The sequence below is a fragment of the Abramis brama genome, assembly GCF_963993115.1.
Source record: "Abramis brama genome assembly, chromosome: 20".
NCBI classification, from domain to species: domain Eukaryota; kingdom Metazoa; phylum Chordata; class Actinopteri; order Cypriniformes; family Leuciscidae; genus Abramis; species Abramis brama.
The window spans coordinates 9493356-9637534 of NC_139982.1; the positions used below are offsets into that span (position 1 = coordinate 9493356).

At 41.0% G+C, this 144179-nt stretch overlaps 4 protein-coding genes across 7 annotated transcripts in view; 3 read left to right on the forward strand and 1 right to left on the reverse strand.

Annotated features, from left to right (window-relative positions):
* Positions 1-17244: 17244 nt before the first annotated feature.
* On the forward strand, positions 17245-85677 carry tdrd12 (tudor domain containing 12; the record flags this gene model as incomplete). Its single annotated transcript, XM_084095203.1, has 34 exons — positions 17245-17268; positions 17987-18151; positions 19526-19662; positions 20045-20164; positions 20244-20299; positions 21130-21215; positions 21295-21538; positions 24247-24347; positions 24486-24571; positions 26045-26084; positions 26183-26250; positions 26426-26506; positions 26633-26693; positions 26777-26884; positions 31503-31688; positions 34326-34479; positions 34570-34697; positions 39822-40031; positions 48559-48678; positions 50871-50988; positions 52294-52433; positions 62132-62349; positions 62468-62549; positions 65561-65742; positions 66648-66855; positions 67476-67568; positions 70110-70285; positions 75551-75682; positions 76855-76904; positions 76983-77076; positions 77203-77316; positions 77454-77607; positions 77697-77757; positions 85243-85677. 34 exons carry the CDS (start codon positions 17245-17247, stop codon positions 85314-85316), a joined length of 4071 nt encoding a protein of 1356 aa, XP_083951329.1. The 3' UTR covers positions 85317-85677.
* A 4637-nt stretch (positions 85678-90314) lies between these two features.
* Positions 90315-110879, forward strand: afg3l1 (AFG3-like AAA ATPase 1). The gene is made up of 16 exons (XM_084094647.1): positions 90315-90632; positions 91332-91422; positions 91496-91575; positions 94932-95081; positions 95725-95799; positions 95889-96013; positions 99157-99427; positions 100718-100855; positions 101663-101816; positions 101946-102053; positions 105100-105225; positions 106961-107071; positions 107887-108002; positions 108084-108284; positions 109694-109888; positions 110192-110879. Exons 1-16 carry the CDS (start codon positions 90519-90521, stop codon positions 110414-110416), a joined length of 2280 nt encoding a protein of 759 aa, XP_083950773.1. The 5' UTR covers positions 90315-90518; the 3' UTR covers positions 110417-110879.
* Positions 110880-111581: 702 nt separating this feature from the next.
* dbndd1 (dysbindin domain containing 1) lies at positions 111582-122801 on the reverse strand. 2 transcript variants are annotated; one of them, XM_084094666.1, is made up of 4 exons: positions 122548-122801; positions 119437-119583; positions 118288-118425; positions 111582-113948 (listed from the first exon to the last, which is right to left on the reverse strand). In XM_084094666.1, exons 1-4 carry the CDS (start codon positions 122576-122578, stop codon positions 113776-113778), a joined length of 489 nt encoding a protein of 162 aa, XP_083950792.1. In that variant the 5' UTR covers positions 122579-122801; the 3' UTR covers positions 111582-113775. The 2 variants fall into 2 exon arrangements, with proteins under 2 accessions (XP_083950792.1, XP_083950791.1); XM_084094665.1 differs by having other exon boundaries at positions 111582-113960.
* An 8196-nt stretch (positions 122802-130997) lies between these two features.
* The window catches only part of nfat5a (nuclear factor of activated T cells 5a), a 21759-nt gene continuing 8577 nt past the window's right edge, over positions 130998-144179 (forward strand). Inside the window, exons 1-10 of one of the 3 annotated variants that reach the window (XM_084094639.1) lie at positions 130998-131019; positions 137510-137638; positions 140476-141013; positions 141818-142001; positions 142103-142293; positions 142377-142549; positions 142647-142781; positions 143025-143077; positions 143179-143311; positions 144093-144167. In XM_084094639.1, coding sequence (XP_083950765.1) covers positions 137581-137638; positions 140476-141013; positions 141818-142001; positions 142103-142293; positions 142377-142549; positions 142647-142781; positions 143025-143077; positions 143179-143311; positions 144093-144167 — 1540 coding nt within the window. In that variant the 5' untranslated portion in view covers positions 130998-131019; positions 137510-137580. Of the gene's footprint in view, positions 131304-131795; positions 131888-137509; positions 137639-140475; positions 141014-141817; positions 142002-142102; positions 142294-142376; positions 142550-142646; positions 142782-143024; positions 143078-143178; positions 143312-144092; positions 144168-144179 lie in introns of those variants that run through there. The other 2 variants (XM_084094638.1, XM_084094640.1) reach the window with 2 other exon arrangements.

A 144179-nucleotide genomic window follows, 5' to 3' on the forward strand; every position in this document is an offset into this window, starting at 1 on the left:
TTCACAAGTGCACATCCCCCCTTAGATGAATACGACATTCAGACAATTTCTAAGTAAAACTATAAATGTATATTTTTAATTATTCGTAAATTAATATATAGGCGTATATTATAACTATTATTAAAATATATTTTTAAAATAAAAAATCTATCATACTAATATAATAAATATAATATTTATCATAAAACCAATTTCCAAGTAAAACCGTATTTTTTTTTATTATTATTAAGTTATTATATTTATTAAATATAATAATATAAATATAATCTATCATAAAACTAATTTCTATAAAATTATTCTTAAAAATAATTTCTAAATTAAGTAAAACTATATACATATATTAATTATTAGATTATTATATGAATTATAATTAAAATATTTTAAAATAAAAAATACATTGGATATTTAAAAATACAATACAAAAAAAATATACAATCATTAAATTATTAAATACATTTTATTTGGATGTAGTAACATGTACAGTATACACTCACAAAATTAGTTACAATCAACTGATTTCACCAGTCCGTATTTTAATGCTGTGAAAATCCGACTCCCCCTGGAAAACCCATCTTAATGCAGTTACAATCATGCTTTTGTCACCAAACAATCTCCAAACCATGATGTGACAGGGGCAGTAGTGTGCTATAGTGTGCTACTCCAGCTATTTTAATTGTAGGCTATATCCATAAGCTATGTAAGATGTAAAAGTGAAAGAATAAATGAAATAAATAATGCTTTTTGGGGCCCTAATGTGCTGGAAAATATCTATTAATTAAAAAAAATGTCTAAGGTTTCTTTACATTTTTAGCTTTGTCAATTATCACTAATAATTTGTTTTATTTCTATTTTTAAGACGCAATTAAGCAAAAAAGAAACACAAAAAGACAGGTATTTGCCTCATATATATATACACATATATACATATATATACACATATATATATATACACACATATATATACACACATATATATATATACATACAGTATATACACATATATATATACACACATATATATATATATATATATATATACACACACACACACACACACATATATATATATATATATATATATATATATATATATATATATATATATATATATATATAAAGCCTATCTTCGTGAAAAAAGGTTAAATATAGCTTATTTTTAACATGAGGGAAGAGATAGGCTAGGCATAATACAATATTTTCCTATGAACCATCGCGTGTTTAACACAAACGATAAGTTCGGTTAAATTAAGTGAAATTAGCAGTTTTGTTTTGGTAGGTGGTAGCTTTATTCCTTCGTCGAAGTTTATATAGTTTGAAATGATCTGCCATGTTTTTTGCTTGCTTGTTTGTTTTGTGTTTGTTTTTTGCATCTTTTATCCTCACTAGTTCACTTTCTGTTAATTTATTTAAAAGCTTCATGCAGGATCCGGGTGCTAGCAGTGAGAAAAATCGATCGATAAACGGATATCGTGGCAAAGGAAGTGCATTTAAACTCGCTTGCGCGTGCACGCGAAGGGGAGTGCGATTTGTCCGGGGAGTCGGATTTCGGTACAACACCTGTTACCACAACACAGCAAGCAGCAGCACACGGCACGCAAAATATATAGCCTATTTAGTTTTTCTTAGTTACAAACCCGAACCCGAGGCTGTTCAACAAAAATTAACCCGAACCCGACCCGAAACCCGCACATTTTTCGGGTCGGGTAGCAGACCTCTGCCACTGATTGCTGTATACATAATATTTTTCATTTGATTGGTTCAACCGCCCGCCACCCGCCGAATTGAATTAAAATATTATTTTTCGTCACGTCATCCGCCCGATCCGCGGTTTATCTGCGGCTGTAACCATAGATATCATATATAAACGCTAGATGTCTTATGGCGCAGTCACTTCCGGCATCACCGTTCGGCCATCTTGTGTCAGTGCTCTGTGCATTAAGGTGAGTGATCAGCATGCACACAAATCCTCATATCTCGCTGAAATATTGACGGATTTACAAACGGTTTGGTTTCTTACAAACGTTATTAACGTGGCTATAATTCCGAATGCTTGAACATGTATGTTATAATTTTTCATATGTATGCAGTGTATGTATGTAGTGTCATAACTACATTTCTGACGTTTATAACAAACCAAACCGTTTGAAAATCGGTAGAAAATTGGGCAAGTTATGGTTATTTAAAAGTATTTGCACCATTAAACGAGTGAGCGAGCGCACTGCCGCAAGATGGCCGCCACGTGCGGACGTCGACCTCCATTGGCCAGCAGCGCGCACGAGACATCTAGCCTTTATATATGATATCTATGGCTGTAACCGCCAACCGTGCATCTCTATAGCCTGGATATCTAATAAAATAATTTAATTACAATTTAATTAAAATATTTAAGTTTGATTGCATTACAAATAAAATATAAGTAGATTCTACTAATTTGTGGACATATTTTAATGTGTGTATAAATGTAAGTTAGATGAACTCAAATTATGAAGTTTTTCTCCTGACCACGCCTTCCACGCAGTGGTTTGATGATGCGAGTCAGGTCAGGGACTGACTATAACGCCATTTTGTCATGGTGTGTGTGTGAATTCAAGGAGCTGTTGATGAGAAGTTGGAACATTTTAGCAAGGTCTATATGGACATTTTTCCCAACATTTACCTTTTAATCGTTTCTTTGTTGTCCTCGGGAGTCCGTTTGTGAGCAGTGAAAATCAGAGTTTGTTTTTCAGCTAGCTAGATTTCTCACTCGCGTGCAGCGGACATCGCCGCGCTTGAACCCCTGACCGGTGAGTTCGACGTATGTTTTTTGTCTTCCTTCCTATTGTTTCTTTTTCATTCGAGGAGCTGTTGTTGAGACTGAGAGTGTAACGGTGCGCGTCCACAGGCACGGAGCGAGAGGAGCGGAGCGAGCGTTTTAAATCAATTCCTATGGAAGTAGAACTTCAGGCTCGCGCAGTGCATTGTGGGATTGACAGCTTGACCAGAGAAAAGCGTTGAGAGCGTCAAAAGGTTGGGCAGTTCTCGACTTTATGCAAACATCAAGCGAAAAACGCATAATTCCCAGTCAAAGAACGGCTCAGAGTACAACGTCACATTTTGTCATATCAGAATTACAGTAATATGACATGACTTTGAGTAATTGTATTTAACAACAGAATCATCTGATATAATGTATTTGTCTTATCTTTTTCTTCCTCTGTTAGGATGCAGCTGACAAGGACTCATACAGACAAACTCCAGTGAGAGTCCTCTGCATTGATCAAGAAAGTCCTCAGCTAAACCCAGCTAGAGCGAGGATTGATTTGGAAGGATGTTTGGTGATGAACTGACCAACCTCAGGCCTTTTGAGTCCTTTTTTCAGACTGATTTACGCCCTGCCCTGGAGTACCCGAACTTTATGAAAAACTATTTAAATTTTATTCAGCAGGTAATGTTCAGCCTGGGAAAAGGTGAGCTGGCACCTAAAATTATATACTGAGAATATTGTGAACTCATGAGTGTAAACAAACCATATAGTTTTGGTGTGATTCTGAGATAGACTGTTCATATGCTTTCCAATACACTAATTTGTTAAAACAAACTATAGTTTTTCTTTTCATGTTTTATGAGGAACATGTTTTTAGGGCATGGAAAATTCATGTTTTGTTGTATTTTGTGGCGATAAGGAAAAAACGTAAGGTGCGTGACTGGAAGGAGGAGGGAAATCAATTATCCGGAAGTGAGGAAATGAGTATATAAGGTGGAGTTAAAAAAAAAGAGAAGGAAGGAACGGGTTACCTGAGACGAATCCACAGTCAGTGAGACGCGAGACGCTGTGTTTGGGCTGTGCGTGGATCTAGAGTGAGCGGGAGTTGCCTAGCGATTGGCACTGAGAGTGCGCTGCACCTCTGTACACCGGCTGCACAGCGAAGCTTGTCTTTACGGCTGACGAGTGAGCAAGTTCTCCAGGTTATTCCCTGTTTTACCCTCACTTCGAAAACTTTCCTTCCTGCCATTATCGGCCAACGCACTTTCACACACACACATGCCTGCACGCACACGCATGCACCACCGGCTTCAAGCAAACCAAACATTCACGCAACCACTTTCGCCACGTATTTCGTATCTGTGTAATACAGTGAAGTGTTTCGTTATGTTTAAACGGTTGATTTCATTGTCAGTTTGATTTATTGTATTTTCTTTTTTATTTATTTTTTCTCCAATACAAAAACCAGTGGTGTAAATACTGTAGGATTTTGAACTTGAACCAAAGTTATTTGGTGTGTATTTAGTTTGTTTTGATTCTTTGCTTATGGTGAAACTGAGATTTTTGTCTGATTTCTTTGAAAATTATGAAAATATAACTGTGAAACTGAACTTTCTTTGTGTGATCTCTGATTCATGTTTATTCGTAACTGGTGGCTTAAAGAGCTATTCTGAGGAAAAACATTTGACAAGATTGAGCTTGTCTGGTGCCCGAACTAATTGTTTTTTTTTATACATATATCTTTCATTTGTTGATTTACATTTCGTTTGGGCCTGCCACCGTTACAATTTCAAATAAAAATTTGGAATTGAATTTAAATAAAACAGAAAAATGAATGTACATTTATTTACTTTTTTCTTAATTTTCTGGTTTAACAAATAAAAAATAAATCAATTGACAACTTTAACTTACTTAGTAGATTGAACTTATATACTATGAGTAATAATAATATAGTAATTGATATCACAAAACATTTTAAGTTAAATGAACTCAAATTTTTCAAGTTACCAATACTTTTACCATTACATTACCTTTTTTTTAGGGCAACCAGTTTGCTGAAATTTTTTAAGTAGATTCAGCTTGTCCAGGCTAACAACATCCATCCGTTTTGGTTGAGTGGTTGAAAATACAGCTTAATTTTCCTATAAAACATTAGAAAGGTCTACCCCTGGTTTAACAGAAAAGGCTTAAGCTAGTTCCAGACTAAAATGCATGTTTGAGCTTTTTAACTGAAAGCAACTAGTACTGATATATCTTAATATGTCAGTGCCATTGTTTTGTCTAATGATGCACAGAAGTATTGTTTTGGTTATATAAGATACTTCACCTGTTTAATCCCAATTTTTTTTCGAGCAATTTTTTATTCTCCGTCACAATAGTGGTGTCACAGAACACACACGGGAAACGGTAAGATCCATTAGCAGTATATTTATTGTTAGGGCAATCCAATTCATCCATCCATAATAGCAGTCCAATAACAAATAACAAATAAACAAGAAACAAAACAAGAACAGGCTAGGAAACACAGACCAGGGGCCTGTTTCAATAAGGAGGTTCAACCAACTCTGAGTTAAAACTTGAACTCTGAGTTGACTTACCCTGAGATGGGAAACTCTGAGTTTTTGGTTTCAGAACAGCTGAAATTAGTTAGTTCAATCAACTCTGAGCTGACTGACTCTGAGTTAAGCTTGTGCACCACAACTATGAAAAAGCCATTATCAATGGAGCGCAGATATTATGAGTCACAATGGCAACAGCGCCAGACAAAAAGAGGTCTTCATATTTCTTCACATTTTTATGTGGAGTAGCCTATAGAATATAAGTTTAAATCTAAGTATAAACAGGTATTCTTATCTCTCCCGCCCCCAGAGTGTGGAAGAACAGCAGGAGGACGGTCCAGCAACTTCTGTTGCACAGATGAACAGTTCAGTGATTTCCAGTAAATGCCACAGTTTAATTCTGTAGAATTTGTTTAGAACTACATTATGTAACTCTAATCTACTACTGTGTTTTCAGTTGCCAGTTAAGGAGTTATATAGACTTAAAAAAAAAATAGCAATATTTTATTTATTAATAAAAGATTAATTTTATTAATATAAATGTTCTGAAAAAATGAATGAGGTGTTTAAACACCACTTCCTCTTTATAAAAGGGGAGGAGACCGAAAGAAACTCTGGGTTTACTGAAGAAAACCTGCCTCCGACCAGGGGTGCGTTTCCCGAAAGCATCGTTAGCCAACTATGGTCGCAAGTTCCCTCGTTACCAATAGAGTTCAATGGACATTGCGATGAACTTGCGACCATAGTTGGCCAACGATGCTTTCGGGAAACGCACCCCAGGTTAGTTTCACAGAGTAAGTTACCATGGTTAGGGTTAGCGTTAGGGTTAGGGTTAGGCTTGACTTACTCTGCTTTCTCAGGTTTAACATACCTCCCATTCTGAAACAGAAAACTCAGAGCAGAGTCCTGCACGGGTCTGATTTTGTAAATCCGCACCCGCCCGTACCCGCAGTGTTTCAAACCGCATCTGACCCGTTATCCGTCAACAGCACTAATTAAAATCCGCACCCGACCCGACCCGCTTAAAATAGAACCGACATCCGACCCGAACCCGAAATAAAATCAGTTTAGCCAATCACATTATAGACACAATTACAAAAATGTTTATTGCCAGGTCATACAGAAGTTATAACGACAAGAATTAACACAAGGACAACTTCAGCCGTAGCTGTCAAAAGGCCGGTAACTTACATGAAGAAAACTCGTAGCCTAACAGACGCGGCTTCAACACTAGGCACGCAATATCGTCTAGCCTACATCTGACAATTTTGCGTTCAAACACGCCCTGCACACCACACATACTGAACAACAGTGTTAAAGTGGAAAAATACTGTTCGATAGAACTGCTTGATTTGTTACCAGTTATCTGCGTGCTTCCTCGGCGATGAGGTTCCACATTTGCGCGGATATCCAACACGAAACTGCATGCAGCAAAGCTGTTCACAATACTGTTTTCTTCAGATAACTCCAAATTTCTCTCACACACTGGACTTGACTTTTTATGATGTATTGTCGACAACTTTACAATCTCCACTAGCTATTCTTTTCTTCAACTCCTCCTCAGCATCCATCTCGACGACTGCAAGCAGATCGCGCGCGCGGTTATGAGGAATTTTTAAAGTATGTAACGTTATAGATCCTGGGAGGGCGTGGCGCGTGGGCACAAATAAACTGATGTGTATTTCAAATAACTTGAAATACAGAAATATCTTTGTAGATGTGTTCCTAAAAATATGCATATATTTTTACGTTTGCATGTGAGTGTTTTAAACCCGTGTTTAGACCCGTGTTTCCCCCGTGTCTGACCCGACCCGCACCCGACACCCGCGGGTACCCGAACCCGTGCAGGACTCTAACTCAGAGTTTCCCTCATTTCATGGTTAACATACTCAGAGTTTTCACCTCCTTTCTGAAACAGGCCCCAGAAGTGTAGTGACTAGTGACGGATAACAACGACTTGACATGGACTGAAACAGACAGGGTATTTATACACAGATACTAACAAGGTGACGGGAAACAGCTGTGTGCAATGATCAATGATTAGACAGAACAGGATGATGGGAAATGTAGTGCATGAGAGAATGACACCATGGGGGACAAGGACCTCTAGTGGACACCCGGGGAAACACAAACCAGACACTGTGACTCAAAGTGGGAGACACCATAGTCAGAATACATACAAATTCTTCAATTAGACCCATTTACACAACACATCCATAACCTTGTTTTGTCATTTCATAAAGGAGGCTTAGTGAGGTGAAAAGGTTGTCATGTACAAAGTTACACCCTGGAGGAACTTCCACTTATTCGGCTAGACCTCTGGGCTAGACCACACACTTGGCCCCTGTCCTAGGTCAGTTTCAGGGAGATGTGTTTGCACTCATTCAGTGCACTGAAGATGGGCCGTACTTTGTGGGGTCGTTTGTGGTCATGTGTGGGAAACTTTATCAGAAAATTCCTCATCAAATCTTCTAAACAAACTTAAGCAAATTAAATAGGTCTCGTGTTCCTTAAAAACAAATGTTCTAAATCTTCTGCTTCCCACAAAATCGACATTCCCCAGCTACTGACGGGTTCAGGTGTGCCATATGTCGGCCCGTAGCTATGGCCCTGTGAATAATACTGTAGTATTACACACTTTTTGTGTCTCTACAGCGAGATTACACAGGGTTCTCCACCTCAATCATTCGTTCCCTTTCGAGAACGGTCACTTCGTATTGCGTAGCAAATAAGAAACACCAGCGATTTAAAACCATGTTTTTGAAGCTTAAAAAAACAAGACTATTTTCCATTCTTTCTTCTTTTCTTTCTTTTTGCAGATCACTCATTCCTGTCAGATAATACATATGGCATTACAAATATTTTGGACCTGATCTTCAGATTAATTATATTTATTACATATTTCTTTCCCTTGGTTAAAGTTGAACATTATTAAATTTAGAGCTTATTTAGAGATATCAGCGGATGGGTTAGTGCAGGCGCTAATGGATCCAAGGCTGTATCTGGTAAATTACCGCACTAATAATGCCCAGAATGGCACCAAACTTCTACAGTAGTACAAATAGGTTCTGTACTCATAAAACGAGGCACTGGAAAGTTTGTAAGTACATCAGGAGTTTATTTAAATAACACTTGCCTGATGGCTAATGCTACCGCTAACCCAATCGTCTACGTCTAGCGTTGCCACCCGTCCCGGTTTTCCAGGGATTGTTCTCTTTTTTGAGCGACAGTCCCGTAAAATTTATATTCTTTCCCGGGACACGTTTTTTTGTGTAAATGTACTTCTAAAGTAGAATTTCCTGGTTTCAAATTAAACCGTTTCCTAATACTGTTACTGCAGAGCTGCCACACGCAATTGATACTTTTCACACGCTCTCACGCCACACATCCATTTTCTCACGCACAGAAAAATCGCGAAGCAAAGAGGACACTGACACCGACAGAGTACAGAGCAGGTTAATTTTGATATATAAAAAAATCTCAGCTCTCAGATTCTGTCAATTATATTATGAAATTCAAACAATAAATACCGTTTTGGCGTTTGTAAATGTGACGTGACAGATCCCTAGCGGCATGTGAACCGATCATCTCTACTAGCTAATAGTAAACACGAATGACCAATGTTAAAAGAAACAGTACAACTTACCGATCATCATACATAATATCGATCAATCAGTGTTTTTCAACCGCGGAAAGGGTCAATAAAACAGCTGGAGAACAATTGTCACATAACATTTACCTCAGGAAAGCCATTTGATGACCATAATATAGCACGTTAGTTGGCTAGAAAAAAAGAGCTATAGAGAGTATTTTGCTGAACATGGGTAGGCTACTATATTACATATTTATTATATTTTTACTTATTAAATAAAGTTGTTATTATAATAAAAAACACATTATATTTAATTTGAGTTATTTTTAACCTTAATTAATACTACCAGCTGATGCTCTCTGTATGTTTACAGCATTAGGTGAGATTTTTTTTCTTGAGAAAAATGAACGCCTATCTTGTGTATCTAATATTTATCCAAATTAGTCAATTAAATCAAATCACATGAATTTAACTGAATTGAAATCCTGAAATTTGTTTCAAGCAATAATAAAAAAACGTAGCTTCCCAGAAATTGTACCATATAAACATTGTAACATGTTGTCACTAAACCTAACACAATTCAGTTTGGTTACTAAAATGTTTTGACAATCACAGTACATACATGAGTACATACCCAGTTTGGTGCCATTCTGTGCATTATTAGTGCGGTAATTTACCAGATACAGAATTGGATCCATTGGCGCTGCACTAACCCATCCGCTGATCTCTCTAAATAAAGTCTAACTTTAATAATGTTCAACCAAGGGGAAAAAGGCTTCTGAGGGGGGGGGGGGGGGGGGGGGTGTTTGGCTTAAGGTCATGGTGCAAAGGACCCTAGGTTGAAATTACTCCGAACCATCCCTTTAAGCACCGGTAATGCGCTATATTTTATTCCATGGGTGCAGTTCAACATGTTTTTTGTATCAAAGATACAGTCATTATTATACTTGCATAAATGAGCATATAAAACATTAGGGCTGCGTCCAAAAGCAGACTGGTTTCCTCGCTTCCTTGTAAGCCAATGCTAGAATGCTAATTTCCTGCTAGAAGTAAGTCCCCATTCACTGTAATTGCATGGAAAAGATCAATAATGACACAATAATATCTGGGTGAACTGTTCCTTTAAATTAATGCTTTCATAGTGCTGTTGATCCGCTGTCGAAGATGTGATGTTCTGAGAGAGTGAAAGAGAAGGACGTTTCAACTTATAACTCGACTTATGTTTTCATGTTACATAATGTCAAACTGAAAACGCCACAATAATTTTTCCTGAAATGTATTCTGTAAAACTGCATGATGCACTGAATCTAGAATGCAGTTTTAGCCTCAATGCACCATTGTGTCTGTAGAGCATTTGATTCTTTGTTTGTTTTCCTATCATACTGTGGATGCAACTGTGGAGTTTCATACTGTAATTTACAGCAAGATATAGTCGCCTCTATAAGCAAATTCTGCATGATGCTTGCCAAATTACGTGTGATGATGATTTCATAAAACCTGCACAAAATATGCATAAGTACACTACATAATTAAAAAAGAAAGCCCAAAAGCATGTAAAACTCTGAGATAGCCTAACTGCTCCAGTATGAGCCCTATCAGAAAGTGTTTGATGACATTAAACACACACTGCCTTCGGCTAACAGTGGCTTTGCTGATTTCTCGGGCTGATCGTGCATGAAAGAGGATTTTGTCTTCTTTTTTTTTTGTATTAAGGCATTTGATTAATTAATGAAAATGGCACAAGAATTCTCAGGGGTACAATGAAATGTTTTGAAATTTTAATCATCATCATCTTGAAGATCAAGTGTATTGTTTGTTTATCACCTGAAATTTTGAGAGAATAGTTCACCCAGAAATCAAGACCTTTTTATATGGAGCACAAAAAAGCTGCTTACAATTTATTTTTTAATAAAAATGAAAGCATTTGACTAGAGAGCATTTGATATACACCAAAGAAGATGTCATCAATACTCAGGTCTGTTTTCCTGAGAGAAAGATTGTATTTTAAATCCATGTATCTGCTAAAAGTTTTTTTTCTTCAGGAGTAACTTACACTAGCATTAGATTAGCTTCACAGCTAGGACTAAAAGCCACAGTAAAAGCCACTGGATGTTTAATATATACAAACATCTATATTTTGTAAACTGGCCACGAACGTCAATCACAAGCACATACTCATTTTAATATATACTGGGCAAAGCACTTTTAAATATTTATTTTATTTAAACACAAATCTAGTAAAAGCTAAACTGCCAAATAAAGAAGATATATGATGTATATTCGCTGCACGTGATACTGTGCTCGGCTGATTGATGGCGTCACTGATTGCGCGTGACCGCGTCAACGGCGCGAACATTTCTCAACAGGCAGACGCGCACGCGAGGTAAGAGTCCCTCTCCTGACATTATGCATAAAAGGGCATTTGTTTTACACCACACCACAGTTATGAACACGATATTTCACGCATTTAACCTACTTTCAGCCATATAGACAACTCTGTATACGTGTCGTTATAAAGCCTGTCGCAATCTAACGAAGAGAGAACTGGCCTCGGCCGAAAGACTTTCAGAATAACGTTAAATCTGATGTCAGAGGCAATAACATGCGTGAACAGTTATTTTATGATTGTAGCTTTCAGACTTATTGCGCCCGTGCTGTTGTAATCAGTGTGGACCTTCTGCAGTTTTAGATTAAAAACTGTATTAATTATTATAACTGTTACAGCAGTTCTGCGATTGGCCGAACCACACTTTCACTGAGTTTTTCTGCGGCTAACATAAGTTAGTGAAGGTTACTTCGCCCAAAAATGAGATTTGTCATTAATTACTCACCATCATGTCGATCCAAACCTCAAATCTTCGGAAACACAAATTAAGATATTTTTCGATGAAATCCGAGAGCTTTCTGACCCTCCATAGACTGCAACGTCATTACCACTTTTGAGGGCCAGAAAGGCAAAACCATATTTAAAATAGGCCATGTGACTCCAGTCGTTCAACTTTAATGTTATGAAGCGACATGAATACTTAGTGCCCCCCAAAAAAACTCGACTTTATTCAACAATTTACATGTTAGTCTCTGGTCACGTGATCACACCAGTACGCATGTGTGATGCTGAGCAGGATCGGCCAATAATGAGTGTGTGCTGACTTAGGGCTTTCTCACATGTAAATTGTTTTTGTTTCGAAACAGGGACAATGTTGCATTTTCTTCTAGGTTATGTTCGCTTTCTCAACCTTTTAAAGCAAACCAAAATGCGTTCATGTGCGAGTACAACTGTCCCCTTATTGGTCAGCATTTTCTCTGCATCAAGATGATTGACAAGAAGAGGTGCTAAGCTGTGATGTCTAATGTACAGATTCAGACACTGCTGATGTTTATAGCCTATAGCACATTTCCCATTATGAATCAATATCATTTGGTTTGTTGGTCTGTTGGGTCGGATTGCTCTCACACCTTCAGCGAAACAGAGTTTGTTTGCAGTCGGGCCGAGACCATCTCGTTCAGGCGATCTCGGGTCGGTTGTTTTGGTGCGGATCCGAGATCGATTGCCATGTTCACATAAGCTTAAACGAACCGAACCAAGGGAAAAAACGCACGGAAACAAATGCTTCTTAACACTAAGAAACACTGGAGTCACATGGACTATTTTAGCACTGTCTTTACTACCTTTCTGGGCCTTGAAAGTGGTAATCCAGGGTTTGGTCTTCAGTGGGGCTGACAGACACTCATTTCTTGCCCTCCTTTAAAAAAAAATGAGGTACTGCTTTCGCTCTCTTCTCTCTCTGGTCTACGAGTGCGCGCGCGCCCGCGCCTTTCCGGGAGAAGTGCCCTTACGACCCATATAAGGAAATTCCGCCCCATCTGACGTCACCCAGACCTAGGGCTGGGCCGATATGGCTGAAAACTGTATCATGATAGAAGTGTTTCATATCGGTCGATATCGATAATTATTGATATTTTTTATGACATATTTAAAATAAGGACCAGTCCAGGAGACAAATATATTACATTTAAAGATTTTTTATTTTAAACTTAACCTACCTCTGATTATAATCCCATCAGTTATGAAGGCAGAAATGTCAACACGACCATGGAAAACACTCACTCAAATAATTAGTCTAAAATCACAATGAACTATATAAATTATACATTGATAATTATTAAAGCTACTATTAAAGTTATCAGTCAAGAGCAGTGAATGATTTTCTCTTTGCAATTTGTTGTTTTATTAACATTAAAGGGATAGCTCTGTTTACTGTTTGGATAGCCACATTCTTCAAAATATTAATATTAGAAAATATAAGAAGGAAATTAATGCAGGTTTGGAACAACATTAGAGTGCGTAAATAATTAACTATCCCTTTAAGGACAAGCGGCAGCGTGTTTACTATTACTGCTGTCTCTTTAAGAGCTGCGCCCGACGCGTCTAATATACACGCATTTGATAAGCAGATTTTCTCTCAATTTTCTCAAGTTTGCTTTCACTTTAGACATGATATCCGACTAGTTTATGTAAACCTTGTGTGTATATAACAGTATTAGCACAATAAGACTCGAAATATAACTTAGTCCAGTATCCAGGCGCTGGTAGACAGGCTTTTAGTGCATGTGAGCTTCACATGTACGCGCTGAGAAACGCACACGTTATCAGCGCGCGAATAACAGAGAAACTGACGATGGTCTTGCATAATTTGCAGACGACATTGGTCTGACTACGGTCAGACTTGAAGTCAGGCGAGCTGACTTTTCCTGTTTTATCAACAATCGCTGTATCACTCCACGCCGGTTCTGTTACTAAAGAATCCAACACGAGACAACAATATTGCGCAACCATGCTGACTGGCTGTTAGCGTGTCACCCCCTACGTTGCAAGGTTACCAGAGAGTTGAGTGCCTTTGTTCATGCAACCAAATTTGCTTCACAACCTCTGGTTTCTTCCGGCGAAGAAAAAAAAAAATTATCGAACGTTTTATCGAACGCATTTTTTATTGATATTGATTACGTGTCTATCGCGATACATATCGTTATCGTTTTATCGCCCAGCCCTACCCAGACCCATACTCGAAAAAAACTTTCCGAAACTTGTGACAAACCGGAAGGAGTATTTTTGGCACAGAAATACTCCTTCAAACGTACAAATTAATTTTTGAAACTTTGTCCATGTTTAGCATAGGAATCCAACTCTTTAACAGTGTAAAAAAACTCAGTATGCATGAAATAGCATTTCACCCCCCCTTTAATTTGTGTCCCGAAGATGAACGAAGGTCTTACGGGTTTGGAACGGCCTGAGTGTGCATGAGGCACTGTAGAGAGTCAACTCATAAACCTACTAAAGAGCGGTGAGTGTTTTTCTCTTTGTCTTCTGTTGTTTGAATGACATTAATGACAGCAGGAATATTAGGCTGCTGTCACTTTAAGACCGAATGCATAGATCCAACACAGCAGGCCTCCTCAAATCTAGCCCTGGAGGACCAATAGACCTTATTCACAGCAGCGCCATCTTTTATTTCTAACAGGAATGAAAGCGAGGGTGTGAGGGATAGACAATGCATCTCTTAAATAGCTTGTACTGTAAATGAATGTGTTTTTGGATTGCTCTGCTAACGAAACACTGCAAAAATATCTTATCAGAAATTCCAGTAGACAAAAAACTCCAGACAACGTGAGCTGTGGAAAATTATAAGTGATCTAGGAGCTTTTTATACAGCGTTTTACAGCAGATGCCATTAGAAACAGGGTAAGTCTATAATCCCTCACAGCCTCGCTTTCATCCCTGTCATGGCGCTGCTCTGAATAAGGGCTATGCTAGTAATAAGGTCTATGCTAGGGCTGCTCTCAACTAGAGATTTCACTAGTTGACTATTAGTCGTTCATTTAAGTGACACCATAATCTCCAACACCAGAGTCGCGGCCAAAGCCGATTCAAAAGACTCCCGTATTTTCCGCACTATAAGGCGCACTTAAAAGCCTTTAATTTTTAAAAAAAACGACAGTGCACACCGACTTTATACACGATTTGATTGGCCTAACTAGAGTTTGTTTTTTCCAGCTCGAAGTCAAAAAATAAATTTTGCTGCCGCTAGGGTGCGTCTAGATTTCTAGGCTAAGAACAAACGGCTGGTAGGGACTACACCACATTCCTGCTGTGTTAGTGACATCACTTGCTGTGAACGGATGACCATTTTCAGGGCTCCAGACTGCGACCAATTGGTCGCATTTTGCGACCATTTTTCCTGCCGGTGCGACCAAATATTTATTTAGGTCGCGCTGGCGCGACCACAACGTTGCCGAGCAGCGAATCCAAACAAAATGAAAGCGGAACGAAAATGCGCTACTCCTTTATGCTCCACGGACCGTTTATTAGTTCGGACCAATAATAGACAGCGCATAGGGCGCCTATGATAGGGCGCAGCGCTCCGAACTTGCCAGTCACGGGCCGATCTCGACCACGCGACACTGTTAGTGCAGAAATCCATTGAATTCGCCTCCGAATTAATAACATAATCGCTGCGAGATCCAGTGAGAAACATCCCGATTCGGCGCGGACTGCAGAGTTCTCTGTTATAAACTATAGATATCAGATCAAACAGCACTGACGTGGAAACCAGGAGAAACACTGGGCTTCCAGTCCACAAATCAGCGACATTCACCATGGATTCACTGTAGTAACTGTAACCATGTGACAGAAATAGTCAAACGCTTACAAGTACTAACTGTTGCTCATCTTTTTCCAGCACTTCAAAACTAAATGTTATTTTTAATGTGTTGACCAACACATTTTTTGTTCATCCTTCAAAAATTGTCTTATTTAAACTCTTATTTAAACACTTATTTAAAAATAATAAAATAAATAAATTACCATTGTAAACAGTAGGATGCTTATTGGCTATTTTCACTCCCTAATATAAATTTTTTTTCACTCGGTTTGCTTTTTAATTAATATTAAGACATTATGAATGATAATAATTAAAGTTAATTTCATCTACACCCTAAATTAAGCTTAGTGCTTTGTCAGCCCCAGTGCTACCAGATATTTTTTCTGTAGAACTCGGTGTCTGCGGTGCCGCTGCCCTCAGATGTTAGTCTGGTGCCTGTGAACTTAAAATAAAACTTCACATTGTAATATCTGTACGTTAAGTATATTTATTATTAAATAATTTGTTAGTATTACAGTTATTTTGGGGAAAATTTGAATAATTGCATTGCAAGCTGATTTACCCCTAAATTTTCTGCTTGCGCTCCTAAAAGTTTCAGTCGGGGGCTACAGCGCTCCTAGTAAAAAAAGTTAGTCTGGAGCCCTGATTTTTGTCAATTTCTCATTCGATCATTGACGGGTCTCAAAAAACGAGTACTCCGGGGCTGGGGCGTGTCCCTCATGAAAATGTTATGAAATATTACATGAATACACCTCTATGAAAACATGAACGTGTTACTAGAAAAAATAACACTGCTAGATTATGATGCATGAAATGTTATGGAAAAAGAAAAGGAATAGCTGAAGAGTAAATGACCTCCAGTAAACTGAAGCCCGTTCTATGAGATTAATAATCAGATGTCCTAGATGCATAGCATAAACGTAACATTAAGACTTGCATCTGCACAAAAGGACGTGAATGAATGCGCATGTGAATTAGTTTTCTACAGTCAATGGCCTGCATAGATGCGCTTTTCCCTTAACAGCGTTCTGATACGCTGGCAACTAAAGCACAGAGAGTTTATACACTGAATGCGCGTTATATTGGCGCTGCACATCTTGCACTACATCTTTAATTTTTTTATATTTCTGTTTTCGAAGCCATAACTAGAAACAACTTTTAAAAAACAGGTTTACTCTTAAAAAATAAAATAACACTGCTGCATTATGAATATCATCAATGATTTTGAAAAAAGAAATAGCCTATCTAAAAGGAAAATTATTATTATATTTATTTTTTTATATTTGTTTTTTCGAAGCCATAACTGGATAATTAGACTAATTAGGTTTAAAAAATGGCTTTATAAAGGTAAAAATGCCCATATTAGGTAAAAATCTATTGAAACATACACAGAGTATGAGGAACATCAACAGCTTTAGGAGTCGGCTGTCCTCGACAGTCCTGAACCTGCCACAGTACCAACACAATAACACACTCAGCAAAATATCATCTAATAATCATTATCGAGAAAATCCCAGAAAATATCCGGATATATAATGTTTTGTCAGTCTCGCACGGCCCTCGCTGTACCTGCTGTCTCACTGCACTGATCACCAGCTGTCCGTCACACTGATGTCCTGTGGAGGATTCACAATACACTTTTGTCTTATTCTTTTTCACTCTTTTGCAGATTTTGCAGTGGAAATTGGAGAAATGTTAGAAATACAGATAATCAAGGTAGAGCTCTACACGACAGCCGGTGTTTCTGTCACACATTTACCAGCATTGAGATGCTAGTGTAGTTTTGAATTTGTTTTGTATATTTCTATATATTTTTTATTCATTTTAATTTGAGAGAGATTTATTTTAGTGCATGGTTAAATTAAAGAAAATGAGTTGGACATGTAGCTGAAATAATATTTTATTTTATTTTTTGTAAAGTTTATTTTTTAATGGGTTTAGTTTTAGTTAATAATAACCCTGATAGTGACTCTCTTGATGGGGATGTGAAATATGTAACATTGTTTTTTTTTCTAAACAGGACTTGGTGACGCCTTCAAAAACAGTGTTGACAATAGCTTTATTTCTATTATGTATTTGCACTGTTTCCCCCCCCCAATTAGGTCAAGTTATGTTTTGCACAGTTTTTATAGGTAGAAAAAAATAATAAAAATAAACTGTCAATGATGAAGTATTATTGCTTTTTTTATATTGGCTTATTTATAATAATGTTTTTAGGCACCATGTTTTTTTATCACTCCTAATCGGTCTTTTTACATAGTCTTTATACATAGTCTTTATATTTTTGGAAGGATTGTCCCTTTGTATGACAAAACATGTGTTGACCTCGACCCTTTACTCATTAAAGTCATTGCAATAATCAAATGGATTATCTGTTATGGGAATTTTCATGTAATGGAGGGTTGTGTGTGTGTGTGTGTGTGTGTGTGGTCAGATTGAGGACCCAGGATGCCTGTGGGCTCGAGTCCTGAGAGGAGCGGGCGTTCCGCCGGACAGTCCTGAGGAGTACGAGCACCTGAGGGTGAAGATGAACCTCTTCTACCACGAGGTCAACATGGACCTCCAGAAACTGAAGCCTGATGAACTGAAGGAGGGGCTGGTATGTCGGATCAGGAATATGAATAATAATAACTTCCTATGAGTCATATTTGGGAGTTTGACTTGTCCTGCGGTGTAACATGTCTAAATACAGCACTTTCGACAGCACAGCACTTGATCCAGTAATACTAACACTTTCTCTACTACTCTATTCTATTCTGTTCTATAACCAAAAAAAAAAAAAAAACCTGCGTTAGATTAAACTGGGAAGGGTCATAGCACTTGCATATTGTTGTCCTACTGTTAGTTTAACTGCTTCTATTGTTCTCAGTTGTAAGTCGCTTTGGATAAAAGCGTCTGCTAAATGAATAAATGTAAATGTAAATACTCATTCTTTATTATGGTTTTAGAGTGCTAAATATCATTTAATCAGAACTATGGGATAACAGAAGAAAGTGTGAGAGTTGTAGTGAAAAAACATTAAACAAATCTTCTATTTGAGTTGCTGATTTTCCTCTTAAAAAACAAAAACTTATTACCTACATATGCAAATGTTTTATCATTGGTTTTTTCCTTATTTTCATCATTTAAGCATAAGATTTAAGTTCAGGAGAAACATACAGAAGTCAAGTATGTCTTTTGACTTGTAGTGTCAGTGTTGCTAATTCTTTTATAATTCCTAATGCAACTTTTACTTTATTTTAAGTGAGAGAATACATGAAATACCTGTATATTTTAATGTTTGTTCTTTTAAAATGAATTTGTCACAATATTTAAAATGTAGTAGTGAAGAAAAACATGTAAAACCTTTAAAGGGATACTCCACTTTAAAATGAAAATGCTGTCATCATATACTCACCCTCATGTTGTTTCAAACCTGTATGAATTTCTTTCTTCTGCTGAACAGAAAGGAAGATATTTAGAAGAATGTCAGTAACCAGACAGTTTCTGGTCTCATTGACTTCCATGGTAGGAAAAAATATACTATGGAAGTCAATGAGACCAGAAACTGTCTGGTTACTGATATTCTTCTAAATATCTTTTTTTTTTTAAAGAAAAGTTTGTTTGTTGCCAATTTTAACAGCACACATATTTTCTAAATACATAGATTTAACTAGATCATACATGTTGTCCCCTATACCACACTGTAGAAGTCTGTAAGAGACCTTCATGCCAAATAGAATCAAAAGCTTTTCTGAAATCAATGAAACGAGAATATTTTACCATTTTTAGTTTGGTACACATGTTTATTAATTAAGGTGTTAAGGGTGTATATATATATGATCAGTGGTGCAATGATCTCTCTCTCTTTCTCTCTCTCTCTCTCTCTCTCTCTCTCTCTCTCTCTCTCTCTCTCTCTCTCTCCCTCTCTCTCTCTCTCTCTCTCTCTGTCTCTCTCTCTCTGTCTCTCTCTCTCTCTCTCTCTCTCTCTCAGGTGTGTGTAGTGTTCAGTCTGGCTCTGAAGAGCTGGTGTCGTGCCGTGGTCGAGTCGATCATCGAGGGGACGCTGGACTCTCAGGCCTGGTGTTTGTTGGTAGACCACGGAGATCACATCATCGTCAGAGCGGATGAGTATGAAGCCTTTTAAAATGTCTTGAATTGGTTTTATCAAGTGTAAAGGGATAGATTCTCTCAGCATTTACTCGCCCTCATGCCATCAATGTCTTCTGGAGTGAAATGATCGGTGTTTGTCAGAAAAATACTAATATATTTTACTCTTTAAAGAGTAAATCATTGTTTTCGATCTACTGTCATACGAGCGCCACACAAACTTTGAAACGTCTTTATAATTAAATGTATTTGTAGTTACACTTTATTTGAACTGTCCTCTTTGCTTCCACTCAGTGTGAGGATGTGATGTGTCTCATAACTGTTGGTAAAACACTGTAGAGCTTCATCCAGGACTGGTTTATATCTGCACTGTTGATAATATCCCTGATGATCTTGCTCTCAGTGTAAGAACTCCTCTGGAGAAGTTCCTGCAGCTCCCCTTCAGGGTCCGCCGCTTCAGACTGGCTGGCATCCGCCCCATGACCCTTCAGGTGCCGATCTCTGGAGACCCGGCCGAGCTCGTGTAAGTCCCTCTCTTGAAGAAGTCTCCGCGCTGCTCTCGCATGTGTTCTGATGCTGTGTGTTCATCTGTCTGATCTCAGGCCCTCCTCAACGTGGGACAGCTCGGCCACCAAATACTTGCACAATCTGTTACAAGGTAAGAGTGTGTTGTGGTTACTCAGCGGTTCCTCTGCTTGCTGTGTGTTTAGAGGCTATGCGTGTGACGTCACCGTTGGCCGGAGTGACTGTGGTCACACACACACTGAGTGGCAGCATTGGTTTTCAGTGTGAATGCTGCGAAAAACACACAAAACACATCTATAACGGGAACGAGCTTTGAGATTGACTGTATAACTAGATTTGAAGGTATATTTTTACAGACTGCCGAAAGCCGCAGAACAGAGAAGCAAATGAATCGATGAGATTCACAGAAACAACTGGATCCAGGCAGAGAAAGCTGGATTTACAGTCATTTTGTGTCAATATGCTGAATTTAGGGGTAAAATCCTACCATATATATTGTATTGACAACTAAATTAAATATTTACCATCGTACATTCTGCATAATTGGATGTTTTTAAACAAATACTGACAAAAAAACTACACGAGTTTTAGGGCTGGACGATATGATGATATATATAACATTGATATGAGTGATCACATGGATTTATATAAAGTGTTCTCAGGCAAATTTGCGTGATGTATTTCCCCGGCGTGGAAATCAGGCTCATATAAATGTCAGAAACACGATTCCTGCTGCATGTCTATATCCACGATCACTGGATCTGTGGTGAGTTGTAAGGAACTCTATATCGAGTCCAACCTTTAGTTTAAACTGATAATGGTTTGTTTTACTGGTGTTTTCTCAGTTTCTCCTGTTAACTCCAGTCACACAGCAGCTCTTCTGCCACTCAGGGTTCCTGTGGGAAACTGACCTCAGTGCATTCCCTCTGTTGTGTGGTTTTTAGACGCTCTGTGTGTTTCTAGTGTCGACTCTGGTGGAAGCCGTTCTGTGTGAAACGCATGCCGGCTGGTCTGCCGTTGAACTCTACTTGACTATCAATGACACAAAGGTAAAGTATGTTTATTTATGAGACACACTGAGCAGGATTTCAGACAGCTGCTAAGTGCCAGTCCACTGTCATTGAATAGATCTGTGTGAACCATGAGCTCGTGGCCAAGAAGTTTGCCTGTTTCGTGAGTGAGAAGTCCAGCGTGCCGGACGGGAACCGGAACGGAGATCGAGTTCCTGTCAGCCTGGCGTGGGACATTTACTCCAGTCCTCAAACGCTCTTAGAGATGAAGGGCTGCTGTCCGGTCAAAGCTTCGCCCGTGCCCGATATTCCCCAGAATCCCCACAGAACTGAGCGGACAGTTGAGCCACAACCACAGACAGGTCAGGTTTCTGAAAGAGTCTCTTCTGCTCACCAAAGCTGCATTTATTTGATCAAAAATACAGTAAAAACAGTGAAATATTATCAGACGGTTGTCTATGTGAATATACAGTAAATTGTAATTTATTCCTGTGATCAAAACTGAATTACTCAGGTCTTCAGTGTCACATGATCCTTCAGAAATCACTCTAATATGATGATTTGATGGACAAGAAACATTTATGATTATTATCAGTGTTGAAAACAGTCATGCTGCTTCATATTTTCATATAATTTTTGTTCAGGATCCTTAAATAAAAGAACAGCATCGATTCGAAATATAAATCTTTTGTGACAAATGTTTTTTCTCGCTATTGATCAATTGAATGCATCCTTGCTGAATAAAAGTGTATAATATATATATATATATATATATATATATATATATATATATATATATATCAGAGTTTCCGCTAGAAAAAAATGGGTTTCGTTCAGAGGTTTCGTTTTCCGGACATTTCAATGATATGCCGGTCAAATATCGCCTCTTAATTAGTCAAGTTGAGGAAAACTGGAGGCAGGCTATGTAACTTAAAAAATGACATAATCAGGCCGAATGCAACATGTTTATTAGCCTAACTTTCAAATAAAAAAAACGAAAAAAAAAACAAAAAAACATGAACGTCCGTTTGGCGTCAATCAACGCCAATTGTTAGGGTTTCACATTCATAGTTTAACAAACCAATTCCCCTTCTCCACATAAAATATCTGAAGCCTATTGTTTTTACTCAAGCGAACTTCCCAGTGTCTCTCTACAACTTGCAGTGCGCATAAGCCGCGTAACCTTGTTCTCCGCAAGGCGACTTCGCTGCTTCGTCTTGATCCGATTCTGCAGCGAGAACCCCCTCTCTGCAAGAACACTCGAGACCCTTTTTCTACGTTTCTTCATTCGGATCTATTTGCGATCCATTCCATTCTAAACAAACAACGCAGTTTATATGCTTCGTCCTTGTTTCATTATTCATTAAGATAATAATTAGCCTAATAAATGCGCGCATAATTATCAGTGAACTTGATGAATGTTGCTGATATGTTTTGCTATGCATGCACAAACAAATGCCTTTCAACTTATGTGTGCAAAATTCAGAATAAAATGAATGTGCAGCAATTTGTACAAATAGAGAGTCTATGTCTACTATACGTGTTGTAGCCATTAAATAAGCTCATTTAGTTTAATATTGGTTAAAATATTATAATTTTATTTTTTAATTTATGTTGATTATGAAAAGTGAACAGCACGCAATATCGAGAGACATGGAGCGGGTCAGACATGATTTTGACCACTTAATTAAGTTTGGTTTTGTAGAAAGACTTTTTTGAAGTGAATTTCGTTTTGTATAAATTGTATCTTAATTTTAATATTTTTTTTATCAACCAATTGCCTGTATTTAATATATAGCTAAGCAGCAAATATAGCAGACGATAGGCCTAATCATGGAGGCGCCCGCGCGGTCACTGCATTGCTCGTGAACAGGAGCCCATCTCATCCTAATTTAACGAAACTCAGCGTAGGCCTCACAGACATGAAATATATCTTAAGAAAGCTTGAAACGTCTTTTTAACAATTTAAAACGAAAAGAAATAGGCTACTCTCTGATTATGTAATCCATGATGTGCATTTCTCTCTAGGCGCGCCGCGTTCACTATGGAGATGACGATCGTCAACTTCATCTTTACAGCTGTTGTTGCTGTTAATAAACTAAAAATAATAGGCCTATAATTTTATTAAAAAATATATTCAATGAAATTGTAATTGTATTAAAAAAAAAAATCCTGTTCAAGTTTTTTTTTTTTTTTTTTTTACGCATTAAATTTAGGTAGGCTACTGAGTCGCTGTCCTCAGTGCCCAGAAAAGCGCTGAAACGGAGATGAAGGGCAACCCGTTTTTATTTATTTTTTGGCTTATTTTAACTGGCCCATCCAGTTTTCTGGAGGCCCACCTACAATCAAAATCCTGGTGCCGCTAGTGCTTCGCAGCGGTCTGATATCAAGAAATAACAGACCGCATTCCACATTGGAATTCAACCAAGCCATGCAATAATGTTTAATAACTTACAAACGGTAGAGCCTGTTCCTTTATAACATAGCCAAATGTCGGTGTATTTTTGCTTTATACATTTTAGGCTTATTCTCAAATTCAGATTGTGTTAGGGGGGCGGGATTATTAGGCAATTTTAATCGGACAATTTGACCGGAGAGATTTATTTTTGTCGGACATTTCATTTTTTTTCCGGTCAATGTCCGGTAATTACCGGACAACGGAAACCCTGATATATATATATATATATATTTATCCTACGGGGCCGTTGAATGCTTGAATCTGATTGGTTTTTCAGTTATTTCAGAGGTCCTTGCAGACGACAACAGCAAAAGATCCGAAACCCACAATGACACTGACCAAGAAAATCAATCTAGTAAATATAGTTTTTTTTCTCTATAGTTTTTTTGGCCACAAATTTTCATTTTATTATGTATTTATTATGGACAAGCACCTACTCTCTTTCTGCCACTCAAACACACACTCGCACAGAAACGTGTTGTCACTGCTCTGACGATCTTATCAGTAAAACAGTTTAACAACTTAAAAGCTTCATGAATTCTTGAAGCAGATAAACATACGGTTTCAATAGATTATACATTTAATATTCATAAATTAATGTTTCTCCTTTAGAAAGCGAGCAGCAGAAGCCACAGGTGTCAGAGGAAGAACACACGCCTTCTCCGGTTAAACCTCGAGTCCATAAACTGAGCCGCAACGCCGGGACCAATACGGTAAGTGTCCCTTTATAACGCTGTGACTAACACACAAGAGCGATCGAGCTCGACAGGCGGGCACAGGGGTGGGCTTTATAGTGGCTCCAGTGAATGCCTGGATCCCAGTTTAACTATGACTTCTGTGGTTTGATGCAGATCGGCAGAGGATGGCGGATCAGAGTCGAGGCCACGGACATCATCACAGATGAAACCTGTGCGCAGACCAGCATGAACAAGGCCCAGTAAGACTGCCGTCGGAGTCTGGTTCCTCTTGAAGAGCTCATAACTCGTATAATTGAGTTCTGGATTGTATGTTTGAGTTTAGATTGACACCAGACTTGCCTCTAAATAGATCTGATTTTATAAAGGTGATAATACAAAGTTCTTTATAAGAAACAACATATAAAGATACATATAAAGATACATATAAACAACATATAAAGAACAAAGTTCTTTATATGTTGGCTTGTTTAGTTAACAAGCCAACATTATTACCCAACAACAATTAAGGGTGCTTTGATTGATCGCTATCAGTCAATAATGGCTTTAGGAAGATTGACCGGCGGTCTCTAAAGGCCGATCTCATGCTGACGACGCATAAATATGACTTAATAACGATAATGACTATAATAATGCTGAAGGTGAGGTTCTTTATTAAATAACTCACACCAAAGTCATTTGAAAACTTTCTGTTAGATGTAATTTCACAAACAATTATGTCACTTGCACAATCGAGGCAGTGTCGCATCATCACTAAAGTTTATAATTTGCGTTTCTTTTTAAGTCTTGCTAGTGTTTAAACCACTCAGCACTCGCGGTCACACACACATGGCCGCCTCACAAACAGCTCGCCAGAACACAATTGCGCTTCAATGGTTGAATACACACAAAGGTACAAAATAACCGTCTTGACTAGAATGCACGTGTAAACACAGTCGGTTTTGTCTTAAGTGAACGTAAACACCTGATAGAGTTGAGTAACAGCATATTGGATCTGTACAGCTCTTAAAGTGACAGCCTAATAATAATGATTTTTAAAAATATTTTGTTGTTTAATTAAAATTAATGACACTCGCTGCTCTTGAATGACTAACTTTTGTAACCTGAATTGTAAGGATTAATCTGTATTTAATTTATTCAGGGAAGACCATCCAGCATTATTTTACATTTGATTCCTTATTAAATTTCTTTAGTATTTCTTACAATACTCAATACTACTGTTAGGCCTAGCTGAACATTTTTTTATTTTATTTGTATCTTTATTTTATTTATGTGTGCAATTGCTTATAAATTGTTTATTTGTTCTTCTTTTATTACTGACTGTTTACTTGTCTTTTGTGAATTCAGCACATAGTTTGAAATCAGGTTTTTTTTCTGTGTGTACGCTATTGTGCAACAATTGCCCCATTGTAAAAAACAAAAATCCACTGCATGATCAAACATCTAGGTGAGATATTTATTTATTCATTCATTCATTTATTCATTTATCTATTTAATTTTACCTTTCCATTTTCAAAAATGACATTCAGGCCCTGAATAAATGTCTGATTGGAGAATTATCCCTATAAATAATTCTACATGATAAAAAGGCTTCAAATAGATTGGTATCGGTGATCGAATAGGCAGATACTGCTGCTTGCGGTCGGTGATCTGAATTAGTTTAGTAAATGATAATATGACGTTTAGAAATATAATAAATTGTTTTTCTTTCACAGATACATGAAGTTTAAAGTACATTCAAAGCAGATTCCTGAAGTAAGCACTCACAAACATAAGTTTTGTTGGATCTGCAGAAATAGTAAACGAGCGGATAAATGAGTGGCTGTAAAATTAAGCACTTTTAATGTTTTCAGTCTGTTGAAGAGAAGCGGGACAGTCCTGATCAGACTGAAGAGGACGGCATCATGGCTCCAGTATCATGGTGAGACCAAACACACTCTTCCCTTCAGGTCGTCACACTGTTTTCAACACGAGCTCGTCTGATTGCCCTCAAGTGAATCTGAAACCAGCTTGATGATGCAGCGCTTACTTGAGGCCAATCAGTCATTCAGTTAGTCAGTGTAGTTTTACACGTGTGTGTGTGTGTGTCTTCATAGTGCCAGTGGCTCCTCAGAGGAGCAGAAAGTGGCATCTCTCTCACAAGAGCCCAATCTTGATGATCAGCTGGCCTCGTCAAGGTAGGCTTTACATTACTGTCCTTACTAAACAAACAAACATGTCAGACATGTTCTCTTAATCTAGTTTATCTGACCTATTTCGTAAAGAAATGTTTCCCCTATTTGTGTGTGCCCTATGTTGGACAGACTCATGCAGTTTCTGAACCCTGATCCACTCAATCCCGACCAAGAGTCTCTTGATGCCAAAGTAAGAGCCTCATTGTTAGTTTTCTGTGTTTCCTCATGATGGTGTGTGTTGTGTTGTCTACCCTGGCCTGTGCTGTTTCGCAGGCTGCGCGCTGTGATCCGGGTCACCTGGGGGTTTTAGTGCATTCCGCCCTGCGTGTCGAACCCTGCAGAAACCTGGCACGCGCTCCCATCAGCGAGCAGTTCAGAAAGGTCAATCAGCAGCCCTAAATAATGTCATATTGGAATATCCATTGCATTATTTTGCGTTATTTGACACTTTTCTACTGTAAAGTGCTATGGCCATGTGCCCAACTTAATTACCTTTCTTCTGCTTGCTTCTGAGGTGATATTTGTGACTTTTAACATTTGTGTAAGAGGATTTGGGATTAGTGCTGGGCAACGATTAATCGCATCCAAAATTAAAGTTTGTTTACATTATATGTGTGTGTGCTGTGTGTATTTATTTTGTATATATAAATACACAAACATGCATCTATACATTTAAGAATTTTTTTTATGTAAAAATATTTAAACAATAAATTATATAAATGTATATAGCTGCAAATATTTCTTAAATATATGCATGCATTTGTGTGTATTTTTTATATATATATATATATATATATATATATATATATATGAAGAGTTTGGTTCCAAAACGCGATAAACGCCATTTTTAAAAAAATTGAGTTCCTGCAAAAATCAGTATTGTATAGGGTCAGTATTGAAAAGTCAATTTGAAATTTTATGTAAAATGCGATATCTGCCGTGTTATTCTGTCATGTTTTCTCCCTTTCTTTCCAAACCGCGACAAACGCCAGTCTCCTTTCTCTGCAGAATGAGATAAATCCGCTCTCAACCAATCACAGCGCACCATTCCACGCACTGTAAACAGTAACGGCAGCGCTTTGAATACACCCGGCATCCTAGTTTTTCCTATCTACTTTGTACTTTTTGATCAACAATCAAACAAAATCTTTTATAATTTTGACGGCATTGATGAACCTGTGGTGGTTTCTGCGGTAGGGAAGAAACGTAAGCCATCGAAATCTAATCATTTACGTGAGGAGATTAAGAAGACGAGGCGCGGGAGGAGGAAAAATGCCGGCTATTGCTTGTTCTCACATGACAGCATCAAACTTCTGTCACGCTGACACGTTGAACCCAGGGGATCTTTTGAAAAACTTTCAGTTGTTTTACTCAAAGTCAACGAAAACCGAGCAGGACTAAGCCGTTTTACAGATGATCGCCGTCAAAAAAGTTCAGGAGGTATTTCCTAGCGATAGCTGATTGAATGTATGTTTAGTCCAGTGCCTGTAACGTTAATAAGATATTGATCGAGTTCAGGCTGTCATATGTGGATGGATCAACTTATTTTGTTGTGTATTTTTAACAGTTTCAATATGAAAAATAACTTTTATATTGATTCAATGGATTAATTGCATTTGGGGAAAAAAAGTGTTATGAATTTATTGCATTTTGGGGAAAAAATGATCAGTTTTTATAATAAATCTTTGAAAATCAAAATCTGGATTTGAATTTGTTTTGTTATTATAACCTAAATATGCTATGTGAAAGTTTGAAACAGAAAATAGCGTTTTTCATCTTGCCAAATTCTTGGTAAAGAAAACACATTTTTACTCAAATTAATCAAAATGGATTTATCGCGTTTTGGAACCAAACTCTTCATATATATATATATATATATATATATATATATATATATATATATATATATATTCCATCCATCTTCTTCCGCTTATCCGGGGCTGGGTCGCGGGGGCAGCAGTCAAAGCAGGGATGCCCAGACTTCCCTCTCCCTAGACACTTCCTCCAGCTCTTCTGGGGGGACACCGAGGCGTTCCCAGGCCAGCCGGGAGACATAGTCCCTCCAGCGTGTCCTAGGTCTTCCCCGGGGTCTCCTCCCGGTGGGACATGCCCAGAACACCTTCCCGGGAAGGCGTCCAGGAGGCATCCAGAAAAGATGCCCGGCCCACCTCAGCTGACCCCTCTCGATGTGGAGGAGCAGCGGCTCTACTCTGAGCTCCTCCCGAGTGACCGAGCTTCTCACCCTATCTCTAAGGGATCGCCCAGCCACCCTGCGGAGAAAGCTCATTTCGGCCGCCTGTATCCGGGATCTTGTCCTTTCGGTCATGACCCAAAGCTCATGACCATAGGTGAGAGTAGGAACGTAGATTGACCGTTAAATCGAGAGCTTCGCCTTGCGGCTCAGCTCCTTCTTCACCACGACAGACCGGTACAGCGACCGCATTACAGCAGAAGCTGCACCGATCCGTCTGTCAATCTCCCGTTCCATCCTTCCCTCACTCGTGAACAAAACCCCAAGATACTTGAACTCCTCCACTTGAGGCAGGAGCTCTCCACCAACCTGAAGAGGGTAAACCCCCCTTTTCCGACTGAGAACCATGGTCTCAGATTTGGAGGGGCTGATTCTCATCCCAGCCGCTTCACACTCGGCTGCAAACCGTCCCAGTGCATGCTGAAGGTCCTGGTCTGATGGGGCCAGCACGACAACATCATCCGCAAAGAGCAGAGATGAAATCGTGTGGTGCCCAAACCTGACACCCTCCGGCCCCTGGCTGCGCCTAGAAATTCTGTCCATAAAAATTATGAACAGAACCGGCGACAAAGGGCAGCCCTGCCGGAGTCCAACATGCACCGGGAACAAGTCTGACTTACTGCCGGCAATGTGAACCAAGCTCCTGCTCCGGTCGTACAGGGATCGGATAGCCCTTAGCAAAGGGCCCTGGACCCCATACTCCCGGAGCACCCTTCACAGGATGCCGCGAGGGACACAGTCGAATGCCTTCTCCAAATCCACAAAGCACATGTGGACTGGTTGGGCAAACTCCCATGAACCCTCCAGCACCCTGTAGAGGGTATAGAGCTGGTCCAGTGTTCCACGACCGGGACGAAAACCGCACTGTTCCTCCTGAATTCGAGGTTCTACTATCGGTGGGATTCTCCTCTCCAGTACCCTGGAATAGACTTTCCCGGGGAGGCTGAGAAGTGTGATCCCCCTATAGTTGGAACACACCCTCCGGTCCCCCTTCTTAAAAAGAGGGACCACCACCCCGGTCTGCCATCCCAGAGGTACTGTCCCCGACCGCCACGCGATGCTGTAGAGGTGTGTCAGCCAAGACAGCCCCACAACATCCAGAGACTTGAGGTACTCAGGGCGGATCTCATCCACCCCCGGTGCCTTGCCACCGAGGAGCTTCTTAAAGGGTACATAACATACACAGTTTCACCTAATCTCATGTTAATCTTGAGTACCTATAGAGTAGTAGTGCATCCTTCATATCTCCAGAAAGTCTTTAGTTTTATCATATTTATAAAAGAAAAATACAGCTTTCCGATTCTCTCCGGGAAAAAGCAGAGCTCCTGGAGGTGTGCCGTGGGCGGAGCTATAGAGTCAACATATATTCACTTATGTGCTGATTTCCAGCAAAAGACAGAAATCTGATCCAGTTGTACTTGCATGAATGGGGTCTTTTATCACTGGGACCGCTCCACGTTTTAATAGCAAACGATTTGCAAATCCAGCGTCGACCTGGGCCTTGTTAATAAAACGTTCGTCACTGAAATGACCAGAACACACAACCGCACCTGCTACACTCCGTTGTGTAAAAACAAACTGCATCCACTGTTCCTGTAACGCTGGGTTCTTTGGGAAGCTGAACACGGTAAGCTTTCCCTCACATCCAAAAACACACTTTGGAGACATTGAACAAATCCTATGCAGTGCTGCCGATGATTTCCTGTTGAAGCGCGTTGATGTGCGCAGCCTCGCTCTCCTCTGGTCGACGTGTGCGCGGGCGCGCTTTTCCGAGAGAAATGCTCATATAAGGAGTTCCACTCTCGTCTACGTCATTAGATCCACGATCGAAAAAAATCAGCCGAAACTTGTACCAACCCGGAAGAAATTCTCCGTTTATTCGTCCAAAATATTTTTTTTAAACTTTGGCCATGTTTAGCATGAGAATCCATCTCTTTAACACTGTAAACAACTCTGAATACATGAAACAACATTGTACCCCCCCTTTAACTACCTCGGTGACTTCAGCTTGGGTGATGGACGAGTCCGCCTCCAAGCCCTCAGCCTCTGCTTCCTCAATGGAAGACGTGACGGTGGGATTGAGGAGATCCTCGAAGTATTCCTTCCATACTCCGGTGATATCCCCAGTCGAGGTCAACAGCTGCCCACCTCCACTGTAAACAGCGTTGGTAGGGCACTGCTTCCCCCTCCTGAGGCGCCGGACGGTTTGCCAGAATCTCTTCGAGGCCGACCGAAAGTCCTTCTCCATGGCCTCACCGAACTCCTCCCAGGCCAGAGTTTTTGCCTCCACAACCACCCGGGCTGCAGTCCGCTTGGCCCGTCGGTACCTGTCAGCTGCCTCAGGAGTCCCACAAGCCAGCCAGGCCCGATAGGACTCCTCCTTCAGCTTGACGGCATCCCTTACTTCCGGTGTCCACCACCGGGTTCGGGGATTGCCGCCTCGACAGGCACCGGAGACCTTACGACCACAGCTCCGAGTGGCTGCTTCGACAATGGAGGTGGAGAACATGGTCCACTCGGACTCAATATCTCCAGACTCCCTCGGGATCTGGTCGAAGCTCTGTCGGAGGTGGGAGTTGAAGATCTCTCTGATATATCACAGTTAAATAAAATAAAATAATTATACACAGTACACACAAACATATTATGTAAACAGAAACTTTTATTTTGGATGTGATTAATCGTTGCCCATCACTAATTTTAATGATGTTTTTACCTGTTATTTGTGCTCATGTTTTGATGTTTCAGTTCCTGCTGTGGAGGAAGTATAGTGGGCCGAGTGTAGCGGAGAGCTACTGTTGGCCCGCGGTGGCTCGGGGTTTCGACACGGTGCTGGTGTCGCATAACGGGGACAATCCTCTGTCCTACATTCCTCCTCTGCTGATGCTGTTACAGACGGTCTCTGTCGTCTCCAGTCTCGCTGCGCGCACTGGGGTGAGATTCCTAAAGATATCCTAAATGTTTCCAGCAAATGTACATAAAACTAATCAATGTTATACAGCTCAACATGATGAAATGTTAGCAGTGTTGTTTTCGTCAACGATGACGATAACGAAATGATTTCGTTGACGCACCTTTTTTTTATGACGATAACGCGACGATGACTAGCTAAAAATGGCTCTAAGGTGACTAAAACACGACGAGACGTTTTCGAGTTTTCGTTGACGAGACGGAACGAAAATGATTATAAGTCTGACGTTCAATTAGGGTTGCCAACCGTTCCGTATAATGCGGAATCGTCCCGTATTTGACACAATAAAGTCTTGTTCCATATTGAACTGATACGGAACGCACTTTGTTCCGTATTTTTGAGAATCAATTCAGTGCAAATCCATGACAGACACATAGCTTCTAATATGTCAGACTATGAACGAAGACATTTGTAGGCTATGAGAAAAAAAAACAGACGGTGCGGTAGATGCTAATTTCTCCCCCTGTTTGTCTATGATCAGCGTAGCGTTTTTAACATCTTGGAACATCATCAGAGAATGCCCTTTTAATTGGTCGTTTCGCATTGTGAGTCACGTATCGTAGCAACGATGACGACAAGTGACAACAGCGGGAAATGTAAAAATGACTACCTCCGAGCAGCCGGCGAAAAAGAAAAGAGCACAGAAATGTAAAATTGAATGGGAAAATGACTACCCGTGGCTGGAATGTGTGAGGGACAATGAATACAAGGCCAATTGTACCATATGCCGTCGCGTTTTTTCTGTTTGTCACGGCGGAGTGTGTGATATTAAGCAGCACGCATCAGGAGATAATCTAATAATTCTATTGAATAAGTTCGCACACAAGGCTACAGAAAACTTGTGTTTATTTTTCTTCAAATGCAGTCTAAGCCGGTGAGTTTTGAATGTTATATGTTGTTTTTGTTTAAGTTAAAAATAAAACGTATTATAAACTAAACAAATCCATGGTTCATTGTTGGCAAAATGATCATGATAGCCTTTATATTTCACATCTATGTGGCTCAGTCTTGTATATTGATTGGGCCTACTTTGCTGTTCTATAAATATATAGGCCTAATAAGTTGTATTATAATATGCTATAAGGTATGAAATATATTTATCTAAATGTATCATTTAGTTTCCACAATATTCACCAGAAGTCATCATTTCAGGGGTTATTTTTCAAAAAAAATGTTATGAATTGCAACACTTGCTACAACCTGTCAAACCTAAGCCCATTTCCAATACTTTTTAACCTAAATTAATTTGTTAAAGACTACTTTTTTTCTTTTTTTTTTACTAAAATTGACTAAAGCTTGACTTAAACCTTTTTGCGTTTTCGTTGACTAAAACTTGACTAAAACTGTCAAATTTAACTAAAACTAAAATGTGACTAAAACTAAAAAGCATTTTCGTCCAAAAGACTAAGACTAAAACTAAAAGGGCTGCCAAATACAACACTGAATGTTAGAATATGATCAGTATGTTATTCTAATGTTGATCTAGCTTACTGCTATTCTCATATAGCCAACGAACGAACTCACAGAATAACATAACTTTCAACGCACTCAAATGCTGTTTAGTGTGATAGTGTAGAGCAAGTGAAACAGCGCTGCGTTGCCTCACAAGTTTTATTCGTCTAGTAAACTGACCTGTGTGAGTATCATTCAGCACTAGCGGGTAAGTTTGTTCAGTAGAATAAAATGTCCTTATTCCTTTATATCCACAGGACTCGCGTGTGGCGCTGAGATCTGTCTCTCATTAGCACTCGCGCCCTGCTTCACACCACAGTCATGTTAAACACATCAATGTTTTCACTCATCCATAAACATTATTAGATCCATCAGCATGACGGCAAGTTCCATGATTTCACTTATCACTGCATCATTAAGCTACGCATTTGTTTTTGTAAGAGGTTAGCGACCCCTAGCGGCATAAAAAATTACATAATGTAGCTTTAAACCATCAACGTTAAATTATTGTTTATTGCTTATGAATTTCCAATGTTTTCTTTACAAACTGAAGCATTTAAATAGATCTATTTGCTAAATATTAAAAAAAAGAGAATATGTGAACTCTTTTGTAGTAAACATCCCTGAAACCCACACACACACACAGAAAATCTATTTAAACTAATGTCACCTATGTAATGATGTATTTTGAGGGTGTGTAATTGTTACCGTTCTATGCCCATCATCCGTTATCTCCACCACTTAATCAAACCACTCTTCTTTGAAACATGATGATGTGATTTTATTTCACGTCTTTGCGTTCCTCGTTGCCTCTCGTATTGAGCTATTTGGTCCGCAAACGTGACAGTATTCTTACCACGACTGATTTGGCTCACTGTGGTGCAGCTCCATCTCTGGGCTCAGTGATCGCCAGACATTTTTTAAAAACATATCCTAGCGGTGTTTATGTGATGTAGAAATCTCAATTTAAAAAAATTGACCCATGTGACTGTTTTTGTGGTCCAGGGTCACATATGTCCTAGCAGTGTGTTTACGGTATTATCTAAATCCAAAAACTAAATGGCCAAGAATAGAAATGTGATTTTCATCTCAGAACGCACAGTTCTAAACTCTCTTTTCCTCTAATCCTCTTGTCACAATCTAATCAGCCTGTGGCGGTGATTCTGTGTCCGGGCTGGGAGAAAGTTCAGACGGTGCTGGAGCTCCTGGAGGACAGCAGAGCCACTCAAAGTCTCCATCCCACCAGTGTTTTGCTGGGCCTGGACCAGGACGAGCCCAAGAAGTTCAAGATCCAGAGGAACTGTGAGTGTCCGTCCGTAGCACACGAGATGTTGAGTGTGGGGAGTCTGGATCAAAACCAAAAGCTGAGAGGTTGTTGCGTTGCCGTTACAGGTCAGCTGCTGGTGACGACCCCGTTCTCCATGATGAGACTGCTGGATGCTCAGTGCTTTCTGTTCCTGAGGCTGTGTCACCTGGTGCTGGACGAGGCTGATGTCCTTTATTCACAAGCTCCTGAGCAGGTGATGCCAAAGAGGAGGAGTGCACAGTTTGTGCCCTTTCAGACCAAATTTGTCCCACTTTAAATTAGAGATGAGTCACGATTTTCGAATATTCGATTAGTTGATTTTATTATAGAATATCGAATAGTTTGTGCAATTATTATCTTTAAAAGAAATCCCCATGTTTTTGGTTCTGATGCGGTGGTGACACGTTCATGTAACCAGGCAACTCTCAGACAACAGAAGAACACCACATCATCTCACACCAGAGCATGTGAGCGGAGTGGTGATATTTATATAATTATATATATTTCCTCCAGAGCGGAGGATTCATTTCTAAGGATTACGCTCCGCTTGCTCAGTCCCCTCATCGCCCTCATCGTACCCGATCCTGCACAGTGTTTAAAACAGACATCAAGCTCTAATACTTGAACCTCGTAATATTTCTTTGAGCCAGCGCTGCTGTCTGCCGTTTCGTCAGCTCCCAGTGCACACAAACAATAGCAACGGTGCGTAATGCCTTATCCGGCCACAACAATGAATGTTTTCATAATATATTGCCTGTTCCGCATCTCATGATTATGCATAAGACTAGTGTTGTCAAAAGACCCGGTACTTCGGTACCAAGTCGGTACTAAAAAAATGTAAACGTCACGGTACCAAGTTTTCTTAAGTACCGGTGGTACCGAGGACCCGTTCAAACCCGGTTCCTTGATGCGCATGCATGCACTGAGCGCGTGCAGTTGCGCGTCCTCTTTATTAAAGCGCTGAGACATGGCGACTGGTGGTGCTGCTGATGTGGTGGCTGTAAATCCACTTGTTGATAAGAAAGGAGGAAAGAGACACTTATGGAAATATTTTGGATTAGGCTAATGTCACGTTGCCATAAGTGGCCGTTCACATAGCGCGTTTTTTGCAGATTCGTTATTCCAAATCTCTCATATTAGGAGCGACGCGGCACGCTCGTTTTTCCCGTTTATATACTGTCTATGGTTTTTCCAGGAGCGCCTATGTTCATGTTTGCATAGCAACGACAGACGCCACGGGAGAGAAAGCACTTGTGGAAAGGAGAAACTTGTCGATCTCCGAATGCAACGTTACGTTACTGTACATGAGGAGAGTAAGATGGAAAGCTTGTAAAGATTAGTTCCATATAAATTCACGGATAATTTGTTGTTTTGTCGTTAGTGAAAATCAATATTGACCTTGTATTTGAAAAAGGATCCTCATATAAAAACAATAGGCCTACTAAAATTCAGAGTAAGTTCGTTCGCATTCGGAGATCGACTATTTTTGAAACGGTGCGAACTGTGCTCTCCATGATGACGAGGAAGTATCAGCAAAGAATTTATCGATTTCTAGCACTTTGGTACCGAAATTGGTACCGAGAACCGTGGATTTTCACTGGTATCGGTACCGAATACTGAAATTTTGGTACCGTGACAACACTACATTAGACATTTTGTTTATTAATAAACTAGTGTTTTCTGTGTCAGTGTCAGCTGCAAAGATAAAGTTGACGATAACAGTGAACGCGCCTATAGAGAGAAATGCACACTTCATACAAATTACCCTAACAAGCAGAGAGTAGCCAATTTCTATTTATTTTTTTAATTGTTTTGTTTAAAATTAGACATTTCAATAGCCTGACGTCGTCATACTCAGATTCTAGTCAGAATGTGAGTCTGATACTGCTCCATTGAGTTTTGATTATGGGGCGTGTTTCAACCGAACCAGGAAAGAAAATGCCTCTGCACTCAATTGGATAGACCTACAACCAATCAGAGCAACAGAGTAAGTGACGTATGTTTTTCATTCATGTTTCCGATCGACAAATGCCTTGATCGCGGTTCTCTGTTCCTCTTTTAAAAGGAATTCGCTGTCGATATCTTCTATAACAGACGCGATGGCGGTATCTACACATGATGTTTCATAAACAAAGTTCGGGAGGAGCACGTTCAAATAATCAATCCAATCAACTTGTCATCAAACGATTGCCATGCCTACCTTATCAGCATGAGAGGAAGCATATATTTATTCACTCTGTCAACTCACCTAACATTCCTTGACAGTTTTCAGCATCCCTCCACTCACTCTCGGCTTGTTCTTCCACAGCCTGGAATACGGGGGGAGTACCCTGGGTTCGGGCCGAATACCGAGCCCGCCCTCTCCTCGGACAGCACCCCAAATATGCATTTATTCTGTCTGACTTATTTATAAGTGTGAAATCTAAATTCTACAGAGGCAGTCATCTTTTCTTTGACTGTCTATGCATCTTTGTTGTAAACGAATTCAACCCAAGCGCTCTTTGATGACGTGGTTGATTACGTTACCGTTGCTCATCTGTCCATCATCGATTAAAGCCCGCCCTGCCGGCAATTTGATTGGCTCGGCCTTCTGGGAGCCGAGCATAATTACTCCTCAACGGATCGAGTCCAGACCGAACTTCCCAACCAAAAAATATTGTGGGCGGGGTTCGGGCTGGCACCCAGGCTAACATTTCAAGCTTTCTATAGATATATTTCTCAGGTCTGTGAGGCAAGTAGCTTATATTAATTTATGAGACGAGCTCTGGTTCACACGCCGGCGCCGTCGTGTCCTGATTATACTGTCTGCTATATTTATATTTATTAAATCCAGGCAATTGGTTGATGAAACATTGATTAAAATTAAGATACAATCACTTTGAAAAAAGACTTTCTACAAAATTAAGAAGTGGTCAAAATCATGTCTGACCCAGTCCATATGTCTCTGGATGTATTGGACATCTTATGATCCTATCTTACTCATCTCATGCGGTTCCCTTTTCATATAATCAACATAGATAAAAAAAACCCATTATATTATTTAAACATAAACTTAAATATACTATGTTTCATATTTAAGTTATATTTAAGCGTCACACCGCTCCGCTTCGCTCACATGCTCTGGTGTGTAGCCTATATATGCATGTCTGCATGCATGTGGGGGAGAAGTGTGATTTTCGAATAATCATCGAATAATACCCAGCGATCTTCGAATATTATTTTTGCTTGAAATGGCCATCCCTACTTTAAATTGGGCATCTTGAACAACTATGTATATGTAATTATGTATGCATGTTGAAACTGGCGGTTATGGTAAGGGGCGGGACATTTCCCAAACACACTCGAAGCGCTCTACTAATCACAACACACTGCTCCAGCCGACCAATCAGAGCACAGTGTGCTTTTCAGAAGGAGGGGCTTCATAGAGACAGGAACTAAAGAGCGTTACTGACAGACTGGGAAGAGAGGAGCTGCAACAATAGCCAATTTCCACTGATGGGCCAAAAGAGGGTGTGCTAGTGTATGCCAGGGCCAGTCACGTTTCCACAGTCACTTCAGGGGCTTGATTGGGCCCGCCGAATACCTTGGTCCAAAGCAGGCCAGCTTGTGCTTAAGGGGCAGAGGAGAAAACAGAGGAGGAGTTTACCTGAGTCAGGAGACGTCACTGAGCGGATGATCCCATATACCAGCTATCATTAGCATTAAAGACTTTGTTTGAATACCTTCTGTTTGTGATCCGATGTGGATTCTGATCACTGTATATTGAAAGATTATGTGTATTTTCAGTTAACTTAAGTCAGATGCATTTACATGGTTACTGTGCATTAGATTTAATCAACACTGTCTGTGTCTGCAAAGGGGTGTGTGCCAAATGGCCCATACAGATGAATGGCCCATTCAGATGTATGGCCCATAGAAACTGATTGGTGTGAATGAATAAAAAGAATCAGCATTGCTCAGAGTGGATTAGCAAGTTAGATCGATCTCCTGTGGGAGGTCCTAACAGTTTTCCTTTGTTTGTAGCCCTTTTGTCTTCATGTATAAAGTTCTGTCTTAGACACAGAACTTTGGGTTAAGATTGTTGAAGGGTGACATGCTAACATCGCTGCTGAAGGACTGCTACACTACAAACCTTCAATAAATTCTTCTCCCCACAAGAACTCTGGTCAAGCTTACTTATTTTATGTATTGGAGAAATCTAATACATTGGCGAGCCACCCAAACCACTGCTCGGCCAAATACACCAAAATCTAACAATTATGGTAGAAATATCTATACGCGATGCAAAAGGTGCGCTAACTATTACCATAGTAAACACTGTCACAATCATGTTTTTATTTTATCTGTCAGTACTTCTCGTCTCTTCATACTGGACTGTCTGATTTAAATCTTTAAGCAAACAAAAGCCCCTTTCACACAGAGATTCCGGAAAATACACGGATAAAGTGACCCGGGATTTGACCTGGGTTTGTTTGATTTTGGTTCATTCACACTGCCAGTGATTTTCCAGAATCAGAGAGTGCGTTCACACACAAGCCGTAAAAATTCCGTAAAGACACGTGACATCGACGTGGCATCTAATGTCTCAGAAGCGTCTTATGAGCTGCGGTTTCTCGCTTGAACCCTCGCTTGAAACAACGCTTGTGCATTTTTTTTCTCTGAAACGATAATAAACTTGCATATTACGTACTGTTTCACAGCTGGCAAACGATCCCGACTTCAGCGTCATTATTACGACTTGGCATTGATGACGGCTTTTGTTCACACAGCACACGTTCTGGGACTGAACACGGCAATGTTACTAGGTCCCCAACCCGGCATCGATGCCGGCATCAATCCCGGGTCGTGTTTGCGCTCACACAGGTGTTCTGGCAATTTCCCGGCAATTTGCCGGGATCATCGTGCTGTGTGAAAGGGGCTAAAAAGATTTGATCATTTTTGTTTAGTGATCTCGCTAGTTTCCATTGATTTCTTGGCGTTACACTACCAGTGATTTAATTTGTTGGTGAAATGATGTGACGTTGTTCCAGAGAGGTGTGTTATGGGTGTGTTTTAGTGAAGCGCTGTAGAGCTTCTGGCCTGACGGTGGAAACGCAGCAAGTTTTGGGCTCAGTGCTCCAGGTCCAAGGCTATTAGCCCCGCCCGCCCATTTAAAGCCCAGCTCACACTGGCCCGGCAGTGGAAACAAGGCTAATGGAGAATATGGGAAAAATAATCAACTTTCAAGCAGGAAAACCTCTTCTAGTAGAGCCCAAAAACAACATCAAGACTTTGTGAAAGGGTCATCTCTAATATAAAGAGGGACCCTCAGATTTGTTTTGAACATGTCTCTGTGTAGATGTCGGTGATCCTGAAGCACTTCCAGAAGGTGGTGTCCGGAGAGGAGCGGTCCTCGTGTCCCAGGCAGATCATCGCGGTGGGCGGCCGCTGGAGTGACGGGATCCAGGCTCTGGTGCGAGAACACATGATCTACCCCTCTGTCATCATCACAGTGATGGAGGAGGCCGCGCTGTACGGCAGGGTTCATCAGGTCAGTCCTCGAGCGCTGGTGTTTCTGTCCTGTCCTCTCGAGAGCTGGTGTTTCTGTCCTGTCCTCTCGAGAGCTGGTGTTTCTGTCCTGTCCTCTCAAGAGCTGGTGTTTCTGTCCTGTCCTCTCGAGAGCTGGTGTTTCTGTCCTGTCCTCTCGAGAGCTAGTTTTTGTGTCCTCTCGAGAGTTGGTGTTTCTGTCCTGTCCTCTCGAGAGCTGGTGTTTCTGTCCTGTCCTCTCGAGAGTTGGTGTTTCTGTCCTGTCCTCTTGAGAGCTGGTGTTTCTGTTCTGTCCTCTCGAGCGCTGTTTTTTCTGTCCTCTCGAACGCTGGTGTTTCTGTCCTGTCCTCTCGAGAGTTGGTGTTTCTGTCCTGTCCTCTTGAGAGCTGGTGTTTCTGTCCTGTCCTCTCGAGAGTTGGTGTTTCTGTCCTGTCCTCTTGAGAGCTGGTGTTTCTGTTCTGTCCTCTCGAGCGCTGTTTTTTCTGTCCTCTCGAACCCTAGTGTTTCTGTCCTGTCCTCTCGAAAGCTGGTGTTTCTGTCCTGTCCTCTCAAGAGCTGGTGTTTCTGTCCTGTCCTCTCGAGAGCTGGTGTTTCTGTCCTGTCCTCTCGAGAGCTGGTGTTTCTGTCCTGTCCTCTCGAGAGTTGGTGTTTCTGTCCTGTCCTCTCGAAAGCTGGTGTTTCTGTCCTGTCCTCTCAAGAGCTGGTGTTTCTGTCCTGTCCTCTCGAGAGCTGGTGTTTCTGTCCTGTCCTCTCGAGAGCTGGTGTTTCTGTCCTGTCCTCGAGAGTTGGTGTTTCTGTCCTGTCCTCGAGAGTTGGTGTTTCTGTCCTGTCCTCTCGAGAGCTGGTGTTTCTGTCCTGTCCTCGAGAGTTGGTGTTTCTGTCCTGTCCTCGAGAGTTGGTGTTTCTGTCCTGTCCTCTCGAGAGTTGGTGTTTCTGTCCTCTCGAGCGCTGGTGTTTCTGTCCTGTCCTCTCGAGAGTTGGTGTTTCTGTCCTGTCCTCTCGAGAGTTGCTGTTTCTGTCCTGTCCTCTTGAGAGCTGGTGTTTCTGTTCTGTCCTCTTGAGCGCTGTTTTTTCTGTCCTCTCGAACCCTAGTGTTTCTGTCCTGTCCTCTCGAAAGCTGGTGTTTCTGTCCTCTCGAGAGCTGGTGTTTCTGTCCTGTCCTCTCGAGAGCTGGTGTTTCTGTTCTGTCCTCTCGAAAGCTGGTTTCTGTCCTGTCCTCTCGAGAGCTGGTGTTTCTGTTCTGTCCTCTCGAGTGCTGGTGTTTCTGTCCTGTCCTCTCGAGCGCTGGTGTTTCGGTCCTGTCCTGTCCTCTCGAGAGTTGGTGTTTCTGTCCTGTCCTCTCGAAAGCTGGTTTCTGTCCTGTCCTCTCGAGCGCTGGTTTATCTGTCCTGTCCTCTCGAGCGCTGGTGTTTCTGTCCTGTCCTCTCGAGAGCTGGTGTTTCTGTCCTCTCGAGAGTTGGTGTTTCTGTCCTGTCCTCTCGAAAGCTGGTTTATCTGTCCTGTCCTCTCGAGAGCTGGTGTTTCTGTCCTGTCCTCTCGAGTGCTGGTGTTTCTGTCCTGTCCTCTCGAGAGTTGGTGTTTCTGTTCTCTCGAGCGCTGGTGTTTCTGTCCTGTCCTCTCGAGAGCTGGTGTTTCTGTCCTCTCGAGCGCTGGTTTATCTGTCCTGTCCTCTCGAGAGCTGGTGTTTCTGTCCTGTCCTCTCGAGAGTTGGTGTTTCTGTCCTCTCGAGCGCTGGTGTTTCTGTCCTGTCCTCTCGAGAGTTGCTGTTTCTGTCCTGTCCTCTTGAGAGCTGGTGTTTCTGTTCTGTCCTCTTGAGCGCTGTTTTTTCTGTCCTCTCGAACCCTAGTGTTTCTGTCCTGTCCTCTCGAAAGCTGGTGTTTCTGTCCTCTCGAGAGCTGGTGTTTCTGTCCTGTCCTCTCGAGAGCTGGTGTTTCTGTTCTGTCCTCTCGAAAGCTGGTTTCTGTCCTGTCCTCTCGAGAGCTGGTGTTTCTGTTCTGTCCTCTCAAGTGCTGGTGTTTCTGTCCTGTCCTCTCGAGCGCTGGTGTTTCGGTCCTGTCCTGTCCTCTCGAGAGTTGGTGTTTCTGTCCTGTCCTCTCGAAAGCTGGTTTCTGTCCTGTCCTCTCGAGCGCTGGTTTATCTGTCCTGTCCTCTCGAGCGCTGGTGTTTCTGTCCTGTCCTCTCGAGAGCTGGTGTTTCTGTCCTCTCGAGAGTTGGTGTTTCTGTCCTGTCCTCTCGAAAGCTGGTTTATCTGTCCTGTCCTCTCGAGAGCTGGTGTTTCTGTCCTGTCCTCTCGAGTGCTGGTGTTTCTGTCCTGTCCTCTCGAGAGTTGGTGTTTCTGTTCTCTCGAGCGCTGGTGTTTCTGTCCTGTCCTCTCGAGAGCTGGTGTTTCTGTCCTCTCGAGCGCTGGTTTATCTGTCCTGTCCTCTCGAGAGCTGGTGTTTCTGTCCTGTCCTCTCGAGAGTTGGTGTTTCTGTCCTCTCGAGCGCTGGTGTTTCTGTCCTCTCGAGCGCTGGTGTTTCTGTCCTCTCGAGAGCTGGTGTTTCTGTCCTCTCGAGAGCTGGTGTTTCTGTCCTGTCCTCTCGAAAGCTGGTTTATCTGTCCTGTCCTCTCGAGAGCTGGTGTTTCTGTCCTCTCGAGCGCTGGTGTTTCTGTCCTGTCCTCTCGAGAGCTGGTGTTTCTGTCCTGTCCTCTCGAGCGCTGGTGTTTCTGTCCTCTGGAGCGCTGGTGTTTCTGTCCTGTCCTCTCGAGAGCTGGTGTTTCTGTCCTGTCTTCTCGAGCGCTGGTGTTTCTGTCCTCTCGAGCGCTGGTGTTTCTGTCCTGTCCTCTCGAGAGCTGCTGTTTCTGTCCTGTCCTCTCGAGAGTTGGTGTTTCTGTCCTCTCGAGCGCTGGTGTTTCTGTCCTGTCCTCTCGAGAGCTGGTGTTTCTGTCCTCTCGAGCGCTGGTTTATCTGTCCTGTCCTCTTGAGAGCTGGTGTTTCTGTCCTGTCCTCTCAAGAGTTGGTGTTTCTGTCCTGTCCTCTCGAAAGCTGGTTTATCTGTCCTGTCCTCTCGAGCGCTGGTTTATCTGTCCTGTCCTCTCGAGAGCTGGTGTTTCTGTCCTCTCGAGCTCTGGTGTTTCTGTCCTGTCCTCTCGAGAGCTGGTGTTTCTGTCCTGTCCTCTCGAGCGCTGGTGTTTCTGTCCTCTCGAGCGCTGGTTAGGGCTGGGACGGTATGGATTTTTTCTTACCGCGGTTGAAAAGCAAGAAATTCCTGCGGTATTGCGGTAAACCGCTTTAAACCTCAACCCCCCTCCCCACCCTCCCCCAGTTTTTTTTTTCTGCGACGTTGCGGCTGGAACAACAAACAAAGTGTGTCAATGATAATCTCTGGAGCGCTGGTGTTTCTGTCCTGTCCTCTCGAGAGCTGGTGTTTCTGTCCTGTCTTCTCGAGCGCTGGTGTTTCTGTCCTCTCGAGCGCTGGTGTTTCTGTCCTGTCCTCTCGAGAGCTGCTGTTTCTGTCCTGTCCTCTCGAGAGTTGGTGTTTCTGTCCTCTCGAGCGCTGGTGTTTCTGTCCTGTCCTCTCGAGAGCTGGTGTTTCTGTCCTCTCGAGCGCTGGTTTATCTGTCCTGTCCTCTTGAGAGCTGGTGTTTCTGTCCTGTCCTCTCAAGAGTTGGTGTTTCTGTCCTGTCCTCTCGAAAGCTGGTTTATCTGTCCTGTCCTCTCGAGCGCTGGTTTATCTGTCCTGTCCTCTCGAGAGCTGGTGTTTCTGTCCTCTCGAGCTCTGGTGTTTCTGTCCTGTCCTCTCGAGAGCTGGTGTTTCTGTCCTGTCCTCTCGAGCGCTGGTGTTTCTGTCCTCTCGAGCGCTGGTTAGGGCTGGGACGGTATGGATTTTTTCTTACCGCGGTTGAAAAGCAAGAAATTCCCGCGGTATTGCGGTAAACCGCTTTAAACCTCAACCCCCCTCCCCACCCTCCCCCAGTTTTTTTTTTCTGCGACGTTGCGGCTGGAACAACAAACAAAGTGTGTCAATGATAATCTCAGGTAGTGTTTATGTGCTTTATTTAATGTTAAAAGCATGCAATGTGACTTTGAATATCGTTTAGTGCTCCAGCTTTGTAGCTGTAAAAGCAACAATGGATAATTCACCTCAGATCTTGAAATTAAACAAATGGAAACAAGAACGTTCAAACTGTGAACATGTGTATTCTTTGACAAATATTGTTTTAGTAACTCATAGCCTATGTATTTTTAATAATGTTTAAATGGTGTAATATTTGTGAATTTGATTATGTAGCCTACTTATCCATTTTCTTGCAAGTGCCGTCAAGATTACTCTCTGGTGCTGTGCACTTGCCGCGACTCCGCGAGGGTTGACAAATGCGGTCTTCACGTGAGAGAATTGTGTTAAATAAGCACGTGCAATTAAAAGCTGAGGTCCTGCTTTTACTTTTTTTATTTATTTACGGTGCGGCTTGGACGCGGCGTCCGTCGAAAATAGACTAGGCGCCTATCTTTAGCGAAGCGGCGCGGAGAGACGCTTCTGAAACGCGCCGCGTCGTGGCTGTTGTAAACACAAGCATTGACTAGAGTGGGCGCGATCAGCTCCGGTAGCCGCGTCGCAGCCGTAACGTGCCACAGTGTGTAAATAAGGGGTTATAGTCAATAGCCTACGAATGGAATGTTATTATGTGTCATGAAACAACTTGCAAACTTGCGAAAGGTCGGATTTGCTCCATCTTTTGATAAGTTTTGTTTAGAAAACCTTGAATCCATGTAAGACACAATGTTATTAGACACAATCCATGTCATTAGAATCAATGAATCCATGTCATTAGACACAACGTGAACACATGTGAAGGCCAGTGTTTATTTATTTATTTATTTATTTATTTTATTTTTTGCGGTGATGACGGTGACGAGCTCAGACCTGCGGTAGGCGTCACGTGACCGCGGTATTGCGGTAATGCGGTAACCGTCCCAGCCCTAGCGCTGGTGTTTCTGTCCTGTCCTCTCGAGAGCTGCTGTTTCTGTCCTGTCCTCTCGAGAGTTGGTGTTTCTGTCCTCTCGAGCGCTGGTGTTTCTGTCCTGTCCTCTCGAGAGCTGGTGTTTCTGTCCTCTCGAGCGCTGGTTTATCTGTCCTGTCCTCTCGAGAGCTAGTGTTTCTGTCCTGTCCTCTCGAAAGCTGGTTTATCTGTCCTGTCCTCTCGAGCGCTGGTTTATCTGTCCTGTCCTCTCGAGAGCTGGTGTTTCTGTCCTGTCCTCTCGAGAGCTGGTGTTTCTGTCATCTCGAGCGCTGGTGTTTCTGTCCTCTTGAGAGTTGCTGTTTCTGTCCTGTCCTCTCGAGTGTTGGTGTTTCTGTCCTGTCCTCTCGAGAGCTGCTGTTTCTGTCCTGTCCTCTCGAGAGTTGGTGTTTCTGTCCTGTCCTCTCGAAAGCTGGTGTTTCTGTCCTGTCCTCTCGAGCGCTGGTGTTTCTGTCCTGTCCTCTCGAGAGCTGGTTTATCTGTCCTGTCCTCTCGAAAGCTGGTTTATCTGTCCTGTCCTCTCGAGCGCTGGTGTTTCTGTCCTGTCCTCTCGAGAGTTGGTGTTTCTGTCCTGTCCTCTCGAAAGCTGGTTTATCTGTCCTGTCCTCTCGAGCGCTGGTTTATCTGTCCTGTCCTCTCGAGAGCTGGTGTTTCTGTCCTGTCCTCTCGAGAGCTGGTGTTTCTGTCATCTCGAGCGCTGGTGTTTCTGTCCTCTCGAGAGTTGGTGTTTCTGTCCTGTCCTCTCGAGAGCTGGTTTATCTGTCCTGTCCTCTCGAGCGCTGGTGTTTCTGTCCTGTCCTCTCGAGAGTTGGTGTTTCTGTCCTGTCCTCTCGAAAGCTGGTTTATCTGTCCTGTCCTCTCGAGCGCTGGTTTATCTGTCCTGTCCTCTCGAGAGCTGGTGTTTCTGTCCTGTCCTCTCGAGAGCTGGTGTTTCTGTCATCTCGAGCGCTGGTGTTTCTGTCCTCTCGAGAGTTGGTGTTTCTGTCCTGTCCTCTCGAGAGTGTTGGTGTTTCTGTCCTGTCCTCTCGAGAGCTGCTGTTTCTGTCCTGTCCTCTCGAGAGTTGGTGTTTCTGTCCTGTCCTCTCGAAAGCTGGTGTTTCTGTCCTGTCCTCTCGAGCGCTGGTGTTTCTGTCCTGTCCTCTCGAGAGCTGGTTTATCTGTCCTGTCCTCTCGAAAGCTGGTTTATCTGTCCTGTCCTCTCGAGCGCTGGTGTTTCTGTCCTGTCCTCTCGAGAGTTGGTGTTTCTGTCCTGTCCTCTCGAAAGCTGGTTTATCTGTCCTGTCCTCTCGAGCGCTGGTTTATCTGTCCTGTCCTCTCGAGAGCTGGTGTTTCTGTCCTGTCCTCTCGAGAGCTGGTGTTTCTGTCATCTCGAGCGCTGGTGTTTCTGTCCTCTCGAGAGTTGGTGTTTCTGTCCTGTCCTCTTGAGAGCTGGTTTAATCTGTCCTGTCCTCTCGAGCGCTGGTGTTTCTGTCCTGTCCTCTCGAGAGTTGGTGTTTCTGTCCTCTCGAGCGCTGGTGTTTCTGTCCTGTCCTCTCGAGAGCTGGTGTTTCTGTCCTCTCGAGAGCTGGTGTTTCTGTCCTGTCCTCTCGAGAGTTGGTGTTTCTGTCCTGTCCTCTCGAAAGCTGGTTTATCTGTCCTGTCCTCTCGAGCGCTGGTGTTTCTGTCCTCTCGAGAGCTGGTGTTTCTGTCCTGTCCTCTCGAAAGCTGGTGTTTCTGTCCTGTCCTCTCGAGCGCTGGTGTTTCTGTCCTCTCGAGAGCTGGTGTTTCTGTCCTGTCCTCTCGAAAGCTGGTTTATCTGTCCTGTCCTCTCGAGCGCTGGTGTTTCTGTCCTCTCGAGCGCTGGTGTTTCTGTCCTCTCGAGAGCTGGTGTTTCTGTCCTGTCCTCTCGAGAGTTGGTGTTTCTGTCCTGTCCTCTCGAGAGCTGGTTTATCTGTCCTGTCCTCTCGAGCGCTGGTGTTTCTGTCCTGTCCTCTCGAGAGTTGGTGTTTCTGTCCTGTCCTCTCGAAAGCTGGTGTTTCTGTCCTGTCCTCTCGAGCGCTGGTGTTTCTGTCCTCTCGAGAGCTGGTGTTTCTGTCCTGTCCTCTCGAGAGTTGGTGTTTCTGTCCTGTCCTCTCGAGCGCTGGTTTATCTGTCCTGTCCTCTCGAGAGCTGGTGTTTCTGTCCTGTCCTCTCGAGAGCTGGTGTTTTTGTCATCTCGAGCACTGGTGTTTCTGTCCTCTCGAGAGTTGGTGTTTCTGTCCTGTCCTCTCGAGAGCTGGTTTATCTGTCCTGTCCTCTCGAGAGCTGGTGTTTCTGTCCTGTCCTCTCGAGAGTTGGTGTTTCTGTCCTGTCCTCTCGAGAGATGCTGTTTCTGTCCTGTCCTCTCGAGAGTTGGTGTTTCTGTCCTGTCCTCTCGAGCGCTGGTGTTTCTGTCCTGTCCTCTCGAGAGTTGGTGTTTCTGTCCTGTCCTCTCGAAAGCTGGTGTTTCGGTCCTGTCCTCTCGAGCGCTGGTGTTTCTGTCCTGTCCTCTCGAGAGCTGGTTTATCTGTCCTGTCCTCTCGAAAGCTGGTGTTTCTGTCCTGTCCTCTCGAGCGCTGGTGTTTCTGTCCTGTCCTCTCGAGAGTTGGTGTTTCTGTCCTGTCCTCTCGAAAGCTGGTTTATCTGTCCTGTCCTCTCGAGCGCTGGTTTATCTGTCCTGTCCTCTCGAGAGCTGGTGTTTCTGTCATCTCGAGCGCTGGTGTTTCTGTCCTGTCCTCTCGGGAGTTGGTGTTTCTGTCCTGTCCTCTCGAGAGCTGCTGTTTCTGTCCTGTCCTCTCGAGAGTTGGTGTTTCTGTCCTGTCCTCTCGAGAGTTGGTGTTTCTGTCCTGTCCTCTCGAAAGCTGGTGTTTCTGTCCTGTCCTCTCGAGCGCTGGTGTTTCTGTCCTCTCGAGATCTGGTGTTTCTGTCCTGTCCTCTCGAGCGCTGGTGTTTCTGTCCTCTCGAGAGCTGGTGTTTCTGTCCTGTCCTCTCGAGCGCTGGTGTTTCTGTCCTCTCGAGAGCTGGTGTTTCTGTCCTGTCCTCTCGAGAGCTGGTGTTTCTGTCCTGTCCTCTCGAGAGCTGGTGTTTCTGTCCTCTCGAGAGCTGGTGTTTCTGTCCTCTCGAGAGCTGGTGTTTCTGTCCTCTCGAGAGCTGGTGCTTCTGTCCTGTCCTCTCGAGAGCTGGTGTTTCTGTCCTGTCCTCTCGAGAGTTGGTGTTTCTGTCCTGTCCTCTCGAGCGCTGGTGTTTCTGTCCTGTCCTCTCGAGAGCTGGTGTTTCTGTTCTGTCCTCTCGAGTGCTGGTGTTTCTGTCCTGTCCTCTCGAGAGTTGGTGTTTCTGTCCTGTCCTCTCGAGAGTTGGTGTTTCTGTCCTCTCGAGCGCTGGTGTTTCTGTCCTGTCCTCTCGAGAGCTGGTGTTTCTGTCCTGTCCTCTCGAGAGCTGGTGTTTCTGTCCTGTCCTCTCGAGAGCTGGTGTTTCTGTCCTCTCCTCTCGAGAGCTGGTGTTTCTGTCCTGTCCTCTGAGCTCTGACTTGTGTGTCTGTGTCTCAGAGGGTTCAGCTGTGTCTGGACTGCGACAAGATCTCTGTTTTGCTCGGATCTCTGGACTTCCACCCGCCTAAACCCCAGAAAACTCTTATCATTACCAACTCGGCCGAGGAGACAGAGCATGTATATAAGGTAGAGGATTACACCAATCAAAGTGAAGGATGAGTAACAATCCACCAATCAGATTTCTGATATCACAAACATTTTGCTTTCATCCTCAACATTGCAGAATGATTTCATGAGTGTCCATGTTTCAGGGTTCGTACAAGGTGCTTGAAGTACTTGAATTTGACTTTTTTTTATTTAACTCCTGGAAAACTCAAACATAACAGCCATATTTAAGAATAGGTACGTGAAAAGTGCTTGACTTATTTAAATACAATATATATGAAATTACATTTTTTGGAAAAACACATACAATCTTTTCACGTAAAATTAACACTGCAGCCCGTCTGATAACCCCCCATTAGACCTTTTCTCGATAAGTACGCCAACATTATTATATAACATAACATATTATTTATTGAACAATAATAGCCATTATAAACTTTGTATTTAATATATATTATATATATACTTCTATCTAGGGATGGCCCGATACCGATACTGGCATCGGGTATCGGGTCGATACTGCCCTCATATACTCGTACTCGTACTCATAAAAATTCGCCGATACCACGTACATTTTGCGAAACGAAACTGGCCGCCGCGAGTGCTTTGTCGAGGTGAACTGAGTCAAAGACGCACGAGCTGGTCGAGCACATCCCTTAGTTTAAACAGACATTAGTGGAAAGTTTGTTCAGTCGGATGTCAATGGCAACGAAATTAAACGAGGCATGTAGCTTTAGCTTATTATTGACGTTAACTGACGAGAGAGAGAGACAGAGAGAGAGAGAGCGAGAAGCGCACTTCTGTTGAATGCTCTTTGCTGATCGACTCAGCACATGTTATTTGGATGAAAACTAAATCGTATATGTAAGTAAAGTAAAACATGAACTGTTACCTGACTGAAGTATAACGAGTGGTTCCCTACATAATTACAGGACGTGTGCAGGTTAAGAAGTTTCATGAACGCAAACATCCGAAGCGCGCGCCTCACAAACCAGCGTCTCAGCGCGCGAATGCTGAATTAAATTGTCTTTCACGTCTTGCGCTTGTACGGACGAATTCACACACAACTATGTAATAACGCCCGTCTTGGTGAGTATCCTATAGTAAACAAAGTCGGTTATATCTCAAATGAACGTAGCATGTTCAAATGAGCTCTGGTGCGTCTTAAAGGGGCAGCAGTTTGATAAACCTGCTTCTGTGTTTTAATGTTAATCAAACAAAGGACAAAGAAATACTGACTGCTCTTGACTAAATAGGCTACCCTTTTCAACTTTACAAAAATATCCATCTATATATAATTTATACAGTAATGAATATGCTTTTTTCACATTTGATTACTTTATTCAAATGTCTGTACCTGTTAGATCTACCTGAAAAAACTCTAAAAACACTGTTTATTTCATTTGTAGCCTTTCTTTGTTGTATTGTATATATTTATCCTATTTGTAATTCGATTGATTGTTTTTATTTTGTTACTGACTGCTTACTTGTTTTAAATTCACATTAATTAGGCTGCTAGTTTTTGTTGTAGTCTCAAAATTGGATTAAATAATTGATATTTCACTGGTTTTGACAAACATTTGAACCGCTGACCCAGTCCTCAGCACTGAGCCCTGCTGAAGCAGCTCTAAATATGTGCTGTGCTATTAAATGAAAGATAAAATATGATAGAGCAATAGAATGAACAATGACAGTACAGAAGTACAGTACAGAAGCTCATACAATGCATTTTAGCAGGCTTAATTAAGCATGAAAATAACTGAAAGAAATATATATATTTGATGAACAAATTAAGCCAACTAATATGATTTATAATCTTTTGGTTTATCTACTAATACATTTAAAAATTACAAATGCAGTGAAAATTCAGGTATCGGTTACGGTATCGGCGAGTACCAAAAATTACAGTATCGGTATCGGACTCGTTCTGCAAAAAGTGGTATCGGGACATCCCTACTTCTATCTGTAATTTGAGTTAAAAAAAATCCTTAAATACTAAAGATATTGTTTGATAAGTGTGATCTCTGATAGTAGTCCTTGAAAACCAAACAAAGTAGTGCTTAAAGTAGTGCTATAGTCCTTAAATCCTGGAATATTTTTTACAGTATCTGTACGAACCCTGTTTGCGTGTTGTCATTATGGTCATGTTTTGAACCACTAATGTAATGCTGATTGACTCCTGCATCTGATGGATTTTACCATCTGTCGTTCAGGCTGTGGTCAACACTGCCGTATTCACACTGAAAGCTCATGAAGATGTGACGGACCAGTTTGACTTCGTCATTGATCAGTGGAGGAAAGACATCGGCCATGGAACGCAGGTCATTCTGGGTAAGTGTTTGCTATTTGACATTTCAGCTTTTAAACTAAATGCCTTAAGATGTTTTTCCTTCAGATGCAGGACTTTTCTCTCCGTGTTTTTCCAGCTACAGAGCAGACATTCCCTGTTATTATTTTTAAGTAATTGCTGCTGTTTGATGCTGCCTATTGTTGTTTATTTTAAGTGTTTTTTGTTTAGTTCTTTAACTGAGATTAATTCACTAGAGAGAATTTTGTTGTACTATATGTATAATGACAATAAAGTTCAAGTTAAGTTCTTACATTCTGTTGGATAGCCAAGAAGGTTTTCTTTATGTAAATGAAACGTTCCTTTTAGGTTAAGAGAACGTTCCTCCTAACCTCTGACATCCTTTACCTGCTATTAGTCAATAATTAGTCCTACCATAAATTGTTTGGTAAACTTAAGCCATGAATCTCATAGAAAAAAAGACTAAAATAATTCAATTAACAGAACAATTTGTATGTGTTAAAGGCACAATATGTAATTTTTCGCCACTAGATGTCACTTTTTCAAAACAAAGGCGTAGCTTGATGACGCCTTGATTTGGTGGAATTTTAGGAGTTGTTATCTTCACCTCTACAGCCAGTGGAGAATACGAAGGGACTCGGGCAAAAATGATATTCAAGGATGACCGGTAATGTATTATAGATTAATTAACATTACGAAAGCCGCTGGAGCGATTGCTAATGAAATTTTATTATGTCTAATAAAACATACAGCACAAAAACACTGAAATCGAGGGTAACGCGGGTATGATGTCATTGATAGGTGGTGCTCGGACACAGTCCGTGTTCTGGTTAAAACTGCTTATTTCTCTGGATTTAAACATCCTTAGAAACATCTGGGATAATGTAAGTATAAAAATCAACTGAAGATATAACCATGTTCTAGTGGTTTTTGAATATTTGAATCCAAAAATCTTACATATTGTGCCTTTAATAGCATTATATAAGTTGCTTCAGTTTCAGATGTTTAAAAAAAACAGTAGGTTGTTACCAAAACCTGCCTGCAATGTTCGGGGAAGGTTAGTTTATGGTTACAAAAAATAAAATCTTAAGAGAAAAAAATCAACAAAATAAATTACATTGTTCTAGTGTTTTTTGGATATTTTAATCCAAAAATCTGACATATTGTGCCTTCAATAGCATTATATAAGTCGCTTCAGTTTCAGATGATAAAAAAAAAACAGTAGGTTGTTACCAAAACCTGCCTGCAATGTTCTGGGAAGGTTAGTGGACATATGTTAGGGAACATTCAGTGTTTTGCTTCTTTTCTGACTCTCATTGCTCCTCCAGTGACCACCAACGACTGCCTCAAGGCTCTTGGTATCCGGGACGCCACATGCGTGGTCCATTACGGGTTCCCCAGCTCCCCCAAGCTGTTCGGCCGACGCCTCTTCTGCATGTCGGAGAACTTCAGAAGCCTTCCAGACACGGTGATTTGCTTTACGCTTATCCCTGTAGTTGAGTGTGATGGGGATGTAGTGCTGGGCGGTATGACCTAAAATTTATACCACAGTATTTTTCGTAACCCCTGTTCTCTGAAACATCGAGTGGAGAGATCCACCTATGGGAAGGGCATCCACCTGCACCAAGTATACACATACATACCCAAGCAGGAATATAAATGTATGCTCGGTGACAGGAGTGCGCGTAGCATGCCGGCCCATTCACCCCCTGTTCTTTAACTCCAGTATGAACTGGAAAGAAAAAGGAGGGTAACAGGGAAGGGCTAAGAAGACCCCACCCCCAAAACAGAATATGTTACTGAAGTTCTGGTAACGTCCAGCCGGTAGTAACTAGGGATGGGACGATTACCGGTTTCACTATTAACCACGATAAAATGTACTGACGGTTAGTAATATCGTTTAAAATTTAATTATCATTAAAACCGTGTTTGATTATCGCGATTTTAGATCCTGTTCAGCCAGCAACAGTCTGACGCAGGCGCAGCGCAGCGCGCAATGTTGTTGTTTTTTTTATTCAAGAAGGAATTGCGGAAGGCAGTGACCGTGCTCGGGAGATTTTTCAGCCTTTTAAGAGAACCAGTTCTGAGGTGTGGTCATATTTTGGTTTTAACAAAAGTCCTGAGAGAAACTTAATCGAGGATGGTCACCCTGTCAGCAGAGCATGCACAAGAAAAAGTAGCCGAGTCGTCTTGTGTGACCATTACCAGAGACAATTTATATGAGACATGCCACTTCCTCAATCCTCAATACAACTATATAAGGAAAACCCGTAACGGCAAAGATGGCGGTTGTATGCACATGTCCCGCCCCTCCCGCCGGAAAGCCAATCATCTGCTTTTAACAGTCAGCAGCTGACCACTAAGGAGCGAATGTACAGTGACGTGACATAACTGCCATATTCAACCTGTGCTTTCGCGCTGTGGCTGGCGCTGAGCCAAAGACGGACGCGCTCAGCGCTTGTCATAGGCTCTATCACAACTGTTCAGTGTTTTAACCACATAATGTTTATTTTAGGTTTCAGACATTTAAATACATATAATTGTTTAAGTGCTTGGCACAACACCGGCATTCTGGATAGAGACGTAAATGAAGTTTGGTGTCGTGAACGTGAACCCTTGCGCATGCGTAGTAAAGGTATAACCTGTGGGGAAAAGGGCATTTTAAACCTTATTTTGGGGCAAAGTCATCAAACTTTTTCAGCGATTTTCATCATATTTTACTGCTGTTTCTATACATGCAGTTTTTATGTCCCGGTGACCAGTGAAAGTGCAGTTCTGACTCTCTGCCCATTCATTTAGATAGGAGCCTGGTCTTGTTAGTCCGAAATAGCTGCCCGGAGGCGTTGCCAAGATGGCGGCCGAGTGGCACGACTTGCCTAAAAGGACTTTGCCATTACCCACTGTTGTATAGGGAACGCAAGGCAAGTTAACTTTGACCTCAATACCAAAACTACGTCTGGGAAATAATTAGGCATAAAATGTTGTTTTAAGTTGAACTATGTTATATCAATCACTTGAAATAAACGTGAAGCTTCCGCAAAGAAAAGTTCGCAGCAAGTGGCTTTGAGCCAAAAACGAGTTCAAACAAGACTATGCAAACAAGATAATAATTTATATTCTTGATTATACACTTATTAAACCGATTTTTTTTTACCACATAATTACGGGGACATTGAATTGAGATTGTTTTAAATCTTACCTGTTTATAAATCCATTATGTACAGCGTAGTACAAAACAATCGTTCAGACAAGATGATCACAACAATATTATCAAACTCTGTAAACAAATCAACTCTGATTTAATTTTCAATACAATTAAAAACGGAGACGCAAGACGGCAAGTTGTATTTGAATGAAACGAGAGAGCGCGTCCGTTGCGATACATGGTGTAACGTCTGTCAGAGAGTTTGAAGTCTGCCCAGATGAAGAATACAAGACAGTGCAAATGAACTGGTAGTTCCACAAGACTTTTATAGATGTTTTCTCTCAGTTAAGCACACTCTTCACATACATGTCGAAGAGCGAATGTTAAAAGGGAAAAGAAAACACTCTAAAACACGCTAACGTTACAAATCAAATTGGAAGTAAACACATTATAATAAAACAACAGTCAGCAGTAGAGCGGTCATCTTCCTCTTTGCGCGAGCAATCTCACTGTGCGTGCGCGGCGCGCGCTCACATTAAAACAGCATGCATACAATAACGTACGCCATAGAAGAAGTTATCTTAAAGGCACATCAACATTCATGTTATGAACACTACTTAACTCTAGGCGGCCGTTACAATGGATGTGCGCGGTGTTATAATGCGTTGCTATTGACGACCGTCATTATAAGGAAGGAAATGCTTTAAAAAGTGCATAGAGCTGCTTGTTTTATTTGTTGTTTGTTGATTTTCAAATATAAAACTTGTTGAAATGTCTTCAGTGTGATCATCAACTCTTTTTGAAAAACTTTCATCTCGTTTTAACAAAACCGTGATAATATTGATAATCGCGATAATTTTGGTCACTATAATCGTGATATTAAATTTTCATATCGTCCCATCCCTAGTAGTAACGCACAAACGTATGGGGAGAAGCCCAACTGGCAGCGGAGCAGTTGTCCTGCAGTGACACTCCCCTAAACAAAGCCCAAGAAGCAGCTAAGCCTCTCGTGGAATGAGCTCTGATGTCCCCTGGGGGATGCACTCCCTTTGATTCATATGCCAAAGCAATAGCATCCCCAAGCCAATGTGAGAGGTGTTGCTTAGATATGGGACTTCCTCTGTGAGGGGGCGTCTATTAAATAATGAGCTGGTCGCTCCTCAGGAAAGCACTAGTCCTGGCCATATATGTCTATAAGGCGCGGACAGGACACAGAGCATTCAGCCTCTGATCCTCCGCAGAGGAAAAAGTTGGAGGGTGAAAAGCGGAAAGCTCTAACACGATGTGAACACAGGGAAGCATTTGTGCATAAAAGCTGGATTAGGCTTTAGACAAACCTTATCTCCACTAAGAGAGAATTTAGTGCTCCAAGAATGAACCGAGAGTGCATGAAGCTCACTGACACGTTTAGCTGATGCCAAGGCCGAGAGCAACGCCGTCTTGAAAGACAGCAGCTTTAGGGAAATACTCGCCAGAGGCTCAAAAGGATATTAAGGCAGAGCCTCCAGCACCATGGAGAGGTCCCACTCAGGAACAGTGCTCCTGATAACTGGCAAGGAGCGACGGGCACCCTTCATAAATCTGTGGATTAAAGGATGCGGCCCGACCGTTGAGCCCTCAGAAATCGCCGCCAGGTAGACCTTGATTGTGGAAAAGGACCTGCCTTTATCCATAAGGTCTTGAAGGAAACACAAAGAATCAGGAACTGAGCACTGATATGATGTGAGACAGCGCCCATCACACTACCCTTCAAACACATGCCACTTACAGCCATATAAGGGCCGTGTAGAAATGGCCCTGGCGTTCTTTATAGAAGCGACCACACACACGGGGAAAGCCCTAGTGAGCTTAGGATTGTCCTCTCACGGGCGCACGACAGGAAAACCCGTCTGCTCCACACCAAAAGCTTGTGAGCTAGAGCGCGAAGAGCGACGAGCGGACGCCGCCAGCCGGTTGATGTAAGTCACTGCCGTGGTATTGTCGCAGCGTACGAGCAGATGATGTCCCTGTAGGCGACGCAGAAAATAATTCAGAGCTTGGTCAAAAGCTCTAAATAATTTGTGCGCTGAACGTAGTTTACTCTGCCATAAACCGCTCACTGTTCTGCCCTCCTGGGTGGCACCCCAGCCTGTCAAGTCCGCGCTCTTCCAGGGGCACAAAGCTGCAGAGCAGGTGTGCGTCACGGTTACAGAGCGGCAAAGGTCGCAGAAATGTAGTGACAAAACCCATTTCATGAACGCTCTCATTCTCAGGAGTCCCAGGGGTAAAACATTCACCCTGAACCCGAGAGAAGTGATGTATGTGAGCACACGGCAGGTGTCCTGCAAAACTTTCTCCTTCGATTCGGCTATATAAAGCCAATCGTCTATGTATGTCAAAATCCGCAGATCTGATGGTCACAAAATAATTAAGTAATGTTTGCACAGTTTCGTTACGCTTTCTTTACGTCTGCCATTCGATGTTGGGCAAAATTGTGGTGGTCGTGCAATCTTTAACTTCGCAGTGCACTAACGAATCACTGTTGAAAGGAATGCACCTTCAGTCAACATGATGTGGAGAGCGCAGTTCATGGTTGCATTGCAACGACAGACGCCACAGGAGCGCAAGTGCTTTGGAAAGGACAGCGGCACAGCCACGCTTTGCATGCGTTTTTAGATGCGATATGTGAACGGGCCGTTGCGGTTCTCGATGCGCGCGCATTTTAATGAAAATATCGAGCGCTAAATCGCGGGTAGGCATAACTTGAAGGCCTCCTCCTTGTCATCGCATCGTTGTTGCATTAATGCTACCTGGGCGCCCGCGACATGCCTCTTCTCACTGTCAGGGAGACGTGACAGGTTAAGCCAGAGTGCATGCTCTCCCACCACAGAAAACGCCATGGAGCTCCTGCAGGCTTGGACAGCCTAACGGGCATTACGGAGGACGAGGTCATTAACAGTTAGAGCAGGGGTGGGCAAACTTTTTGGCTCAAGGGCCACACTGGGTTTTAAAATTTGACAGAGGGCCGGCCCAGTAGCAGATCTCATGAAAGTGCGTATCTATACCACTCATTTTATTTCTCGTGCCATTTATATGCCAAAAATGTTTTTTTTGCGTGCATAATACGCACTGTAAACCCCTTGGTTAGGATTAGGGGTGCGGAGTGCGTGCCTATCTGCGTCTCATATTGACGCCTAAGGGTGCCCTGTGCGTCGGATATTGAAGAAATTTCAAAAGCGTCAGTATATGACGCCTTGGGATGAGAACGGGCTGCTTTATGGATACACACGCCATAAAGTGCGTATCATATGACACGCGAAAACTGCGTATCATAAGCACTACAAATACAATTCGTGGTATTCGCACTTTCATGAGATCGGGCTGAGCAAACACATTCACGTTGTGGCAACGTCTGCGTGAAATTCAACAACTCGAGAGACGACATTCTGACAATGCATATTTTATGCTAAATATCTCCCATTTAGCAAGTTATGTTTTGAGGTTAATTTTTAATTAGTCAGATGTTAGATAATTATACTTTTTAAATATTGTTTATCCTTATTATTATTTAAGGGGCCTAACAGTAAATTAGAAACAAAACACCTGCAAGTGTACACTTAGAAAAGTAGCTAAAAATGACAGAAGGTTACGTTGATTCAACTTTATTAAAACTGCATATGTGGCAATCAATTTGCACTTTCAAAAGTCATACATTTGTGGAAAAAAAACGAAATAAACGAATATACAAATTTATTTTAAGTATAATAAAATAAAACATAAAAAGAAAAGGCAGATCAGAACATTTAATGAACAAAACCGGGTTCACGTGGCAGACAGGGGAGCGTAGTCAAAAGCCGGGCGAAAGGTCGGTAAACGGAATCAGTCAGGATACATACACAAATCCAGATGAGCAAAGAATCTAAAAAGCAGACAAATCAAAGGAAAAAAAACTATTCAGGTGTGCAAGCGGTTAACAAACATTTTTTTTCTCTGTGAGTTTCCAAAAAAGGAAAAAACATAAACGTGCAACAAGCCTATGCGCTTAAGTCGCTGTCTGTTCAAGGAGTGCTGAAATGTCAGTTATTCAATCGTGTGCAACGTTCTGTGTTTGCTGGGACATTAGTTAAGTTATATGATGAACTAATTTAAATTACATATGAAACTCGATACCTAAAAGGTAAAGATTAGACTACCTACCTACCTTATTCAGTTTCAATGAGAACAGTGTTGTTGATCACCCTTTTTTGCCAGCGCATCGAAGTTTGGTGTCAGTTTAGTTGTGGCAATTCTCAGGACCGATTTCAGGTGATCATCATTTAACTGGGATCTGTGGCGTGCTTTGTTGATGTTCATCACGCTGAACGTCTGCTCACAGACGTACGTAGAGCCAAACAACACCAGCATCTTCTGTGCCAACTGCCGGATGTTTGGAAACTTGGTTTTGTTGAGTGAAGCATAGAACTTATCCACGTTCAAGGAGTCGAACCTCTCCTTTAAGACGGAGTCACACTGCAGATCTATCAATTCCAATTGCAACTCCTGCGGCGCTGTTTCAGAGTCCAGTGACAGGGGACATGACACCAGCTGAAGTGACTTCTCAATTTTTTCAAAATCAGAGAATCGACGGCAAAATTCTCCGTGCAGGACATCCAGTGATTTGCTGTATTTCTTCGCATGTTGAGAGGCCTCTTTCAGCGTCGCTAGTGTGGGGAAGTGAGTGAATGTGTTGTTTGAAATTTGCCTTGAGAATAAAGTCAGTTTGGTTTTGAAGGCTTTCACATTTGTGTGCATGTCATGCACAAATTGATCTTTTCCTTGCAGCTTCTCGTTCAGCACATTCATGTGTGCCAATATGTCAACAGCGAATGCAAAATCACAAAGCCAGTCGGTGTCGCTCAGCTCAGGAAAATCATCAGCCTTCCCCATTAACTCCAAAAATGAGCTTATCTCCCCTTTGAGCTCCCACACTCGTTGACATGCTTTCCCCAGACTTAACCAACGGACATTAGAGTGGTACAACAAGTCCTGGTGATCAGCATCAGTTTCTTCAAGGAATTGAATGAATTGACGGTGGTTAAGTCCTCTTGCTCGAATGAAGTTAATGAGCTTTACGACTACCTTCACTACATGATCAAGCTGCAATACAGACTTGCACAGAACTTCCTGATGGATTATGCAGTGCAGGAAAATTATATCCAACTCAGGGTTTTCCTCTTTCACCTTATCCTGGATTCTTTTCAGCAGCCCGACGTTTTTTCCTGTTAAATTTGGCGATCCATCTGTGGTGACATTCACAAGTTTACTCCATGGTAACTTCAGTCTTTCGATGACACCAGTCAAACTGTCATACAAGTCCACTCCTCGTGTTGTCCCCTTTATGGACTCCATGGCCAAAAACTCCTCCGTGATCTCAAAATTATCATCAATCCCTCTGATAAAAATTAAGAGCTGCGCTGTGTCTTTTATGTCGTTACTTTCGTCCAGTGCCAACGAATAGAACTTAAATGACTCAGCTTTTTTGTTCAAGTCGCTGGTCAAATCTTCGTCAATTAGTTGTATACGGCGGGTCACTGTTCTGCGTGATAAACTAATTTGTTCAAATTTGTTTTTGCTCTCTGGACACAAGAGACTCGCAGTCTCTACCATGCATTCTTTCAAAAACTCCCCTTCGGAGAAAGGCTTGCTGGCCTTTGCTAATTTGAATGCCAGCAAATAACTTGCCTTGGTACTTGACTCCTGAATAGTAGCTTGTCGAAGAAAAATATTTTGTTGAGCCTGTAAATTGGCCGCTAACCTCTGAGCAGTAGCCTTCCTTTCTTGCTCTGACTGGTTGCTAACATAGTTAGCATGCTTGGTGGAAAAGTGGCGGCTGATGTTGTATTCTTTGAAAACTGCAATAGTTTCTTGGCAAATAAGACATACGGCCTTTGATCGGACTTCGGTGAAAAAATATTTAGCTGTCCACTCCTTATTAAAAACTCGGCATTCACTGTCTACTTTTCTTTTCTTTGATCCACTCATTATTAATTTCACACGTAAATTTATGATATTTCGGCTGAATCCTCAGCGTGAGTGCTTCAAAGCGACCGTTTGTACTTGGTTTCCATGGTGACGCGTCACCGCTTGTTACGTGACACACCCCACACCGCAGCCACAACAGAGCTGAATGAATGATTATCTGCTTTTATGTCATGTTTTCTTTTTTTACATTTGTTAGCTATGGCATGAAATATCTGATATTCCGATTGTCAAATATATGCAACGCAAAGTATAGCAAGAAAAAGTCAAAATGAATGCGATCTTAAGACATGTTTTTAAATAATCGACGGGCCGGATTAAACAGCCTAACGGGCCGTATGTGGCCCGCGGGCCGTAGTTTGCCCACCCCTGAGTTAGAGCCTCCTTCGGCGGGGCGAGCAGCCCGTCCTGGGTGGGGTTAAGGTGCCTGGCGATAGAAGGCTCGATGGTGGGAGGGATTACCCATGCCGAGAGCCGTCATGTCCTTTACCTCGAGGCCCGCGAGACCGTGTTTTAGATCGAGCAGGTCGCTCCAGTTGTTCCAGTTGTTCCATGTGTTTTGCGCATGCTGGGAGGACGGGGAAGAGTTGTTTCCTGCATTGTGTCACGGCAACTTTCAGCAGGACTTTCTTCGGCAGCAAAAGGCAATGGCTGCAATTCTCCGGGTTCTCCAAAGCCTCTTCAAAGTGCTTGAGAGAAATCCGTGGCGGGCAGCAGTGGAAAAGGGGAGCAGGTGAAAAAATAAGCGTGGGCAGCTCAGGATGCAAACACAGTTAAACTGGCTGAATAAAGACTCGCGTCCGGCGAATGCTGATCTAGCGATATTTCCTCCTGAAGACACGTAAGTGAGCAGCGTAAAATCCATCCGAGCTCTATCTGTGCAGAGATCGCGAGAAGCGAATGTCAACTGGAGAACAGCAGCGCTTGCTGGCGTTATATGCCCTCAGGTAAGGGGGTGGGTCCTTACCTGGCATTGGCTGCGTGCTTCTGTCTTTCTAGCCAGACTTGGTGCAATTGGATGCTTCTGCAGAGGTCAGGTACAGATGCCCTTCTCATAGGTGGATCTCGAACATGAGATAATGAAAGAGAACACCTACGTCACGTTTTGACTTTGAAACGCACAGTGCTCATGTTTATTCAACGATGTCAAAGCCTTTTGGAAAATCTATTTCTGGTGGGCACTGTTGATATTGTGAACCAATGTGTGGGAAACACTAATATAATTTGACAGCCATCAGTTATAGTTTAACCTCTCCATCTTCACCATCACATTTAGTAACAAAATACAGCTGTGCATCACCAGCGCAACCGTTTTACATGGAAACCTTTTGGTTCAATCGGAACGTAATCAATCTGATTGATGAATCCGAACACAGTGTTTACATGACCGATAAATAAAGTAATCTGTTTGATGTGCGCGTTTACATGTCACAAGCTTTGATTCGGATTTGATCTTTAGACATGCGCAGTTACGCACAGTGCTCTAGACGATTCCCACCGTTCTAAGATGCGCACTCAAAAACCTGCTCAAACAAGTCATTATTGAGTGACTTGCGACCATCTAGTCTTTAAACTACTTTTTCTTCCTTCAAAATATTCAACAACGTAGTTTCTGCTACAGACCAATTATGCTTTACCTCGCCATCTTTCCTTCAACAACAACTGCGCATCATACATCATTACGCCATTTCTCATCACTGCACACGTGGAGTCCGAAATCTCGAAACCGAAATCTCATTCGGATCGAGCTCCATCAGATCGATTAAGGTGTTTACATGAAGGCTTTTCAGTCCGATTGAGCCGACAATCCGATGACTAACGGATTATTTGGTTGCATATAAACGTAGCCAGTGAAAAGGGACACTCTTAAACAGTGTCGCGCCACGTTCCCAGTGTTGTTTAAGCCACATACACCAGTATTGCGGTATATAAAAAATTCACATCATAACAAAAATAAACACTGTTATTTGGTATGAACCGGTATACCGCCCAGCACTACTGTGATGTAACTGACGTGAGTGCAGGATTACGGGGAGAGCTGGTGTCCGGCGGCTCAGTCTGTGCTGCTGCTGTCGGAGCTGAACGCCCGGCACGTGTGTGGTGTCCTACGGTACCTGAGGAGAGCCGGCGCTCGCCTGCCCCCCGAGCTGCTGCAGTTCGCCCTCGGTGTCCAGCAGGCCAAGGAGGAGCAGAAGACCCAGCGCCCGCTCTGCTGCGCGCTCAAGAGCTTCGGCTTCTGCAGGTCTGCCTCACACACCTGCACTGCACAGTCACAGAACTCATGCAACTCAACTCGTGTAACTCAACACGCATCACAGAACTGCCTGTCTGACTGGCTAATGTGTTCCTCCTCTTTGCAGAGACAGCACAGTTTGTCCAGATAGACACATGATCAACAAATCCCTGGATCATCCAAAGCACCCGGACTCTGGCACTGTAATGGTCAGTTCAAAGCAGACCATCATAAGAAATGTCTGGTTTCTGATGGAATAGTGGAATTCAGTCATTGAAGCGTAATTTATTTTAGAATGTGGAATGTCACGGAATTTGTCAAATCAGAAGTAGGGCTGTAGAACTCCTCACATCCAAACTGCGATATCGTCACCTTCCTAAAATAATAAATATCTACAAACTATTATTGGAATAATATCTTCCAATTATTTTAGGAAGGTGACGATATGCGTTTAGTGTCTGATTTATTAAACCACAAAAAAGCATCCAATACAGTCTGAAACTCAAAGCACTTCATTTCAAACTGGCAAAACAAAAGTTCAGTTTAACTTGAAGAAATTGACAATTATATTACTGTTGTAGAGTGAAGGCATAAGTCATTCATCATAATAATAATAAATACAATTTATTAAAGCATTCTTTTTGAGGAATATCACACAATCAAGAGGTTTTTTTTCATCCATGTTTTAAATAATTTATTCAGTAAACTTCTCTTGTACAGCACTAATTGACACAAATAAAGGTAAAGGAATTCAAAAGTAAAAGAATAGAGGTAACACTTTCATTTTTTATCATTATTTAATGTATTAACTAACATGAACTAACATTAACAAAGATGAATAAATACTGTATTGCTCATAGTTAGTTAATAAAAATCCAGTTGTTCATGTTCACAGTGCATAACTAATGTTAACTAGTAAGGGTGTCACGATTCTCCAAATCCTCGATTCGATTACATTTTCGATTCTAAAGTCACGGTTCGATTCGATTCTCGATTTAAAAAAAAAATTGAAAGCACAAGCTATGCCATTTTTAGACTTTTATGCAATATAATAATATCTGACCTTTGTTCGCAATGTACTACACACTACATTGTCAAATTTAAAACGTTTATTAACAACATAATGTAACAATAACTTATATCTTCAGTCAATTGGAAACTTAAACAATATAACCTATTACCTATTATAGTCCCGGGGCTCCCTGGACTCCTCAGAGCAGTCACAGGCGAATAGCACGGCGTTTTAAATTGGGTTCCCACAGCGCAACGCAGTACGAGAGAACGTTCTCGTAAGGGAACGTACTTGGTTACTTGCGTAACCTCGGTTCCCTTTAGAGATAAGGGAACGAGTACTGCGTTGCCTTGCCGTGCTATTTCGCTCATATCAGGTACTTCGCTTCAGTCGATTTAAACCTAAAGTCCTTTGGCGAGTTTTCTCTGAATTTATACACTTCAGCCGCGTCCAAATTGTCGCGCTCGAGGTTAGCAGGGCGCCAAGCGCTCTCATTGAACCGCACGCCACTGCTAACTCGCCATAGGTTCGTGCAGTTGCCGCAGCACAGACAATCAGCTCGCTCAGATGAGCTATGATGCTCTCGCTGTGCAGCTGCAATGCGTTTTAAAATAAAGGCTTCAATATTCTCGAGAAAAGGAGTTTTACCTATTACAGGCAAGCCGAGCTGACGTGACATATGGGGCGTGGCAGCATCAACGATTCCATTTTTTGATTCGATAATCGAGATTGAGCATTAATTTCGATCGATTTCGATTTAAAATTGAAATCGTGACACCCTTATTAACTAGTTAACTAATGTTCAACTTTTTTTAGTTGAAATGAACATTTACAGCATAAATGCAGTAGAAGTGCAGTTCATTATTAGCTCATGTTTGTTAACCAATGAAACCTTATTGTAAAGTGTCACCAGAATTGCTATATTTTCACTTAAAGGGTTAGTTCACCCAAAAATGAAAATTCTGTCAGTAATTACTCACCCTCATGTTGTTCCAACCGCGTAAGACCTTCGTTCATCTTCGGAACACAAATTAAGATATTTTTGATGAAATCTGAGAGCTGGATCACTCCTCCATAGGCTGCTAGGTGGCCGAAACTTGCTGGCCCAGAAAAGTTATTAAAGAGATCGTTAATATAGTCCAAGTGACTCCAGTGGCTCAATCTTAAGTATATCAAGCGACGAGAATACTTTTTGTGCGCAAAAACAAACAAAAATAACAACTTTATTCCACTATTCATTTCCTATGGGTGAACTAACCCTTTAATTACATGTTACGATTAATTTTTTTTTTTTAGGTTTTATGAATTAATTTGATTACCTCAGGTTTTAAAACATTTAAATGTAATCATAAAAAACACATTGAATAGACACGAAAAGATTGAATTGAATTAAAACCAAATTAAATACTTTTGAAATAAAGTTTTAGACGTTTAGACATTAGATGTGCTTTTTGATGATCCAGTTTAATTTTGATAATCAAAATTGAAAAAGGAATTTGGGAAAAATAAAATATTTCACAAAAAAGCTTCTGCTGTTTCTTTGATAGAACTAGAAGTGATGCTGTGACAGAAATGTATTAATTTGTGAGTGTGGGTTTCACCCAGTGGCTATTTTGAGTACAGTGGCTAAACAACATCTTGCAGGAAACCCAATGTTTGTGTTATCATCTTAAAATCTGGAACACGACTTGGTTAGACATGTGGCTTTGATTTTATGCCAATTTTACAGTCCAAATAGTCAAAATTATGACTGGAACGTTTCACGATCTAAATCTCTGCTTGTCCATGTTTCAGATGGACTGTTATCCTGCTTTGGCTTTGTTTGGAAATATTTCTGTTGGCAAAGCTAAAATAGAGCAGACAAATGGTCTAAAATTTAAATATTTTAATTTATCATTACCCTCAAAGTCCAGCTGTTACTCTGAGGATCAGCGTGTTTGCATTGAAGTGATGTGGTTCTGATGCATCTTGGGTGTGTTCAAACATGCCCAATGCCTCAGATCACTGAGAAAACACGCTAACATCAGACAGAAGGGCGCTTGCATTACAACCTGTGTCTCTGTTCTTCTGACTTTTTCATATTGCATATTTTGAGCTCATGTCATATATTTTTTAGTAGGAGTAATTACTAATTCTAGACTTTTCTGATCGATTTGAACGTTACACTTTAATATCTGACAGCAAGCTGTTTCTTCCGAATCTTGAAAGGTTTTGCCGCTGCTGATAAAGACGGCGAGCGTGTACTCGGGGCGTATCGTGAGCCAGAGGGAGGACCGTTACGAGGCTCTGGCGGCGGCCATGAGCGCGCACTACGCCGGAGAGAGACGCTGCGCTGTGGAGGTGCTGGAGGGAGAACTATACGCCGTCCAGGAGGAGAACGCCTACAGCCGGTGAACACACGCCTCACTCTGATAACATTTACCACATACTTCATCACACACTGACACTAATACTAACAAAAGTTACAAAAGATTCTGTTTCAAATAAATGCTGCTCTTTTGAACTTTCTAAGAATCCTGAAAAATAAAATGCATCAAGGTTTCCTTAAAAATCCACAACTGTTTTCAACATTGATAATAATCAGAAATGCTGCTTAAACTTCAGATTTGATCACAGGAATAAATTAAAGTTTACAATATATTCACAGCTGTTTTAAATTGAAATACTTTTTCACAATATTACTGCTTTTGCTGTATTTTTGATCAGATAAATGCAGCCTTGGTGAGCAGAAGAGACTTTCAAAAACATTAAGTCTGACCGACCCTCTTAAAGTCCCCCTGTAGTTAATAATTACATCCCTTAAAACTCATCTTTTATCATCAAATTGACAAATTTAAATGTTTTTTCCTTGAAAGAAAATTCTTCATGTCTTAAAATATCTTGAATGTAACTCGACACCCTTGCCTCATTTAGTATGCGTGATTCTATGAATATGCAAATGAGCCCCGCCTCCACTCACTCACTCAGCTCAGAGATCCACTGGTTGACGATCACACGTTGATCTGATTGGTTACAAGGTAGTTTGTCACGTCAGAAACACCAGCGATTTCAAAGCGTGTTTTTGAGACTGTCTTTGGTTCACTGCAGTTTTAAGGAGAAAATACTCAGCAATGCTGTCGACTTATGAATTTACACATGGTTTGTCTTAAAAAATATAAAAAACACCACATAGACACATAAACAACATTAAAAGCTGGATTTTCACCACAGGGGGACTTTAACTTTTCAGTGTATGTAAATTATTAAGTGACGGATGTTTATGTGAACTGATTGTTTGACTGTACACCGCTCTCAGTGTGCGTGTGATGGAGGTGCCGGATAAAGGAGAGCAGTTGTTCAGCAGCGTCACGGCCTGCTTCATCGACGAGGGCCGCACACAGGAAGTGAAGTCACACCAGCTGCTCCAGCTTCCTGCTCAGTTCCAGGAGCTGCCGGACCAGGCTGTGGAGATCGTTCTGTGCCGAGCGCAGCCCGTCGACGGCGAGGTGGACTGGAACCCCAAGGTCTCAACAGCACAAACGCTCAATCTCTTCACAGTAGTGCTGGCCGGTTTACCGGTTCATACCGAATACCGGTGTGTATTTTTGTTATGATATTAATTTTTAATATACCGCAATACCAGTGTATGTCGCTTAAACAACGTTGGGAACACAGAGCGACACTGTTTGAGAGGATCATTTCACTGTTCACTGGTGATGCACAGATGTGTATCTCTGAACTGACGGTCTTTAGATGTTATTTTCATTTACTCTTTCTTTATCGTTCCTGATAAAGCAGCGTTTATGTGCTGCACGTCTTTCAAACAGCATCATTTTGTAAACACTGCAAACCTGTAGTAATACTAATGTGGAATTTTTCTACAATATTCCCTCATGACAGTAAAATATGGCATTCTAACTCAATCTACTGCAGTATTTCCTCTCTCAGTCAGTAGAAAAAGTGGTTAACACACAGTCATGCTTGAAAACAAAAATACCGTCATGTACCGTGAAACCGGTATAATTTTGAAAAATACCGTGATATAAATGTTTGGTCATACCGCCCAGCACTACTTCAGCACATGCACATGTTCAGTGTGAAGAGATCTGTGTGTGTGTGTGTGTGTGTGTGTGTGTGTGTTCAGGTGACCAGAGCCGTGAGCCTGAAGATCAGAGGGAAGCTTCATCAGGCCAGGGTCGTGATGAGTGTGGGGAACACCATCTGGGTCGATCCGATGGTAGGTGTTTGTCATGTTTGCTGGTCCGGTCTGAAAGTGTGTTCTAGCCAAAATAATATGGACGTAGTGTGCGTGACGTCACCTGTAGTGTTTCTGAAAAGCGTTTTGAAGCCCAAAGTGGTCGTCGCCATCAGTAGCTGAGGTGACGTGACGCTAACAGACAGCAGACGAACGGCTAGTAGCTGCAGTCCACCTGTCACTCAAGTGGCCACGCCCTTAATTATGCAGAACTTTCAGGCTTAATATAATTTAAATGGATGAATTATAAAAAAAATCACCCCCTCACAGTCGTCAAGAAGGGCAAAATTAGCTATATGGACCAAAACCACTTTTTGCACCAAACATATTTTTTTAAGTTGGGCATTTTAACATGGGGGTCTATGGCAGGGGTTTTCAAAGTGGGGGCCGCGGGCCCCTGGGGGGCCGCCAGGGGGGCCGCAGCAAGTTGGAAAAAAAAGCGGAATAAAAAGTTAAAAAACGTTAAAAAAATAAATATTTGTTAATATGAGTATTGTTATGAAATAACATTATAATAATTTGTTGCATAGCCTATCTGAACATTATACTTTTAATGCTAATCTTTTAGAGATGAACTGATTGATCGGCTAGTGACCAGAATTGGCCGATTTTCACGTGATTTTCAGTCTGACATATGCACTGTCAAATGCACTCTGGCGCCGCATTAATAACATCGCGGGACATCAGCATCACACATGCACACAGAACGCACATGTAGGAAACCTTGTGAATTACGGTCGTTTCAGACCACGAGCGGCGCGTGAGCAGCACAAATTTTTTCCGGCGTGCATGTTCAGTGAGTGCATTCACACCGCGAGCAGGAGCGTCGCGTGAGCGTCAAGCAGGAGCGTCGCGTGAGCAGCAGTGAAGCGGAGGGTTTCGGCGCCGAGTCTATTTTTGCTGCGCTGCTTACTCTCAATTAAAGTGAAAGCACACTTTGATGGACAAAATAAATATGATTTCACACAAAAAGTACCTAAAATGCACATAATATGCATGTATAGTGTGTTTTAACAAGCACTGGAGTAGGCTATGTCAGAAAAGAAAATGAAGACAAAAATATTGGTAAAGAAAATTTACCAATTTAAACTTGTTTTTGGTGTTTTATATATATATATATATATATATATATATATATATATATAGCCTATATATATATATATATATATACAGTACCAGTCAAAAGTTTGGAAACATTACTATTTTTAATGTTTTTGAAAGAAGTCTCTTATGCTCATCAAACCTGCAGTTAAAAAACAAAACAAAAAAACAGTAATATTATGAAATATTATTACAATTTAAAATAATGGTTCTCTTTTTTAATATATTTTAAAATGTAATTTATTTTTGTGATGCAAAGCTGAATTTTCATCAGCAAGTACTCCAGTCTTTGGTGTCTTATGATCCTTCAGAAATCATTCTAATATGATGATTTGATACTCAGTTATTATCAATGATGGAAACAGTTGTGCTGTTTAATATATTTTTTTGGAATACTTTTTTCAGGATTCATTGATGAGTAAAACTTTAACAGCATTTATTCATAAAAACAGCATTTATTCAAAATAAAAACATTTCTAACAATATAAATCGTTACCATCACCTTTTATCAATTTAACACATCCTTGTTGAATTAAAGTACTAATTTCTTTAAAAAAAAAATAGTTATTGTTCCCAAACTTTTGAACGGTAGTGTATATTGTTACAAAAGATTTCTATTCTAAATAAATACAGTTCTTTTTAACTTTTTATTCATCAAATAATCCTGAAAAAAGTATTTCAGGTTATAAAAAAAATATTAAGTAGCACAACTGTTTCCAACATTGATCATAAATCATCATATTAGAATGATTTCTGAAGGATCATAAGACACCAAAGACTGGAGTACTTGCTGATGAAAATTCAGCTTTGCATCACAAAAATAAATTACATTTTAAAGTATATTAAAAAAGAGAACCATTATTTTAAATTGTAATAATATTTCATAATATTACTGTTTTTTGTTTTGTTTTTTTTTAACTGCAGGTTTGATGAGCATAAGAGACTTCTTTCAAAAACATTAAAAATAGTAATGTTTCCAAACTTTTTATATATATATAACATTTATTTTCTATATATATATATATATATATAGAAAATGAAATCAGAATCGGCTAAAATCTGTATCGACAGGTCAAACTAAATGAAAAATCGGAATCTGCCTTGAAAATTGTAATCGGTGCATCTCTATAATCTTTCTGATTGGCTGGTATCAAACACCATCACATAATCTGATGTTCACCTAGATGTTTTATTTATTTATTTCTACATGTGCCGTAAGGGGGGCCTTGGCCAGAACCTAGTGGTATTTGGGGGGCCTTGGCATGGAAAAGTTTGGGAACCCCTGGTCTATGGGATTGACTCTCTTCTGCAGCCGGTCTCTAGTGGCCAGTCGATGAACTGCAGTTTAAGTCACTTGCCTGTTGGATTGAAGAGAGAGGGGAAGGTTTCCGCTTTGCTCTAGCGCTGGTTCTCTTCACACAGGTGCGCATGACGCGAGTGCCAGGTCTGAAGACCTACATCAACGAGTATAACGTCCACGCTGAGATCCTGGCCTCTGGGTTCGGCGTCAATAACCCTCAGCACCTGGACCTGCTGAAGAGGGTTTTCCAGGGAGAGCAGAACCTCATCACGCTGGATCAGCACCTGACAGACGACAGGTGTGTGCAGTCTTTCCCTACAGGAAACCCACGTATATATTAAACACACATTCAATCCAAGAGAACGGTATTTAAATCCTTTCAGCAGGCTCCTCCCCCTAGTGGCCATCTCATGCTTCACATTTGACAATTTGCTGCTGTTTTATAATCTAATCTTGGCGAAACACACATCATTGGAAAGTTTTGCGATTAGAAGTGATATTACAACAGAAATGACAGAAGAATGTGTCAAATGGGGTGTGAGCGTCACACAGTGGCTATTTTGAGTACAGCGCCTAAACAAAATCTCATATATATATATATATATATATATATATATATATGGTAACACTTTACAATAAGGTTCATAAGTTAACATTAGTTAACTACATTGGTTAACATGAATTAAGAATGAACAATACTTCTTCAGCATTTATTAATCTTAGTTAATATTAAAGGAACCGTATGTAGGATTGTGGTCAAAACTGGTACTGCAATCACTTCAAAAATACTGTAGAGCGGTGTATCCCCTCCCTCTACCCCCTGACTCCAGGTTGCCAGATAAGCTGCAGGATTCAGCAGAAACTAAATTACATTAGCAATGGTCATACAGGTCAACTTGCAGCATGTGTAACTTAGTCCACGATATACTGTACGTGAAGAACGAATGACGAATGATTTTTTCTGAGGTAAAGTTAGGCTTCTGTCTCAATTACGTTTCAAATTGCCATAATGGGCGTGCTAATGTTGTTTTCCTCAGCGTCTCAGCAAAATGACAGAGAAACGGGCTCCTATAATGCATTGCTAATGTTAGCATACGTCCATGTGAGCTAATGTTACGTTACTTTGCACGAACATGCATAACTTTGTTCGACTGTCATGAATATATGATATGTGCATTGACATCAAGTACAAGTTAGCCAAGCATAGATGAATCTTACCTGTCCAGGAGAAAATTAGCAACGTTGGCGTCTGTGTTCAAATTCTTCTCCATTTTCAGCTGTCTCCATCTTTCAAAAGCATCTCCAATACAAATTCTGGTTTTATTTCGGACTTTGTCACGACGAATTTCTGAATTATAACGAGGTCTTTTTGATTTAGTAACGTTAGACATTTTTATCCGACTAGAGTTAGGGTAGGTTAGAGCAAACCTGGCAACCCGGATCCCGAAACACTACTGACTTCGTGATTGGTAGATAGGTGGAGGGAGGCGCGTCAGGCCAAAACACAAAATGACAACATCAACATCAGTTGAGGGCTGCAAGTCCACTTTTTAAATGACAATATCCTAGCCATACTACTGTTGTCAGTGATATAAGTATTTGAAATGAACATGATTTCTTAATGTCTAGTGACACATCAGGGCCATTTTATGATTAATTGAAATACATTTCTTACATACAGCTCCTTTAAAGGTGCCGTAGAATGGATTATTTTATTATTTTATTATGTTTCCTGGGGTGCCCTTATAATGTTAGTATGTTTTTTAGATCAAAATTTGTTATAATTTAGAAATAAAAGGCATATTTCCTAGCCTGATTTCATCACCTGGTTTGAACACTCTGTTTGAAGGGGCGTGTCTGCTGTGAGACTTCAGTGTTGTTGCCCACTGCTGTGATTGGCTGACATGCTTGCATATGAAATATCTGGCATTACATGTGGACCTATCTGGAAAACTTTTACTATTACAGCTATTATACGTTTTTACTATTACAGCTATCGGGATTAACGAATCATGAGAAGTTTTTTAAGTATTTAGATCTATTCCAGCATTGAGCAGATGACAGCCTGTTGATCGCGTGAATGAAGATCTTATCACTGCAATGCGATTTACTGATGCATAAACAGTGTTGAACGACTTTGAGAGAAAGATTATCTGTCTGAACTTGAACAATTACACATCAGAAATTCACATAACCCACTGGTTCTCCAGAGGCTCGGATGAAGGAACTAAAAAAATATTTTTGTGTTCATTTGTAGTTACATCCAAACTGAGCAACTGCCATGCTTCGTTCGCTCGTTTGCAAGCCACGATGTCTCTCGAGGAAAAAAAAATATATCGCGCTGGATCTAGATAACACAGTGTAAATTATCGTTAATAAAATCACTTCTTACCGCTTGCGGGAATATAACGTTAGTTGAAATTGCCCCCTTCGTCCGTTTGAGACGCCGAGAGAAGCCTGGCTGCTTGATATTGTTCCAGGTTAGAAAAACAGTCCGTGGTGAAATGGGCAGAGCAACTTTCTTCGAATTAAACTGTAGCGGTATCCGATTATAGATAGATTATAGATAGATCTGCCATTTTCCCTATGATCCTCGCTTGTTTCTTCACCTGCAGAACTTCTGATGATTCGGCTGTGCAGTTCCGCCTGGCACTGAGCATGGGCTGGCATATGCAAATTTTTAGAGGCGTACATATTAATGATCCCAACTGTTGCGTCACAGTTGGTGTTATGTGGAGATTCGCCTGTTTTTCAGGGGTGTTTTTCAAAAACGAGATTTAAATAAGAAAGAGAAAACTATGGTGTTTGAGACTCACTGTATGTCATGTCCATGTACTGAACTCTTGTTATTTGACTATGCCAAGATAAATTCAATTTCACATTCTAGGGCACCTTTAAAGCTCCAATATGTAGGAATTTTGTAATAAAATTTCCGAAAATAACTTGCACAGTGTGATATATTTCCTCCAGTTGTGTACTTACAATATTTCAAAAGTCTCCAAAGATTTTTTATTTCAGAGAAATTTCGATTTTAAATAACTGGCCGTCCCGGAAAAGAAACGTCGCCTCTCAGTGACGCAATGTCCGCTCTATCCTTGTTTTCCGGTGTGGACCATGTGATCGGATATTCCACCACACCGGATTTTTTTTTTTTTTTTTTTACAACAACTTTATTGAGTTTTTTTTTCTTATCACAATAAACAATAACGACGTCTGACAAAGAAGAAAAATAAATAAAATAAAAAATATGACCCACCACACCGGAATATCACATGGTCAAATGCGGAAGTGGTGGTTATAGATGGTTATTGCTGTTATGGATCACGATTACTCTTTGGCGAGTATTGAAGTGCCAACAAAACGAAAGCGTCCATATTCGGATACACGCAGACTGTGTGACAAACGAAGGAATAAAACCTGGATAAATATCGGCCAGGCGTTTTCGAGATGGAGAGAGCTGCGCGACTATCTTGGACTTGACAGAGACTCTGCTCTCGCGAGTGTATTGATAGACAGGTAAGACATGCAACTGTCAATAATAGCACTTATAAACAAAGTTATATTGCTCTTTGTACTTCGGTAAGGCTTTTTATCACGTGTGGTGACCGAGATTATGGCAGTACAATTAAATACAATCGGATATGTGTTGTTAAAAAAATATATTTAGTCATTACTTGCAAATGTTCGTTCAAATTTACTTTTAGATATTGGTTTGAACACGTTAAACAACACGGCATTAACCATAAAAACGTAAAACTGCACAACATTAACCCAACAAATCATTTGACAAATAGCTTTAAGTTGTAACGGGATAATATAGCATAACATTTCACGTTCCTTGCAGTTCATTAATTATGATGACATAAAATAATACGATCAGACATACAGGTAATACAAAAACGAATAAATTACCTCATCCGTGATCATGATTCATTAATTTCATTTAGATACATCGCTAGATGGTGAAAACGCATTAAAAACGACATCTCCCATCGTCACCTCCTTCATAGCGTCATCAAGCTTCGCCTTTGTTATTGTTGGAAACTGCGCCCTCTTGTGGTAAAAAAAAATCACATACTGGAGCTTTAATTTCAACATTTAGTAATACATTATTAAAATCAAAGGATGTATTTGTTAGCATTAGTTAATGCACTGTGAACTAACATGAACAAACAATGAACAGCTGTATTTTTATTAACTTACAATACAAAGATTAATAAATACTGTAATAAATGTATTGCTCATTGTTAGTTCATGTTAGTTAATACATTAACTAATGAACCTTATTGTAAAGTGTTACCATATATATATATATATATATATATATATATAATATAATATAATATAATATAATATAATATAATATAAATTTTTTCAGCAATAATCTGCAGTGTTTTCTTTAAACAGATCCTAACTGTAGGTCTGTATCCCAAAGCATTCATGAACAACAACTAATAGAGTTCAATCTTGGCTTGAAAAGGGGGGTGGCAGTTAACAGGTTAATAAGTTTTATAGTAAAATTTCAATATGTGTGCTTTAATTTATTCACTTGCAAGAGTTCTTGCTGCTTTATTTTAACGGAAAACTGCTGTTTCTGCAAAAACAGGTTAACAAACATCTCATTACAAATCTAGTGAAACGCTGTGATCATCATGGGTCCAACAAATGATGCGTCTGTGAAAGTAAAGCGTTCTGAAATGTGTGTTAAACTGATGGCATGTGCAGAAACGACCGATCTGATAATGAGCTGCTCGTGTGAACCATCAAATCACAAGCCTTGCAGCGGTTTCATCAGATGCGTGCCAAAACTCACTCAAATAAACAATGTTAGAGACCCTTTATGTTATCATGAGAAGTGTGAAAATAGTTCCGGTTTATTATGAAACTGCCGGACCACCAGAGTCGTGGAAAAACACTGGGTTTATCACTGATGTCAAGATATTCAGTCAATAATAAGGAATAAAAAAATATATTTTAAGTGTAGAAAATCTTATTTTTAGGACCATTAAGGCTGCTCTACGTTGTGATTGACAGATAAAATAAAGTGCATTAGATCAGATTACTACCATTATGTATACATTAACTATGCTCCAAAAATGTGGAATTGTCACCAGATGAAGTAAAAGAGGCTACTAGCATTCATATTTTTAAAAAGCGAGTTAAGACATAAGTTTTAAAGTTGCTTATCAATATAAAAATATGGTGTTGTAATATAACAAAACTGTGTGCAAGTCAGTTTTATGTTCTATTTTACCTCCTAATTTGTTCTCGTTGTTTTATTTATTTTATTTTCTATTGATATTGAGGTCAAACTATATTGCCATTTTACTTTATTTTACACGCTGAACCTTTATAGTTGTTTTCGAATATTTTTTATATTTACATTGTGTGATTGTATTATTTGATTGTATGCTTGTGAAGCACTTTGAGTTGCATTATATGTATTAAAACTGCTATACAAATAAATGTTTATTATTATTATTGTACTTTTGTTTTCTTATAAACACACACACACACAGCTATTGTTGTTATCTGTAATCTGTAATGTGTGTTGTGTTGTCAGGAGTGAGAGCCCTGCGCTGAGCGTCTCAGAGGAGCTGATGACCAGCCGGATGAAGGATGTGGTCAGTGCCCATAATGCCCTGCGCCTCATCCACAGCAGCAGCGCAGATCAGGAGCCGGCAGAGGAGACCAGGCTAGTCTCTACATATACTTCTTTTCAGAGCCTCTTTACTTTATAGAAAACAATTAAAGTCCCCCTGTAGTCAATCATTTTATCCTTTAAAACTATTTTATCCATGCGGTTTGTGCCGTTCACAGTCACATGTCTGAGTCACACGTGAGCAAAAAAGTCTGATTTTAGGCCACTTTTGTCTTGGTTTTAGGGATTTCACTACACATACCAAAATATAATATCTTCTAATCTTTCCATTTGTGCTGTTTTTTGCACTTGGTTCATCATTGAAGTGAACTTTTGCTCTGCTGTGTGACACCTGTGCACCGGCGTAAAGGGGTCATGACATGAGAAATCAAATTTGCTTTGATCTTTTGACATATAATATATCTTTGTACCATTAAAACATCCTGCAAGTTTTAGAGCTTAAAACGTCCTCTTCATTATAAACAAAGCATTTATTTTATCAAGCTCGTTTGGATGTTGTAGGATTTGTGACACGGGTAAATACATTTGCATAAGCCCGCCTCCAGAGCAAGACATCGACCAATAGTTTTACATCATCACACCATATAAACTGATCATTCCAGACCAGCAAAAAACTTGATTCATGTTGTAAGTGAAACACAAGGAACATATTAATATTAAAAAATCCACGTCATGTTCTTATTTAAGTATCAAGACTTAGACATGGAGAAACACCATTTTAGCTAATAACGTGAGTTCAAGACTGATTCACAAGTCTTTTTGATGCTGATTCATAAAAAAAAAGTTATTTGTTTGTATATCAGATGGTACTGGTCTCAATTTTTAGCGCAATTTTCCAACGGACAAAATTGCGATTGTTAACTCATGATTTCTGTTCTGTCTGTGCGCACCAATCTTGCACTTCTATCTCCTCCTCAACCAGACCACCTAGAGACTTCGGGTTTTCGGCATTATGTTAAGGAAGGTCTAATCTCGGGAACGCACACAAAAAAAAAAAACCATAAAAAGATTTACTATCTCTTAGTGTTGTGATCCCATGACGTCAGAAAATTGCGCTAAAACACTCACTGAGTTTTTATTACTTGTTTTTATTGTTCCAGTATTTTTTTTTATTTAACCGGTTATGAATAAGAACTGACTCCCAGTTTTCGTTTGGTAATGACTCGCGTTCTCATTTTTATTATTTTTTTGTTTTTCTGTTTTAGCCCCGATGTGAACGGATTCTCATCTCCAGACCAGACCAGCTGTGAAACAGGCATGTTCATGTTCATTCGGATATAAGCACTAGTCCGTTCACTAGCACTTGTAGTGACACTTGGTTTTGATTATGCAGACAAAGATGAAGCCCTGAGTGTCAACAGATTACAGGCTGCTAATAAACCCCTGTTTCTCCATAATCCAGCACTTTTATCATTCCAGCCTCCCAGGTGAGTGCGAGTCAGAGTGAGTGTGCGAGTGTGTGTGTGTGTGTGTATGCATGATAGTGTGTGTTTAGTGATCAATCAGCCATAGCATCTGATGATTTCTCATGTAACGGCCAACGTTTCCTGCAGTTTCCACCCGCAGATCAAGTGGTTTCAGAGGGGCGAGTTTGTGACCATCTGCGTGAAGCTCACCAATCCAGTGATGCAGAAGTGTGAATTCAGCTCTGACACCGTCATCTACAGGTCACATGATCATACTGTCATCTTATCCATATGGATGCTTGACATGTCACTTTACTGTCCGTAATGAAGCAGCAGAAGCAGAGAACATGTGCATTATATGGTGTTTAATGGGGATCTTTTGATGCATGTGATCTCAGTGGGTACGTGAATGACCGGCATTACCACGCAAAGCTGGAGCTGTCCGGTGACATCATCGCAGAGAGGTGCTCATGGGAAATCAGGTGCAATGAGCCCGTGATGAAGCTGATGAAAAAGGAAAAGCAGGACTGGACAACGCTCCTCAAACACAAGGCATGTATATCTTCTTCAGATGTGGCCAGAGATGCATGAATTATGCTGTATTGTGTAGAATCACACCTGTTTCTAATCTTTCTCCCCAGAGTGCCTTCGTCAGCTATGAGTTTGACCACATCGATGAGGCTCGTGATTCTCCAGTGAACGGTGAGGAATAAATATGTCACTCTCATAAACTCATACTTTCAGGAGTATTAAGAGTGTATCAAACATAAACATGATAAAATGACACACTTATTTCCCTGCTCTGTATTAGTATCATTCTCATTCATTTCCTATGTTTTTTTTTGGGTTGGTTCAGATAAGAAAAAGTCACCAAGTTTTAAACCACTCAGATTGAGAAAAGCATTAAAATAAAGAAGTCACAAATGACCAAAGAGCAAAGGAATACATTTCATCTTTATCATCCCTCTCCTGTCAGGTCTGTTTGACGTGCTTTCCTCTAGTGGTCAATGGATATATTGCCAAGACTTTTTACTAGGTTTTGTTAAATGGTCCTGTAAAAACGTTCACATTTGTGCTCCTCGCAGACAGAAATAAGCGCATTGGGAAACAAATTTATGGCGCTTTTCCATTACCAGTACCAGCTCGACTCGGCTCGGCTCGCTTTTCGCTCCGTTTTCCATTGCATATAGTACCTCCACAATAGTACCTGGTCGTCATAGCGACGCCGCAGGAAACTGCCGTGACTTAATCTTTTACGCGAGACACACCCACTACCCACAAACACAGGACAATGGAGGAAATCGAGTGTATGCTGTTTTTGGATGTTTTTGTTTTTGCTGTTTTTTATTCAGGATACTCCGTCTGGCGCGTGCAATGATGACGCAGTGAATAGTGACGATTCTCTCTGACCAATCAGCAGTCTGCCATGTTTTCACGTCACATTTTAGTATCGCCTCAGCTCACTTAGAACCTCGCCTGAGGTGGTACGAAAAAAAGTACCTGGAAGCAGATACAGGTACAACTTTTACACAGTGGAAAACCAAACAAAGCCGAGTCGAGGCGAGCTGGTACTGTGTAGTGGAAAAACGCCATTAGTCTAATCTAGTGGAAACTTTTGGTACTGCAGCAATAATCTGCCAAGTGTCGTCTTTGAAAAAAGATCAAACTTAAGTCTGTGCTCTAAAGCATTCAAGATTTACGACAGTTTAAGTTGGAAATTGAATTTTCAGGTCTATGCTCAAAAAGTGAAATGGATAATAAATACAGCGTAAATATAATTTTGGATAAAAAAACCTCCTAAAAATACACAATATGAAATAAAAAGCATTATCAAACTAAAATATAGTACATTCATTTCATTGACAAAAAATAGCAGGGTTAAGTATGCAGAACTGTTTCAGTGAATATTTCGTGACGGGTGTTTGTGGTCCCTCAGTGTTTCGGTGAGTGTGACGGGTGTCTGTGGTCCTCAGTGTTTCAGTGAGTGTGACGAGTGTTTGTGGTCCCTCAGTGTTTCAGTGAGTGTGACGGGTGTTTGTGGTCCCTCAGTGTTTCAGTGAGTGTGACGAGTGTTTGTGGTCCCTCAGTGTTTCAGTGTGTGTGACGAGTGTTTGTGATCCCTCAGTGTTTCAGTGAGTGTGACGGGTGTTTGTGGTCCCTCAGTGTTTCAGTGAGTGTGACGGGTGTTTGTGGTCCCTCAGTGTTTCAGTGAGTGTGACGGGTGTTTGTGGTCCCTCAGTGTTTCAGTGAGTGTGACGGGTGTTTGTGGTCCCTCAGTGTTTCAGTGAGTGTGACGGGTGTTTGTGGTCCCTCAGTGTTTCAGTGAGTGTGACGAGTGTCTGTGGTCCCTCAGTGTTTCAGTGAGTGTGACGGGTGTTTGTGGTCCCTCAGTGTTTCAGTGAGTGTGACGGGTGTTTGTGGTCCCTCAGTGTTTCAGTGAGTGTGACGGGTGTTTGTGGTCCCTCAGTGTTTCAGTGTGTGTGACGGGTGTTTGTGATCCCTCAGTGTTTCGGTGAGTGTGACGGGTGTTTGTGGTCCCTCAGTGTTTCAGTGAATATTTCGTGACGAGTGTTTGTGGTCCCTCAGTGTTTCGGTGAGTGTGACGGGTGTCTGTGGTCCTCAGTGTTTCAGTGAGTGTGACGGGTGTTTGTGGTCCCTCAGTGTTTCAGTGAGTGTGACGGGTGTTTGTGGTCCCTCAGTGTTTCAGTGAGTGTGACGGGTGTCTGTGGTCCCTCAGTGTTTCGGTGAGTGTGACGGGTGTCTGTGGTCCCTCAGTGTTTCAGTGTGTGTGACGAGTGTTTGTGGTCCTCAGTGTTTCAGTGAGTGTGACGGGTGTTTGTGATCCCTCAGTGTTTCGGTGAGTGTGACGGGTGTCTGTGGTCCCTCAGTGTTTCGGTGAGTGTGACGAGTGTTTGTGGTCCTCAGTGTTTCAGTGAGTGTGACGGGTGTTTGTGATCCCTCAGTGTTTCGGTGAGTGTGACGAGTGTTTGTGGTCCCTCAGTGTTTCAGTGAGTGTGACGGGTGTCTGTGGTCCCTCAGTGTTTCGGTGAGTGTGACGGGTGTCTGTGGTCCCTCAGTGTTTCAGTGAGTGTGACGAGTGTTTGTGGTCCCTCAGTGTTTCAGTGTGTGTGACGAGTGTTTGTGGTCCCTCAGTGTTTCAGTGAGTGTGACGGGTGTTTGTGGTCCCTCAGTGTTTCAGTGTGTGTGACGAGTGTTTGTGGTCCCTCAGTGTTTCAGTGTGTGTGACGAGTGTTTGTGGTCCCTCAGTGTTTCAGTGAGTGTGACGGGTGTTTGTGGTCCTCAGTGTTTCAGTGTGTGTGACGAGTGTTTGTGGTCCCTCAGTGTTTCAGTGTGTGTGACGAGTGTTTGTGGTCCCTCAGTGTTTCAGTGTGTGTGACGGGTGTTTGTGGTCCCTCAGTGTTTCAGTGAGTGTGACGGGTGTTTGTGATCCCTCAGTGTTTCAGTGAGTGTGACGAGTGTTTGTGGTCCCTCAGTGTTTCAGTGTGTGTGACGAGTGTTTGTGGTCCCTCAGTGTTTCAGTGTGTGTGACGGGTGTTTGTGGTCCCTCAGTGTTTCAGTGTGTGTGACGAGTGTTTGTGGTCCCTCAGTGTTTCAGTGTGTGTGACGAGTGTTTGTGGTCCCTCAGTGTTTCAGTGAGTGTGACGGGTGTTTGTGGTCCCTCAGTGTTTCAGTGTGTGTGACGAGTGTTTGTGGTCCCTCAGTGTTTCAGTGTGTGTGACGAGTGTTTGTGGTCCCTCAGTGTTTCAGTGAGTGTGACGGGTGTTTGTGGTCCTCAGTGTTTCAGTGTGTGTGACGAGTGTTTGTGGTCCCTCAGTGTTTCAGTGTGTGTGACGAGTGTTTGTGGTCCCTCAGTGTTTCAGTGTGTGTGACGGGTGTTTGTGGTCCCTCAGTGTTTCAGTGAGTGTGACGGGTGTTTGTGATCCCTCAGTGTTTCAGTGAGTGTGACGAGTGTTTGTGGTCCCTCAGTGTTTCAGTGTGTGTGACGAGTGTTTGTGGTCCCTCAGTGTTTCAGTGTGTGTGACGGGTGTTTGTGGTCCCTCAGTGTTTCAGTGTGTGTGACGAGTGTCTGTGGTCCCTCAGTGTTTTTAAGTGAGTGTGACGAGTGTTTGTGGTCCCTCAGTGTTTCAGTGTGTGTGACGAGTGTTTGTGGTCCCTCAGTGTTTCAGTGTGTGTGACGGGTGTTTGTGGTCCCTCAGTGTTTCAGTGTGTGTGACGAGTGTTTGTGGTCTCTCAGTGTTTCAGTGAGTGTGACGAGTGTTTGTGGTCCCTCAGTGTTTCAGTGAGTGTGACGGGTGTTTGTGGTCCCTCAGTGTTTCAGTGAGTGTGACGAGTGTTTGTGGTCCCTCAGTGTTTCAGTGAGTGTGACGAGTGTTTGTGGTCCTCAGTGTTTCAGTGAGTGTGACGAGTGTTTGTGGTCCCTCAGTGTTTCAGTGTGTGTGACGAGTGTTTGTGGTCCCTCAGTGTTTCAGTGTGTGTGACGGGTGTTTGTGGTCCCTCAGTGTTTCAGTGAGTGTGACGGGTGTTTGTGGTCCCTCAGTGTTTCAGTGAGTGTGACGAGTGTTTGTGGTCCCTCAGTGTTTCAGTGAGTGTGACGAGTGTTTGTGGTCCTCAGTGTTTCAGTGAGTGTGACGAGTGTCTGTGGTCCCTCAGTGTTTCAGTGAGTGTGACGGGTGTTTGTGGTCCCTCAGTGTTTCAGTGAGTGTGACGAGTGTCTGTGGTCCCTCAGTGTTTCAGTGAGTGTGACGGGTGTTTGTGGTCCCTCAGTGTTTCAGTGAGTGTGACGAGTGTTTGTGGTCCCTCAGTGTTTCAGTGAGTGTGACGAGTGTTTGTGGTCCCTCAGTGTTTCAGTGAGTGTGACGAGTGTTTGTGGTCCTCAGTGTTTCAGTGAGTGTGACGAGTGTCTGTGGTCCTCAGTGTTTCAGTGAGTGTGACGAGTGTTTGTGGTCCCTCAGTGTTTCAGTGTGTGTGACGGGTGTTTGTGATCCCTCAGTGTTTCAGTGAGTGTGACGAGTGTTTGTGGTCCCTCAGTGTTTCAGTGAGTGTGACGAGTGTTTGTGATCCCTCAGTGTTTCAGTGAGTGTGACGGGTGTTTGTGGTCCCTCAGTGTTTCAGTGAGTGTGACGAGTGTTTGTGGTCCCTCAGTGTTTCAGTGTGTGTGACGAGTGTTTGTGGTCCCTCAGTGTTTCAGTGTGTGTGACGAGTGTTTGTGGTCCCTCAGTGTTTCAGTGTGTGTGACGAGTGTCTGTGGTCCCTCAGTGTTTCAGTGTGTGTGACGAGTGTCTGTGGTCCCTCAGTGTTTCAGTGAGTGTGACGAGTGTTTGTGGTCCCTCAGTGTTTCAGTGTGTGTGACGGGTGTTTGTGGTCCCTCAGTGTTTCAGTGAGTGTGACGAGTGTCTGTGGTCCCTCAGTGTTTCAGTGAGTGTGACGAGTGTCTGTGGTCCCTCAGTGTTTCAGTGTGTGTGACGAGTGTTTGTGGTCCCTCAGTGTTTCAGTGTGTGTGACGAGTGTCTGTGGTCCCTCAGTGTTTCAGTGTGTGTGACGAGTGTCTGTGGTCCCTCAGTGTTTCAGTGAGTGTGACGAGTGTTTGTGGTCCCTCAGTGTTTCAGTGTGTGTGACGGGTGTTTGTGGTCCTCAGTGTTTCAGTGAGTGTGACGGGTGTTTGTGGTCCTCAGTGTTTCAGTGAGTGTGACGAGTGTTTGTGGTCCCTCAGTGTTTCAGTGAGTGTGACGAGTGTTTGTGGTCCTCAGTGTTTCGGTGAGTGTGACGAGTGTTTGTGGTCCTCAGTGTTTCAGTGAGTGTGACGAGTGTTTGTGGTCCCTCAGTGTTTCAGTGAGTGTGACGGGTGTTTGTGGTCCCTCAGTGTTTCAGTGTGTGTGACGGGTGTTTGTGGTCCCTCAGTGTTTCAGTGAGTGTGACGGGTGTTTGTGGTCCCTCAGTGTTTCAGTGTGTGTGACGAGTGTTTGTGGTCCCTCAGTGTTTCAGTGTGTGTGACGGGTGTTTGTGGTCCCTCAGTGTTTCAGTGAGTGTGACGGGTGTTTGTGGTCCCTCAGTGTTTCAGTGAGTGTGACGGGTGTTTGTGGTCCCTCAGTGTTTCAGTGAGTGTGACGGGTGTTTGTGGTCCCTCAGTGTTTCAGTGAGTGTGACGGGTGTTTGTGGTCCCTCAGTGTTTCAGTGTGTGTGACGGGTGTTTGTGGTCCCTCAGTGTTTCAGTGAGTGTGACGAGTGTTTGTGATCCCTCAGTGTTTCAGTGAGTGTGACGGGTGTTTGTGGTCCCTCAGTGTTTCAGTGTGTGTGACGAGTGTTTGTGGTCCCTCAGTGTTTCAGTGAGTGTGACGGGTGTTTGTGGTCCTCAGTGTTTCAGTGAGTGTGATGGGTGTTTGTGGTCCTCAGTGTTTCAGTGAGTGTGACGGGTGTTTGTGGTCCCTCAGTGTTTCAGTGTGTGTGACGAGTGTTTGTGATCCCTCAGTGTTTCAGTGAGTGTGACGAGTGTTTGTGATCCCTCAGTGTTTCAGTGTGTGTGACGAGTGTTTGTGGTCCCTCAGTGTTTCAGTGAGTGTGACGGGTGTTTGTGGTCCCTCAGTGTTTCAGTGAGTGTGACGAGTGTTTGTGATCCCTCAGTGTTTCAGTGAGTGTGACGAGTGTTTGTGATCCCTCAGTGTTTCAGTGTGTGTGACGAGTGTTTGTGGTCCCTCAGTGTTTCAGTGAGTGTGACGGGTGTTTGTGGTCCCTCAGTGTTTCAGTGTGTGTGACGAGTGTTTGTGGTCCTCAGTGTTTCAGTGAGTGTGACGGGTGTTTGTGATCCCTCAGTGTTTCAGTGAGTGTGACGGGTGTTTGTGGTCCCTCAGTGTTTCAGTGTGTGTGACGAGTGTCTGTGGTCCCTCAGTGTTTCAGTGTGTGTGACGAGTGTTTGTGGTCCTCAGTGTTTCAGTGAGTGTGATGGGTGTTTGTGGTCCCTCAGTGTTTCAGTGTGTGTGACGGGTGTTTGTGGTCCCTCAGTGTTTCAGTGAGTGTGACGGGTGTTTGTGGTCCTCAGTGTTTCAGTGAGTGTGACGAGTGTTTGTGGTCCCTCATTGTTTCAGTGAGTGTGACGGGTGTTTGTGGTCCCTCAGTGTTTCAGTGAGTGTGACGGGTGTTTGTGGTCCCTCAGTGTTTCAGTGTGTGTGACGGGTGTTTGTGGTCCCTCAGTGTTTCAGTGAGTGTGACGAGTGTTTGTGGTCCCTCAGTGTTTCAGTGTGTGTGACGAGTGTCTGTGGTCCCTCAGTGTTTCAGTGTGTGTGACGAGTGTTTGTGGTCCTCAGTGTTTCAGTGAGTGTGACGAGTGTTTGTGGTCCTCAGTGTTTCAGTGAGTGTGACGAGTGTTTGTGGTCCCTCAGTGTTTCAGTGTGTGTGACGAGTGTCTGTGGTCCCTCAGTGTTTCAGTGTGTGTGACGAGTGTTTGTGGTCCTCAGTGTTTCAGTGAGTGTGACGAGTGTTTGTGGTCCTCAGTGTTTCAGTGAGTGTGACGAGTGTTTGTGGTCCCTCAGTGTTTCAGTGAGTGTGACGGGTGTTTGTGGTCCCTCAGTGTTTCAGTGAGTGTGACGGGTGTTTGTGGTCCTCAGTGTTTCAGTGAGTGTGACGGGTGTTTGTGGTCCCTCAGTGTTTCAGTGTGTGTGACGGGTGTTTGTGGTCCCTCAGTGTTTCAGTGAGTGTGACGGGTGTTTGTGGTCCCTCAGTGTTTCAGTGAGTGTGACGGGTGTTTGTGGTCCCTCAGTGTTTCAGTGTGTGTGACGAGTGTCTGTGGTCCCTCAGTGTTTCAGTGTGTGTGACGAGTGTTTGTGATCCCTCAGTGTTTCAGTGAGTGTGACGAGTGTTTGTGGTCCCTCAGTGTTTCAGTGTGTGTGACGAGTGTTTGTGATCCCTCAGTGTTTCAGTGAGTGTGACGGGTGTTTGTGGTCCCTCAGTGTTTCAGTGAGTGTGACGAGTGTTTGTGGTCCCTCAGTGTTTCAGTGAGTGTGACGAGTGTTTGTGGTCCCTCAGTGTTTCAGTGAGTGTGACGGGTGTTTGTGGTCCCTCAGTGTTTCAGTGAGTGTGACGGGTGTTTGTGGTCCTCAGTGTTTCAGTGAGTGTGACGGGTGTTTGTGGTCCCTCAGTGTTTCAGTGTGTGTGACGGGTGTTTGTGGTCCTCAGGGCACTGGTTCCAGGCTGAGTTGGGAGAGGACGGCTGTTTCGTTAGCTCCGAGAGCTGCAGCGACAGCGACTGACGCATTAACTGAGGACATCGGCCTCCACATCAGTTTCACAGCCTATAGGACAATAATAATGCTTACAACTTTATTTTAAGATGACATAATTACAATGTACTTACTCAGATATGTAGGCTACTGAGTAATATTAACTAACTACATGTACTTACTATAGAGTTAGAGTTTGATTTAGGGTTAATTACTAATTATGCATAATTTACTGTTTACTATAGTAATTACATGTAGTACCTTAAAATAAAGTTTTACCTTAATAATAATAATAATAATAATATTTCTTTTCTTTTTAGCATTTGTGTTGAGGTATCTTTTAAACTGCTTCTTTGAGTTGCACTAGTTTTGTTAACAGTATAAATGTCCACTTGAGCGTTGACCTTGTTGTGAATCGCTGCTTTGCTTGCAGTGCTTATAATGTGAAGTGTTTTTGTTTGTGTTCTTTTATATGAATATTTAAGTTTGTTGTATATTTCATTAATTACTACACATTGTCTAATAACATGCATTTTCACATGTTCTTTAAGAATAAAGTGACACCAAGCATACGATTTCTTTCATGGTTTGTGAACTCGTGACACGGATGTGTGCCACAACACAAAAGAAAATACCTCTGGCTACTTCCGAGTGAAACTGTTTGTCAAAAAAAAAAAAAAAAGTTGAGCGGGTCTTGGTTCTATCAATCGTTTTTTTTTTGTTTGTTTTTTTTTTGGATGGAGGCTTGCAGTCGATCATAATAAAGGGGCGGGGTTTAAGTGGATTAAATGATGGGAGAAGTGCTGTATACGTCACGAGATTGAGTCGAAATTCTGATATAGAAATTGAGGCGAGTAAAATACAAATAAAAATGCACGGATGAATTGTTTACAGTAAGATACATAAAATGTGCTTTAAAAATGAATAGGGTCAATTAACCCTGTCACACTTAAGCCTTATTCGGACGGTAATTGTTTCTCATGTGGACGTCTGAAAAAATTGGTCCCTACAGTGGACAGCCGTTCAAAAAGCATTTTCTTGCATATGCATGGGTTTTGATGGCATAGTTGCACATCAACCTCTACAATGAACCCTGGTGCATCATCCTATACATTTGTATGTGTCACGGTTCATGAATTCGCCGTCTCTCTCTTGTCTGTGTTTGTGTGTGTGTGTGTGTGTGTGTGTGTGTGTGTGAGGGTGGAGCCGCTGATCACTGGGCTGATCAGCACCCCAATCATGATTGATCAGCACGCCAGCTGCAGATGATCAGCACTGCCTATTTAGTCTCTCTGTTTTCACCTTGTCTTTTGTCAGATCGTTGTTTGGATGTTCCTGTCTGTTCCCGCCTGACCAGTTACTGTTGCTGCTTGTTCGTTTGTCCTGCACGTCCGCCTTCACTTCATCAGTATCTCTTGGATATTTACCCGCCGTCAACTTCCGGATCTTTGCCGTCTTCACTCATTCTCAGGATCTTCACGTCTGGACTGGGCTGTACTACAGCGTCCCTGTGTCACTAAGTGTTTGCTTCTCTGGACATTGTTTCGTCTCATCATCATCATTTCTGTTCCTGCATTAACCAATAAACTCACTTTTACTTGCAATTGAATCCATCTTATCAATCCATCACAGTATGTAGAGTTGTTTTTTTTTTTTTTTTTTTTTTTTTTATTTTACTCCAAACCAAGATGGCCGATGGCCGGTCAGAAATGCCAAGTTGCTCCGGAATATCCATCTATTCCTTCTATCCTAGGAGATTCTTGCAGGTAAAAAATAAAATAAAAGAGTTGTAGCATCAAGCGATATCTAATGAGTCATATCACAGTTACATTTTCAGTATTGATTTTAGATTGGGAGAAAAATCTGATTAATCATCTGTCCATTAAACTTGACATCATACATCACTAGCTATATTTCAGCTACAGTTCATACTATTACTGTGACTTGTTTTTGAAAATACTTAATCTGTAGTAACTTGTTTTGTCTGACTGTAAATGTATTTGTTGTTAGAATGTATTTTGCATTAACATCAAAAAAGTAATCTGATTATGTGATTACGTAATGTACGTTACTTGTAATGCGTTACTTTGCTCGTAACATCAAAAAGTAATCCGAGTACGAAATGCAGCTACTTGTAATGCATTATGTAATCAGATTACTTTTTTGATGTAACGAGTATTGCATGTTACTTGTAATGCATTACTCATTACATTAAAAAGGAATTTGATAATGCATTAGAAGTAGCTTGCATTTCGTACTCGGATAACTTTTTGATGTTACGAGTAAAGTAATGCATTACAAGTAACGTACATTACATAATTATGTAATCATTGTAATGCATTACTCGTTACATCAGAAAGTAATCTGATTACATACTGAACATTACTTGTTACATCTAAAAGTAATGTAATTATGTTATGCGTGTTACTTGTAATGCGTTACCCCCAACCCTGCTCATTCACGATGAAACTGAAAACACCTGGGGCATCATTTATAAAACTGCGTAGGAACCTTACTAAAAGTGTACGTGCGCCCGAAAGCCAAAAATGGCGTACGCAAAAAAATATTCAGACTTATAAAACCGTTCGTACGCCAGAACCTGCGCAGAATTCACTTTATAAATCCCAGTCAGCGGAAGATTGTGCGCACATGCGTCTCCTCCCCGAAATAACCATATGTGGAGCTTACAACGCCTAGTTTTACTATGCAGATCCTCATCTGCATATCATTTGCATATAATTATTCATCCATGTGATAACGTTTAACGGTACAAGACACATTACATTAATAAAAATCAAGTAGTTGCCTATCCTTGCCTTGTTTTTGAATACATAAATCAAATAGTGTAAAATACATTTCAGAGAAAGTTTTTTCTCAATCTTTTCCACTGGCCGAATTGTAATTTTTAATTTTTATTTTAATGGAAACGGATAGACCTTTGTCATTATTTGCACAAAACTATTTTCTCAGACAATCTGGTATTATCATGATAAGCAATTATCTCTGTGGTTAAAACATTAAAACACAGCATGCCAGAGGAAAAGTGTTCAAAAACATCGCATCCAACAAATATTTATGTTGATTGAATATAAAAAATGTTGTAACTTCTCAGTAATGATTTCATGTTTAAGTGTTTAACTCCATAATTTGAATGGCATATTTAATCTAAATGTTTATATCAGAAGTAAAACATAGTTTAAAAAATTATTTTATTTGTTTAAACTGCGTCAGTTTCACTAAACGGCCCAACGCGCTCGCTGGCGCGGACATTTAAGAAGGGATGTATAGGCTATTTGCTTCAAGTGACAGGCTTGGTGAGTGAAATTATATTTGTATTATCTTTCTGTAGATGTTTATTTTCCTTTAGATTTTATGTCTAAAAGTGACCAAAAAGACATTTAACTCCAGCTCACCATCGGTGTCGCCAAACTGCTCCATCTCCAAAACGTTCGTACGCATGGGTCAGAGTTTGCGTGCAGGTGCGCAAATTTTCCCGTCAAGTTTGTTTTTATAAATCACAACTTATGCGTCGGAAGTGGCGTACGCCTCTTTCAGGGCCTGTTTTGTGCGTACGCAGCGGTTATAAATGAGGCCCCTGATCACTAGATTTTCTCAGAGAAGAGCGATGGTGGAAACGTGTCCATCTTGAACATAATCAGAATCATCCGCTAATGAGGGTGAATCGCCATACTCCGGTGCACTGGACGGAGCATCTGAGTTTTTTTGTATATTTTCACATGATTTTATATATTTTTATTCATTGGTTTGTTAAATACGTGCAATATTGCTTTGTTATTACTATATTATTTTAATACAGTATCCCTTTAGTAAAAACCATAAACACATAAAGTGGACATCTGAAAATCTCTGAAAAAAAAAAAAAAAAATATATATATATATATATATATATATATATATATATATATATATATATATATATATATATATATATAGGAAACAGGAAAAAACACAGGAAAAATCCTGACTGAGGTTGTCATAATTCATGCATGAAAGGGTTAATGGTCAATTACTATAGTTGCTAATCTCTTATTTTTAACCTTTATTAAACCTCTTCAAATAACGAACATGCATTATCTTTAATATTCATATTCGTATTGAAAGGGGAACAATCATTACAAATATCAATAAAAAAAAAAAATCAACCGAAATATGTAAAAGCAAATGATCAAATAAGCTAAATTAAACATGTCCCTTAAGTAATTTAGACATTAAAAAAAAAAAAAAATTCCCTGCTGCTTCAATGTTATTCCTGGTTTCATAAGAGGATGCGATTTGATTTCAAGTTCCTGACTAGGCGTGGCTTAACATGCTGAAGTTGGCTCTGATTGGTCAGTTAGGAAGCATCTCTTCACTGTGAAGTGGAAGCAAGCCCGGGCTTCTATACTCTTTGGTGGAAGTGAGGTGCGCGTCTCCCCTCCTCATCTAACAAGCTGTGTAATTATCTTATAAAATATTTCTTATCATTATCGACAGAGTATCTTTTTCACACCGTTAGTTTCTGTCTTTTTTCTCCTCCACGCAAGCTGTGCCTGTTAGTGTTTTCAGCGTAGTCGTGGATGAACCAATCACAGTCATCCATTCTTTTTTTTTTTTATTAGATGTGTTTGGCGAATTTCTAGTAAATTTAAAATTCGTGGAATTAATAATCTTATACTATCACTCTTCTAAATGTAGGGTCTACAATAAGACAATCCTGTGCTGAACTTCGAATGGGAGGTTTTGGCTTTGTGAGTCGCTTGCTCTCAGCGCCTTCTAGTGGAGGAAGAGAATACTTCCACGTGATTGACATGACCAATCAAATCTTTAGAATCGTAGTCGGGGCGGGGCTTGACGTTATGTACTGCATCGTAAGGACCCCAAGTCGACTATTACAGCCTGTTTAAGGGTAAATAATTTTTTTCCATGGCTACATAATACTTAAAAGAATGATAACATCCCAAACTTATTTAATCAATAAAATGACTTGTTTCTGCCAAAAAGGTTTTTTTTTGTTTTTTGAATTGTTAAGTAAGAGATCAGAAAGTTCCTCAGGCGTCGCACAGAGGCGGGCGCTGGGGTCCTGCTGGCGGAGATGTCATTGAGCGCAGGCAGTTACTCAACTCTGTGATGGAGAATGAAGCTCGTTTGAGTCTGGAGTGACCGGGGTCTGCGTCGATATTTACCGGGATCTGAGTCTGGAGTGACCGGGGTCCGTGACCGTGTTCTGGCCCGATGGCAGCGCTGTTCTCCGCGGCGGCCGCTGCTTCTGTGCGCTGCGGGATCAGAGCTCTCCTGCGCGGCGTCAACCGTCGAGGAGCCGCGGGACTCACTGGAGCTCAGCCGCCGGTCAGACACACACACACACACACACGCACACACACGTGTTTGTTTCATCACACTGATGTATCGGATAAAGTGTGTGTGTGTGTGTGTGTGTGTGTGTGTGTGTGTGATATAATCATCTCCTGTTTGTTTAGTCTTGTTACATTATCTGACCTATATACTTGTGTCTGTGTCTATAACGAGAAATGGATGATTTGTCATATGTTTGGTCTTTATGATGTAACAAATAACCGTGTCACGGTGACATCACTCCTAGATGTGTTTCAGTCATTCTTGACTCATAATCCTGCTCATAATTCCTTCCTTTCTCAGTTTTTATCCCTGAACACACGTGTTTTTCCATCACACTGGTGTATCAGATCAAGTGTGTGTGTGTGTGAGATGTGATCATTGCTGTTTGTTTGGTCTTGTTTCGTTATCTGACCTCTGTGTGTTTGTCTGTTTATATACAGTAGTCAACATTTTAAGTGGATCAGAAAAGTTCATCAATATTGTCCTGAAACAAGAACTCATATTGTTCATAATTCATGTATAACTTTGATAAAAGGTTTTGATCCACTTCAAATGTTGACTACTGTATATTGGTGGATATATGGATGATTTGTCATATGTTTGGTCTTTGTTATGATGTAATAAATAACCGTGTCAAGATGGCATAACTCCTAGATGTGTTTCAGTAATGTATGACCCTTGTGTTCTCAGTTTCTCCCCCTGAACCGCCTGAGAGCAGGGGCATCCACAGGCACTCACTGCCGGTTCCCCATCTCCTCGTACTCCACTGAGGCTCCTAAAGGTAAGACGACCCTAGATGAGTGACAGATGATGTTCACCGGAGTCTTCTTCACTCACAGCCTCTTCATCCTCAGATGGGAAAGCCACCGGACCGGGAGGAGGAGGAGGAGGGAGGAAAGGAGGGAGGAACGACTGGAAGAGTCGATTACTGCAGGTAAACCCTCACCATAACTCATGTTTTACCCCCCAAAAACAAATATATTTGAAATAAAAAGTATGATGCCTATTTTTACATCATTGCATTTTTTTTAATGACATTTAAACCCAATCCCCTTTTTTTCTGGAACATATCAAATCAGTTGTATTAATGATTATAAATTATATACTATACCTATAGGCCTATATATGAGATGCATAATGCTAAATTTCACTGCCAATACCCATAGTTTGAACTTTCTTAAGAAAAAACTAATGCTGTAAACAATACAGGAACCCTCCCAATTATCCCTCCATATTTATTTATTTATATATATATATATATATATATATATATACATACATACATACATACATACATACACACACACACACACACACACACACACACACACACACACACACACACACACACACACAAAACCCGGCTAAAACACACCGTAAACCGGCCTTAATATGTAGCGGAAAAAAACACCCAATCTGGCAACACCAGCCACCAGTGTCTACTGACTCTCTTGTTCGATCTCGTTCATTAAAATGAACAAATCTTTTTTCGAGTCATTTCGTTCATTTAAGGGACTTTAGTTTAAATGTTATACTATTAACTGGCAAATTCCCAGAACACATCCACCTACACAATCTTGATCATGTTCTGAATTAAGAAATCATTATAATGTAACGATATTCGAACCGAACCGAAAAACCGCGATACAACAGCCACGGTTCGAACCGCGATACTCTCATGTCGAACCGAACGCGCCCCGCCCCCTGCTGCCCCGGCCCAACTCTCACATCACTTTGTCACAAAACTATTTTTTTCTTCCTTGACATTTGATTAAATAGTTATTAATGAGTACACTTTTAACAACTAATAAGAGCTGTAGTTTTACTAAATATTATTTACTAAATAAAATGCATGTCACGTGATTTGGGTGATCGATCACGCTCGGGAGTTTACATACGCACTTCAGGATGGCAACTCCGCGGCATATTGAGATTGAAGACCCTCCGGTCACAACCACTGACTGATACAACAACAGCAGTGCTGATCACGACACTTGAGAATGATCACCGACACCGTCATCATCCAATATGATGACATATCACAGCTTTTTTTAATCATCGTTTTGAGACAAATCATTGTTTGATTTGCGAACATAATCCTCTGCCGTCTGGTCGCTTCCGCTTCAAGCCGGACTCGTCTCGCGCTAACGGTAATTCTCACTGTCCACGTTTTGATTTCGGCAAATCAATTTTGGCGAATGCAAACAACGTGATTATTGTTCATGAGTCCAACATCCAGCCACGCAAGAAAACATGAAATCTACCTGAGGGAATAATATGCTCGCAAAATATTTCTGATTATTATTAATGTTTAAAACTGTTTTGTTTTTTCCCCCAGGATTCTTTGAAGAATGTAAAGATCATAATAGATTTATTTGAAATAGAAAGCTTGTGTAACACTATAATTTACTGTCACTTTTGATTAGCCTAATGCATCCTTGCTGAATAAAAGTAGGCAATTACTTTCTTTAATTTCTTTCCCAAAAAAAATTCTCTTACTAACCTCAAACTTTTGAACTGTAGGCCTATGTATAATGTTAAAAAAGCTTTCTATTTCAGATAAATGCTGTTATTTTGAATGGTGGTTTGTTTGTAATGTGACATTTTGTTTGTATGACATTAAAATTATTTTTAGAATTAAATTGTACATAAATAGGTTAAGCAATACAAATGTGTTTGTCTGATAACCTTTTAAACATATACTTAACTACAGTTTGCAGACACTGAAATTATGTACATTGTGCGATACAGTACAAATATTTTGAGTGTCCCTCGTTTTCCTATAAAGAACCACGATTGTCCCGCATTTTCCTTTTCTGAAGTTGGCAACCCTACTCAGGTGTGCAGTTTATTTCTGACTAGTCAGTGGAGGCATTTATTTCATTTTAGTTAACTCAGGTGTGCTAACTGCTCTAAAGAAAACGTGAAGCCACTGTATAAAGTTAAGTTAATAAAGTTAAAGTTAATAAGTTAGGTTATTGTTGTTGTTGTTGTTTTTATTAAGTTAAAAGTGAATCTAGTGTTATTATTGCTGGTGCCCTGCCATGAACCCTGCCCCCACAGCAAACAGAACCGAACCGAACCGAACCGAACCGTGGCTCCAAAACCGTGATATGAACCGAACCGTGGCATTGGTGTATCGTTACACCCCTATAATGCAGTCAAAAATCGTTTACAGGGAACATAATTAATTACTTTACCTCGAGTCTTTCGTTTATTTGTCACGTGACAGACGCTCATTCAAGTCGAGTTTTGGAGTTTAATCCCCGCTTTTCTAAGCGTCTTTTATGGAACAACCCTCTGCACCAATATATATATATATATATATATTAGATATTAGTTAACATTAATGAAGCTCTTCTCAAGTGTGTGTTTATTTTTTTGCTAACTAATGAACTGTGGACATTACATAACTTTCCTGAGGTAAATGTTCATGAAGATATTAATACACTTGTGTTATGGCAGTCATGATTAATGTTTTTGTCACACTATGGAAACAGGAATGAGATTTTTCAAACTATCCCTATCAAATATGAAGATTTGTACCTTAATATAACAGCCTCGAAGTCATTTCGATGGGAAACGAGCTCGTAGTGGGGCAAATCATCCCGATAGCAAAGCGGGGGGGAACGCCACTGGCAAAACCAGCAGTGCAGGTTTGAGAGGTGGCGTCCCGACAAATCTCACGAGAATCACGACTTGCTTTACGCCACGACGTCACATACATCAACAACACATGAAGCAGCCTCTGTGGAAGACGTGAATCATGGCAGGGATGACGAAGAAAGCGCGGAAGAGTCAAGGAAAAGAAAACAAGAAACGTATTTATGACTGTAACGTTAAACACAAGCACTCCGCAGCGACTCTAGGGGGCGCTGTCTGAGAAACACAGAAACTGCATAGTGTGCCTTTAAATACATGCGTCATGTTTAGCAGTTTAATATACACATTATACAGAGAAATTATAATTTACATTTAAAAGTATATTTGTAATGCCCAAGTGTAAGTTTATATCGCGGTTTACATTTTTGTACTGATTTAATTCATACAAGTTTAAAAAAAAATGTCCAGGTATTTTTTAGGAAATAATTTTTCCCCACATGGAAATCTGAATGACTTTTTTAGCATTATCTTCCTGAAATTGAGGGGGAAACGCATACATGGATGTTTTTGTCGCACTACAGAATGAGAATTACATTTTCAACCTCTTGAAATGGTGTTTGGTGTCTTTATGCAGATGATTGTCATGTGTTTAGAGGAGGTGTGTGTGTGTGTGTGTGTGTGTTTCAGGGAGACGTGCCGTGGGACGATAAGGACTTCCGCTATCTCCTGATGCTGGCGGGTGGAGTCGGGTCGCTCCTGCTGGTCCTCTACCTCAGAGACCCGGGCCGAGAGATCACCTGGAAGGACTTCGTGCATCGCTACCTGGACCGAGGACTGGTGAGAGAGAGCGCTGGCAGGAGTGTGTGTGTGTGTGTGTGTGTTTTAGGGCACGTCTACACCACAACGATATGCTTAAAACAATGTTTTTTCCTTTGAGTTTTCCGCGTACAGACGACACCGGTGTCAAAACGATCCCCAGTCACACGGATCCGTGAAAACGCCTGAAAGCGCTGCGTTCTGCTGCCAGGCCAGTAGATGGCGATGACACACGATAGACTGAACTCGTAATACACATGAGCATGACGTCATCGTCTTCAGAGATTCACGTTTTTGTTGTTTAGACGGAGACCGTTTTCAAATACTTGCACTTTGAAGTTTGCGTCTTCAGGCACCCATAACACTGTTGTCGTGTAAATGAACGGCCAAAACACATCAAAAGTTTTACGTTTTTAGTTGAAAGCGGGGTCGTTAAATCTGATGAACACAGGTGAAAGGTCACACACACCCTGATGAAGGCTTATTGGCCACAACCTGTTGGTGTGCTGTTGCTTGTCGCCGGTTATTAAAATCTAAGGCATGAAAGAATAAAGGCTCTTTATATTTTTGTAAAAGCGAATCACTCGAGTGCCTTGGACTGTTATGTCTTGCGTGTGAAAGGTCATCAGGGGTCACCGCTCTGACACGGCTCTTCTGTGCGCAGGTCGAGCGTCTAGAGGTGGTGAACAAGCAGTTTGTGCGGGTGATCCTGGTCCCCGGGGTCGACGCCTCTGAAGCTGTGAGTTATGATGTTCCCTGTACAGTAGTGTGTGTGTGTGTGTGTGTGTGTGTGTGTGTGTGTCGCTGATCTGGAGTGTTTATCTGCAGAGCTACGTGTGGTTCAACATCGGCAGCGTGGACACGTTCGAGAGGAACCTGGAAGCTGCGCACTATGAGCTGGGCCTGGAGCCGTCACACAGAGCAGCGGTCGTATACACCTCCGAGAGCGACGGGTCAGTGTGTGTGTGTGTGTGTGTGTGTGTGTGTGTGTGTCTGTCTGGAGCCGTCACACAGAGCAGCGGTCGTGTACACCTCCGAGAGCGACGGGTCAGTGTGTGTGTGTGTGTGTGTGTGTCTGGAGCCGTCACACAGAGCAGCGGTCGTGTACACCTCCGAGAGCGACGGGTCAGTGTGTGTGTGTGTGTGTGTGTGTGTGTCTGGAGCCGTCACACAGAGCAGCGGTCGTGTACACCTCCGAGAGCGACAGGTCAGTGTGTGTGTGTGTGTGTGTGTGTGTCTGGAGCCGTCACACAGAGCAGCGGTCGTGTACACCTCCGAGAGCGACGGGTCAGTGTGTGAGTGTGTGTGTGTGTGTGTCTGTCTGGAGCCGTCACACAGAGCAGCGGTCGTATACACCTCCGAGAGCGACGGGTCAGTGTGTGTGTGTGTGTGTGTGTCTGGAGCCGTCACACGGAGCAGCGGTCGTATACACCTCCGAGAACGACGGGTCAGTGTGTGTGTGTGTGTGTGTGTGTGTGTGTGTGTGTGTCTGTCTGGAGCCGTCACACAGAGCAGCGGTCGTGTACACCTCCGAGAGCGACGGGTCAGTGTGTGTGTGTGTGTGTGTGTGTCTGGAGCCGTCACACAGAGCAGCGGTCGTGTACACCTCCGAGAGCGACGGGTCAGTGTGTGTGTGTGTGTGTGTGTGTGTGTCTGGAGCCGTCACACAGAGCAGCGGTCGTGTACACCTCCGAGAGCGACAGGTCAGTGTGTGTGTGTGTGTGTGTGTGTGTGTGTCTGGAGCCGTCACACAGAGCAGCGGTCGTGTACACCTCCGAGAGCGACGGGTCAGTGTGTGTGTGTGTGTGTGAGTGTGTGTGTGTCTGGAGCCGTCACACAGAGCAGCGGTCGTGTACACCTCCGAGAGCGACGGGTCAGTGTGTGTGTGTGTGTGTGTGTGTGTGTGTGTGTGTGTGTGTGTCTGGAGCCGTCACACAGAGCAGCGGTCATATACACCTCCGAGAGCGACGGGTCAATGTGTGTGTGTGTGTGTGTGTGTGTGTGTGTGTCTGGAGCCGTCACACAGAGCAGCGGTTATATACACCTCAGAGAGCGACGTGTGTGTGTGTGAGTGAGATGATCTGGATCCAAACACTCACTCGATCTCAGTCCTAAATGACAGTGATTCTTCTGTCTATTAAACCTTTGACGCGTCCAGATCTGTGTTCTGATCCAGAGAGAGACATTATCATGAAACCGCTTCAGTCTCTTCAACATCACAGGATCATTATTTCTGTCTTACAATAATTCAGATTATCACAGAAGTTCTGGGATAAGTGTATAGTTCAGATATAAACTCTGATGTCTACGGTAGTGATCAAAACAGAGCAAAACACCTTTAGAGAGAAACTTCAAGAAAGAGACGCTTCAAATAAATATTGTATCGATGACATCGTTACACCAGTAGGTGGCGACACGAGACTGTTCAAATAATGTGTTCGTCATTGAATTATTCATTAAAGATATTCGATCAAAAATGCTGATTCATCCAGACTAAATCCAGAAGAACTGTATCGAAGACGCTTGAAGAAACTTGTCCAAATCTACAGGACTGTGAAAAGGTTTAGGCTCTTCTGTAAAAATCAAAAGAATCTCATTTCAATTCAAAAATAATGTCATAAATTGATTTTATCAAATAACTTCTATTAAAGGGGCTATATGTAGTTTTCAGCGGCCTCTAGCAGTGATGCTTCAGATTGCAACCAATAAGTTTACAAGCGAGTGCTCGTGCGTGTGCTCGAACTCATGAGCGAGCACTCTGGGTACCGGCCAGACTGAGACGCAACACACCGGAGAAAGCAACACACAACATGCTGGAAACTCAGGTAAACTCCCACTGCAACGTCACAATAATAGTCTACTTTTATCAGCTGGACGTTGAACTAATGCTCGTACCATGATAACGTTACATTGACTGCTTTTAGCATGTGTACGCAAAATGTAATGTGTTACACAGGTAAATTTACGGTAAGATAACGAAAACGGTTAGTGAACTACACTGAACAATTTCAGTATAACAGTAAGACCATAGTAAGTAACATTACTGTACTGAATGTGTCTGGAATTGTGTAGTATAAACAATATAATAGTAGTGGGATGACAAACGTTAGACAGGAGATTTAGTACATAAAATAAAAGTAACATTCTGAAGCACTTACTTTGTGTTATCCTGGAACAGTCTTTTGTATTCATTTCATGTCTCATATATGTTGTAATTTACCTTGCTATAAAGCCCTGCCGATGTTGATCCGTGTTTTCGTCCGAAGTTGATCCGATTCACGTTTGGCCTGACGAGCTTCAGCAGATAAAACTTTTTTTTGTTTTTTATCATTATGTGGAGTTTGTGTTGGAGTCTGTGTTGTGCTGGGAGCAGGTCGTTTCTTAGTGTTATCAGACTCCATGTCAAGTTGCAGTGTCGTCGCTGTTGAGTGCAAAGTCAGTAGACGAGGCGAGAGGCTCGGGAGCGCGCATGCAGGATTGCGCGGTAAATCTGACCCGGAGCCTTCACATAGGAATAGGAATACTTGCTTTCAGAGGTAAATAGCAAAACCCGCCAAGTGGATCATTTTAATGTGAGATTACAACCCCTTCACACACAGGCAATAAAGAAAGTAGAAAAACTACATATAGCACCTTTAACTAAATCAAATCAATATCTGGTGTGAGCAGCCTTTGTGTTTAACACCGCTGCTGTCCAGAGACACTTGCTCACAGTTGTTCAGGACGGCTTCTTCAAGAGTCTCGGAGACGTTCCTGCAGTTCTTCTGGATTTAGTCTCAGTTTCCTCATGTAATCCCAGACGGACTCGCTGATGATGAGGAGATCAGACCGGCTGTGGGCAGACTCACTGTGCAAACTAAGATCTCACTGGATTATTACAACTAATGACAAAAAGAACGTTTGGAAATGTAAACCGATATTTCCTACTGACACACTACAGCAAAATATGCAAATAACTGGCTTAGGTGTGAAAATACTAACGTGCCTAAGACTTTTCCACATTAATGTATGTGTGTGTGTGTATATATATTAGAGTTATATATATAATATATATTAGAGTTTATGTTAATGGTAATATGTCTTCCTCTTCCTGCAGGTCTTTCCTGATGAGCTTCATTCCCACTCTGCTGCTGATTGGCTTCCTGCTGTTCACTCTGCGGCGTGGGCCAATGGGAGGAGGGATGGGCGGGGGAAGGGGCGGGCCCTTCAGCATGAGCGAGTCCACCGCCAAGATGATGAAGGACAACATAGACATCCAGTTCAAGGACGTGGCCGGGTGTGAAGAGGCCAAGCTGGAGATCATGGAGTTCGTCAACTTCCTGAAGAACCCTCAGCAGTATCAGGACCTGGGGGCCAAGATCCCCAAGGTATCAGCCGCCTCTGATCAATCTCTGATTATTGATCATCATCTGATTATTGATCATCCTCTGATTATTGATGATCCTCTGATCAATGATCCTGCTCTGATTATTGATCATCATCTGATTATTGATCATCCTCTGATTATTGATGATCCTCTGATTATTGATCATCATCTGATTATTGATCATCCTCTGATTATTGATGATCCTCTGATCAATGATCCTGCTCTGATTATTGATCATCCTCTGATTATTGATGATCCTCTGATCAATGATCCTGCTCTGATTATTGATCATCATCTGATTATTGATCATCCTCTGATTATTGATGATCCTCTGATTATTGATCATCATCTGATTATTGATCATCCTCTGATTATTGATGATCCTCTGATCAATGATCCTGCTCTGATTATTGATCATCATCTGATTATTGATCATCCTCTGATTATTGATGATCCTCTGATTATTGATCATCCTCTGATTATTGATCATCATCTGATTATTGATCATCATCTGATTATTGATCATCCTCTGATTATTGATCATCCTCTGATTATTGATGATCCTCTGATTATTGATCATCATCTGATTATTGATCATCCTCTGATTATTGATCATCCTCTGATTATTGATCATCCTCTGATCAATGATCCTGCTCTGATTATTGATCCTCCTGTGTGATTATTGATCCTCCTGTGTGATTATTGATCCTCCTGTGTGTTTATTGATCGTCCTGTGTGATTATTGATCCTCCTGTGTGATTATTGATCCTCCTGTGTGATTATTGATCATCATCTGATTATTGATCATCATCTGATTATTGATCCTCCTGTGTGATTATTGATCATCATCTGATTATTGATCATCATCTGATTATTGATCATCATCTGATTATTGATCATCCTCTGATTATTGATGATCGTCTGATCAATGATCCTGCTCTGATTATTGATCCTCCTGTGTGATTATTGATCCTCCTGTGTGATTATTGATCCTCCTGTGTGTTTATTGATCGTCCTGTGTGATTATTGATCCTCCTGTGTGATTATTGATCCTCCTGTGTGATTATTGATCCTCCTGTGTGATTATTGATCCTCCTGTGTGTTTATTGATCGTCCTGTGTGATTATTGATCCTCCTGTGTGATTATTGATCGTCCTGTGTGATTATTGATCGTCCTGTGTGATTATTGATCCTCCTGTGTGATTATTGATCCTCCTGTGTGATTATTGATCCTCCTGTGTGATTATTGATCCTCCTGTGTGATTATTGATCCTCCTGTGTGTTTGTTCAGGGTGCTGTGCTGTCCGGTCCTCCAGGAACGGGTAAAACACTGCTGGCTAAAGCTACTGCCGGAGAAGCTAACGTTCCCTTCATTACGGTCAATGGCTCAGAGTTTCTCGAGATGTTCGTCGGCGTCGGTCCAGCCAGAGTAAGTCTATCGGTTTCAAATAGAGATGCACCGATGTATCGGCTGATTAAAGCTATTATTTTCACTATCGACCAGCACTCTTAGTGTTGAATTTAGGGCAAGTTAATGCGAATAACGCATTAACAGTTAAAAAATAGCGACGTTAATTTGACCCTCTGAATCACCCGTAGCTCAAGCCAGGGTTGACAGTTCAACGGTTTTTCCCTTCATCAGACATTATTTGTAGTGCCTCTCATCCAGTAATCGCACAGAGCTGTTCCCTCTTATAAGAAACAAAGTCTCAGCTTTCAAATTCTGTACATTTGATCACGATATTCAAACAATAAATGGTGCTTTGACGCTCTTAACTGTGACGTGACCGATAGCTGTAACGCCTCAGTTCAAGAGTCTTTTCTTCCACTTTAATACAAATTATATCTAGAAAATCATGCATGAATATCAGAAGGTGTGTTGAAAGATACAGTACAACTTATTGAAATCTGTATCATTTAATCACTCAATCTGTGTTTCAACCGCGGAATGACGTCAAAATATACACTTCAAAAGTGTAAATCTAATATCTGGAAATAAAGAGCTGTTTAATTTTAACCTCTGATATTATAGTGTACCAAATGAGAGGTTCCCTGTATAGTTTGCAGCATTATTTGGGAGAGTTTTTTTCCCATAAGTACTATCGGTATCGGTATGGGCATCGGCTGATATCATTCTGCATAATCGGCTGAGAAATGTAGTATCGGTGCATCTCTAGTCTCAAATGATTGTAAATCCCAGTGCCGTGAACTGATTGTGGTGTGTGTTTCTCTGCAGGTCCGAGACATGTTTGTGATGGCGAGGAAGAACGCCCCGTGCATCCTCTTCATCGACGAGATCGACGCGGTGGGGAGGAAGAGGGGCGGCGGGAACTTCGGCGGGCAGAGCGAGCAGGAGAACACACTCAATCAGCTGCTGGTGGAGATGGACGGTGCGCGCCACACACAGCTCAATAATGCTGGATATAACTCAGAGTCTGATCTGTATGAACTCAGCTGAGATCTTGACTAGTATTTAGCCTGAAAAATGCAAGAATTGTAAACTTTGCTTGTTTTTGCAGGTTTCAATACAAGTACCAATGTTGTAGTTCTGGCCGGTACGAACAGGCCGGATGTGCTTGACCCTGCGCTGATGAGGCCGGGCAGGTTTGACCGACAGATTTACTTGGGTAAGAGCTTTTCCCCTTACATCTCTTCAGAGCTTTAGTATATGAATTATCGACTGATTTTTATTATTTTTTATTTTTCCCTGTTTAACTGTTGTCCTTATGTCGACTGATATATCGTCACGGCCGGTTTCAGTTTTCTGTTTAAGTGTTTGAAGTGTTGGGCTTGTATTTTCACAGCACCTGAACTTTTATCACAGAGCTTCATTATTTTGCAGTCTTTGTTTAAAGCCCCACTGAAGTGCCTCGGATCGCGCAGCTTTGTACGGTGCGTTGATGTAATTTCCACTGAAACAGGAAGCTAAGGCGGGACTTATTGAATGGCTCCTCCCCCTTTTCAAATAGCCAATAGCGTTTAGTTTCCCTCACAGACTGAGCCATACTTGACGGCACCATGGAAGCGAGTCCGAGCGCTGATGATACGCTGGGTTCAATAGCAGAGGCGTGAATAAATTCTAGCCGTTTCATTCTTAACCAATGTACGTTTTGATTTCAGGGGGCCTTTAACTCTTCGGAGTCTTGGGCTATTTTGGCTGTTTTTGAGTACTTTTTATTTTTTTTATTTTGCGACATAAACAAATGTTTACCATACCAATGTTTGGTATTGTTTTTTTCAGCACAACATCACCTATATGAACAGACAATAATTTTTTCACTTTTATGTACTGTATCAACATACTGGACCCAAAATCACACAAAAAACACAAAATCCGAATAGAAAAATTATAGTTTTTTTACTACAAAAAACACAAACATGCTCAATGAAGCATTTTAAAAGGTTTAAAATGTAAACACAAGTTGTAAATGTCAACATATACAGGTAAAATTCAGATATAATCAAGCTATATACAAAAAAAATATGATTTACAAAAAAAAAAGCGAGTGTAGCCATAGGCTTTTTTTTCTCTTTTTAGCTTTGCCACTTTTTAAAAGTTTATGCACACAATTATACAGAGAGCTATATTTAAGGCCTTGCATTCCCAGAGTATGAGGGTTCCCAATTAGTGCAAATACAACATAAAAAAGGTAAATTTGAGATAAAATCTAACTATATACAGCAAAAAGCAATTGTGGCAATAGGCGTTTTTTTCTTTTCTTTTTTGCTTAGAAACTCTACAAAACACTTCATGTACAATTACACAGACAGCTACATTACAGGGCTTTCCTTCCTTGAGTAAGAGGGGTTCCTAAAAAGTGCAAATATACTATACAAAAGGTAAAATAAACACAAAATCAAACTATATATACAACTATTTACAACGAATATCAGGTGAGTTTTTTTTTTTTTATCTGTGCTACTCCTCAAAACAGTTTCTGTCAACAATGAGACCAAAGACATTCGCTTCATTTTCCTTCCACAAAAAACTACCTAAACTACCTAAACTATCTACACTACTCCTAAACTACTCTCAAAATCTATTTAAACTTTTCCAAAAACTAGCAATAATATCTCTCTCTCTCTCTCTTTCTATATATATGTCTCTCTGTCTACTCCCTCAATCTCCCGACTCCCGCGGGCGCCTTTCAATTTCACTTCTTTGCTCAGTTGGCTCCTCCTCCACTCCCTAAAATGTGCAGCCTGAAGAGCAGAGTCAGCAGATTCACACATTTTTCTCCGTTTTGCTTTATGACAAAAACCGACGAAGTTATGAGAATAAATGCAACGCCTGTCGCATCCCATCTTGCGTTCCTTTACGAACGTGTCAATATTTTCAAAAAAAATTTATATAAAGTTTAAATTATCATATCTCCGTTTTTACTTGGTCTATCAACACAAAACAAAAAGTAAAATAGAGTTTCAAGCCAGCACTTTCGACAGAAGTGGACAGCAGCGCTCGACGTGACTTTGTTTTTATGCTTCGACGTCTTAAACTGGTCATGTGATTTGATCACGCCGGCGTGATCGGCGACTCGGAAGAGTTAACAGTTCTGTCTAATAAATCATTAGAGCTGTTAATCAAAGAAAGAAAGTAAATGGGACATGAAAAAGTATTATAGAGTTAGCTGTAACCATTGACGTTCAAACCGTCTGCATTCAGCAAACGCATTTATGTAATGTAAACAAGTCTTCTGATATTTAATAGATGAAACTCTCAGACTTTAGCGAATCCTTTTAAATGTGCATTTGGAGCGTGCATAAAAACACATGTACTCTGTCATTGGACTCGCATGAGCAACAGAGTAAAAAATCCTACACTTCAGACCATATTTAGACATTATGTCATGTTCATGTCATATTTACTGTGTGCTTTATTAGTGTTACCTGGACTTACCTGAGAAAATATGATTCCTAGAGCACACAGACTTATCAGAGTGTTTTTTTACTATCAGTTTCTTTATTTGTAAAAAAGTTTATAATAAGATTACAGAATCAAGAGTTGCTATTTGTAATAAATATTGTCAAATAAATCTAAAATTAATTGCAGCATGTTATTTACTTTTTTTTTTTTTGAAATTCAATCTGAAATCTGCTCTCTAAGCTATTGGCATAAAAAAAAATGATATTGGTTGACCGCTAATAAAGTTCTTTTGCATAGAACTAGGGATGCACCGGTATGAAAATTGTTCGACACCGATAATTCTTTATATTTGAAAGCCAATAATCGATATATTGGCAGACAAATCTAAATCCTAATTTTTGAGTGCCTGATAACAAAACAAAAGTTTCAACATTAAAAGCCATGTCCTAAGCACACAATTATAAGGTTATCATTATAATTGTATGTAGCTTATATGACAGACTTGCGCTGCACATGTTGTACTGAACAGTATTTTCCTTTTTATCCATCTCAAAACCATCATGTTGAACATCTGAAGTGTTGAACATCTGAAGTGCGCATCTGAAGTGTCTCAGCTGAAGGAAATAATCCATTATTTATAAGCTTTAATATATCAGACAAATTTACTTATCAGACCGATAACGATAACATTAAAATTGAACATATATCGGCCGATACCGATATGGTGGCTGATATATCATGCATCCCTACTTAGAACGATTATGTCCGACTGAAGAGCGTCTAAGGTTTGTGTTCTGTCGATCCTTCAGGACCTCCTGATATTAAGGGTCGGGCATCCATATTCAGAGTTCACCTGCGGCCGCTCAAACTGGACCCCAGTCTGGACCGGGACGCCATCGCGAGGAAGATGGCCGCCGCCACGCCTGGCTTCACTGGTGAGCGAACGACGACTTGCATGCTAATTTTCCTTTTGAAAAGAGTGAATGTGCAAGACAAAGCAGGAAAATTATATGTTGTATGATAATTACAGATTAGAAATTCATGTTTGGGAGTAGGCTGATGTAGTTGATATGATAATTAAAAAATCATAAGTCAGGGGTGCAAACAGCGCGCTTTTCGGCGCCTCCAGTTTGGGTGACTTGTGTGAATCGTGCAGATCCGAAGAGTTTTTTTTTTTTAAGGGGGGGGTGGGGGGGGATGGGGGGGGGTTGAGAGGGTCTGATTATAATTTAACCAACAGTAATTCTGGATTGCGTCCACCAACAAGTAAATTTCTCTCTGCGTGGCATGGTGTGTCCTTTTTTATGTCGGCTGTTAACTGGTTAGGGCTTGTGTTAGAGCACAATGCCTGCGTGACACACACACTTCTCGAGCCGCGCCGAAACCGCGTGCTAGAAATAGAACCGCAACCGACATTACTATTTTTCACGCGAGACGCACGAGTGTTGGCAGTTTTCAGACAAAATAGAAGGCGCAAATACATATTAATAAATTACATTTTGATGCTTGAAAGTCTCTCGGTTTTGACAAATGCATATATAATTGTAATTTAAAAAATAGGCCTAATTATCGATTTTCAAATATTGCCCCTGCCCTGTCAATAAGCCTAGAACGTAATATTCTGTAGCCTATTTTGCCGTCAATACTGCCGACATTGTCTTTGCTGTATCAGGCTATATATATTATGTTTAACATCCAAACGTAGATGGTCTGTCGGCGCACAGAGCCACGCAGTCGCAGACAGCACGTGAAGTTCGTGAACACCGAATTCCCTTTTCTTTCTTATCTATTTGTGTTTGAACAGACATGTGCACGAAAAAATAAGCCAGTGTCCGCCTCAACGAGTTTCCCCGTAAACGCAGTCAAAATAAAACGGATGCGTGTCATTACCGGTATTAGGTACGTGCATTCGTCTTAAAGGGACAGCACCCAATATACCTGCAGCTGTTTGTGTCACCAAAGTTAATCAAACAACAAAAGAGAAAGAGAAAAATCACGTTTTGTCAAAAGATAAACTGTATTAATACTTAATACAGTTAATTTACCTGAAAAACATAAAGCACTGCTTTATTTCTCGTGTATTTGTGTTTTATTGTATTTATATTTGTATTTTGTTTATTAGTTTCTATGCAGATGCACTAGGCCAGGGATGGGCAACTTCGGTCCTGGAGGGCCACTGTCCTACAGAGTTTAGCTTCAACCCTAATCAAACACACCTGAACAAGCTAATCAAGGTCCTCAGGATTACTAGAAAATTACTGGCAGGTGATTTTTTCAGGGTTGGAGCTAAACTCTGTAGGACAGTGGCCCTCCAGGACCGAAGTTGCCCATCCCTGCACTAGGCCTACCCTACACAATTACCCCAATCATCCTAGAATTATTAATTCTTTACAAAAAGAGCTATTCAAATCATCAGGTGAAATTGTTTTCAGGAAGTAGCAGTAAAGCAAGAAGAAGAAGTGCATAGTTTTTCTAAATTTCATTTGACTCTATGTGCCTATAGGGGTGGGTTGGGGATGGTGGCAATGTAGTATCTGGATATTTGCCACGGGACGAGGGCTTCGATTACCTCTCTTTTTTGACCATACATGTGTTTGCACCCCTGATAAGTGTTGCCATAATATTGCTGTGTTATTGCTATATAAAGACAGAATATTTTCTCTCCTCCAGGTGCTGATATTGCAAATGTCTGTAATGAAGCAGCTCTCATTGCTGCCAGACATCTGAATGAATTCATCGGTGTTAAGCATTTTGAGCAGGCCATCGACAGAGTCATCGGAGGTGAGCTCAGAAATGCAGAATATCTTACAAAGATCCTACTAACACACAGACTGATGCTCGTGATCTACATGTTCAGATCTGTAGCCAAAATAACAGCACTGGATGTAACTAAGATCAGGAGTAATTGAGTTTATTGGTGGGCCTGCCTTGTCTCTCTCTGCAGTCGTATAATGTCTCAGAGATATTAGTGACGTCAGCAGTGACCTGTGGTGTACCTCAGGGTTCAGTCCTGGGTCCCGTGCGTTTTCTAATCTGCATGCTTCCTTCCTTCAGATAATGTAAAGTAGGGATGTGACCTTACTTGAATAATTCTGTCCTCTTTAGTGGAGCTGAAGCTTTGCAGATATTATTTCTTGAGTTGGCTTATGGCTTTAAAGTCCCCCTGTGGTGAAAATCAAGCTTTTAATGTAGTTTATATGTCTATGTGGTGTTTTAGGAGTATTTTCTGCTTAAAACTGCAGTGAACCAAAGACAGTCTCAAAAACACGCTTTGAAATCGCTGGTGTTTCTGACATCACAAACTACCTTGTAACCAATCAGATCAACGTGTGGATCGTCAACCAGTGGATCTCTGAGCTGAGTGAGTGAGTGGAGGCGGGGCTCATTTGCATATTCATAGCACCGCGTATACTAAATGAGGCAAGGGTGTCGAGTTACATTCAAGATATTTTAAGGCATAAAGGAAGGAAAAAACGCTTAAATATGTCATTTTGGTGATCAGAGTTGAGTTTTAAGGGATTAAATTATTGACTACAGGGTGACTTTAACCATCCTAAGGTTCAAATAAAAAAAAATGTTGTGCTCTCATCTTTTAGGGCTGGAGAAGAAGACTCAGGTATTACAACCCACTGAGAAAAAGACTGTAGCCTATCATGAAGCAGGACATGCTGTGGTGGGCTGGTTTCTCCAGCATGCTGACCCACTGCTCAAGGTCAGGGCCCTAAATGTAGGATTATAGCTTAAACTGAGTCATTCGACTGTAAATTGTTTTATTGAAATTTACGTGTTCCAGGTTTCCATAATTCCTAGAGGTAAAGGCCTGGGTTATGCACAGTACCTCCCGAAAGAGCAGTATCTATACACCCGGGAGCAGCTCTTCGATAGGATGTGTATGATGCTGGGCGGGCGAGTGGCCGAGCAGGTGTTTTTCGGCAGGATCACGACTGGGGCTCAAGACGACCTTAAGAAGATCACGCAGTCAGCGTACGCTCAGGTACAGAGATTGTGCTTGCTTTGTGTGTTACACAATTTGCTATAGCGACATTATGTACTGATTTTTCCAGTATATTTTCCATTTAGCAGAAGCTTTTATCCAAAGCAATGTCGGCATATAGGAACAGTCCATTTTGAGTAGAGATGAAAATGACATTCAGAATAGTCAGTGAATCACTTTAAAGCTACACTGTGTAATATTTTAAGTTGATTTTTAGCAAAAAACACTTTGTTCTTTCAAAATTATACGTTCTCATTAATGTGTAATTACTTCAACCAACTAATTTAGTATTCTCGTAAGTGTATAATCTACCATTTATAATACATACGAGCGAGTCACTCGAATGGCGGAAGCCATGTTGCGCATCCATCTTGAAAATATATTAGCCAAAGAGGGACATACCTGGAAATTCAAGCTTCGCCTTTCGTGTTTTTACACTCAGTGGCACCGTGACGAATGCGAGGGGGAGATTACTCGCGACTGCCGGCAGATCTGAAATAATACGGCCACCGTAGGAGTTAAAACGCCCTCGGAATGAGGGGCTAGAAAGTGATATTCAGTTGGTAGTCATATACAGTTTCACCGCTAGTAAATCCTACACAGTGTAGCTTTAACAATCATTAGATTGTTAGCAGAAAATAATTGTTAATGCAATGATTGAACAACATTGGTGATCGCTCATTAGGGTTGGGTATCGTTTGAATTTTAACGATTTCGATTCTGCTTATCGATTCCTAATTTCGATTCAAATCAGGTAAAAAAAAAAACTTGGATATCATTCACATTTAGTCTTATTGCAAAACATGTCATTGTTGCTGAATATCATGAACAAAAATCAACAGGCTAAAGAACACTTACGCAAGGAACTTTTGCCTGTGGTTTAAAAATACCATAGTGAAAACAACTAGCCTAACTTATATAAACATCATGCATTATTAAAGACAAGTTAACACTTTAATTTAAAAAGAACAAATACAAAAATTAGCTATCGCAACAAATAGATACAACTGAACAAAGATATGTTTGATATAAAGGGTGTTTTCAGATTTTCAGGGAATTCAGGTACAGAAACTGTAGTCAATTATAAAATAACACTGGACTTTATAAATACACATTACAAATATAGTTACAAAAGTTATTCAGTCAAGAACAGCCAGTGAATTTTGTCTTTTGTTTGATTGGTGTTATTATGAGAGCAGCAGGGGTATTAGGTTGCTGTCACTTTAAGAGCTGCACAATATACTGTTACTCATGTGTGCAGCTCAGAAAACAGCGTGAGTCCTGGTTTAAAGGCATATTAAAATGCACTCAAAGGAATCGATAAGAGGAATCGAAATTTTTATTTAATAACACATTTTTGATTGACACTATCTTTATTTGACAATTTTCTTCCCCAACTTTTCTCGTAGATTGTGCAGTTTGGCATGAGTGAGAAAGTGGGGCAGGTGTCATTCGACCTGCCCCGGCAAGGAGAGATGGTTCTGGAGAAGCCCTACAGCGAGGCTACGGCAGAGCTCATTGATGAGGAGGTCAGAAATCTGGTGGACCGGGCCTTTCAGAGAACACTGGAGCTCGTCTCTGAGAAACGAGAGCAGGTGGAGATGGTGAGAACAACTGGCAGCTTGGATTTACAGCTTTAAATGGAGTGAAGCATAACTAGTGGCCATTACACAAGCTAGTGAGCTGAGGAGTGCCTCAGGGTTCAGTCCTTGGTCCCATTATTTTTCTCATCTACTTGCTTTTTCCTTTAAATAATGCAGCTAAGCTCTACCACAGAGCAGAGATTTTAGTTCATACTAAGAGATTTCAGTGTCATTTGAATGAAGTTGAGCTTTCAAAGTCACCTGCTCAGTCACATTTTATTCATTGTTTGGTTGATGCAAATATGCATTTGTTTTTGCGAACAGGTTGGAAAGCGTTTGCTGGAAAAAGAAGTTCTAGACAAAGCTGACATGGTGGAGTTGCTGGGACCCAGGCCGTTCGAGGAGAAGTCCACGTATGAGGAGTTTGTGGAGGGCACTGGCAGCTTCGAGGAAGATACAAGTCTTCCGATTGGGTTGAAGGACTGGAACCAAGAGAGAAGAGAGATCCAGGAGGAGCCTCCAGCTTCACAGGAAAAACAGGCTGCTTGAAACGAACACCGCCCTCAAGAGACTTTCCACCTGCCTCTGACACTTGCCTTACTGTGTGTGAAAGGAGAGTCTTCTGGGCTGAAGAAAAGATTTGTGAATTTTGTTGGTATTTGCATTTCACTTCCCTTGTTAATTCTAAGCAAGGGACGTTTATTGAATTTGAAATGCCTTAATGCAAATATTATGTCGCCATAGCCTATGCTGGATAAACTTTAACACCGGACACCACAAACTCTTTATGGCAGATCAGCACCTCAGAATCTCATCCGTTTAGTTATTTCTTTTATCTATTAATTTCTGACATTATATCATAAACTGAATTCTATCCTTTTAGCTACTCTTCCTCTTAATAGAAGTGGAAGAAACAACTGTATATTTGTACAGTTTTCATTTGTGTGTTCTAAGAGAAAAATGTTTTGAAAAAGAAATTATTTAAATTAAATGAGTCTTTTCATACATTTAACACCGTTTTTTTTTTTTTTTTCAACACTTACAATGTTAGTCAAGGTTTCTTGCACCAAAAACAGACCTTATTTTTCCTCATGACCAATTTCCACCTTTTTTTCTTACCCTTTATTTAGGTCATTTATGCAGCTTGTGTTTTGATCCTTGTATACAAATGTATGAATTCACCACTTCATCAGGGTTATATTTACAGCGTCTAATCTACAGAAAGATCATATCTTCATTTCGGGACTTAAAAGTGTTTCGTTGTATTGTATTTCTAGGCCTTACACTGACACAGGCAGAAGTAGGGCAAAGCTAGATGATTTATCACGTTCTGTTCATCAGGGACACTCCCGTTTTAGATGGGTGAGATTTAGCCAAGAAACATCCAGAATCGGTGCTATCTATGATGATGTGAGCTACAAATCGTACTATTATTTGTGGTTGTTAAAGAGAATAAAAGCCCAGTGTAAGTTTGTGGATCTTCTTCATGAAAGGCTTGGCAAAAGCACCGTTCTTTAGACCGAACACTGAACCTCTTAAACTGCAGATCACGTGAAGCCTTCTGAATCCTGCTATCATGTCTGTTCAAGTAAATTGTACCACAATGCCTCTATTTAGAGCTAATTGGCAGGTTGTCGTGTCACAAGACTTGCTTTGTACAGTAATAGATACAGTAAAGTATATCGGGGAAAGAAAGGGAGGAAAAACAGCCTGATCATTGACATTTTTCACATTTATTCCCGTTATATTTTTGCCCTCTTTGATTTGATTGTTAATGATTCTGGTAGTTAATACATTTCTTCTCCGATGTGACCCTGTGTACAGATCATGCTTGACATCATTGAACCCTGTAATACCCTGGTAACATATACAGTGCAGATTTGTTTTGCACAACAAACTTTTATTCTTTAGGATTTGTATTTGAACCGCCCACCCGATAGCTTTCTTCTCTTTAAGGATTATACGTGAATCAGGTATATTTTAAGACACACTTTCTTGTTGTGCACCGGTGATCGCACATGATGTCTTTGTTAAATTGTTAATAAATGACATTTAATGATACAGAGCAGTTAAAAAACATATTGCTGAAAGATTATTCACCCTTACATCCATTCTAATGCAACTTTTGCCATTGCTATACTCAATAAGTTAGGCCAGAAACACAATCTACGCAAGTATGCTAACTGAATTCTTGTGTGGTTCTGTTGTACATAATGTGTGTTCTTGTTACTCAATCGGGAGATGGTTACCTTCACAAAGTTGGTCAAACATGTTCAACATTATTCTCCTAAACTGCAGCACCATGATTCTCAACCTTTCGGATGAGGTCGTACTTCTGACCTATTCATTTGGAGTGTACTAATGATCTTGAATTAGGTGTGTGTGTGTTTGGGAAGAGTTTGGAAATCTGTACTGTGGGTGTGGCTCCAGCGACAGGGTTGGGAAACACTGCCATTTTGTATGCCTCTCTTATGCTGCATGAGCTGAGCTGCGCTCCAGTTCACCTAAGCCGTGTTCACTGCTCCCTATTGGGCATAAAATACTGGACACTTGGTTACTGCTAAAAACCCACCCCACACCGCCTTGCGACAATGTTGAGGATGCTACACATAATTGTGCTGCAATATCATCTGCGTTTTGACAAATTTTGAAACCGAATTTTGCATGAATTGAGCTGACGTAGCTCGAAGTGTCTGTGTTCATGTACTTGCGTAGGGCATGTTTTAGGCCTTGAGGTCCTTGCACACAGAGTCTGAAATTTTCTTATGCATTTTTTCGTATTTGTCATCCTAAAAAATCGTCACGCACAGAAACCTTGCACACTGAGTCCGATGCGTATGAATTAATCCGTAGCGAAAAAAATAAAATAAAAAATCGCAATACAATACAAAATGGAGTCTTCAAGCAGTGAGGGTGATTTTGTTGTCCTCTCTCTTCTTAAACAGGGAACAAAGAGGAAATATTGGGTCCATCCAATCCTGAGATTTCTTAGAGAGGAAGGAGAGTTCGCTGCGGGATAATCCCGAGCGATTGAAAGTTCACTTCAGGATGTCAGCGGCTCAGTTTGATGCTTTGCTCACGATACTGGAGCTACATATTAAAAACAAGATCACCAATTTCCATCATTGATCCTGAACAGTTCTGGATTTTAGCGTTCGCTTGTACGGTGGCTCTGAATTGTCAAAACACCTCTCAAAATGCTTGCTACGGATGCGAAAAACGCCAAAAATTGAACCCGATCCACATGTTTTTATGACAGACGAAAGTTTCGGAGGCAGTGTGTAAACGTGATTGACACACCGTGAGGTCTTATTTTTTTAACGTGCAAAAGTTTCGTACGAGAATTTCGGACTCGGTGTGCAATGACCTTTAGGCATGAAATGTTGTATTCACTTTGTTTCTGGGTCTCCCGTTTTCATGCAGAATCTCCTCGAAGGACACTTTTGTCCCTTCACACAGGCATGTCCTGAACTTCTCCGTAGGCTCGTCACAGTTGCTGCCTCAACACATTGCTCTGGTCCTTAAACAGTTCCTTGAAGAGTCAAATCACTGTGCAATTCCTCAGTTGCTCCTTGAATTCATGGTGTGGTCCATAATGCTACATCTTGCTTCAAGTTCTCCATATGCAGTAGTCACATGGAGAAGACTGAAAGTGACTAGGTCCCAAAGAGGCGTCCCAAAATCCTGGTTGGATGAAGTCTGTTCCATCTCGAGGAAGAGTCTACACTTATCCCAGCTAATCGGAGCTGTCTTCTCGCCCATAATGGACGAAGGGATTTGCATTATCTTTAAGTGGGATCACCATGTCCTTTGATCCCTAAGGTTCCCCGTCTCCTTGTTTGGCAAGGAACCTCCCCTCTCCAGACAAGGGCTTAGTTTCTCCCCAAGCCCCTGTAGCCGGCCCTGGCTCAAGGCTGCTGGGATTGAGAGCGCTCTATCTTCAGCATTGGCTCTGTGTTCTCGGAGTCGCTGTGGTGCTTTCGATCTCTCGGCTGCTGATCCCCTTTCCCCCCGCGGGTCCAGGAGGGCGAGCGGACGTAACCGCTGTGGGGAAATCTTGGTAATGGCGGCTGATGGCGATCTGTGGGGCGAACTTACAAAACCAACCAATGAAAAACAACTTCATAGCCGGTCACAACAATGATAAGGCTATCGTTCTGTTCCAAAACCTAGTGTAATGCCTGCCTAGGTGGGGATTTTAAGGGATCATATAACACGAAGACTCTTCATGAACAGGTTGGCAGGAAGGTTGAGAACAAGGGTGCTCAATCCTGTTCATGGAGATCTAACTACCCGCAGAGTTTACTTTCAATCAACACACCTGTCTGTAATTATCAAGTGCTTCTGAAGATCTTAATTAGCTGGTTGAAATGTGTTTAATCAGGGTTGGAGCTGAACTTTGCTGTAAGGTTGATCTCCAGCAACAAGATTGGGAACCTCTGGTTTAGAAGTTGCCTTTTTTTGGCCTAATATTTAAGTACTTTACACAAGAATTTCAATCCACCTCTTGATTTGTTTGTGTGTTTGCACTGATTTGACTTCCATAGGAAAAGCATTAGTACAGTGGAAGCAACCCTGCTTCTGTAGAGCTACCATCCTGCAGAGTTTAATCCCAACCCTAAGCAAACACACCTGAACCAGCTAATCAAGGTGTTCAGGATTTCTTGAGATTTCTACAGGCAGGTGTGTTGAGCAGGGTTAGCTATTAGTGGGTGGTTTTAGGCACCCTTTCCTGGAAGACCACTGTCCAGTTTAATTCCAACCCCAATTAAATACCTGAACCAGTTAGTCAAGGTATTGAGGATCACTAGAAACGTCCAAGTAAGTCTGTTCAGGACAGGTTGGAGCTGAACTTTGCAGGACGTTGACCCTCCAGTAGCAGGATTGAACACGCCTGGTTTTAGGGAAAGGGCATACATGACATTTTAATTTTAATTTAATGAAATGTATTTTGTCTTGTTGTGTACAACTCGAAAGGTTAATGGCATAATTGAAACAGTTTGACCTGTTGACAATGGTGTCAAGAGTAGCGGTGTGAGTGGTCAGTCACAGAGAGATCTTTAAACCAGTCACTAATGACGTCCCTGATTGCTTCCTAGAATGCAAAGCAGTTCACTAGGTTTTGGAATAGAGTTCATATGATTCATATCTGTTTTATTTCTCACAGAAAGGGATTTGCAGTAGCAAAGCAACCATTTTCAATGAGAGCTGGTAATCTGAGGCAACATGAGCGACAGACACTGTTGGTGTTCAGTTAAAGGCACAGTATGGCATTTTTCTCCACTAGGTGTCGCTAACCTCTTTACAATAACAAAGGCGTAGTTTGATGACGCAACCTTTGCTAAGAATTATGGATCTCGTCGTCAACGTCAAGCCGACTGATCTAATAATGTTTATGGATGACTGAATACCTCAATGTTTTTATCAAGACGTGATATGTGATATGAAGCAGGTCTGGATTGCTAAGAGACAGCTATCAGCTCCACACGCGACGCGAGTCCTGCAGATATAAAAGGAATATGGACATTTCATTCTACCGAACTACACGCAGAATTACTCACAGGTCAGTTTATTAGACCAATTAAACTTGTGAGGTAACGCAGCGCTGTTTCACTTGGTCTAACATTACACTAGCACACTAAACTGCATTTAAATGTGTTGAAATGTAACGACGTTATGTGTTAGTTTGTCTGTATGAGACTAGCAGTAAACTAGATCAACATTAGAATAACATACAGATCATATTCTAACATTTTATCATTGTTGAACTATATAACATTGATTAGTTTTATGTAAATGTGCTCACCTGTTTAATAAAGTACATGTAGGAGCGGTCGAAGTCTCGGACGTGGAGCTCTCGTTTATATACTGTCTATGGGAGCTCTCGGCATCTCGAAAACACCGCGCTGATATTGATTCTCGTTTTAGTTCTCCTTTTTTTATCCAAAGTCTGCTTGCCATGGTCCATAATGTTTGAACGAAACAACAACAGCGTGCAGATAGACATTGCGAACTACAAAGTTGTCCGCGTCAGTCGCCTTGGTTACTATCAGAGGGCTCTGGTTCATAGCTCTGGTTGCCATGGCAGCACGAGCGTAAACCAGGGACAACACGGATATGACGGCATTGGCGGCGAAAAAACGGAAATAAAGAAACGGGACATGTCTTCGAATTAAATTACAAATTTCTCCTGGTTTGAAAGTTGTTGGAAACAGTCGGGATAATGTAAGTACACAACTAAAAAAAATATATAACATAGATATAGTGATTTGTGCTATTTTTAAAGCAAAAAAGTTACATATTGTGCCTTTAAAGCTCAGTTCTGAGTAGAGTGATGCAGGTTTGACGTCAGTTTGTAGGCCAATCGGCAGTTCGCATCACGCTGGTTCCCTCGAGAAAAACCCAACAGGATTTTTCCAAAGGCTTTTGGATTATCTCTAAGAACAAGCTCTGTGATCAACTAAAGTTTATGATACTTACACATTTTGTCCATCAAGATTATCGTCACAGATGAAGACTCGTTTTATGAATTTTGCCAGAAGTAAAAAGCGAAAGGTAGGCTATAAACGAACTACACCACAGTCCCACAAATTCAATGTCACCATCACTAAGCTCCCAACAACTCTTTCAGTTTTTATCTAAAAACATTTTCCCAGAATTCTTGAGTTAGTATAGTGTATAGGAGCACAATTATAAGCATAAGGATGCTGTAAAAGCGGACTGACTTTTACCTGTTCGGTGTGATGACGTTTAATCTCCTCGACAGACTCTGTAGTCCAACCTCTTTTTTTCAAAATCACTGATGTATTTTATGGCATAGAATAAAGCGTGGAAGTGTCTTGAGCTTGTGTTCACCACAGACCTTATTTCAGCCATTTAACCAAAAACCCATTGACTTCAGGACGATGGAACCGGAAGTGCTAAAATGCATCTTGGCCTACGAAGTTATGACCTGCACCACTCTATATAGTTGTAAATAACAGTTAATTCAGAATACCTACTAACAACCAAAAGTAAAAACATTAGATGACCTTTGGTTTATTCGCTGTCATCGTGAGCACCTCTCAGCGTCCATTTTAAGCACCGCCAAATTGGGCCAAGACAAATGTTATTCACATAACTTGGAGAAAATGTAAGGTAATTTAAAGTAATGCTTATATTGCTCAGAGTTGAGGATGCACTGACATTGCCTCATAGTTTAAATATTTAATATGTACACATTTGTGCACTTCAGCTCAGAACGTAATCAAATAATAATGTTCTCAGTGTAGAAATCCATGGAACCGACTGTACAAGTCACCAACCATTCAACATTCTCTTCTCAAAACGTTATCTTATGTTTTCTTTGTCTTGCTACACAGTGAACATTGTGTCGGACACAATAGTGCTGCCAGAATGAGTCCTAAAACACAGAAACTAGCTAGTATTTTTGCACATCCGGTTCCCTTGTCCCAAAGTCAATGGATTTTTTTAAAGGGTTTTTGGTTAAATGCCTGAAATAAGGTCTGTGCTTAACACAAGCTCAAGAGATTTTCAAATTTTGTTGTATGAAATAAAATACACCAGTAAAACCCCACTCTGTTGTTAACAAGAGGCTGAATGGGACTATTGTTGTGGACATTAAACGTCGTCACACTGAAAAGGCAACACTAGTGTGATTATACTTGCTCTCTGGCAAACTCTTCTAACTTGTAGATTTTAAATAAAGATTGAAATACCAAAGATCAGAAATGACACATCGTTTAAATAATGGTATAGTTAATTTATAGTCTAACTTTAGCTTTTTACTTCTGGCAATTGTATTAAGGCTTCAAATATCATAAACGTTGTGTTTATATGTGAAGATTATCTTTTATAAGTCCCCCTGTGGTGAAAATCAAGTTTTTAATGTTGTTTATGTGGTGCTTTTAATATGAATAAGTCAATTCATAAGTCGACAGCATTGCTGAGTATTTTCTGCTTAAAACTGCAGTGAACCAAAGACAGTCTCAAAAACACGCTTTGAAATCGCTGGTGTTTCACAAACTACCTTGTAACCAATCAGATCAACGTGTGATCGTCAACGAGTGAGTGGAGGCGGGGCTCATTTGCATATTCATAGAACCGCGTATACTAAATGTGGCAAGGGTGTCGAGTTACATTCAAGACATTTTGAAGGCATGACAGAATTTTTTTCAAGGATAAAACATTTAAATGTAATTTAGGAGATCGGTCCTTGGCCAATGAAAGCTGCGATGGAGTCCAGACCTTCTGCCGTCAGTCTGAAGCTCTGGCTGATCGAGACTTGTGTGATGCGAACCTCCGGGTTTGTGTCATCCCTGCATCACTCTATTTATCTTCTGAGGACTGGAATGATTGCGCTAAATAGTTATTTAACTTCAAATCTGATGTGGTAAATAAAGATCTGTAAGTTGACTCACTGGCAGGGGACTCAGTGTGGTTCTCCTCGTCCGAGTCGGCGAACACCTCCCCGAGCTCCTGGTCGGACATGTCTGTGAGCTCCGTCAGGTCCAGGAGGTCGAAGTGCACCTCCAGAGACGACACACTGCTGAGAGGCTCTGAGATCGGGCACAAGACATCGACACTGAGGCCAGACCACTGGTTCAGAGCAATCACACTGTATCGTTCTTCGCTCAGACGTGTGCACTACTGGATAGAGCTGCGCGATTAATCGTCAAAAGACTGTGATCTCGATTCAAACACTCACGCAATCTCATTACTAAATGACTATGATTTGGCTCTGTCTATTAAACCTTTGATAAAATCCCCACTAGAAACACTCAGATCTGTGTTCTGATCCAGAGAGAGCCGTTGTCATGAATAGATATGAAACAGCTTCAACATCACAGAATCATTATTTCTGTCTTACAATATTTCAAATTATCACAGAAGAACTGGGAGAAAAGTTTATAGTTCAGATATAAACACTGATGTCTACGGTAGTGATCAAAACAGAGCAAATCACCTTTAGAAAGTAACTTGACGCTTCAGCGGTTAAATCATTACATCGTTACACCAGTAGGTGGCGACAAGTGACTGTTAAAAAGAAATGTTTTTGTCATTGAATCATTCATTCAAGAGATTCGTTCAAAAACGCTGATTCATTCAGTAATGAAACACGTGAAGTATTTATGAGTGAGTCATTGAATCATTCATGATTTTGAAAATAATTCAGATTAATTAAACATTTTAAACAGACTGCAGCAATTAACATTTTGTGCGAACCTCTAGTAAATTAGGTTATTTTGTTTAGTCGTTTGTATAGAATCGTGGAGGATTGTGATCTCTGTTTGAAACAACAAACAAAACAAATTGTGATAATTTGAACTTAATTTTTCCAGAATCGTGCAGCTCTATTATTGGGTGAATGTAAATGTGTCTGGCTTATATTTCTCCCCCAAAATAAATTACATGGAGACAATTTTTAAACCATTTATTAATCTAGGTCAATGTTAAGGTCTATTGTAGTGAAAATGATGTGATAGAAAACAATCTTAATGGTCTTAATCCTAATTCTTTCGATTAGGGGTAGAATATGACCCAGACGTGTCCTGGACAGTTTCACTCACGTCGTTTCTCTGTGATCAGCACCTGGCTGCCATGATGGGCCGGGGTGCCAACATGCTCTCCTGAGGCATTGTGGGATGCCTCGCTGGTGAGACTGGCAGAGCTGGAGGACTTCAGAAGCTTCTGGAACTCTCGGTCTCTAAGTGGCTCTACAAAGAAATCATAGAACATAGATTATAAAACGGTTACCACACAATAAAAATATTAAAGCCAAATAATATGTATCAGTGCAACTTTCATGAAGTAAAATCACTAAAAGCCTTCCTTCCGCTGGAAAAAATAGTCCCTAACCATGAACAGCAACAGAAGTTACATTATTTCACCATTAGATGGCGACAAAGATGAGTGAGTCAGTCAGTAGAGAAGACTTTTATATTGAAAGGATTGAAAATTGTGATCACGGAGAAGCAAAACGCGACTGACAAATGACTAGCGTGTATGGGAACATTCAAACAGATTTTTTTATTACGAATATAAGACTGACCTGGAGGAAAATGCTATGTCTACTATAAATGCAGGTACACTCACTTACTCGATCTCTTTATACTCTACTCTATAGACCTTCTGTAGCCCCGCCCCTTTTCAGCGCTGCGCTCGTTGTCTTTTGTCTTCCGGTTTGTATTACAGCAATCTTACATGTTTATGAATGAACTGCCTGTTTTAAAATCTTTCAGGTCTACTGACATATGTTAAGACATCTGCTTTAAACATTATGCACGTGATAACTTTCGTTAACTCTACAATAAGTAAATCTACTTCACAAGCTAATTAGTTTCGACAGCGATGCCATAGAAATATACAGAGCGACCGCAAAACCGGAAGTTCAAAGACAATATTCTAAAGATGCTGCGCGCTTGTTTCTCTGGCGCATAACGTCTATAAGCTTCAATGAATAATATCAATGAGAATATATGTTTGCGTTGCTAAGAGTGGTTGCTAGGGGTGTTGTGTAGTGATATATAGAACTGTTGTTTTATCGGGAATAAAACACAGCTATTGACCAATCAGAGGACTGGACTGGATTCTGCTTTATAATATATGGTAATTTATAATGTGTATTTTTTGCCCATTGCACAACATTAGTGTGTTCTGGGTGGTAACCAGGTCGTTGCGATGCAGTTGCAGGGGGTTCTGGGTACTTGTAAGCACATTAGTTGCCGGAGCATTGCTATGCGGTCGCTAGGGTGTTCCTCGTGTCCCGTTCTCTAATGGGGTTTGCCAGCGGTTGCCAAAGCAGTGAAACAGAAGATGCTTGTGTTTCACTGACTGTTTGAAGAGCTTCCAGCCATCTATTGATTTCTGGCGGCAGCAGTCAAAGCAGACAAGCATTTTAGACGGTTGAAAGCAGTTCAATTACACACATGGGACACGAAAACAAGTGGACGACTGGATCTACCTCTGTTTTTTTGGAACACAAACATTTTACGCTAAATATTTTTTTGTTCTTAATACCATTTCATTTAATATATATATATATATATATATATATATATATATATATATATATATATAGAACTTACCCTAAAACTGACTATATCTCAATACATTACGTAGATAGAAATATTTAAAGTTCCCCTAATATGCTTTTTCTGAACTGCTGAAACGAGTCGTCAGTAATTCCCGTCTCACTTCCTGCTGAACTGCGTAGGTTTATAACTAATTTGCATAATGTCAGTCTATGGTCGTGATTGGCTGAACAGCGTCTCTTAGCTCCGCCCTCAAACACTGTAGTGTATCTGAGACTGGAAGAGTTTGGTTCGTGTTGTTCATGTGGAGAAGACTCTGTTTTCTGCTGACAAAGCAAATCCACTTTGATGAGATTGATACGGTAAAACCCACGCCATCGTTACTGTTCGTGTGTGTCAAGAGCTGAGATTCAGATATGATAATGAGCGTTTGGTTTCTGACCAATCAACAGACTGGGTTCATCTGACCAATCAGAGCAGAGCAGTCTCTTAGAAAGGCGGGGTTTAGAGAGACTGAATCTTCAAACGAACCGTTTAAGACACTGAGAAAAGAGTTGATTCTGCCATGTATAGTGTTTTTTGACCTTGGATGCATGTAAACCTATTGTTGGAGTCTCCAAAACAAAATTAGGAACCTTTAATACGGCATATGAGGGTATTTAAGATAAACAGAAATACAAAGCATGTGTTCTTGTATTCCGCCTGTGGCATTTTGTGTGGGTTCGCGAGGCTCTTTTCCTGTAGTAGCAGCCGGGGCTGAGCTGACTGTGGACTCGCAGAACACCAGGGCCAAGCGGGAAACTACATCAAGACATTTACATACAGGTCAGAATGCATGACTAATTGTGTTAGTTATTTCACATTATTTAATGTGAAAAAATAAATACAAAAATAATCACACTACATTAACATTAAATTGACAGGCCTTGACTTTGTGAGAAGACGTGAGCAGAAAAAGATTACATCCAACCATATTTAACAGATTCATCCAATTTCTCTGTACATAAACTTTTTTTATCAGTCCCATAACATCCCACATGTGAAGAATCTATTATGTGATGGTATAGGTTGTTTTCCAGCTGCGCCTGTTCTCCGCAGTCTGCGGGTCATCCCTCCCTCACACACCTCTCATTAGCCCACACACACACACACAGATCCCGCTGGCTGCTTCTCTTTCTGTGCGTGCGTGCCATGCAAATATTGGTGCAGGGATTGCTATACATTGGTTAATTCCAAAAGGCTCTCCATCTAAACCATACACACTGAAATGAGCTATATTTTTAACATCACCCAGTGGTACCCAAGTCCCATTGTCTCAAAGTAGCCGCTGCAAAGATGCAACTCAATGTCAAATTCTCAAAAAAAATGTGCATCCAAAAATCCCTCTCGCTCATGACCTTTCACGTTTACTCGCATTTGAGCTATAGTAATCGTATTGCTATAATTCATAAGCCTCCACCCTACATGCATCCAAGTTGCTGTGCCTTTTCCCATGTGCATGAATGCCAAGCACTACCGGCTTCTCTGACTGCCTGCTTTGTCTGAGCGCTGGAGAATAAAGGACATGGTGGCGGCTCGTACAGCGGGCTATTGAATGCAATGGGTGTGTGTGTGTTTAGATGCGTCTGAAGAAATGTTTGCTCTTACCTGCAGCACTAGAGTCTGCCTGAGCCTCCATTAAGTCTATTGTAGCAGCCGGTGCAATGCTGTTTGGCGTCGCAGCCAGGATTAGAGGGAGCGCCTCTTGTCTCGTGCACACTCTCTCTCTCTCTCTCTCTCTCTCTTTTCCCCACCCCTACATGCACAGTCACACATTCACTCCTATTGTCACTGCAGCGCGCACAACACTGACACATGAACAGTCCCGCTAGAGAAACGCAGTCAGCCACTACACAACTGCATGACACACCAAAACGGGGAAGAGAGCGAGGGAAGGGTGCGCCCATAGACAATAAAAAGGGTTTACATACACTCTAAAAAAATGCTGGGTTGTTTTAACCCAATTTTGGGCCAGCCATTGGGTTACATTTTTTTTTATTACATTTTTAACCCAATGTTTGAGTTTGTCCATATTTAACCCAAAATTGGGTTAAAACAACCCAGCATTTTTTAAGAGTGTAGAGAGGCAGAGGTGTACTGATCCAGAACAGGCTTGGAAATAAGATGAAGTGAGGAAAAAAAGAGGAATGTTTGAGTTTAGATGAATATAATTTGTTTATGTTCATTCAATATATATATATATATATATTTTTTTTTTATTTATTTATTTATTTTTTTTATATTTTTTTTTTAGATTTTATGCATTGAACAGCCATTGGCTAATAGTCGTAGTAATTGAAGACCAGAAAAATACAGATGCTTAGTCCCATTAAAGTTGGTCCCATACATACCATACCATACACGGTCCCATTAAAGTTCAGTCAGGTAGTAACAACTCCAGTACTCAAGGGGGCGATAAAGTTACTTTCAAATGTCTGTGCCGTAATTCAGGAAGCTAGCGCTATAAACATAGACTTGCGTCTATGATGCGTTCCACTTAGTGATTCAAGAAACTAAGCTTTTCCAAGCTTTGAATCAATCGAACCAATTTCTTCGCAAAATGATTCACTGTTTCGAAGCGCTCGAAAATCGTGTCAATGCTGCGAAAACTCAGCCCAAACATGCAAAAAACACTTTTTTTACATACTAATTGCTAGGGATGCACCGATATGAAAATTTGGGCCGATACCGATAACCGATAATTCTTTATATTTGAAAGACGATAACTGATATATATTGGCCGATAAATCTAAATCCAATTTTTTTTGTAATTTTGAGCATGATTACAAAAACAAAGGTTTCACCATTAAAAGCCATGTCCCAAACACACAATTATAATGTTCTCGTTATATTTTTTGTAGCCTATATGACAGCGCATAACTGTATTTTCCTTTTTTGAAGTGATTCCAATCTTATTTCAAGCCCATCTTGTTGAACAGTGCACATCTGAAGCATCTCGGCTGAAGGAAATAATCCATTATTTATCATCAGCTTTAATATATCCCTACTAACTGAAAACGTTTTATTGAAGATCGGCAAGATCAGAAACTAGGCTATATCTGAGACGATGGATGGACTACTGGCATTACGGTAAATAGGAGAGATTGCAACGGCCAGTATGGTGGCTCTAGTAAAATAATTCTCGTCTTCCAAAGAAAAGAACCAATTAAAGACGGTTTACGCCAAAAATCGCCCCCTTGTGGCAATGCTGAGAATGCAACGTGTGCTTGTGCTCGACACATTTCAGAATGGGACAATGCAAAAACTTTGAGCTAACATAGCTATACACGTTATCATACACATACTTGCATTTTACAGGCTTATGTTTCAAAGCTGGATGACTAACTGATATTTAATGATTGAACACATTCATACACAAATAAATGGATACATTCTAATGAATGTGATGGTCAGTGTTGGACTTACTGTGGCTAAGATATCCGTTTTAAACAGAATTAATGTTAGTTGATTGAGACAGATCTCAGTTTTGGGACATCGTGTTACTGTGCTTGTTTTTAAGGAATGCCAAGGCTGATCCTCACAGGTATGTGGTGCCAACTTGGATTAACGTCAGCAGATCCACAGCTGAGCAGATCTTCCATCTGCTGATCCAGAATGGTCATCATGATTCCCTCAAAAAGCACATTGTTGCCATTAATAGCCTGTACTCTCATTAAAGCCAAGTACTCTATGTTAACCATAATCCATTCAAATCTTTTCAAGTCAACATGAAACAGAATTCACAAGCCATTTAACTTCTGTACTATGACATATTTCATAGTGATATATGTATCAATGAGAAAATGACTGTCTATCAGAAATTGACATGTCAGAGAAACTGTTTTATTTTTTTGCCTCAAAACAAAGTTTGTTTGCAACACTTTTCTTTTATTTGAAAATGTTCTTGCTTGAGAAACTTTCCTTTCATGACCATGTCCTTCCAAAAAGTCTTCTGTTATTGCACAATATTGCTAGGAATTTAAATTCTGTTGTCTTGTTGAATTGAAATGAGGTTTTGTGATGCTCTCTCAACTTATTGTTGTGTGTTTAAGTTACAACAAGAAGAAAATCCTGGATATCATCATCTTCCATCATCAACAGAAGAATTGCATGAATATCAAATGACTGGTTGATGGTTAATTTAAGCGCTTCAAGTAGCAGTGCTTTGTACCAGTGCTAATGCTGGTTAAGTTAAATGCTATGTTATTGGTTAAAGTCAGCATGCAATAGAAGTTGTGCTCGTCGTTCCTTCTCTATTGTGTCATATATTCGAGTGAAACACTTCTGGAAAGAGAACAAATGTGGGCGTGGCTTGATTTGTCTGTGGAGAATTGATTGGATGATCTCATGTGATTGACAGGTTGCCCCACCCTCGTCATCAGAGAAGAGAAGAGATGCTGCAAGAGGGAGTTACTCTGATTCAAGATTACTGGGAACATGTATTTAACACAATAATGATGTGCACCAATAAATCATTTAGAATAAACACAGCAATATTCCACAAATAAAGAATGGCCTATTTTTATTTCATGGTGACTTTCAAGCTGTGCCAAAAAATACAAATAAAAGGCCATTCAGATGCTGCACATGATGCAAATCATATGCTTCCTAAATCAACCAGAGCAGGTGCAGTCATTTGCAACTTGAATGTGTCTGGCTTCCAGTGTAGTTTAATATTCAGTTCCTGTGAAAAACTGTTCCAATGGGTGGAGCATACATGCATATTCATGAAAAAACTGTTCCAATGGGCGGAGCATACGTGCATATTCGTGAAAAACTGTTCTATGGGTGGAGCATACGTGCATATTCGTGAAAAACTGTTCTATGGGTGGAGCATACGTGCATATTCGTGAAAAAATGTTCTATGGGTGGAGCATACGTGCATATTCGTGAAAAACTGTTCCAATGGATGGAGCATACGTGCATATTCGTGAAAAACTGTTCTATGGGTGGAGCATACGTGCATATTAATGAAAAACTGTTCTATGGGTGGAGCATACGTGCATATTCATGAAAAACTGTTCCAATGGATGGAGCATGCCTGCATATTCATGAAAAACTGTTCTATGGGTGGAGCATACGTGCATATACATGACAAACTGTTCTATGGGTGGAGCATGCGTGCATATTCGTGAAAAACTGTTCTATGGGTGGAGCATACGTGCATATTCGTGAAAAACTGTTCCAATGGATGGAGCATACGTGCATATTCATGAAAAACTGTTCTATGGGTGGAGCATACGTGCATATTCGGTGGAGCATACGTGCATATTCGTGAAAAACTGTTCTATGGGTGGAGCATACGTGCATATTAATGAAAAACTGTTCTATGGGTGGAGCATACGTGCATATTCGTGAAAAACTTCTATGGGTGGAGCATACGTGCATATTCGTGAAAAACTGTTCTATGGGTGGAGCATACGTGCATATTCATGAAAAACTGTTCCAATGGGTGGAGCATACGTGCATATTCGTGAAAAACTGTTCCAATGGATGGAGCATACGTGCATATTCATGAAAAACTGTTCTATGGGTGGAGCATACGTGCATATTCGTGAAAAACTGTTCCAATGGATGGAGCATACGTGCATATTCGTGAAAAACAGTTCCAATGGGCGGAGCATACGTGCATATTCATGAAAAACTGTTCCAATGGGCAGAGCATACGTGCATATTCGTGAAAAACAGTTCCAATGGGCGGAACATACATGCATATTCGTGAAAAACTGTTCTATGGGTGGAGCATACGTGCATATTCGTGAAAAACTGTTCCAATGGATGGAGCATACGTGCATATTCATGAAAAACTGTTCCAATGGGTGGAGCATACGTGCATATTCGTGAAAAACTGTTCCAATGGGCGGAGCATACGTGCATATTCGTGAAAAACAGTTCCAATACTGTTCCAATACGTGCATATTCATGAAAAACTGTTCTATGGGTGAAGCATACGTGCATATTCATGAAAAACTGTTCTATGGGTGGAGCATGCGTGCATATTCATGAAAAACTGTTCCAATGGGCGGAACATACATGCATATTCGTGAAAAACTGTTCTATGGGTGGAGCATACGTGCATATTCGTGAAAAACAGTTCCAATGGGCGGATCATACATGCATATTCGTGAAAAACTGTTCTATGGGTGGAGCATACGTGCATATTCATGAAAAGCTGTTATATGGGTGGAGCATACGTGCATATTCGTGAAAAACTGTTCTATGGGTGGAGCATACGTGCATATTCGTGAAAAACTGTTCCAATGGATGGAGCATACGTGCATATTCATAAAAAACTGTTCTATGGGTGGAGCATACGTGCATATTCATGAAAAACTGTTCTATGGGTGGAGCATACCTGCATATTCATGAAAAACAGTTCCAATGGGCGGAGCATACGTGCATATTCATGAAAAACTGTTCCAATGGGCGGAACATACGTGCATATTCGTGAAAAACTGTTCCAATGGGCGGATCATACGTGCATATTCGTGAAAAACTGTTCCAATGGATGGAGCATATGTGCATATTCATGAAAATTGTTCCAATGGGTGGAGCATACGTGCATATTCGTGAAAAACTGTTCTATGGGTGGAGCATACCTGCATATTCATGAAAAACAGTTCCAATGGGCGGAGCATACGTGCATATTCATGAAAAACTGTTCCAATGGGCAGAACATACGTGCATATTCGTGAAAAACAGTTCCAATGGGCGGATCATACGTGCATATTCGTGAAAAACTGTTCCAATGGATGGAGCATATGTGCATATTCATGAAAATTGTTCCAATGGGTGGAGCATACGTGCATATTCATGAAAAACTGTTCCAATGGGTGGAGCATATGTGCATATTCGTGAAAAACTGTTCCAATGGGCGGAGCATACGTGCATATTCATGAAAAACTGTTCCAATGGGTGGAGCATACGTGCATATTCATGAAAAACTGTTCTATGGGTGAAGCATACGTGCATATTCATGAAAAACTGTTCCAATGGGTGGAGCATACGTGCATCTTCATGAAAAACTGTTCTATGGGTGGAGCATACGTGCATATTCATGAAAAACTGTTCCAATGGGCGGAGCATACGTGCATATTCATGAAAAACTGTTCTATGGGCGGAGCATACGTGCATATTCGTGAAAAACTGTTCCAATGGATGGAGCATACGTGCATATTCATGAAAAACTGTTCTATGGGCGAAGCATACGTGCATATTCATGAAAAACTGTTCTATGGGTGGAGCATACGTGCATATTCGTGAAAAACAGTTCCAATACTGTTCCAATACGTGCATATTCATGAAAAACTGTTCTATGGGTGGAGCATACGTGCATATTCGTGAAAAACTGTTCCAATGGGCGGAGCATACGTGCATATTCGTGAAAAACTGTTCCAATGGGCGGAGCATACGTGCATATTCATGAAAAACTGTTCCAATGGGTGGAGCATACGTGCATATTCGTGAAAAACTCTTCCAATGGGCAGAGCATACGTGCATATTCGTGAAAAACTGTTCCAATGGGCAGAGCATACGTGCATATTCGTGAAAAACTGTTCCAATGGGCGGAGCATACGTGCATATTCGTGAAAAACAGTTCCAATGGGCGGAGCATACGTGCATATTCATGAAAAACTGTTTCAATGGCTGGGAGCATATGTGCATATTCATGAAAAACTGTTCTATGGGTGGAGCATACGTGCATATTCATGAAAAACTGTTCCAATGGGCGGAGCATACGTGCATATTCATGAAAAACTGTTTCAGTGGGTGGAGCATACGTGCATATTCATGAAAAACTGTTCCAATGGGTGGAGCATACGTGCATCTTCATGAAAAACTGTTCTATGGGTGGAGCATACGTGCATATTCATGCAAAACTGTTCCAATGGGTGGAGCATACGTGCATATTCATGAAAAACTGTTCTATGGGTGGAGCATACGTGCATATTCATGCAAAACTGTTCCAATGGGTGGAGCATACGTGCATATGGTTACCTATTCTTCTTGGTATTTACCTATAGAGACTAATGAAATGGAAGTCTTGTTTATGTATTTTTAGAATTAACCACTGCCAGGGGGATGAAAACATTTGAAATCTTTGACCTACCCCTTATATTTTTTGATAGACAATCTCATACTCTTCCGTATGTCTTGTTTTCTCTGTGAAAAGTGCCACATATTCCCAAAGCAGCTCGTTATCCCGCTGTCGCAGAGACTGCTTTGAAGATTCCTGAAGGAACTCCCACGGATTTCTCTCTTTTCCTGAGAGATTCAAGAGAATATTGCGTTTCATCTTTCTGTTTGGTACCTCGCTCGACTCCAGCGGCAGGCAGGAATAGAGTGGTGCAGTATGACATAACTTCGTAGGCCAAAACACGAGTTGCATTTTAGCAACCTTACGGTTCCATCGTCCTGAAGTCAATGGGTTTTTTGATTGGGGTTTTGGTTAAATGGCTGAAATAAGGTCTGTGGTGAACACAAGCACAAGACACTTCCACGCTTTATTCTACGACATAAAATACATCAGTATTACCCCACTCGGGATTTATTAAGCTGTTACATGTCATGCAAAAGCTGGTTGCTAACAAGTGGCTAAATGTGATGACAGAGTCTGTCGAGGAGATTAAACGTCATCACACCGAAGAGCTAAACTCAGCCCTGTTACAGCCTCGTTATGTAGACTTTTGTGGACTGTAGTGGACATTATATTCTGAGGTTTCACCAGGACAAACACTTCTGATTGGTCTTTAAAAATGACTGACATTAATTTAGTGATGGAAATATGATAATATTTTGTAATTATCATTTTCTAATTGTTTGTTGTAAATTAACACATCAGGAAAATGTTACAGGGTTTCTAATCAAAATATGACTTTCTGTTACAGAACAGGGCCTTGATTTCATACGTCCACTAGAGGACATCAGGACTTACAGCATGTTTATCAGGCATTCTGGGAGACACAACAAGTGAAATTATACAGCAATATTCCTATGAAATATTAGATATTATTAGGAAAATGTTGCCAATTATTACTCATTACACTTATTTTTTTCATCACATGTTGCCCCAAGAACACATTACTATGCAGATTACAGTGACTGTATAGATAGGCTAAATTGTATTGAATGAGAAAACACATTTATTGCCATTTTACCCACATATTGCATAAAGTAAAATGGTATATCAATACATTCTGTTATATCTTTTATAACATAGTTGAGACATCATCAGCTGCAGCAAAGAACGTTAAACAGGATCCATAATATAATTATATATATATTAACTATAATTAAACTAGTGAATTGATAAAAAAGTGTCAGTCAAGTCAAGTCACATTTATTTATATAGTGCTTTTTACAATACAGATTGTTTCAAAGCAGCTTTACAGAGATGACAGGAAAATAATGCAATACAGTTTTCTAGAAGAAAACAGCGTCACAGTCCAGCTTAAGTAAGTTCAGTGATGTTTCATTTTTGTTGTAAAAAAGTTATTAATTTAGTTAATTTATATACATCGTCTCTCTGGAGTAAACCGTGATGTCATCGTCTAGCTCAGTTCAGTTCTCATATAATAGTGTCAATGCAGGCAGATCAATATTATTGTTAAAAATTATATTAAATGTTAAATTCAATGTCCCCAACTAAGCAAGCCAAAAGCCAATGGCAACAAAGGTGAAAAAAGGCGAAAATGGCGAGGAACCGAAACTCATGTGTGTAACACATGACACTGGAACAGTTTCAGCAACTGAACGGTAATTTAACAGGTTTAATGTGTGAAAGTGGCTAGTGATTCCGTATTGTGACAAATGAGAATGGCTTGAATCTTTATTTGAACTGGGTCAATTCACTCTATTACATGTACTAGTCAGGAACAATGTTTAGTTATAGATGAACAGTAGGCCTAATAATCACTGGAACTAATCATATCCAAATAACAATTCAGATACACTCAATAATAATATGATAGACAAAGTCTAACACTTACTATGTCATTTACAGTCGAACAATAATATTCTGTCAGATACAGTCGCGAATCGTGCGCATGCGCAGAAAGGGGGGAGGAGTCGCTGAAAAAGGTGAATGGCTCTAATGGCTGGCTAGCTAATCAGATGGAGAAAAAAACACATTAAAATGATCCTGAGTGTGAATTTCACTACTATACATGTGCTGTAAACCCTTTATAAGGATTTTATGATTGAACGCATCTCTCTTTCTATATGCATTGCTCTTTAAGCCGAGAGTGATAGAGTCGTTTCCTCTGATCTCATGAGGCTTTAGCATGCTAGCATGCCCTCTGATTTTATATCTCTCCTGAGCGCCGATATCGACCCCAGTTCTCCTAAATCACTCTATTCCAAAGGTAAGAACGTGTTTTTGTGACACTACGTCCTTTCTTCATTCATTTAGGTTTGCATGCGTCTTCATGGAGGCGTTTAGTTGTGGATAAATATGAAGAATTGCTAACGTTACCTAGCACGAGAGGAGAGCACGCGCTAGCTGTGTGTATTTATAAATGTGTGCATATGTATGAGTGTAAGTGTGAGTCTATGTATGCGTGTGTGTGAGAGTCTATATATAAATGCGTGTGCTTGCGTGCGCGTGTGTGTGTGTGTGTGAGAGAGAGAGAGAGAGAGAGAGAGAGAGAGAGTGGGTGGGTGTGTGTTTGTTTACTTTTACACACATTATAACTTAGTGACTCGTGGCTCCGAGACAACCAAGGTTTGTTGTCGAACACCAAACAAGTATTTCGGACACACACTGTTGTTGTGGTGTTTTATATATACACTGACTTTGAAGAACTATAAAAGTTGGACTAGTGCCATGAAGGATGATGCTACTGATCCACGCCTATCATAATTAATATTTCATCTGCCAACAGCGAGACATTGAGCTTGACAGCAACATGTTGCTGAATATATCTGGCAGTGTTGGTCTCGTTAGAAGGTAAGCTCATAAGAGACCTGACTTGAGCATATGATGATCATATGTTGATATGATGATGAGGAACGTTATACAGTAAGCCAGTCCTCTGTAATGTGGATGATAGGAACAGAAACATATTAATCTTGTGGTGAGCCGATGGGAAGTGGATAACATCCCTTTTTGGGGTGTATGTGCGGATAATGATGCAGATTTGAATATAAACTAAATGTTTTAGATTTACCAATGAATCTACAATGTGTTATAAGCTCTTTAAAGTTGTGGATTGTGGTTTTCTGTCAGTGTTTTTATTAAAGGATGTTTTTTATTATCTTTCCTCTGTGACGTTAGCATTGTAGTTGTGGTGTGAACTTCATGATTCTCATAGACTTTTATTTTATTATTTTATTATCGTTCTTAATCACAGTTTTTCATCCATGTTTTAATTTTTACAGTAAAGCTCTTTGTCGTCACGTTGTTCTGACAAAAAGTTTGTTTAATTTCATACGATTAAAATAAATTAAATTAAAGTTTTATGTCTTAATTTGATTACCAGAAAAAACAACAACACCGAATTTGTGTAAAAAAAAAAAACACGTATATGATTTTTAGTTTGGTCCTGGCACTCAACGGTTAGTTTCTGCACTCGGTTCTTCAATCATATCAATCCTTATAATATGATTTTAACATTATAAATGAATTATATCTTTTAATATACATGCTGCCCTCCAGTCAGAGTTGGAAATGTCAAGATTTGGGTTGAAAACAGATGTTTATTTCAATTGAATTTAGCCGGATTGCACAACAGCGCCTGGACACACACGACGTCATGCTTCACGAGGGCCAGTCTAGCATGAGCGAATCTTCTGAACATGACTAAAGCTGGTGTATTAATAGGTCTCAAGCTGTTTGACCCGGGTCACATGGCCTTTTGTGTTCGATCCACTCGACCCAACTTTGTAGTGACAGTCGAGTTTATTAGTTCCTATAGTTCCTGCTTTGTAGAGGAGTGTTGTCATGATGTGGTGCCACCTGCGTTTAGTGGAGGTTACACACAGCCAGCGTTCACAGATGAAGTGTGTAATCAGTGTGACACTTCGGCCTCCTTTCCAGCCTCAGGAGCAGTTCCTCTGTCCTGTCGGATGCTTTTGAACAGATTTAATCCCTGCGATATTAAACGTTGCCTTGGCCGAGGAGAATCGGACGATCCCACGATCTGTGTGTCGTCCGGGGATGCGGAGTGTTGAAATAGCAGGAATGCGGGACATGTGGTGTTCAGCTTCACTGCAGGCACCAGGGCTTGTGTTTACTGTAGGAGTGTTGATCCAGGGTCCCGTTTCCAGCTCTGTGTCTCTCTGGGCCAGAATGCAGTGGACACTTGCTTGAAATAGGGCTTGTCCAATTTTTGCTCTTCAAAGTCAGAAAGTATTGTTCGTCCACCTGGGCATTTTATCACCGCCGTTATTTTAGCTTAATTATAGCTGTGAATTTGTCACAGTTTGATTTTCTATACATTTTCATATCAACTTTATTTCACAGCAAATAATAAACACTTTGTAAACACATTTTAAAACCTTGACTTTTGATGATTTCTAGCAACATTTTTAAACATGGGAACATATAATATAGATCATTAAAATAAAATAATATGACAGAGCAAGTATAGCAGATTTAAAGATTTAGGATCTGGTTTGGGACAAATGTTGATTTCATAGTTATTAACTAAAATATGAGATTATTTTACTTATTAAACTGTGATGTTACATTTTTAACAGGGGAAAAATAATCCTGTTTTTTAATGATCCTACGATTTTCCTTAAAGTCGCTCTGTATTCAAAAACTTTATCCCTTACATCTTTAATCACCAAAATGACATATTTAAAAGTTTTTTCCTGTGAAAAAAAAAGTCTTCTCTTAAAATATCTTGAATGTAACTCGACACCCTCGCCTCATTTAGGCTACGTTTACACGTGGATGGCTATTTTCATAAACGGACATTTCACCCCTCTTCGTTTTCAAAAATAACATCGTGCACACGAACCTGTGTATATGCTGTCAAGAGCATGCCAAACCTGTAGGTGTCAGTGTAACGAGAAGCTCAAGCCCACCTTAGCCAATCAGAATCCCGAAAATAGTCACATTCTGTGACGTCGCTGCCTAAAACTCCGTTTTTCTCAGTTTACATGCAAACGGGCAAACGAAGATTTTCAAAATCTCCACTCTGGCCGGAGTTTTTAGAAAGAATCGGTTTCATTGGCGAATCCTCCGTTTGCGTGTAAACGAAGGGCGCAAACGAAGAGAAATGTCTCCGTTTTTCAAAATAACCATGTACGTGTAAACGGGGCCTTAGTATGTGCGGTCCTATGAATATGCAAATGAGCCCCGCCTCCACTCACTCCCTCAGCTCAGAGATCCACACGTTGATCTGATTGGTTACAAGTTAGTTTGTGACGTCAGAAACACCAGCGATTTCAAAGCGTGTTTTTGAGACTGTCTTTGGTTCACTGCAGTTTTAAGCAGAAAATACTCAGCAATGGTGTCGCCTTATGAATTTACACATGGTTTGTCTTAAAGCACATTAAAAACACCACATAGACACATAAACAACATTAAAAGCTGGATTTTCAACACAGGGGGACTTTAATGTAACGGGACACTAATTTGTACCCCATGAAGCATATAAACATTAATTTTATTGTATGAAGTGCGTAAGAAAGAAAACACCTTCATAGATGGTCGGCGTACAGTGCACTCAAGCAGAAATAATCTGCGGCAGTAAAAGCAGAGTATTGTTTTGTTATGGGAAGTAACTCTGTTGTGTTTGGCCAGGGTTTCCAGGTAATGTGAGCGGTCAAGCCGCTTCAGTGCTTCTCTATCAGCGGCAGTGCTGTGATCATCAACATGCTGATGGAGACACACGGGCCCCCGGGGGCCAAGCGTCCCTCCATGAGCTCCGGCAATCATAAACACCTCCTCGCTTATTAAATATCTGCTCATCAGCGCTAATACTAATATCATACAACTATATATAGTGAGCGCTCCACTTTGGTGGTGTAACATTTTTAGTAATCAAAAACCATGTCTAATTAATTGAAATCATGAAACTTATACAATTATTAAACTTGTACAACATTTATTTATTTTTAATTCTATGAAATGTTTTTTTTTTTCACACAAATTCAGTTTTTTTTTCTGGTAATCAAATGAAGACATAAAACATGAATTGAATTTCTTTTAATCATATGAAATGAAACACAATGAGCTGCACAATGAGCTTTACTGTTAAAATTAAAACATGGAAAAAAAATTGTGATTATTCCTTAAAAAAATAAAGTTTTGATGACAATTAGTTTGTATTAGTGTATTATTATTAGGCTACATTGAGACGTATCTAAATTCTACTGTACTAAGTCTAAAGTCTAAATCGCGGTTTGATTTCGAGTGTAACATTTACAAATTACAGTAAATTCCGTTTTTATGACTGAATTCTGCGATTCCGTCCGCGTTTTTCCATCGCGAAAATGAGGAGCTCACGTGTCCGTTTTCTTTCAGGGATCGGGGAAACTGCTCTATACTGACTCCTACTGTCACCCAAAGCAATTACAGATGGCATTATAGTAAATGACGTCATGCATATGTTATTATGATTCAGTAAACATCATTATCATTATTGGATTATGTCATGTATTGCACACAGTGTTTATTCTGCATTTCATTTTTTTTGTAATATATTTCCATACTTTGCTCTTTTGAGGATCTTTGTAATTGTCCATGACAGTAGTAGGCATGACTTGTTCACTGCTAATAAACTCGCCTACATGTTTCACAGACTGTAATTTAGTAGACACACACACACCAATATTTTTGGTGCAGTTGTCTTGTCATGCACATTTATCATACCTTGATTTAGGGTGTGTTCACACTTGTAGTTTGGTTCACTTGGTTCTTTTGGTCAGGAAAGTAGACATTTTAGGGCCGTTCACACCAAGAACGTTAACGTTAACGATAACTATATTCGCGTCCACACCAGCGAACGATAACGGCCTGTTTATTCTAAACTGCGGTTTCAGAGTGTGTACAACGTCATTGAACGAAGCTAGTTTTATCTGACCAAGTTAATATAGTGGAATAAAAAAAACTTCTCACCATTTATTCAGAGATTATGAACGATTGTTTTCCAGATCTGTTTTCTTGAAAAGGGGCTTAACGTGTCAAACAGTGTTGGACTTTTCTGGACCTCGGCGATTAACTTCTCCGACATGTCATCTACCATTTTAAATGCGCAAACCCTTAAATTAGGATTGATTCTGATTGGCTGTCAGTGTTTTATCGTTATAGCTGTGCTGTGAACTCTGCTATTCTATAATATGGAGAACAATTTTTACAACTATATCTTTATCGTTTTCGTCCCTGGTGTGAACAGGCCTTGGTTCGCTTACTAGCGTTCACGCTGTCATTAACACCAAACCTAAAAATACACAAGAATGCTTTTTGCACAGAACTTACCAAACATCCAGACCAATGCTGTGTTTGTGCATATGATGGCATTTTTTATAAGGAGAATGAAGATCTGCGCTTCTGACACTTGTACAGAACTGTGATGGGCAACGGAGCTGTTATGAGGAGAATTATTGAGCTTTCTGTGCTTTTTATGTCCATATCTTATGACATCACGCCATTTTAGATGTCTTTGGTCCGTCATAGTTCAGTCGAACTGCACCAGAGCTAGTTTTAATCCAACCAAACCTGCCAAGTGTCAACACAGTCTTTGTGAAACAGATTGGGACCCATTAGTAAACAATAACATTTTTAGTGCTGTTCAAAATCAGGAGCACTGAATGCTGCAAGATTATTCGTTATTGCTCAATATTGTATTGTTCTTGAAAAGCTATAAAAGGGCTGAAAAGCTAAATTCGATTTTCTTTCTTAAATATTGGCAAAAATTGAATTATATTCGAATTCTAAAGGCAATTCTTAAAGTTAGAGGAGAAAAGTACTGCATTGTCTCCTGTGCCCACAAGAGTGCGCAGTCGAGCGCAACAAGGAGACATAAACCAAATCAAGCATCTTGTATTGAAATGAAATGACATTCACTTTTTAAAGTGCATTAACTTTTGAAAACAATTGTTCTTAGATACAATATAATTTCCTTAATGTGCATGCAAGGAAAATTAGATATTGCATTAAACTGTGTTCGTGCATCAGTACCCTGATAAACACGCTTCAACACACAGCGTAATGAACTACATGAACACACAACAGCAAACTGCAGAAACACTCACTTCTACTCACTACATCTACATACTGTTCATCACAAACACCAGAGGCTCAGCTTGATCTGAGCGAGTGCTGAGCGCTTTCTGTTGACGATGTTTCCAGCTGATGAACACACTCACACACACACACACACACTCACACTCAGCTCTGGGGAGGTTTGTGCAGGTTTGGTCAAGTGTGTCGTTGCACCATTTTTGCCAACAACTGAGAGGGTTTTCGTCAGCAGGAAGACTTTCAAATTAACAATCTTGACACACCATAAATTTGAATGCACGGTTTTTGCATTCGAATGTGCAGGTTTTTTGTTTTATTATAATTCTAGTAATATTCTAAAGTGTAATGTTTATGTGTCTGCCCTCTCTGTTCCAGAGTCAGTGTATGACCTGCTCCCCAAAGAGCTGCAGTTGCCCTCGGTCGCTCAGCAGGACAGCCGCTTCCCCATGAGCCAGAAGAGCGGCGGAGAGGCCGGCCCTCCTCCTGCTGCGGCCCTGGCCTCAGGTACACACACTCCGGCGCTCACGCTACACACACTCATCATCCGCTCCACTCGCCCCTGTGTGTGTGTGTGTGACTGCCTGTGAAGCTAAACTTCATCTGATTCCTGTGTGTCTCTGGATCTTTACCAGACTTTTCTCTTTTGGTGGTGTGGTGTTATTATCTTTTTAATTTATTTATTTGTGTGGGTTTGTGCACATTTCTTTCTAGTGCTTCTGACCCGTGCCTCCCGTTTCACTTGATGTCACACTCTTTTAACCCAGACCTTTTAAGGGTTTTTTTCTTTTTCTTTTACATGTTTTTTTCTCTCTCCTTTTGGTCATTTCAGATTTTGTAGACCAGGGTTCCTCAGACTCGGTCCTGGAGGGCCGCTGTCCTGCAGAGTTTAGCTCCAGCACTGATCAGACACACCTGAGCAAGCTAATCAATGTCTTCAGGATCACTAGAAACTCACAGCTAGGTGTGTTTGATCAGGGTTGGAGCTAAACTGTGCAGGACAGTGGCCCTCCATGACCGAGTTTGAGGAACCCTTTTGCAGACGAACTCGTTTCGAGTGTTTTACTTGACCTGTCCCATTAAACCTGTTAAAAGAGCTTCCTGTTATTGAGGTTGAGTGATTTCCTGACCGTGTTCTGGAGTCTCGGCCTGTTATGGTTGAAGCCAGTCAATGAAATATAAACAGCACTCACTGGCTGGCAGCGGTCCAGCGCATTAGATGACACCTAAAATAACTTCATTAGAAGCCTTTTTTTCATCTTTGTCTACAAATATATTGGCGTTAGGCCTAATTTGAGGCTTTTCTCTTAATCTTTTCGCTTCTTTTTGGGAAGGCTTCTTTCAACCAATGATAAAATGGCTTGTAATCTGAGTAGGGCTGGGCAATATAGCATAACAAAAGAAACCCAATATTTAATATGACTCTATATTCATAAATTCACAGTGTTGTGTATGTATGCATTTACTCTGGAAAAATCTTTTAGGTTTTTTCAACAGCCATTGTTGTCGAGTAAATAAAAAAAATGTAATGCACCAATATAAAAATAATTTGATGCCCCCAATAAAACAATACATATTAACAGCATAATGCTTAATACAGTATTTAATAGTCTGGATGAAATCAAAATTGATTGTTTTATTTCTTAATGATTCACTCATCTGTGCTTTTTTTAATGAAAATTCATCGACTTCGTAATCTTTAATCAACATGTCATGACTTGTTCTTCCTGTGATTATTCTCACTTCTCTTTGCTGACATATGAAATAGGGATGCACCGATATGAAAATTGGCCGATAACTCATAATTCTTAATATTTAAACGCCGATAATCGATATATTTGCAGATAAATCTAAATCGAAAAAGAATGAAAAAGCAGCGCAGTGCAATGCGGAAATTACCTGATGTGTTTCGTCTGTTTTGTTGTTGCCCGACTATCTGAAGCATGAGCTGTAAAGGCTCCGCCACTCCTGGAAATGGGGATGGGGAGCAGCAACTCATTTGCATTTACAGATACAAATACTTTCATCCAAATGTCATTTTGGGCATGGTATAATAAATGAACTGTGGGGTATTTTGAGCTGAAACTGACACCTGAGACTTATATTACATAAAAAAGTAATAATAATAATAATAATAGGTCCTCTTTTTATCATTTGGGAAATTAAAAAATCCAATGCCAAACAAGGATGTCTGTAAACCTAGAGCGATGATGTAAACAAATACTTTTGGTTAATTTAATACATTTGCAGAAATTAATCAAATTTCTGTTTTTTTTTTTTAATTGGTTGATTGTTTAAAATAATTTTGATATTCACAACTTTGCTTCATCAACAAAATAATACCAAATATATATTGCCCAGTTCTAATTAAAAGGCAATACTCTGAATGCAAATATATTTGCAAGTAAGTAGCCAGGTTAATGTTACACTACCTCCTGTTTTGACAGAAAGCTGAGGGATCTTTAAGCAAAGCAGCCCAGACAAATATCAGTTTATGCATCAGTTAATTTGAGGTCAACCAAATCCAGCACCAAACTAAGAGAGTGAGAAAAATTATTTTTAGAAAAAAAATTCTGTACCAAAACTGGCCCAATAAATTAGTAATTTATAAAAACAGATGTTTTTATGAAAATGATGATTTTTTTGCTCATGATTCTGACCAAAATTTGCAGATATCTACATTGGATGACCAGCACTTATTGTTTATTCGCTGTCATTTGTCGTTTTTATTCCAGGGAGTTCCCTCTGAATCAGGGAGAGTCTGCATATAAAATGGTCTGCAGTTCTCTGCTTCGTAGGTCAGAAGCTTGTTTATTCTGTCTCCATGGCTACGCTCAGTCCCAACCAAATTGTCCAATTGGCATGCATTAGTCAACACCTCAGAATTTTCATTGTCCAATATTATGTGTCTATGAGAGGCTGTTTTGAATAGATCAGCTCTGGGTTATCATCAACCAGTACCAGTTCGCCCAATCGGCATGCATTACTCTCAGAGTTATCATTGGCCATTAGAACTTGTCTGTGAAAGGCTTGAATAGATCAGCTCTGGGTTATGCAGAAGTGACTACAAATGCTCTGTATACCCCTTATGCATGTTTATTTTTTGCTTTTTTATGGTAGGATTCAGTTATTGAGCCATCATACAAAATAACATGAAAGAAATAAGGTATTGGACAATGCATACGCTTAATTAGGCTTACTTTAATTAGCAATTTAATACCAAGACATTCTAAACAGATAAAGGGCATTGACCAGACACCATGTCGAGTTTCACTGCTTGATCGGGACTGCTAGCCAGATTTAAAGGGACCGGTTTTTAACCGTTCTGCATTGTGCACATACAGATGCTGCCGCCACTTGCACCGCTGCCTCCTCCCCTGGAGGACTCAGCACCCTTCCTTCCTGTCCCAGCATGCTCTCTGCTACCTCCGCCCAGGAGCAGGCGTCCAGGCTCGGGCCCGCCCCCGAGGGGGTGCCCGAGAGAGTGGGTGTGGAGCCCGGTTCAGCTGCGGGCGAGAGCCAGGCGACCCCCTCGAAGCGCCGCACCGTCCTGAGCATCTCCCCGCCTCCCGAGGATCTGCTCGACGACAGCCGGATGTCCTGCCAGGATGATCTGCCTCCCAACCCGGACTCGGAGCAGAGCGGCAGCATGTGGATGGACGACTCGGTGTCCAACTTTAGCATGGGCAGCAGCAGTTCGTACAACGACAACACTGAAGTGCCCAGAAAATCTCGAAAGAGAACTCCTCGGCAGCGGCCGGGGCCGAAACCCGCGGCCCGTGAGGAGGCCGGCATGGATGTGTTTGATGCAGACAGCGCCAAAGCGCCACACTTTGTTCTTTCACAACTGGGTTCAGACACCAAAGTCACACCCAAAGTGAGGTTGGTGTCCTTACATTTTCTAAGTTTGCGCCACGAAAAAAAATGCAATATGAATAGCGCTGCAGGATTAATCACAATTTACATGAAATCGCACTTAAACCGATTTGGCTTATAGCGATTATGAAATCGCAAAGACTGTAATTATTTTTCATGCGCAGCTTGTCATTGATGATCGGCTCTTTAAACGCGGCTCACTCTGAAAGCACTGCGAGTTTGAGTCACTTATAATGTGCATTTGAAAAAGCAACACGTCAAACATCTTTCCAAACATGAGAAGCATTTATGAGCCTCTTGTCCAACAAAAGACAACATTTAATAACATGCATTCACTCCAAACTCACTTCATAACGACAGTTGAGCTCATCCTTCTGTGAGATGATGTGGCTTCTTACACAGAATAAGGCAGTCGTGTGTTTATTAGTCATGTTTATTCAATCAAAGTGTTTCAATCTTCTGTTTATTCAGCTACAGCGATTGATGCCCATAGGAATGATGTGTGTTATCGTACTTCTGCGGCGGGGCATATGTGGTGTGTGTGTGTGTGTGAGACGCCCTCTGGTGTTCAGAGGGATATGTGGTGTGTGTGTGTGAGACGCCCTCTGGCGTTCAGATGGAGCAGCATTTACTACCGCTCAGCCGCTGCACTGACAAGCTGCACATAAAATAATCACAGCCTTTGCCAAATCACGTGCGGTTTCATTGCGATTAATCACTCGGCCCTATTTGCGCCTCAAAAAAATTCAACATTAATTTTAAAAACGTCATAGAAGATGTTTGAATTGCTTTCTTGTATTATACCTTTAGCTCCCTGGAAGTGTCAAACAATCAGAAAGGGGGGATTCTCTCCATTCAGTATCCGCAGAAGAGCGAAGGGAAGGAGCTGAAGATTTTGATTCAGCCAGAGACACAGCACAGAGCACGATACCTCACAGAGGGAAGTAGAGGATCCGTCAAAGACCGTACCCAGCAAGGATTCCCTACAATCAAAGTAAGAATTTAAAAAAACATTATATTATCCGGACAAATATGCATTTATGGAAGTAATACAGTTTATATGGTTAATTAATGTTTCTATATGTGGTACATCAGTTAGAGGGAGTCAGTGAACCAGTGGTGCTCCAAGTGTTTGTGGCTAATGATGCTGGACGCGTGAAGCCTCATGGGTTTTATCAAGCCTGCAGAGTGACGGGGCGCAACACAACGGCATGTAAGGAAGTGGATATCGAGGGGACCACAGTAATTGAAGTGAACCTTGAGCCGACCAGCTCTATGACCCTACCGTAAGGATCATTCCGTCTGTTGTCTAATCACTTACAGTTAATGTGTTTTGTTTAGTAAAGTGTAATGTGATGTGTGTTGGCAGCGTGGACTGTGTGGGAATCTTGAAGCTGAGGAATGCCGATGTCGAAGCTCGTATAGGGGTTGCTGGCTCCAAAAAGAAGAGCACTCGAGCTCGTTTGGCCTTTAGAGTCAACATCCCAAGACCTGATGGATCTGTCCTAACCCTTCAGACTCTCTCCTCTCCTATCTTATGTAGTAAGTGCAAAGGGTAGCAGGGTATAGATTTGATATGGGATTTTATTTTCCACATCTGTCAGTGGTTGTAACTATATTCTTTGTGTCACATTTTCAGCTCAACCTGCTGGAGTGCCAGAAATCCTTAAGAAGAGTCTTCACAGTTGTTCTGTTGCAGGAGGAGAGGAGGTCTTTATCATCGGCAAGAACTTTCTCAAAGGAACCAAAGTTCTTTTTCAGGAAAATTCTACAGGTACTGCATGCATGGGCATCTTATACCATAAAACTTTATACTGGGTATTAGCATAATGCCCCACATGGCAATGATGGGATAGCATTGCATACTTTTGTTGCGCTGTCACCTTTCAGAATGCAATGACTAATGACATTTAGCTTGCATAGTATGATGAACATACTCCTACTCCTTCTGTCCAACGTATGTGGAATGTTTTGCCAAGTACATCTTTTTCCTTCCTGTTTTAATTTTTCCTTCCAGATGAGAGTGGCTGGCAAGCTGAAGCAGAAATTGACATGGAACTTTTCCATCAGGCAAGTGGAAGACATGGCATTACAGTATTTAGTTCTAGTAAAAATACTTATCATTCAAAAATATCTTGTCTAAAGCATCTTCTCAACATAATTCGATCCAGAATCATCTAGTGGTGAAGGTTCCCCCATATCTTGACCAGACAGTGGCCGCCCCAGTCTCTGTTGGGATTGCTGTAGTGACAAACGCAGGGAGAACGCATGATCTACAGCCTTTTACCTACACTCCGCTTACAGGTTGGTGAAGAGAGGATATGTTTATAATATTAACAGGTATCCAGCTCAGAAGTTCATTAGAAAAATTGTAAGGATGTGTTGACTGTAAGCAAGGGGTGTCATTTTCGTATTTGTAAAGTCCCAGAGATGCAGTACTTTACAATAAAAACGTGTCTTATTGTAGAGTTGGAACCTGTCCTATTTTATTGGAAATGGCTGTGGTTAGGGGCTTAAACAACCAATCGTTTGGGTCTTATTTTAGGAGTGGGGTTAGGGATACTGTTTGGCCTTGTTTGAAAGGAATGTTTTGCAGGACCAACAAAAGATGGTGAGCCATGCATGTCTTACTTGGGTAAGTTTGGTAAAGTATACTTGGGTACATCAAGCAAAGTTACTTTGGTAAAACAGGTATGGATTTGTGAATCTTTGTATAGTTGAGGCTTAGCTCATGAATATTAATTTGGTCATGCTGATGGTGCTTTGTAACTCTCCTGGAGTGTCCAGTTTTATAGTATTGGTACATTTGCTCCTGAATGCTATCTGACAGAGCAGGCAACAGAAATGCAGGATGAATAGTAGTGCTGCAGCTGCTAGTTGAAACAAAATACATCAAAAACAATGTCTTAGTATCTTTGGCTAAAGATTACAGGCTATTGTTTTTGTGAATATTGCTATCAAGTATCTTCAATTTACCTTGTGAAATTTTGTTTTGGTGACACCCCTTTATGGGATAAAGTATAAGATTGCACTTACGCACTAGTAGATGATGTCATCATTCATTATTTTAACTCTCTTCATACAGAGAAAGTTGAAATACCAGTGAAGTCAGAAATGCCAGCCACAGTCAAGGCTTGTACCTTTGAAGAGCAGATAAAAGGTGTGGTATTAT

Coding starts and splice junctions, on each gene's coding strand:
- afg3l1 (XM_084094647.1), top strand. CDS start 90,519: ATGGCAGCGCTGTTCTCCGCGGCGGCCGCTGCTTCTGTGCGCTGCGGG. Junction 108,003..108,083: donor ATGCTGACCCACTGCTCAAG/GTCAGGGCCCTA, acceptor TACGTGTTCCAG/GTTTCCATAATTCCTAGAGG. Junction 108,285..109,693: donor CGCAGTCAGCGTACGCTCAG/GTACAGAGATTG, acceptor CTTTTCTCGTAG/ATTGTGCAGTTTGGCATGAG.
- dbndd1 (XM_084094665.1), bottom strand. CDS start 122,578: ATGGAGGCTCAGGCAGACTCTAGTGCTGCAG. Junction 119,584..122,547: donor GGCAGACTCTAGTGCTGCAG/GTAAGAGCAAAC, acceptor ATTTCTTTGTAG/AGCCACTTAGAGACCGAGAG. Junction 118,426..119,436: donor GCTGATCACAGAGAAACGAC/GTGAGTGAAACT, acceptor GCCCGATCTCAG/AGCCTCTCAGCAGTGTGTCG.